This window comes from Schistocerca serialis, chromosome 4 (assembly GCF_023864345.2).
Source record: "Schistocerca serialis cubense isolate TAMUIC-IGC-003099 chromosome 4, iqSchSeri2.2, whole genome shotgun sequence".
In the NCBI taxonomy this organism is placed as follows: Eukaryota; Metazoa; Arthropoda; class Insecta; order Orthoptera; family Acrididae; genus Schistocerca; species Schistocerca serialis.
In genome coordinates this window covers 905,992,741-906,136,919 of record NC_064641.1, presented here as the reverse complement: position 1 = coordinate 906,136,919, position 144,179 = coordinate 905,992,741, and the positions used below count along the sequence as shown (strand labels likewise).

General features: G+C 40.8%; 1 protein-coding gene across 1 annotated transcript; it reads left to right on the top strand.

Moving 5' to 3' along the window:
* Positions 1-63,010: 63,010 nt before the first annotated feature.
* On the top strand, positions 63,011-139,910 carry LOC126473580 (uncharacterized). Its single transcript, XM_050100725.1, has 8 exons — positions 63,011-64,703; positions 64,793-66,084; positions 89,451-89,729; positions 90,046-90,531; positions 107,093-107,250; positions 110,167-110,232; positions 136,235-136,274; positions 139,263-139,910. The coding sequence occupies exons 1-5, from the start codon at positions 63,345-63,347 to the stop codon at positions 107,196-107,198; spliced, it is 3,522 nt and encodes a 1,173-aa protein (XP_049956682.1). The 5' UTR covers positions 63,011-63,344; the 3' UTR covers positions 107,199-107,250; positions 110,167-110,232; positions 136,235-136,274; positions 139,263-139,910.
* Positions 139,911-144,179: the final 4,269 nt, after the last annotated feature.

Below are 144,179 nucleotides of genomic sequence, written 5' to 3'. Positions count from 1 at the left end.
CGTGCCTCAACGATACAGATAGCCGTACCGTAGGAGCAACCACAACGGAGGGGTATCTGTTGAGAGGCCAGACAAACGTGTGGTTCCTGAAGAGGGACAGCAGCCTTTTCAGTAGTTGCAAGGGCAACAGTCTGGATGATTGACTGATCTGGCCTTGTAACAATAACCAAAACGGCCTTGCTGTGATGGTACTGCGAACGGCTGAAAGCAAGGGGAAACTAAAGCCCTAATTTTTCCCGAGGGCATGCAATTTTACTGTATGGTTAAATGATTGGGTAAAATATTCCAGAGGTAAAATAGTCCCCCATTCGGATCTCCGGGCGGGGACTACGCAAGAGGACGTCGTTATCAGGAGAAAGAAAACTGGCGTTTTACGGATCGGAGCGTGGAATGTCAGATCCCTTAATCGGGCAGGTAGGTTAGAAAACTTAAAAAGGGAAATGAATAGGTTAAAGTTAGATGTAGTGGGAATTCGTGAAGTTCGGTAGCAGCAGGAACAAGACTTTTGGCCAGGTGAATACAGGGTTATAAATACAAAATCAAATAGGGGTAATGTAGGAGTCGGTCTAATAATGAATAAAAAAATTGGAGTGCGGGTAAGCTACTACAAACAGCATAGTGAACGCATTATTGTGGCCAAGATAGACACGTAGCCCACGCCTACTACAGTAGTACAAGTTTATATGCCAACTAGCTCTGGAGATGACGAAGAAATTGAATAAATGTATGATGAAATAAAATTAATTATACAGATAGTGAGGGGAGACGCAAATTTAATAGTCATGGGTGACTGGAATTCGGTAGTAGGATTTGGAGAGAAGGAAACGTAGTAGATGAATATTGATTTGGGCTAAGAAATGAAAGAGGAAGCCGCCTGATAGAATTTTGCACAGAGCACAACTTAATCATAGCTAACACTTGGTTCAAGAATCATAAAAGAAGGTTGTATACATGGAAGAAGCCTGGAGATACTGACAGGTTTCGGATAGATTACATAATGGTAAGACAGAGATTCAGGAACCATGTTTTAAATTGAAGGGCATTTTCAGGGGCAGATGTGGATTCTGATCACAATCTATTGGTTATGAACTGTAGATTAAAACTGAAGAAACTGCAAAAAGGTGGAAATTTAAGGCGATGGGATCTGGATAAACTGAAAGAACCGGAGGTTGTACAGATTTTCAGGGAGAGCATAAGGGAACAATTCACAGGAATGGGGGAAAGAAATACAGTAGAAGAAGAATGGGTAGATTTGAGAGATGAAGTAGTGAAGGCAGCAGAGGACCTAGTAGGTAAAAAGACGAGGGCTAGTAGAAATCCTTGGGTAACAGAAGAAATACTGAATTTAATGCAGGAAAGGAGAAAAAAATGCAGTAAATGAAGCAGGCAAAAAGGAATACCAACGTCTCAAAAACAAGATCGACAGGAAGTGAAAATGGCTAAGCAGGGATGGCTAGAGGACAAATGTAAGGATGTAGAGGCTTATCTCATTAGGGGTAAGATAGATACTGCCCACAGGAAAATTAAAGAGACCTTTGGAGAACAGAGAACCACTTGTATGAATATCAAGAGCTCAGATGGAAACCCAGTTCTAAGCAAAGTTGGGAATGCGGAAAGGTGGAGGCAGTATATAGAGGGTCTATACAAGGGCGATGTACTTGAGGACAACATTATGGAAATGGAAGAGGATGTAGATGAAGATGAAATGGGAGATACGATAATGCGTGAAGAGTTTGACAGAGCACTGAAAGACCTGAGTCGAAACAAGGCCCCGGGAGTAGACAACATTCCATTAGAACTACTAACGGCCTTGGGAGAGCCAGTCCTGACAAAACTCTACCATCTGGTGAGCAAGATGTATGAGACAGGCGAAATACCCTCAGACGTCAAGAAGAATATACTAATTCCGATCCCAAAGAAAGCAGGTGCTGACAGATGTGAAAATTACCGAACAATCAGTTTAATAAGTCACGGAAGCAAAATACTGACACGTATTCTCCACAGACGAATGGAAAAACTGGTAGAAGCTGACCTCAGGGAAGATCAGTTTGGATTCCGTAGAAATGTTCGAAAACGTGAGGAAATACTGACCCTAGGACTTAACTTAGAAGCTAGATTAAGGAAAGGCATACCTACGTTTCTAGCATTTGTAGACTTAGAGAAAGCTTTTGACAATATTGACTGGAATACTCTCTTTCAAACTCTGAAGGTGGCAGGAGTAAAATACAGGGAGCGAAAGGCTATTTACAATTTGTACAGAAACCAGATGTCAGTTATAAGAGTCGAGGGGCACGAAAGGGAAGCAGTGGTTGGGAAGGGAGTGAGACAGGGTTGTAGCCTCTCCCCGATGTTATTCAATCTGTATATTGAGCAAGCAGTGAAAGAAACAAAAGAAAAATTCGGAGTAGGTATTAAAATCCATGGGGAAGAAATAGAAACTTTGAGGTTTGCCGATGACATTGTAATTCTGTCAGAGACAGCAAAGGACTTGGAAGAGCAGTTGAACGGAATGGACAGTGTCTTGAAAGGATGGTATAAGATGAACATCAACAAAAGCAAAACTAGGATAATGGAATGTAGTCGAATTAAGTGATGCTGAGGGAATTAGACTAGGAAATGAGACACTTAAAGTAGTAAAGGAGTTTTGCTATTTGGGGAGCAAAATAACTGATGATGGTCGAAGTAGAGAGGATATAAAATGTAGACTGGCAATGACAAGGAAAACGTTTCTGAAGAAGAGAAATTTGTTAACATCGAGTATAGATTTAAGTGTCAGGAAGTCGTTTCTGAAAGTGTTTGTATGGAGCGTAGCCATGTATGGAAGTGAAACATGGACGATAAATAGTTTGGACAAGAAGAGAATAGAGGCTTTCGAAATGTGGTGCTGCAGAAGAATGCTGAAGATTAGATGGGTAGATCACATAACTAATGAGGAGGTATTGAATAGAATTGGGGAGAAGAGGAGTTTGTGGCACAACTTGACAAGAAGAAGGGACCGGTTGGTAGGACATGTTCTGAGGCACGAAGGGATCACCAATGTAGTACTGGAGGGCAGCGTGGATGGTTAAAATCGTAGAGGGAGACCAAGAGATGAATGCACTAAACAGATTCAGAAGGATGTAGGCTGCAGTAGGTACTGGGAGATGAAGAAGCTTGCACAGGATAGAGTAGCATGGAGAGGTGCATCAAACCAGTCTGAGGACTGAAGACCACAACAACAACAACACAAATTAAAAATTTCGAGTGATTTGCGCCTAAAACATCGGTTGAAAAAAAAGGGTCCACGAGACTTCACCTTACAGTATACGTTACAGAAGTCACCTCTTGAGTTAAGAGATAACATTGTTCCTGTGATTTTTCAGTACTTTGACAAAGTTGAAGGTATTCAGTCAAAACTGTTACATCTGGTTGAGTACAAGAACGAAGATTCTGACACAGTTTCTGAATTTATTCATAAAGTTAAAGAACACAACAATATCAATTAGAAAATAAATGCGTATGTGGACGATAACACAAATACTAACTTCTGGCGGATTTTCTAGTAAAGGTGAAAATAATGTTGTTACAAAATTGAGGTCTATTTAGATAGGCCAGTTGTAGGGGCTGGGCGTCTACCCACTTTTTACATAACTCTCTACAAATTGGTGCTGAGTGTCTTCCTGTACACGTTAAAGCTTTAATTGTGGAAGCGTACAATCACTTTTGAATATATACTGATAAGAGTTGCTTTACTCATGGAGTTTTGTGACTTTGTTAATGTTACGTATCAAGACCTCCAAAGTCACGTAAAAACAAGATAGTGAAAGATTTTTACATATGTTTAAGCCATTAAAATTTTGTTTCATGTCATTGGACAAATTTCCGATTCTCCCTAAGTCTCTTTTTTCTCAAATGAAGTTGGCGAGTCTTATTTCTCGCTCCTCATGACGCAGATGGGTCTGATTCAAAAAACGATTGCCAGAATCCAAGAGAAAGAGATTTCATCGAATGAGGTTAGGCATGTGCTACGTGAAGTATTTGACACAATAACAGAACGACAGAATGATAGTTTTGTTGTTACAAAAGTGAAGAATTTGCAAGCTGATTCGCCTAAAGTACGATATCAGACGTTTCAAGACGAAAGCATATGATTTTATGAGACAACTACTGAATATGTGATGAAATGAAGCGAGTCTCTGTCACAGTTGTAACATTTTGGTCAGTTACTTCTGTAGACGACAGCCCTACATGGCATCAGGTAGAACATTTCTTCAAATAGCTGGCTGAGCATAGCGATTGTAAATTGAGTGAGAGTATTTGCTTTGATCAGTTCACGAAATTTAAGTATTTTTTGAGACAAAATAAGTAAACACAGAATTCAGTGGTTTGTTAGCCAGCAAAAAGTGGGTACTGTTCTTCGAAAACAGTATTATCATAAGACCAATACTCTGAACTACTGAAACTAGTTCACTTTAATTCTCCCTTCGTGGCCACAATGCTAACGTGGAGACACCGTCACCACTAATGAATGCTCACTGGCCTGAAGAAAAAGTGAGTTAAATTTGGCATCAATTAGGGCTATTCTAGACATCCAATACAATACGGTAAATTTCAGTTGTTCTGAATTCTATAAGCTAATCTCCAGTAACAAAATGTGGAAATACGTTGACTCTCTGTACAGTCATCACAAAAGCGCAATTGGAATAATAAAACATAAATTTCACAATGAATAATAAAATACAAATTTCGCATTAAAACTACGCCAAATATATTTGTGTTACTTATTTCATCGACATTGCGCTATTATTTCATTGCTAGTAGGCGTCTGTCCCGGTTTTGTGGAAGGGAATTATGGAGACTCTCTGTATACAGAGAAGTCACACAGTTACAAAATGCAGGAAGACCTACAGAGAATCGACGTTTTGTACGGGGATTGCAGCTCATACAGAAAAACAGATACAGCGCATTACACATAAATAAGCGAAAGACTCATTACTGTATGATCACGCGACTTAAGAACTATCATTGGCAACACATTCATTAAGTATTTGGAGGCTCCGGAATGAGCGATTTTAAATTTAACAACCACATAAAATTAACCGCGAGAAAGGCAGACGTCACACTGACTATCGACAGTAGACTCCTCAGTAAGCGTAATTCACCCACGAAGCACGTAGCATACAAAACCCTTCTTTCGACCGATGTTTAGCAGCACGAAAGCGTCAGAGTTGATGTTCATCCACCTTCATGTGGCTAGCGCTACAAGAGGAACGTTGTGAGTGACGTTGTGGTCCATCATTAGAGTAAACCAGCATATTGTTTCCTCCTACATGTATCTCGCAAAAAGAACATGAAAATAAAATTAGATAGATTTCAGCGCATACGAAAAGATACCGAGAGATGATCGCTCCTCGCGGCCTTCGCGACTATGAACAGAAAAGTAAGGAAGTGAATATGGTACACCATGTATCCTCACCCACACACTCTAAGCTGGCTTAAGGATATTGATGTAGCAAACAAACAAGCAAACCCATACGAAAAATCCACCCGCGTGACATACTAAAACTGTATTCTAAAATCTAAAACATGATTCGGAGACGGACATTTTGTCTTCCACTAATGTATTACCGCTTATCTTTCGTCAATAATCATTTCAAATCAACTTTACAACAGAGTAAGATTTAGTAATGCAAAAATCCGGTTCTCCGATATACTTCTACAATGATTCGTTCAGGAATTCGATATATACCATGGAGGTTATCAAATGTTCAATAGCTTACAACTGTTTTTCATTCGGAGTCGCCGAAGAAAACAATGTTAGTGTAACGACACATTATTCCTGAAGATAGACACTTGGAGAAGAGAATGCATTTTTTTGCAATGCGCAAAATATTTTTACAAGACCATCTAGATTTGCAACATGTAGACAATCTTACACAAAAGCGATCGTGATAAAAAGGCGTGCAACAAATATTGAATATTACTGATCATGTACTTACCTATAATTGGTCTGTTATTTAAACTGGGTCTTACGCCATCGGCGTGGCTGACGAAAAACAGGATTACCACGACAAATTGCACTTTCATCTCACTTGTACAAATGACAAATGTAACAATAACGAGACACACTTGACCATTTATCGTGCCACAGCATTTTAAATCCAAAGAAATCACCGTCGCGAAAGATCAGAGATTTTTAAATGATGTATGCAAAGAGTTCAGACGTGAATCAACAACTACCACGGAATGAGAATTGAAGAAATTGGCATTCGGCGTATTTGGTTCCTGATATGTAAGTTACAACTATAGGAATTAACACAGCTCTATGAAACGTTTCGTAGGTGTTTATGTATCGTTGACATTGTTGCTTTACGTTTTCGCCATTCCAGTCACGTTTGTTTCTTTATTAAGCCTTCCGCACTATGTACGCAAATTAAGTTGTGCTCATATACTTTCAGCACCTTAGCTGACAATCCGTATTTTATTTTAGCTACACATTCGTAACGCGATTTAGGTAAGAAAAATCTCTGACGAGGTGTACAATGACCGTATCCGTAGTAACAAACCAACGAAGAAAGAGTATTTTGTAGGTTGATACACTGACTACGGCAGCACAACACTTGAATTGAGTTTTCTATATCGTCTCCTTACATTTAGTGTTTTAAGCAAGAAGATATAAAGTTTCGGTTCCCTAGTGCAAACACGGTAAAAGTGACCATTTCGGCCTTCTAATGTGTCGCATCTGCTCGTTGCCAACTTTCGAGATCAAACCATACTGATGCCACTAACTATATAGTAGCCACTGTTGAATACAATGTCTCTGCGTTGTGTTCGATCTCTTACGAGACATGTACCCGAGATCTAACGGCTAAAACCGAATAAAAATATTTTTTAATACGGAGATGGGTCGCACTACTAAGAATCAAGGTGATTTATCTGCAGAACTCTGTACAAATTAGGTTTGAACGTTAGGAATTTAGAACGAGGGGCTCACAAGCCACTGTAGAAGCAGTGCAGTGTTACAGACAACAAGGGCCAGAATTTCACAAGAGTCATAAACGAGGCACTATTTGGCAAAGAGCTAAACATTTGCTTGGGACAATATGTATTATATATGCAGTATTTACACAGTCGTGTTTACCAAAATAGAGATTGCTGCATTGTACGTTCTTCCTTATTCGTCATCGAATTGCAAATGTGAAGTTTCATTATGCGGTTAAAAGACAGCGAAATGGAGCAGCATGCACTCTTTGCAAAGGCTTCGTGTGGGCATGCTACGTAACTTTCGATGTTACAGTACTGCAGTAGTCCACGGTCAAAAGCCAAAGTGTTCACATAATCCAGGCCTTTGCCATGAGCTGTTCCACTCCGCTGTGTTTTAATCACTTCATTGCAACTTCACATTTGTACTTCGATTACGAGTAAGGGAAGAACATACGGCTATACAGCAACTTTTACACGGTCCAGTCACGTTAATGACCAGCTGTCAAAAGCCTAGATATCCTGCTTTAGCAGCGCGGACGTGGAGTAAGAGAGTCAGAGAGGTTCTGGAAGCTACCGACAGGGATTTACAACTATGCCAACTCCAGTGCCGCAGTCAGGTCCGGTAGGTTTGGCAGTTGAGAATCCATGTGCGATAACAGACCCATCGAGGGGGTCCTAAGGATTCTCAACTGGGTTTAAATCCGGGGTGTTTGGTAGCCAGGGGAGTACGGCCAACTCATTCCGTTGCTCTTCTAACCACACACGTACAATGCGAGCTGTGTGACGCATTGTTCCGCTGATAGCTTCCATCGCGCCGACTTTCAGAAGGCGTTCGACTCAGTTCCGCACTGTCGCTTGCTCCAAAAAGTGCGCCCTTACGGACTATCCGATGACATATGCGGTTGGATAGAAAGTTTTCTAACAGACAGGAAGCAGTATGTCGTCCTAAACGGGGTGACTTAACAGCAACAAGCGTAACTTCAGGTGTGCCCCAGGGCAGCGTAATAGGTCCGCAGCTTTTTACGATTTACATAAACGACCTGGTTGATGCTATTGACAGCGGCATTAGACTGTTTGCCGATGATGCTGTAGTCTACAAGAAAGTAGTATCACACGAAAGTTGTGAACAAATCAATGAGGATTTGCAGAAAATTAATGCGTGGTGTAATGACGCAGTTATCTCTCAATATTAGTAAGTGTAACCTACTGCGTATAACAAGGCGAAAATCCCGATTAATGTACGAGTACAAAATAAACGCCCAGTCTTTGGAAGCGGTAACATCCGTCAAGTATCTGGGTGTGACTATTCGGAATGATCTCAAATGGAATGATCAGATTACACAAGTAACGGGTAAGGCAAACTCTAGATTGCCGTTAATTGGTGGAATCCTGCAGCGATGCAGTCCTTCAACAAAGGAAATAGCTTCCAATACGTTAGTTTGTCCAGTCTTAGAGTATTGTTCGTCTGTATGGGACCCTCGTCTGTATGGGACCCTTACCAGTTGGGTCTGATTCAAGAGATTGAGAAGGTCCAAAGAAGAGTGGCAAGATTCGTGACTGGCACATTTAGCCATCGCGAGAGCGTTACAAATCTCGTAGAAAGTTTGAAGTGGGGCACACTTGCAGATAAGACGGCGCGCTAAACGGAAGGGGCTGCTCACTAAATTCCGAAACCCGATCTTCACCTAGGATGTCGAGCATATATTATTACCACCAACTTTCAAATCGCGCAGTGATCATCATTCAAAGGTAAGGGAAATTAGAGCTCGTACTGAGGAGTTCAGAACAGTCGTTTTTCCCTCGCGCGATCCGCGAGTGGAACAGAGGGAGGGAGGGGGGGATATGACTTTGGCGCGAATTGTGCCCCTCTCCACACACCGCTTGGTGGCTAGCGGAGTATATATGTAGATATAGAGGAGAAAACAAATTGCATGTAGGAGTAGACATGATTCCCAAGAATAGATGCATACTTACGTTGATCCGTAGTGTCTTCCAGAATAACGAGATCATCCAGGGAATGCGACGAAAACGTTCCCCAGGTCGTAACTGTTGCAGGGCGTTTGCTTTCAAACGTTTCACGCCAACGGCCATCTGCCCGATGGAGAATAAAGGGTGATTCATCTGAAAAGGCCACTTGTCGGCACTCCGTGGACGTCCAGTTGAGTGCAGTTCCAACCTTCGTCGCCGACGAACAGCAGTCAGCATAGGTGCACGAACTAGGCGCTTGCTGCGGAGGCCCATACACAGCAACGTTCGTTGAACGGTCGTTGACGAGACACTGTTCGTAGCCCCTTGGTTCATCTGGGCGGTCAGCTGCTCGGCGGTTGCACGTCCCTTCGCCCAAACAAATCTCCGCAGCCGTCGTTCATCCCTGTCATCTATGGTCGATAGCTATATGCAGGATACAGAAGTGATGATTTTGTGTGGTTTAGTATAGAATTGTGTGTTTACTACAACGATATGGCATGGTGGTACAATCGTTTCTGGTGATTCCGCTTGGTTGGACATCAGTTTCACGTCTAGAAATTCAAGCTTTCCTAAACAGTAGGAGAGCAGTGTAATTAACGAAGTATCTTTGGCGATATTTTCCATATTTCGTGATCTGTAGACCACTTTTGCAGAGTTTAACTGTCAGTGCAATATGACAGCTGTACGTTTTTCGAATAGTTTTTCGCTGAAAATCTCGTAATTTGTCCATCTGTAGAAAGCGGCGGACGGCGCTGCCACACCAGCAGTAGCAGTTTGGCGGGTAAATTCAGTAAGAGCCAATCAGAATGCTCCATTCACACGAAGTTCCATGACGTCAGAGAGTCGTAAGACAGCCTTTGTGGCGGGTGTAGGAGTCTCTACAGACTGGTTCGAACAAGACAGGCGCAAGATATCTACGGAATGTTCCATGACGTCTGAGAGTCACGTGATGTTCAGAGACAAGTCCAGGCAGACCAGCCTCCTCTTGTTCGGACAAATGGTATGCTGTCCCCCATCCACCATTGTGGCTTTAGAGCATCTCCAGACCGATAATGGCAGCCGTTTTTCTCGTCTGTAGGTCAGTGCTTCGAGTTCTGTCTGTGCTTTTTTCATAATCTGTTGTAGGTTTCGAAATATGTCATGAACTTTTAGATATGTAATTGTTCTGATATTTTCGTCTGTGCTTAGACACCAGTGTGCTTCGAAAAGTGAGGGAAATAAAAAGTAAGAGCAATAACATCCCTGACTGCAGCAGCAAATATAAACTGAACCCACTCAGCGTTTCAGAAAAGTGATAAACATCATAGCAGCTGTAGGACTCAGAAATTTTTCTCTCTCTGAGAGTGCCTTCAAACAAGCAGCTAAAACTCGAAATGTGGCAAACGTCCTATTTAGAGTTACCGACATATGTATTTATTTATTTCGAATTATAGGGGATGGGAGCGCTCTATGTAGAGTTGGAGTCTGCACCCTACTATTTTTGAGTGATACTGTGAACTTTTTTAACACCAGTTGTGTGACACCGCCAATTTCAAGCCGTATCATGATCTTTAGAAATAAATAAACTGTGTGAAATCCATTCCCACAAACTGGCTAAATAAACAATATTCCTCACAGGCTTGCCTCCTGGATATCATTTAAACAATATTCCAATGTCTTACATTGTTTAATGCAATGTGATTGACGGCATACTGTTGTGATATCATCCCAGCCCAACATTCCGACACCGAGTGAGAGATTTTGCCCGCCATTTTATTCTGCAAGGTGTGGTATATCCTCTGATGGCGGCATTTATTATTTTTTAAATAAATAAGTAGGATAAAGCTGTTTAAATAAATACTGTATTGATCCTCCTAGTCCGGCAGCTCAACACAGACTGAACAAATTTCTTGCTATTTCCAGGGGTGGCGGGGTGGTGGAGGGGAAGCGAGAAGGGGGGCAAAGGGACAGGCGAAGTGTGATCAGGGAATGGGCCCATCTGTCGGCTAGGGAAAACTCATGACCTCATCACGGCGTAAGATGCGCTTGGGATCCCCACCCAGGAGGACCGGGGTTTGAGTCCCAGTGACACCACCGAGGGATTTCCAGGCCGCCATCTGGTTTACGTCATGGGATGGGAGGGGCAGGGGAGAGGGCGGGGGAGGGGGGAATTTTGGCAAGAATGTAGGACCTGGCCAGAATACTAGCCAGCTCTGTAGGAGGGCATGGGATGGGGGAGGGTGGGGGAAGGTGGAAGAGGGAGAAGGGTTAATTTTATTGAATAATTAATTAGTTTGATATCAGTATGACTGTGATGTTGTCACACCTAGCAGTACAGCCATGTAGCACAGCAGGGGGATGGGGGAAATTTCGCAATAATGCTCTGGCTGATCAGTGTCCTGCATAAGGTAGAATTGCTCTCCAGTTTCTCTTAGCAAGCACGGAGAATGACAACCAAAAGATGATAATTTCAACGCTAAGCCAAGTATTTTCCTCGAGACCCTTCAAAAAATTTCCAGAACACAACGATCAAACTTCAAAGAACTATAACTAAAACAGAATTTAACAAAGTATGTTTGGTCTATAACAAAAACGGTCCAAATGGCTCTGAACACTATGGGACTTAACATCTTAGGTCATCAGTTCCCTAGAACTTAGCCGGCCGCGGTGGTCTAGCGGTTCTAGGCGCTCAGTCCGGAACCGCGCGACTGCTACGGTCGCAGGTTCGACTCCTGCCTCAGGCATGGATGTGTGTGATGTCCTTAGGTTAGTTAGGTTTAAGTAGTTCTAAGTTCTAGAGGACTGATGACCACAGATGTTAAGTCCCATAGTGCTCAGAGCCATTTGAACCATTTGAGCCTAGAACTTAGAACTACTTAAACCTAACTAACCTTCGGACATCACACACGTCCATGTCCGAGGCAGATTCGGACCTGCGACCGTAGCGTCGCGCGGTTCCAGACTGAAGCGCCTAGAACTGCTTGGCCACAGGGGCCGGCGGTCTATAACATAACTCCCATCTGTGTAATGATGACTGCAGCATAACATACAAAATGTAAAGTTGAAATCATATGAATAAAGCAGGAAATCCAATATCTGTATTCCAAAAACAAGCACTGAATAGTGCATCACCTAACAAACCATATAAAATATACATCATTTTTTATGGAATAAAGCACAGGGATATAAAAAATGCAAATGCTTTAATAGAAAGAAAACGAAAACTGAATAAGAAACTCACGAAAATGTTAAATCACACAGAGGGTATGCCATTACAACATCAATATCGTTAACACATTTTTCACAAACGAGTGCTTAGTCGAAAAGACACAAATTTATCTGAACATGGAAGCAGCATGCTTGAAAATGGTCCCAAACGTCACACAAATGCAATGGTGTCCCACAAAACAATAGAGAACATCATAACAGCAACCCAACGCATCATAATACAACAAAAAAGATTGAACACAACTGAATATAACGAAAGAACTAGTCGCTGAATAAATAAAACACATAGGGGTAGTAAGAAAAACAAACCATGAAACAGTGTCTTGCGTAAGGTGGAATTCCTCTCCTATGGCTGATTAACCAAGAATTTTATTTCGCTAGTTTGGCTGCTGTATTAACTTTAATAATCCATCTACAACAGTACTATGTGCAACGTTTGTCATACAAATATGAGTAGATAGTTAAAATTTGTTTTGAAAATCGCTCGTCTTTGATAAAGCCTTTTTTTGCGCTGGAGACTCAGATACAATCTTAAGCACGTACTGCTTCTTTCTCTCATTTATTCCAAATAATTGAATGTAATCCTACTTGAGTTGACGTCTCTTTCTGCCGAATTATGCACAACGTTCAGTTCAGTGATTGACTTTAGTGTGTGCCGATATCTGAATTCTTTTATTTTCTATATTTTTACGACAAAAATCACATAGACATTTCACAGTGCTCATTTGGTTGTGTCGTAAAAATATAAAAAAATAGAAGGTCGTAACCAGGCAGTCACTTAATGTCTCTGGACAGTCCAACATTTTATCCGAAATCTTCAGATTTTTAACCAGATTTGGCATAAATGACAAATTCCTTAAGACAGGTCGTTTGCAGTGGCATCGAACTGATAAATTTTGGAATTTGATGGATTCCTGCTTCAACTGATTTAATATTTTCACCTGCCTCACAGTTCAGTGTATAGGCCACTTCCACTTTTTATTCAGTAGGCAAATTAGTGTCAAAAAATGCCAAGACAACGGATTGAGGAGAAAGGTACCATAAATGATACCAAAGCTGTTGCAAAGTCACACATTGTTTGGAAAAAAAGCTACTTTGATAGTAAATGCGTTGTAAGCATTATCATGTGCTATTTCAAAAATGTCATCATGTTTGTAGACTTAGAGAAAGCGTTTGACAATGTTGACTGGAATACTCTCTTTCAAATTCTAAAGGTGGCAGGGGTAAAATACAGGGAGCGAAAGGCTATTTACAATTTGTACAGAAACCAGATGGCAGTTATAAGAGTCGAGGGACATGAAAGGGAAGCAGTGGTTGGGAAGGGAGTAAGACAGGGTTGTAGCCTCTCCCCGATGTTATTCAATCTGTATATTGAGCAAGCAGTAAAGGAAACAAAAGAAAAATTCGGAGTAGGTATTAAAATCCATGGAGAAGAAATAAAAACTTTGAGGTTCGCCGATGACATTGTAATTCTGTCCGAGACAGCAAAGGACTTGGAAGAGCAGTTGAATGGAATGGACAGTGTCTTGAAAGGAGGATATAAGATGAACATCAACAAAAGCAAAACGAGGATAATGGAATGTAGTAGAATTAAGTCGGGTGATGCTGAGGGAGTTAGATTAGGAAATGAGACACTTAAAGTAGTAAAGGAGTTTTGCTATTTGGGGAGCAAAATAACTGATGATGGTCGAAGTAGAGAGGATATAAAATGTAGACTGGCAATGGCAAGGAAAGCGTTTCTGAAGAAGAGAAATTTGTTAACATCGAGTATAGATTTAAGTGTCAGGAAGTCATTTTTGAAAGTATTTGTGTGGAGTGTAGCCATGTATGGAAGTGAAACATGGACGATAAATAGTTTGGACAAGAAGAGAATAGAAGCTTTCGAAATGTGGTGCTACAGAAGAATGCTGAAGATTAGATGGGTAGATCACATAACTAATGAGGAAGTATTGAATAGGATTGGGGAGAAGAGAAGTTTGTGGCACAACTTGGCCAGAAGAAGGGATCGGTTGGTAGGACATGTTCTGAGGCATCAAGGGATCACAAATTTAGTATTGGAGGGCAGCGTGGAGGGTAAAAATCGTAGAGGGAGACCAAGAGATGAATACACTAAGCAGATTCAGAAGGATGTAGGTTGCAGTAGGTACTGGGAGATGAAGAGGCTTGCACAGGATAGAGTAGCATGGAGAGCTGCATCAAACCAGTCTCAGGACTGAAGACCACAACGACAACAACATCATGTTTATGCACAAAACCTTTGCACTGATGACGGTTTGTATTGTTCGTTTTTGTTGTGGCTGGAATATGGCTGCATTACCAAATGTGTAAGTTAACGAACTGTTAGCAGTGGAACTAAATCCAAGGAGATAAAAGATTCCTTTGTGAATAGAACAAAATGAAAAATAAAATATTGCGAAGTTCTTGAGAAATCTGAGGTCGAAACATATTATAACGAACACTTTACAAGACAACCACTGTGTTTCCCTACGAAAGTAAACCGTCTGGTACCGCGCGCCGCCTAATTTGAATCCACGCCAGACGTCATGGACGTCGAAGACCCCTAGAGGTCTCTGCACCACCGCGCCGTAAGCTGTGGCGGTGGGCACCTCCTGTCCCGCTTTTAGTGTGAGGGCGCCACAGTGGAACACATGGTTCCAGCGGCCAACAGCGGCGCCCCCGATAGACCAGCCAGTCAGGCGATCATTGTAGGCAAAACCACCCCTTCCTTCCCCCTCCTTGATTTATATCTCACCATCTATGGCCGTCCTATCGCCCTCACTTCCACCCTTAAGTACCTTAGCGTCACCCTTGACCGCCGCCTCTCCTGGACTCCCCACCTCCGGACAATCCAAGCCAAGGCACGCTCCCGACTCAGTCTCCTCCAGTTCCTCTCTGCCCGTACGTGGGGTCTGGACCCCTCCACCATCCTCCACGGCTATAAATCCCTCATCCGTCCTATCCTTTGTTATGCCCATCCGGCTTGGATCTCCACCCCCCCCCTACCTTTTATAAATCCCTCCAAATCCTTGAACGTTATGCTCTCTGCCTCGCCTATCGCATCCGTCTCCCCTCCCCCACGCAGGTCATGTACGATCTCATCCCCTTCCCCCACCTCCTCCTTTTCCTTGAAAGCATATGGATCCTGTACACCTCCCGCAAACTCGATCCTCCTCACCCACTCCTCTCCCCGATCCTCTCCCACCCCCGCCCGCTGCCGCGCCTGTATTCGCATGTCTCGCTCGGTCTCCATCTCTCCACCCTCCTTACCCTCTCCCAAGGTGGCTTCCACCAGCTCCCCCTCCCTGATGATGCCCTCCTCCCCTGCATCTACCCCTCCTACCAACTTTGATCCTCCTGCCCTCCTCCAGTGCTTGCTCCTCTGGGCACCCTCCCTCCCTTCTCTCCCTTTCCCTCCCTCCTCCATTTCTCCCCCCTCCTCCCCTGGGCTTCCCCTCCCCAGTCCCTCTCCTCCTGCCCCCATCTCCTCAGCCATTGGCATCCTTTTTCTCCCCTCTCCCCCACCTCACCCCTGTTCCCCTCTTGGCAGGTCCCCGGACTCGCACATGCTAAGTGGACATTCGCGTGCCGGAGATCACCGCCATCAGTGTTTTGTGTTTAGTGTTCAGTGTTCACCATCACACTCCATCGTTCACCAGTGCCATCGTCTTCTTCAGTGTTTGTGCGTCGTGTCAACAGTTCGTAGTGTGGATTGTCATCGAGTGTGAACGGCTTCATTTTTTTTTTATGTTCGTGTGTCTACTGTTTTTCCCGCCGTTTTTCCAAGTGATGTATCTTCTCTGTTTATGTCATTGTACTCTCTTTGACTGAAGAGCGGCGTCTTGTGCCGCTGCCAGCCTACCTGTTCCACAGGTTTTAAAATCACAATAAAGAAAAAAAAAAAAAAAGAAAAAAAAAGACCAGACAGCAGGCCACACCACCCGCTCCTTCCGCCTCCATGATTCCTACCTCACCATTTATGGCCGTCCTATCCACCTCACTCCTACCCTCAAATACCTTGGCCTCATCCTCGACCTCCCCCTCACCTGGACTCCCCATCTCCTTACCATCCAAAATAAAGCTCACAACCGCCTCCGCCTCCTGAAACTCCTGCCCGGCCGGACGTGGGGTCTGCATCCTTCCACCATCCTTCACACCTACAAATCCTTGATCGCCCCATCCTCTGTTATGCCAGCGTAGCTTGGATTTCCGCCCATCCCTGGTTCTATAAAGCCCTCCAAATCCTCGAACGCCGTGCGCTCTGCCTCGCCTTCTGCATCCACCTTCCGTCCCCCACGCGCATCCTCTACGACCTCGTGCCCTTCCCCCACCTTCTCCTTTTCCTCGAACACATCCGCACACTATTGAAATAATAAATGTTGGGTGAATTGGAAACCTCTAAGAGGGTGTACTAATTTTGCTTTCGGCCAGTGTATACTGCATACGAATTATGAAAATAAGCTGTTTCAAAGCATCAGCATCTTGAGGATATTACGAACACGCTTAATTTTAGGTACGATTTGTTATAGTATCAGGACAGGAAACAACATGTTGGTAGTTATGGCCTCCCATAATGAGATTTTCACTCTGCAGAGGAGCGTGCGCTGATATGAGACTTCCTGGCATATTAAAACTGTGTGCCAGACCGAGACTCCAACTCGGGACCTTTGCCTTTTACGGGCAAGTGCTCTATCAACTGAGCTACCCAAGGTAGGAGACGAGGTACAGGCAGAATTGAAGCTGTGAGGACGAGTCGTGAGTCGTGCTTGAATAGCTCAGTTGGTAGAGCACTTGCCCGCGAAAGACAAAGCTCCTGAGTTCGAGTCTCGGTCTGGCACACAGTTTTAACCTGTCAGGAAGTTTCATATAAGCGCATCTTCCGCTGCAGAGTGAAAATCTCATTCTGGAAACATCCCCCCAGGCTGTGGCTAAGCCATGTCTCCGCAATATCCTTTCTTCCAGGAGTGCATGTTCTGCAAGGTTCGTAGAAGAGCTTCTATGAAGTTTGGATGGTAGGAGACGAGGTACTGCCAGAATTGAAGCTGTGAGGACGGGTCGTGAGTCGTGCTTGGGTAGCTCAGTTGGCAGAGCACTTGCCCGCGAAAGTCAAAGGTCCCGAGTTCGAGTCTCGGCCTGGCACACAGTTTTAATCTGCCAGGAAGTTTCAAGGCCTCCCATGTTTGACGCTTTTAGTGTCATAACTTGCATGCAATGAAAGTATATTTCACTGCTATGGCACAGTGATGATCTATCAAAACTGCGTCGTTTTTTATATAATTTCTCATAATTAAATGGTCAGTGTTATTTGTTATAAATTTGCTGCAATTTTTGTGGCATAGGCTAATGACCAGAATGTTTCCAAAGCGGCCAGAAATATTAACATGACTGCTAGTCTATGTCAGAAAGTAAACGTAAGTTACTCACTGGAAGTCTTTGGTATTATGAAGTTGTGTGTAAAATATGAGGTATGGTCAAAATGTTACCGTATTTTTTTTAATTTCGCGGGATTTGTAGATCCGACTTCTATTTTTTTATCTTGTTGTGTACGTACGTGTTCCTGATGTATGTTTGCATTTTCAGCTATTTTGAATACTTTAGTTTTCTTGACAATAAGGTCATAAGCGTTTCCGCTTTCTATACTTTCGAAAAAGATGAATCAGTGCTTTTGTATTACATTTTGCTTGAAAAATGAAGTAAAGTGCTGCACCGCATTCTAAATGTTGACTGTGGTTTTTGGCGAATCTGCTACGTATAAGATAAAGAGTTTACGAGTGGTGTAAACGTTTCAAAGAGAGGCAAGAAGACGAGGACGACTCCCCCTGGGCGCCCTAGTATATCAGTTACTGACGACAGAGTAGAAGTAAAGAAAAACTTGAGAGTCACGATCAGAGGATTGTTGATGATGTCGGCATATCCTTTGTCTCATGCCAAGCAATTTTTTTGTGTGTTTTGGGTGTTAAGCCTGTAGCTGCAAATTTTCTTTCCAAATTGTTGAATTTTGACCAAAAACGATGTCGCCTAGACATCGCTCAGGAATTGCTGAATGTAGAACTTCTAAAGGAGATTATAACATGGGTATATGTGTATGACGTCGAAATCGAGGTCTAATCGTCCCAATGGGAAGTGCCTGAAGAGACAAAAAAAAAAAAAAAAAAAAAAAAATACATAAATAAATAAAAAATAAAATAAAAGTAAAAAATAAATAAAAAATCGACGAGTTAGATCACATGTGAAGGTTCTTCTTACTGTTTTCTTCGATTACAATGGGACACTGCATCATGATTTGCTACCTTACGGTCGTATAGTCGGTAAGGAATACTACCCGAAAGTTAAGTGCTGTTTGCGTGAAACAATCCGAAGAAGACGACTATAATTGGCAAAATCTCTCGTGAAGATTGCACCACGATAATGCTCCCGCTCAGGCATCAATGCTTGTTCGCGATATTTTGGTGAAAAACAATACCGTTATTTTGCCTCAGTCACCATATTCGCCGGACATGGCGCTCTGCGATTTCTATCTATTTCTGGGGCTGAAGAGAACTGTGAAAGGACGTCGTTTTGCCACCATTGATGACATAAAAGCAGAATCACTGAACGAGCTGAACACCATAACGAAAACTGAGATTTAGATGTGCATCCAAGATTGGAATAAGCGCTGGGACAAGTGTATTATCTCTGAGCGGGATTACTTTGATGGGGACGAAGTAGATATTGATGAACAACTTTCCGAAAAGTATAAATTCCCGGTACTTTCTCATCACACCTCGTATAAACACATCTCATAGTTTTATGGACTATTTCATCTTTGTGTCTTGCTGTCGGCGAACATCTTTTACAATGATGATTAGTAGCATCAAAAAAACTCCTCTCTGTTCGAATGAAATTACTAAATGAATTTCGATCTTGAAACCTATGTGATGAAGTACTTTACTTCAAGGTAATGGTAGTCAACAGAACATCGAGAATTTGGTTATTATGCATGCGACTCATTCGTGAAGTACACTACTGGCCATGAAAATTGCTACACCACGAAGATTACGTGCTACAGACGCGAAATTTAACCGACAGGTAGAAGATGCTGTGATATGCAAATGAACAGCTTTTCAGAGCATTGACACAAGGTTGGCGCCGGTGGCGACACCTTCAACGTACTGACATGAGGAAAATTTCCAACCGATTTCTCATACAGAAACAGCAGGTGACCGGCGTTGCCTGGTGAAACGTTGTTGTGATGCCTCGTGTAAGGAGGAGAAATGCGTACCATCACGTTTCCGACTTTGATGAAGGTCGGATTGTAGCCCATCACATTTGCGGTTTATCATATTGCGACATTGTTGCTGGCGTTGGTCGAGATCCAATGACTGTTAGCAGAATATGGAATCGGTGGGTCCTGGAGGGTAATACGGAACGCCGTGCTGGATCCCAACGGCCTCGTATCACTAGCAGTCGAGATGATAGGCATCTTATCCACATGGCTGTAACGCATCGTGCGGCCACGTCTCCATCCATGAGTCAATAGATGGGGACGTTTGCAAGACAACAACCATCTGTACGAACAGTTCGACGACGTTTGCAGCAGCATGGACTGTTAGCTCAAAGACCATGGCTGCGGTTACCCTTGACGCTGCATCACAGACAGGAGCGCCTAAGATGGTGTACTCAAAGACGAACCAGGGTGCACGAATGGCAAAACTTCATTTATTCGGATGAATCCAGGTTCTGTTTACAGCATCATGATGGTCGCATCCGTGTTTGGCGACATCGCGGTGAACGCACGTTGGAAGCGTGTATTCGTTATCGAGATACTGGCGTATCACCCGTCATGATGGTATGGGGTGCCATTGGTTACACGTCTCGGTCACCTCTTGTTCGCATTTACGGCACTTTGAACAGTGGACGTTACATTTCAGATGTTTTACGACCCGTGGCTCTACCCTTCATTCGATCCCTGCGAAACTCTACATTTCAGCAGGATAATGCACGACCGCATGTTGCAGGTCCTGTACGGGCCTTTCTGGATACAGAAAATGTTCGATTGCTGCCCTGGCCAGCACATTCCCCAGATCTCTCACCAACTGAAAACGTCTGGTCAATGGTGGCCGAGCAACTGGCTCGTCACAATACGCCAGTCACTACTCTTGATGAACTGTGGTATCGTGTTGAAGCTGCATGGGCAGCTGTATCAGTTACAAGCCATCCAAGCTCTGCTTGACCCAATGCCCAGGCGTATCAAGGCCGTTATTACGGCCAGAGGTGGTTGTTTTGGGTACTGATTTCTCAGGATCTGTGCACCCAAATTGCGTGGAAATGTAATCACATGTCAGTTCTAGTATAATATATTTGTCCAATGAATACCCGTTTATCATCTGCATTTCTTCTTGGTGTAGCAATTTTAAAGGCGAGTAGTGTACTTCCGAGAAAATGAGAGGTTGTTTGTTTGGTTTTGTCGCACATGTCACGATCATTGCTTTACAGGCTCGAGGAACTGCTAATGCTGAATGGTATACAAAATTTTGTCTAGCACAACTCATCGATGAAATTAGGAAAAACGGTCGGAAACGCTTCAGTTTTCATCATGTCAGTACCACCTGTCACACAATAGACCAAATAATTAATTATTTGACGGAGAAAAACATCGAATTCTTAATCACTTAAAGACATATTTTTGTTCTCTAATGGCAAACAAAAAATGCAGGGACAGTGATTTGCATCGCCTCAAGTAGTTGCATCCAACCAAATCGTCGGGGTACCAACATGAGACTAGAAAAAAGTTTCCTGGTTTGACTGGAACGTTTTCAAAAGCGTATGAATTTTAAATGCGAAAATTTGGAAGAACGGTAAACCGATCTGTACAGAAAGTGTCATTCTTCCAATGTTTTTGTAAAATGTTATGAGGTGCCCCTGGCGCTAAGGTGGATAGGAGGAATTCGTCTGGATAACGGAGCGTTACTGCGAACAAGAGCAGCGTAGTATGAACAATCAGACCTCGTCCATGAGGCCTTGGGACTTTGTTGGAAACTGGCATGATCGCCTTGCTTTGGGCCACTTGTCCTGTCAAGGGTGAAGAGGTGTCGCCTCCACATGTTATCTGAACTTGCGGGGTGAGCTCAGTGATCTCTTTATCGTGAAAATTGCGTCTCGCCTCAGTCTTACTCAACGTGTTGTACTAGTGTACAATTTTCAAGTGGCTCGACGTTTGCAATCGGTACATTGTCGAAATTAAGCGATGGCACATTATGTCAGTCTAGTCTCTTCCTTGTGCTGTACTTGAAGCTTGTCCTTATCCATTGTACTTGCGAGAGCAAATGTCATATTTGTAATCAAAACCTGTACCACTAGCACCATTAACGCGGCTACACGTCACAAATTTACATATTTTACCAAATAGTACAAATAACATGACAGTCAACTTATACGCTATGACCCTCAGCTTCTGAACGATTTTCACATTAAAAATCCATGACTCATTGCCATTAGTTGGAAACGCCAGGCAGGAAGAAGAGGTTGGAGAAGTAAAGAAAGAAAAGGGTGGGAGAGGCAGGATTACATCAAATTGTTAGATAAAATTATCAATCGTGGGAAATGAAAGACTGGCCATTCTACAGCAGGACAAAAAGCACCATGGAAAACTGAGAAATGAATTACGAAGATTATCTGATAAAGTTACAGGGAAATGGATGAAAAGTCAGTATGAGGAGACCGAAGGACCACAAGCACAAGGTAAATTACAAGAAACGTACAGAACAGCTAAGTAACCAACAAATAACTGTCGAAGAAAAGTCAGAAAATAGGGTATAGTCAATAAAAATCGAAAACTGAGACCACGCAAATAACAGGACAAACATATAATGTCAGGGAATTATATGAAACACAAGGAGATCGTACACTAGTATAATTGGAACATGAATTGGAATATGCCAAAGCAGACTGTGGGCCTAAGATATTGAGGTGGGAAATGGAGAAAGCCATTTAGGATCTCTGAAAGAGGAAAGTAATGACTGTAGTAAAATACCTGTTGAAGCACAAATGTAGCGCTAACCTGATAGACCAATCTTATCACTGGATATATGGACATTCTTCCAGGCGATTCAGTTAAAACTATTTTAGCGCCTTCCCCTAAGAAACTCAACACCACAGAATGTAAAGATTGTAGGATAAACTTCTCTTAAGCCACATTTTGAAGATCATGTGTAGGCTTGTGCCCAAAACACTTGTGAGGAAACTGACTAAAACGTAGGAGATTATCATTTTGGATTTGGGAAAGGAACATGAGATCCCATTGGATATCCGAGGATTATAGGATGATGATTACGAGGTTTCTTGCAGTGCACTAGGTGCACTCCAGTTGTTCAGACGGTAATGTTACCCCGTACACGAGTATAGTTGTTGTTGTTGTTGTTGTCTTCAGTCCTGAGACTGGTTTGATGCAGGTCTCCATGCTACTCTATCCTGTGCAAGCTTCTTCATCTCCCAGTACTTACTACAACCTACATCCTTCTGAATCTGCTTAGTGTATTCATCTCTTGGTCTCCCTCTACGATTTTTACCCTCCACGCGGCCCTCCAATGCTAAATTTGTGATCCCTTGATGCCTCAGAACATGTCCTACCAACCGGTCCCTTCTTCTTGTCAAGTTGTGCCACAAACTCCTCTTTTCCGCAATTCTATTCAATACCTCCTCATTAGTTATGTGATCTACCCATCTAATCTTCAGCATTCTTCTGTAGCACCACATTTCGAAAGCTTATATTCTCTTCTTGTCCAAACTATTTATCGTCCATGTTTCATTTCCATACACTCCATACAAATACTTTCAGAAACGACTTCCTGACACTTAAATCTATACTTGATGTTAAACAAATTTCTCTTCTTCAGAAACGCTTTCCTTGCCATTGCAGTATACATTTTATATCCTCTCTACTTCGACCATCATCAGTTATTTTGCTCCCCAAATAGCAGAACTCCTTTACTCCTTTAAGTGTCTCATTTCCTAATCTAATTCCCTCGGCATCACCCGACTTAATTCGAATACATTCCATTATCCTCGTTTTGCTTTTGTTGATGTTCATCTTATATTCTCCTTTCAAGACACTATCCATTCCGTTCAACTGCTCTTCCAAGTCCTTTGCTGTCTCTAACAGAATTACAATGTCATCGGCGAACCTCAAAGTTTTTAATTCTTCTCCATGGACTTTAATACCTACTCCGAATTTTTCTTTTGTTTCCTTTACTGCTTGCTCAATATACAGACTGAATAACATCGGGGACAGGCTACAACCCTGTCTCACTCCCTTCCCAACCGCTACTTCCCTTTCATGCCCCTCGACTCTTATAACTGCCATCTGAGTTCTGTACAAATTGTAAATAGCCTTCCGCTCCCTGTATTTTACCCCTCCCACCTTTAGAATTTGAAAGAGAGTATTCCAGTCAACATTGTCAAAAGCTTTCTCCAAGTCTACAAATGCTAGAAATGTAGGTTTGCCTTTCCTTAATCTTTCTTCTAAGATAAGTCGTAGGGTCAGTATTGCCTCACGTGTTCCAACATTTATACGGAATCCAAACTGATCTTCGCCGAGGTCGGCTTCTACCAGTTTTTCCATTCGTCTGTAAAGATTTTGCGTTAGTATTTTGCAGCTGTGACTTTTTAAACTGATAGTTCGGTAATTTTCACATCTGTCAACACCTGCTTTCTTTGGGATTGGAATTATTATATTCTTCTTGACGTCTGAGGGTATTTCGCCTGTCTCATACATCTTGCTCATCAGATGGTAGAGTTTTGTCAGGACTGGCTCTCCCAAGGCCGTCAGTAGTTCCAATGGAATGTTGTCTACTCCCGGGGCCGTGTTTCGACTCAGGTCTTTCAGTGCTCTATCAAACTCTTCACGCAGTATCGTATCTCCCATTTCATTTTCATCTACATCCTCTTCCATTTCCATAATATTGTCCTCAAGTACATCGCCCTTGTATAGACCCTCTATATACTCCTTCCACCTTTCTGCTTTCCCTTCTTTGCTTAGAATTGGGTTTCCATCTGAGCTCTTGATATTCATACAAGTGGCTCTCTTTTCTCCAAAGGTCTCTTTAATTTTCCTGTAGGCTGTATCTATCTTACCCCTAGTGAGGTAAGCCTCCACATCCTTACATTTGTCCTCTAGCCATCCCTGCTTAGCCATTTTGCACTTCCTGCCGATCTCATTTTTGAGACGTTTGTATTCCCTTTTTCCTGCTTCATTTACTGCATTTTTAAATTTTCTCCTTTCATCAATTAAATTTAATATTTCTTCTGTTGCCCAAGGATTTCTACCAGCCCTCGTCTTTTTACCTACTTGATCCTCTGCTACCTTCACTACTTCATCCCTCAGAGCTACCCATTCTTCCTCTACTGTATTTCTTTCCCCCATTCCTGTCAATTATTCCCTTATGCTCTCCGTGAAACCCTGTACAACCTCTTGTTTAGTTAGTTTATCCAGGTCCCATCTCCTTAAATTCCCACCTTTTTGCAGTTTCTTCCGTTGTAATCTACAGTTCATAACCAATATATTGGGTCAGAGTCCACATCTGCCCCTGGAAATGTCTTACAATATAAAACCGGGGGTCCTAAATCTCTGTCTTACCATTACATAATCTATCTGATACCTTCTAGTATCTCCAGGATTCTTCCATGTATCCAACCTTCTTTTATGATTCTTGAACCAAGTGTTAGCTATGATTAAGTTATGCTCTGTGCAAAATTCTACCAGACGGCTTCCTCTTTCATTTCTCTTCCCCAGTCCATATTCACCCACTATGTTACCTCCTCTCCCTTTTCCTACTCTCGAATTACAGTCACTCATGACTATTAAATTTTCGTCTCCCTTCACTACCTGAATAATTTCTTTTATCTCATCATACATTTCATGAATTTCTTCATCATCTGCAGAGCTAGTTGGCATATAAACTTGTACTACTGTAGTAGGCATGGGCTTCGTGTCTATCTTGGCCACAGTGATGCGTTCACTACGCTGCTGGTAGTAGCTTACTCGCACTCCTATTTTTTAAATTCATTATTGAACCTACTCCTGCATTACCCCTATTTGATTTTGTATTTGTAACCCTGTATTCACCTGACCAAAAGTCTTGTTCCTCCTGCCACCGAACTTCACTAATTCCCACTACATCTAACTTTAACCTATCCGTTTCCCTTTTTAAATTTTCTAACCTACCTGCTCGATTAAGGGATCTGACATTCCACACTCCGATCCGTAGAACGCCAGTTTTCTTTCTCCTGATAACGACGTCCTCTTGCGTAGTCCCCACCCGGAGATCCGAATGGGGGACTATTTTACCTCCGGAATATTTTACCCAAGAGGATGCCATCATCATATAACCATACAGTAAAGCTGCATGCCCTCGGGAAAAATTACTGCTGTAGTTTCCCCTTGCTTTCAGCCGTTCGCAGTACCAGCACAGCAAGGCCGTTTTGGTTAGTGTAGCAAGGCCAGATCAGTCAGTCATCCAGACTGTTGCCCCTGCAACTACTGAAAAGGCTGCTGCCCCTCTTCAGGAACCACACGTTTGTCTGTCCTCTCAACAGATACCCCTCCGTTGTGGTTGCACCTACAGTACGGCCATCTGTATCGCTGAGGCACGCAAGCCTCCCCACCAACGGCAAGGTCAATGGTTTATGGGGGTAGGACGAGTATAGTAACATTAATTTATGTCTTTGTGGGCACTGCACCGCTGATTAATTATCTCCTTGCAAAGCTACGCAGTCACGCCGCCTGCGACAATCACAACCCATGGAGCGGCAGCGCCAGCAGGATGAGAGATGCACGCTTAAGTAACTGTGCACTAGCAGGAGTTGCGAGTTGCAAGTTGTAAGTCAGTTCGAATCTAGCTAGGGAGTTCGTGCAAAACATTCATCATGTCTTGTCATTGAGTGAGCTAGAAACAGTGATCAATAGATAGACAATGACTAGTCTTCAGCAGAAACAGAAGAGCGAATAGGATTATCGTGTATGGACAGAGACCATCTGACAAGAGATTTGACTGAATACTGTTAGTTTGGAACTGTTCTTCAGATAGTATATCGAGACAGAACATTAGTTTTCTTCCAATTTTAGTTCAGAGAACATTATTTAGTTTGTGTTCATGGAAATGTAATCAATGAGCTAAACCAGCATTCTACAGTTGTCATAACCAGCGTTACCAAAGTTGAGTAATATATTTCACTACTCGCTGTTCTGTGTTAATTTCCACTGTGTGTGTGCTGCCCTAGAACTCACGCATTTGTCCTACCAGCGCACCTGTATTAGTCTTTTTCAGTGGCAGCGAGATTTCCTCCAAAGTGGACGATCCCAGTCCACAACAAAATGCTGTCTTTAAGCAAAGCGATGTGTTCCAGACACTGACTGCTGCAGTCGACGACCCATTCCAACATAGCACCCACGACAGTGAGCTGCTTCTGTGCTCTGATTTATTTCCGTGAGGCAATGACCATATCCTGAGACGCTGTCAACACTTCGATATTCTACCATAGGGTGGAGTAATGTGACAGTGTTACGTCTTCCATATAATCAAACCCCTAACAACAGTATCTGCACCTCCCTGGGGAGATGCAGTTATCGTCTGACAGTTGGGCCTAGCTAGGACCAACCTGTGTCAGACGCTGCCGGGAAGACAATGATGTACCTGTGACGTAGCTGCCAACACTTTCACCGGGCCTCTAACCCGCGACTGCTGCCTGACAGCCAAAGCCCTTGGAAGTGCTGCTTTCCCCTTACCACCAAACCTCTACCCGCTTTCTGATGTCCCAGGGCTTGAACTAAGGTTCCCCCACCCATGCACCACCAGTGCCTGATGCAGCCAGCCATAGCCACCCAATCTCTGGTGTGGAATTTGGGGCACTGAGTCGCTCTGTCGTCATTTCACCGCTTTCCCTGGGACAATGCAGATGCAGTGGCTGGGTCTTATTTCGTCTCTCACTGTACACGTCTGTTTAGTATTAATGTGACTATGATCCTGCCTAATATTTGGAAACAATAACTTTCCATTGTGGTCTGGCTTCGATAGGACAAGACTGAAGTAAGAATTGTACGACTGAATATTATTCTGAATATTGTCTTTGAAAAGTTACTTAAAACCACAACTACCATTTATGGGGCAGAACATGGTTTATATTATTTAAATTCTTATCAGTAGTATGGGCCAAAGGTGCTGTTCTTAACTTGAATATGAAAAACTATAAAGACTGAGAAAACATGAAAAATATCTTTATGAAGACGCCCTAAAGTCAAATAATTTTAGACGTTTCCTACTGTACTGAAAGAAGCGAAAATCAACATTTGAGTAAATTTGAATTTTCTGCATAATGGTGCATGTGTTTGTCCACCAGAGATCTTCTTATAACTTGCAGCACCGCAGTTAGAAAATGATAGAAATGCGGAAATAATTAAAATCATGACATGGGAAATGCAAGATTTCTATAAATGAAAACTGGATGAATATCTGATACGCATAATAATCTTTATGTACACAATTTCACACATTAATCCCATTTCATCAGATACAGAGACTGAGAGTGATGGCAGCTACTGATCCCACTTTTTTATTGCATAAATACTGTTTTCAGGGACAACACTTCATACACATAGTTATAATGTTCAGTGCACAGATTTTTTATTCACATTTGACTGTTATTCGGTTTTGTACTCAGATTTCACTCTTCCATGAAACGTTTCCCACATTGTAAATAAACTATCTCACTGGGATTCATGGTCACAAATTCTGTCCTTTCATTTGGGAGCGCTAGGAGCATACTTGTCAAATGTCTCTGCCTAGCATTTCATCTGAACTTCTCTGCCGCTTTAGGACATAAACATTTTCTCTGCCATAGTTCTTAAGGTTACATTTTCATGTTTATTGCAGTGTTTGTACATAGATACACTTAAGCAACTCTCCATTGTCTTCAGTTTTATAGTGCAGTTCGTTTGTACTGGTACAAAATTTTACAACTGTTTACAGGTTTTTGAACTTTTCCTGGGAATGTTGGGGATAGCTTGTGTATTATGGTATGCTGGGGACTATCTGCATTTTATGCTCCTCCATTTGGACAAGGGCTGAAGGAAAACCCCAGAAAACACCAGCAGAGCAGACAGGCTACTCCATAAGATTCTCGCATGTCACCTATTTCAGTTATTATAGAACAAAATTTCAAAATTTGAATAAGGTTCAGAAAAAATTGAAACTTTTACAATTAATATCACTACAAACATTACTTTGGAAACAATAAAATTTCATCAATTTAAAGGCTTTATAATTTAGTCTTTTGATTATTTAACTGTTTATGCAAAATTCACAAGTGTTGGCACACACACGTGTGACGAAGTTTTCAAATTAGTGTTTTTGTTATTCATACACTTGAAAATGTTTGTTAATGTGGTGGCTAAATACAAAAAAAATCTCCTTGGTTTACACAATAGTATTTGAATAATGAATTTTTATCAACTGTCATCCTCTTGAAGTATCATTGAATTTCGTTGAACGCCATCTATGGTTATCGTGGAGTAGGAGAGTCTGAAGAGTTGTTGAGGGAGGCACATGCTGAGGCCCAACCACTCAGCAAGGAGTCCCACTTCATCAACCAGAGGCTCCAGCCACTGTCCCTGGAGCGTAGTCTGGAGCCTACTAAGGGACAGCTGAGGAAGAAGGAGTATCGAGACCACGTAGCAGCCTTTGTGGCTGCCTTGAAGTTGCGGTCGCCTCCTCCTGTGGCCCCACCACCCAGCATTCCCCGACCTCCTTCTCCTGCCTCTGGTATTGGTACCCCATTGGAGGGTGTTGTCTGGGGGGTTCCAACATCGTTACTGCATCACCTCCTCGTTTTCAGGCCCTAGGTCACATCATCAGCCTGGGGCCTGGAGCACCTCCCAACGACCTTTGTGGGATGCTACCAGCCATCCTAGACGTAATGAGAAGATCTCTTCCTCTGATACAGGAAGGAGCTGCACAGCACTACCACCGGCCACCACCTCCACCACCTGCTCTCAAGAAGAAGTGGCGCAGATTGCAGTATGTTGTCTTCAACCTGTCATATTGCGAGAATCAAGATCACTGCATCAGGGGACTATTTGATGGGACACAATTTCAATGCTCACAACCTGTCGCTGGGTCCGCTGAGTTGTGGGTGAACTCAGAGACCAACGGGCAGGCTGCAGTCCCTGAATTAGTCCCTACTTCCTGGTTGCCGCGCCGTGGCCTTCTTGGACATCTGGGCACACATCAGTGCTGTTGAAGTCGCTGCATTTCTTTTTCCACCTCGTTCTGCTGCAGGTCCTGATGGCCTCTGTGCATCAAGGATGCGCTGTTTTCCTTCCAGTCTTCTCCTCAAGCTCTTTAAACTTTTTCTGCTTTCCCATGCATCCCCATCGCACCTCCTGTGTTCCCGTACTGCCTTGCTGCCTAAAGTGGCTGCACCAGCATTCTCCACTGACTTCCATCCGATCACAGTCTGCTCAGTGCTGGCTAGGGGCCTTCCACAAGGTATTGGCTGGTCGCCTTAGATGGCTCTTTGTCGTGGATGGTCGCCAGCGGGCGTTTATTTCTCAGAATATGATGCTCAAGAACACCTTTCTGCTGGACTTGGCCATGACTGAGCCCGCGAGGTGCTGTCATTCTCTCTTTGTTGCATACCTGGATGTGTCCAAGGGGCTTTCGGGAGTGGCCCTGAAGTCCTATGGCTCACCTGAAGAATTCATTGGGTACATTCAGCGCTGCTATGAGGGGGTTGAATGGTTCAATGGTCATCTCTAGGTCTGGGAAGTCATCAAGTTCAGTGAGGCTGATCCATGTGATTAGGCAGGGGGATACTCTTTCCCATGTCCTTTTTAATATCTCTCTTGATCTTGTACTGGCTAGGCTTCCAGGCAACGTTAGTGCCCAGATTGGTGATTGTTGAGTTTATGCTGCTGCCTTCATGGAAGACGTTCTCCTGTTTGCTGAGACGCAAATTGGGTTGCAGGAAGTGGTAGGTGTGGCGGTTTCTGAACTTGGGGATCTAAGTCTCCAGGTCGATGCAAGGAAACGTTTCTCACTCTCTTTGGTTGCTCTGGAAGACAGCCATCTTGACGTTGCGTGGCGAGGTGGCACATCATCAACACTCAGGTCATTGCTGACTACCTGGACGTGGGCAAGTGTCACCTGGAGAAGATCGCCTAATACAACATCTCGGCTACACGTCCACGCTGCCTGTCCAGCGGCTAAAGATGTGGCATTCGTCTCAGTTTCCACCAGTTGGAGAGGGGTCTTGGCCCTCAAGTCAATGGAGAACCTTCTACTACATGACTTTCAGAAGAGAGACTTGAATGTGATACTAGTGTGTGTACTTACTGGGACACTGGCTTGTGCAAGGATATACGACCATATCATGGCGTTTCGCCCAAGGGACAGGGTTGGCGTTGGTTAGTCTTTCGTATAAGTGTTAAGTGTTGCGATGCTGCCCTCCACTCTGCCCAAAAGGCATAATAGGCGTTTTTAAAGTGTACCACCATCCTTTGTGAAATGTCTTCCTGTAAAATTTGTATGCATATGTAACTGCATTTTGTAATTGTGAAATTTGGTATAACGCCCAGTCAGAACACACTGTCAGGTCATGGAGCTGCATGGCTGGAACTCTTGTCAGTCGGAGTCTTGTGGGTGTTGCTCCCTGATCTGGTGTTCGGCATTGCAGTTCGGCTCATCCTAAACATGTGCATGAAATTAAAGTCACATCATTGTATTATATTCTGACTAGAAACAGATATAATTTTGCTGTGAGACAGAACTCAGTATAATGATTATTCGCTATTATTGTAAACTGCAGAACCAGTTTCAATTACTGTCTATCACATGGCAGCTGCGTGTTTGTGAGCGTCCTCACAGGCTGTAACATGGTTGATTTTCATACTTCATTCGTTAGGGAATTCATGAATAATCTGTTAACGATTGATGCACTCTTTAGTCTTTGTAAAACATAGCGCTTGCCACAGTGTAGGCACTATGTAAGTGTCCAACTACGGTGACTGAGTATGCGCCACACACTGTCTCAGAAACATTTTTCCCCCATGAACATGTGTCACTCATTCATTAGGCAGAAATAAGCATTGTTGTCACGGAATAAGTTCCATCCATTCCAAACATATTGGCTCTTATATTTTGATTGTAGTCAACTAACACTGTTTTTGCGTAGCACTTTCGTTTCGGTTCACACAGTTACACTGTGTTGTCAGGCGAGATTGAAGCATCACTAAACACAACCTTCTCAGTCACCACTGTCCTTGCTGTACCTAAACGTAAAATGATGGCTTGCCACGGTTTGTACATCATACTGGCAAACGTACAATATTACACCTTGTCTCCCACTAACCACTATTAATTTACAGTCACAATTAGCACAAAACCATTCATCCTGACTGCTGCCACTAATACACTTTACAAGTAAAGTTCACATTCGCACAGATTAGCAATTTACAGTATTTGTTCAATGTCAGTTTCATATATATGAAATAGTTCACATTTCGATACAGTTATCTGAGCATAAGCATCAATGTAAATAATGTAAATATTTATTTATATTCTTTTCATGTCTTACTGCACCATGTAAAGTTTTTCTGATCAGTTGATCCTCAGAAATGGAATCCAGACTCTGGCCTGACTTTACCATGATTATCTCTTATTATTTGTTAACTAAAATAATATCTTGGGCTCATGTATTGCCATTATTAACCTACACGACTGCCATGCATGTTTTGGTTTATATTAAAAAATAGTGCAAACTGCCTTTCCTACAATGAAGTTAAATTTTGACATAAGTTCCACAACTGAGCAAAAGCATGCTCTCAAGTGGCATGACTTCGTCTAAATCGGATATATCTTTTATACATGAAATCCTCATGGCATCAGAGATGACTCATGGCGCTTTTAATGTGCTAATAAGCCACACACATGATTGTCCTTCTATATAATTCTATCTGATCCTTCTTTTCTTATATGGTTAGCATCAATGAATAGCACTAGTTACATATACAGTATTATAGGTTTAAAAATGCTTATACATCTGTTCCTTTAGGTGATGACTGCTAAATCAAAAATGAAAGATAAATGGAAAATTCTATTTACAAATAAGGTCTTTTTCATTATTAAACTCCTTTCCTTTCAGTTCAGCCCATTATCTCAAAACAGAAATATGAAGTTACTTTGTCTTAATATGCTTAAAACATGGCAATCTTCTGTCACATATGGACTTATTTGCACCACAGATGCACATTTTGCGTCCTTGCTAGGCAATTCATAAGCAATGAAGTAATTACCAGTCATTTACAACTACTATAAAAATGAAAATTTTTCATACACTTGCATAAAACACATAAACATGACATAATAAAGCAATAAGCAAACCCTATATCATCTGTACCTGGGTGTGTTACTGAATATACATCTTCAAATCTTTGTAAGGGTACGTCCTTTTATCTTATTAGTTTCCCCATCTGCCAAAACACAACTTCAATTGTATGATATGTCTATTATGTTATAAGGTCTTATAGGTCATTTGCCACTTCTTGTCCCATTTATTTAACAATGTTTACTTGTGATGGTTTTTTAACAATACTAAGTCGCATAATCGGTAATTTACTGTCTTTTGCGCATGTGCAACATATTTAGCCTCTCTCATTTGTGCATATCTAGTTAAATTCCCTAGAAGTTCACTCACTTTATCCTCTCCAGAGTTATCCATTCCTGGCAGTCCAGGCAAAGGCAATAGCTATACATTCATCTCACGTATATCTGACCATGATCTCGGATAGTAGGTAGCCCATCTCTGAGTGGGGTAGGTTGTTAAGTATGTTTTCAAATAGGGTTACTAACTCAGCCCATCTGGTGTGCTGTTTTGATGCATATGTTCGCAAAAACGATCAAACACTCTAAAAATCCCCTCCACTGGGCTGGCCTCCATATGAAATCTTGGAACTAAGGTATGCTTCACACTGTGATCAGCAAGGAAAGCTTTCTATTTTAATTCGGTGAAGTATGATGCATTATCCAATAGGATAGCAAGACGTTTTCCAATTTTTGATATGTAATCTCTCAGGATCTTTTTAATTATAGCATTTGTAATTGAATTCTTCATTGTAGACAATGTTAAATATTTTGCAAATTTATCATACACTGCTAGCAAATATTGCACTCCATCCCTAGCTGTGTGCAAAGATCCTGCAACATCCACTGAGACTAAATTTCTATAGGAATAATTACTTAGGTAGTAATAATGTGATAGAGTTCAATCTTGCTTGATCTATTGCTGTACTCTCCCTGCTGACATGTGACCATGGTCTTAAAATTTTGTCCACTATGTGCTTAAAGTTCAAAAAGTGACAATATCTGCCTATGGTGGCTACACATTTTCCAGTGCCTATTTGGGCCCAAGAATTGTCCATATGCCAGATGAGGCTTTCTAAACACATGATGGCTATTTAAGCACATGAGACTTCAGAATTAGTGCCCTTCCTATAAAATGTGACATCGTCTTTTACGTTGTAATGGTGATTTAACTCATCATTTAGGTTTTGTCGTATTGTTTGTTTAATCTTCCCCCAAATTGGGTCAGAAACCTATAACTATACCATATTCTTCCACATGTTGAAAAATATATTCCTGTAGTCTTGATCTTTTAACAATTGAACATCGTATTTTAATGCCTGCTCCACTAACTCGGCTAATTCTGGAAGACGTTGTGGAAATCTAGATAAGACATCGGCCATTATGTTATCTTTTCCATTAATATACATAATTCGAAAGTTGTATCTTGAACAGCTACTGTCCATCTGGCCAGCCTTGCATGCAGCAGTTTACAGGTCAACAAAAAGCTCAAAGTTTATGGGTCACAGAAGACTTTCTCCTGTTTTCCACACATGTATTAATGAAATTTTTGCAGAGGCTGCACTACTGTTAATGCTTCTAACTCTGTGTCAGAGTATGATCTTTCACAGTTGGATACAATCCTGCTTATGAAACCATTTATTCTTATCTGTTTCTATTATTCTCCTCATCTTGGAACAAACACGCCCCCACACCATATGAGGACATGTTTGTCTCCAGCCAAAAATCGTTTTTCATATTAGGATGGTGAAGAACGTCCGAGTTTATTACTGTGTGCTTAATATTTTTCAAAACTTTCTGGCATTCATCCGACCAAACCCATTTGGTATTCTTATATAATAGATTCAAGAAAACATTATTGTTGAGTATCTGGTAGGGCGCAAATTGTTGGAAAAAGGCTATGAGGCCGATAAATACTTTAAGGTGTTTCTTTGTCCTCAGGTGAGGGAAATCCTCAGAGGCCTTCATTTTCTTCAGATAAGGACCTATTCCGAGATGAGAGATGATGTGTTGCAGGAATTTTATTTGCTCCCTCACGAAATTCGATTTTTCTAAATTTACCATTACACCAGTGACTGCAGACTTCCTCAACGCTCTTCCAAGTAAATGAGGGTGTTCTTCCCATGTGAAGGTGGCACTCAGCAAGTTATCAACATAAGGAGTTACCCTGCCTAGTAATTCAGGTCCTAATATGTTGTCTAAAGCTGTTATAAACACTCCCACACTCATATTAAGTCCAAATGGAAGTACCCTAAATTGATAACTCCTGCCTCCAAAAATAAATGCAGTACATTTTCTTGAGTCTTCCGTTAGTTCTACCTGCCAATAAGAATATTTTAAATCTTTTGAAATTTAACATTTCACTCCAAAGAATTTTTCAAGGTTTTCAGGTCTAGGGCGAAATGGTACTACTGTTTTATTAATATCCCTTGCATCTAATACAAGTGTGATCTTTTCTCCTGATTTTCCTATGGTGACCAAGGGAATGCTGTACAGTGATAAAGATGGCTCCATGATTCCCCATTGTACTATTTTTCGTATTTTGTTAATAACAACTTCTTTCTAAGTCCACAGTACAGAGTGTGTGGTGTGACAAAATGCTTCATGGGCACAGCCTCAATGTTATAGGTATATCCTTTAATTATACCCAGCTTTTGAGAAAAAATTTCTAGGTATTCTGATGTAGCTGATTTAGATTTTCCACTGTTGCTATTCCAATAACCGGATTACTTCACCTTAGAGCTAATAAATTTCAATCTCCCAAGAGCATCTTCTCCTTCAGTGTTTGAATAACTATAGTTTTTACCCCATAATAAACTTCACCTTAGGGCTAGTAAATTTCAATCTCCCAAGAGCATCTTCTTCTTCAGTGTTTGAATAATTATAATTTTCGCCCCATAATACCATACTAATCTGTATTATTTGCAGCCCCTTGCACTTTATCTGGTTACTCTAACAGTATTTGCCATGTATCTCTTCATATTGCACCATATCCAGCCAGTGTTCCTCCCACTGTGTTCTTTAGGGGCTACTAAGTTACTCATTCGAAAGGTCAATTCGAGCCTTTTTCTCACAATGGAAATCGCACCCTAGAATGCAGGCCACTGACAATCCCTTTAACATGGCAAAAGAGCATTTGAAGGCTGCTTCTCTTATTATCATTTACACCTGCAAATGGTGCTTAATAATTTGAGACTGTGCACCAATGGGTCCAATCACCTTCGGATTTTGTACTGGATATGTGGGATGTTTCTGTGCCCCACTTATTGTTTTGAATAGGTCATAAATTAGGACAATGGACACTGCTCCTGCCTCTATGCACACATCCTTAGGTCTTCTACCTATTTTTGCTTATATCACAGCTTGTTTCACAGTTTCAGTGCTTTTTGCACTTAAGTGGTTCTGTTAGCAGTTCTGTCTGCATAGCAGTACCTTCGTTGTACTGCAGCATGTCTATGCTTTCATGCCTCCCTGAAGGTGTGGCCCCTCTCTACCTGTCAACCAGCAATGTGGCCAAAATCAATTTGCTGGCTGCAAGGAACCTGGATGATTCTCACCCGTCACCTCCATGATTCACACATTCTGGTTTGATTCGGGCCAGTGTGGTTGATTTGTATTCATGTTTTGCCTTCAATTCCTAGTATTATCTCAGTATGTATTGTTATTGTCAAGTGGTAGCCTTGCGTTCAGGTTCCACTATGGTGCATAGTTGTTGTGCCATTGGTTTCAACTATTGTGCCTTTGCGGGTTGTCATTATACCTGGGATTAAATCCATAGTCATATCTCAATTCATGGTTAAAATTTGGGTGTCTATTTCCGTTCTGCAGGCACCCATGTTGATGTTGATGTTCAAAATTTTTCCCATTGACAATGTTACAGTTAGTATTAAAGTATTTTCTTTCATTCTTACTCAGGGAAGCTTGGTTGTTTCCACACTCTTTACTTATTTTCATATTCTCCTGTGCGAAGTCTATAGATCTAACACAGAAAGGTACTTCTCAAGGTCATTCTCTGATATATTAATTAATTAATGGTATCTTTAATATAGCTAGGTAATCTTAATTTCAATTACTATGGATACCTAGGAATCACAGTGTATATGTCCACATGTGTTAAAGTTACACACATAAATACAATCACTTTAAACAAATAGCACAAAAGTGACATATACAGTTAACAGTTTGAAATATTCCACTGTACGTGAACATGAATGCTTTACAAAGATAAAAATCCCTTGTTTTTGGTAATGACTCTTCTTTCATAAATAATTATCTTAAGTGCAGAATTTTGGCAATATCCACTGTGGACAGTGTATTATCTGCTGTACTATCAATTGTGATATCATGCGAAAACAAGAGCTCATGTACTTTTGCTCTTACCTTAAGTTTTTGTGTATTCGTCCTTGGCTTTAAATTTTCTATTTCAGTACAGCGTATCTCTTATTTCAGGGTGTATCAGTTTTTTCTTCAATTTCCAGTGTGGGTCTTTCCTCACTATTTTTCAGGTTTAGCGTGAAAGAAAAATTCCATCAAAATTAATACATGGAATATATGCATGTACTAATAATACATATATACATACACAAACACAGACCCAGACACACACACACACACACACACACACACACACACACACACACACACACACACACACACACATTTATATATATATTTATTTAATCACATCTATACGTCTATTTAGCATTAATCTGACTGCAAACCTGCTTAATATTCGAGAAAAATAGTTTTCTGTTATGGACTGTCTTCCATAGGACAAGAGCAAAATAAAATTAAAAGTGCATGTTATCTTTGAAAAGTCAGTTAAAATTACTTTATCACCATTAACTGAATGGAACATAATTTATGCTGTTTAAATTCCTGGTATCAACTTTCTTGGTAACCACCATGAATCTATTCGGAAACTCATTTTGCGAGTGTAATGTACTTGATCGTTTTTGTAGTGATTATACATTATGTTGGAATTGTTAACTCTAGAGTGGAAGGGTGAAAGGAAAACACAAACAGATGGGATGGATCTGATAGATCCAACATTCTATTCATATTACAAAATAATTAAGATATAAATTTTAAACAGCAGTGCCAGATGCATTTAAGTGCTTATTAGTATTTAAATTTACCCTACTCTTCCTTAAAAATAAGGTTCTATTCCTCTAAAAACCTGAAAATTAAATTTTTCAGCTTCTAAAAATTCTTAAACATTTAAAACCATTTTCGGAATTTTAGAAGTGTTTGTCCATAAAACTTATGAATTTAGGGTTGTTACATGCAGTAATTCACATTATTGCACATTTTAGTGCACAGTACGATCAAATAAAAATGGTTGTCATCGATCGAAAAGCCCATGGATGTACTGTTGGTTCATCGTCTCCAGTGGGCACAATATTTCGGCGATCAGGCATGTCTCTATCATATCTGCAGTTATGCGGATTTTGTAAAACGCTTCAACAACTTCAGGGTGAACGACTCAGATATCCTACTGAGTTTTGATGTCATTTCGTTATGCACCAGGGTACCTCTATGAGAGTCACTAGAGCTTATTGGTCAGAAACGTGATGAGAAGACCACCGACCTTTTCAGGCATGTCCTGACCTTCATGTATTTTCTGTTTAATGAAGAATACTATGACCAAACGGAAGGAGTCGCAATAGGCAGCCCGCTCTTGCCTGTGGTCGCGAATTTGTATATGGAGTACTTCGAGGAGGAAGCTTTGGCGTCATCCAAGTGGAAACCCACGGCTTATTTCCGTTATGGGGATGACGTCTTCGTCATCTGGCCCATGGAAGGGACCAATTCCTTGACTTCCTTACACATTTGAACTCCATACATCCCAACATCAGTTTCACAATGGAGACCGAAGCAAAAGGAAGATTACCATTTCTGCGCGTCATGGTCACGAGAATAGCAGATAGCACCCTAGGCAACCTAGAGGGAGGGGGGGGGGGGTGTCTGAATGAAGTGCACACTTACCTGTGTTTGCACGCAACCTAGCTGCCAAAGACGCGCACTATTATAGGCGCAGAGTGTGTGCACAAGTAGCTGGAACACCTTAGAACTGTCTGCAAAAACGGGTACCCAGAATGGCAGATTAGGCGCGCTATCCGCCTCACCATTACAGTACAGCCTGTGGAGGTGGAAGAAGCCACGAAGGAAGAGGCAGTCACTGCCTTTATACCATACTCTGGCGGACTATCGGGAAAACTCGGCCGCATATTGAAGAACCATCGAGTAAAAACGGTCTTTTGCCCACCCAATAAAACACGAACGTTACTGGGAAGCATCAAAGACTATCTCGGTTTGCGGAAGACTGACATATACCAGAATTCATGTCATTGGTGGAAGACATATTGGACAGACAGTGCGCTCTGTTGACGATCGTTGCCGAGAACACCAGAGGCACACTCGACTGATGTGTCCCAACATGTCAGAGTACTGTTGGTCCAAGAATCATGAGATGGAGTACGAACGTACCAGGATCTTGGCATAAGCTTCCAAATACTGGGATAGTATCATTAGAGAGCCCATACAAACTCGTACAGGGACGATCTTATCAGACGAGATTGTGGCTATATTCTTAGCAAGGCTCGGGGACCAACTCTTAGCTTAATTAAGAAGACTCTCTGCAAATGTTCGGCCGCGGATGCGGATCGTGGACGGAGCGGCTCTCAGGGGCAACGGATATTCGTTGGCCATGCACCCTCTTGAGATCAGTTCGTCTGCGCACATGACATTGGCAACATGTTTTTTCGCCAAAATATTTTGCGTGTTGGACACTATGAACCGACAATACACCCGTGGACTGTTCCATCAACAAATACGCCTGGAGAAGCTAAAGAATCACATGGTTGTCATTCTGTACTGAACCGAGCGAGGTGGCGCAGTGGCTAGCACACTGGACTCGCATTCGGGAGGACGACGGTTCAATCCCGCGTCTGGTCATCCTGATTTAGGTTTTCCGTGATTTCCTTAAATCGCTCTAGGCAAATGTTGGGATGGTTCCTTTGAAAGGGCATGGCCGACTTCCGTCCCTGTCCTCTTACAGAACAACAGCCCCTAAAAAGATACATTTCATCCACTGTAAGGCATTCATCTGTTGTATAATGTCATCTACAGTTTTTTTGTGAATCCCTCCATAACATCACAATAAGGGCCAAATCATCATTTTCTTTTATGTTCCTCTCTTGTGTGAGTGTTATCTATTCTAACACATCTCAAAAGAAAAGGAAACTTCACTATGACATATTTGAGGAAAGATTTCCGCTTCTGTGCCAGAAGTGTTCCAAAATTTTTACATATTCGTTTTGCCTTCATGAAGAATGCCAGACATGTACAAAGACTCAAAAGTGCATTAAACAACTCGTTTTTTGGTCACTTTTATAAGGAAATTTACATGATCTGTGCAAGTATTAATGCTCTCTGATATCAAATCGAATAAATCATGGTCAGTGAAAATCTTACAGCCCTTGATAATGGTGTCAGCATTCGTGGCTTCACCATTAACACCAGGAAAGTGCGTAAATATATTGTGACATCTGGTGTGAACATTCTGGATGGGTAAATTTTTCAGCCATTTATTTTGTATGTCTCTCAACAAATAGTAGGGAGGTGATTCACTGGAAGAGGGATCCCAACCAATATCACTAGTTGACAGATACTCTCAGTGTTAGTGAGTGAACCACTTATTAAGACCTACCTTAAAAAAAAAGAAAGACAGCCCACTGACTTTAAATGGACACATTTGTAGTTATGAAACCAGGCAACAGGCTATCCCACTTGTGACAATGCAGAACAACTCATAACCAAAAAAGTTTCCGCATGTTGGATATGGATGTACAATAAACTTACTGGTACCAGTTGAAGTTAAAGCAAAAAAAATGCAGGGGCTGTTCAAGTAAAGTGTTCCACAGCTAACTGTTTTTCTGGAAAATGTTTTAAATGTTAATTAATCAATTAATAAATGTTTACTTATGGTTGTCGAGTTGTGTGTTATGTACATGATTTCTTAATGTCTGTAAGGTATTTCTCTGTATTGTTTGCAACATGGTCCCATCATTTTTCATTCTACCACACATTATTTCATTTTACAGTAAAAAAGGCTGCATACACCTAATTAATGAAAGTATACATGTAATGCAATGTCTGTTATGTACTTGTAATTTTGCAAAATCCTTCATTTAACACACTAAATTGTAAATATATGCAGCTGACTTGTCCAACATTGGACGTTGAAATTGTACAATGTTGTGATTTAGTGGATCAATAAAATACAATATAATGCATTCTCAATGACTTCGTTTCTGCTTAAGATTCATATCTGGAGTTTGAGCACTAAAAGAATTCATCTAATGGAAGAAAAAACCTTGCAACTATAGTAGTAAATAAGTTTATTTTATGGACTAGTTTCAGAACATTATGGTTCATTCCCAATGTGAGTAATTTGAAAGGATCTTATGGGCGCTCAAGGGCGAGGTTATCAGTGCAAAAATCCGAAGTTGTACAAGTCTTGTACATATGTAAGGTCAGATCACTGCACTAATGACAGTAATAAGACATAGCATTGCTGTATGAAAAATGACAAATGATGTTTCAAGAACGTGTGTGACACAATACAAAAGGATGAAATACTGACCATCCACCATGCCCCTCACAGTGGTTTGCAGAGTATAGATGTAGATTGCCAATTCCAAACTTCTGAAGATACAGAAACCTAGAATTGACCCTCAGTATTGCATATTTTTACTGATGTATATGTCTTGTATGTTACTTTTGAAGGGCACATATAGCCAACTCTTTTGACAATTTTAGTAATTCAGCTGTCAATAACCAAATAGGATGACTAAGGTCTCTCTGCTGCTTAATTTGTATACCACCAAATGAATTCTTTGCTTTGAACATGGAGATATAACGCTCCAAAACCAGCCTGTAAATAAAAGTATAAAGTTGCTGTATGGTCATTCCCCTCCCATCACTCTTATACAATGAAACTCAGGCTTGTGGACCTATCAAATTCGGCGACAGTGTGGATAAGCTTCAATAATAAATTTGAAAGAATGTTAAAATTTGATCTTTTTGTTATTTATTTGAACAGTATCGATGCACCAACGCAATCAATCCTAAATTTGTAACTGTCATTTCGTTATGTCCTATATGGATGACAAGCTGTAACTGCGCTTTAAATTGGCAATTTATCTAAGTATACTCGTAAATTGCAACCAGTCGGTTTTCTATGCGATTTATTGCACCACTAACTAGTTTTCGAGCCACTGTGGGGTCATCATCAGATGGTGATGTTAAGAGAAACGTTATATCGTGTACCAAGTGCAGCTAGATGCTGTTTTGATTTGCCCTGGATATCACGACGGGGTGCACTCACCATTACCACAGCGTCTGGCTGCATTTCGTCAACGTCCCTGTACACACCTGCTTCTTATGATGAGCCTGCAATGGCTCGCAAACTAGTGATGGTACAATAAAAAACCTTATCAAAAAACAATAAAAAATAATAAAGCGACTGGTTGCACATTTATTCCCAAATAAATTGCCAGCTAGCACTATCATGTTTGGAAGTTATAAATCGGAGGTCAGAACCATGGTCAGAATAAAAAGTTGGTATCAACCAACGTCTACTCGTATCAACTATCAAACTTACAAGGAGGTTGGTATAGCAAAATGAAGGAGGTATATGATATGTAAAAGAGCGCTATTAACGGGAAATATTTCCTTACTTGCTGTTTTAAGAATTAGAAAAGTACGTTTGTTAAATCAATTACAACTGTATAACGATGCAAAAGCATGAAATACAATGAAAAGTGCAATCGTTTTGCATGTACAGTGCAAATAGTGTCATCGACTATCTTTGACAGAATTCACTTCTAGAATCTTTGCTTCAAATGATAGTTGTGTCTTTGTGATATCAGAGTGTGAAGAAATGTAGTGAACGGTTTTAGTTGAAATTTGTTGTTTTGTAAGTATTTGTGTCAGCATTATCCATTGATCTAGGAAGATAAATGGCAGACGGCATTGAGAAGCGTTTAACGGATATGACTAAAGGAAGTCAAGATGAACCAGAGGAAGGCGAAATTTGTGATGATGAACCACAAGAAGAATTGAAGTCTGTAGAAGATCAAAATTTGTCTACGATTGTGCCATTGCTGAAAAAGTACTATCCGGGCACTTCTGACTTTGTTCCTCGTAGACAGTGGCAATTTACGTCTCGTGAAGTCGGGGGATTTGTAAGGGAATGCAGAGGAAGACGGAAGAGCGCGCATGACAGAACAAATTTTACAAGACATGAGATAGTTACTTCGCCTTACCTGAGGCCATGGGGAAAAGGAGATCCAACTAGAACACATTGTGAGTGATGATTGTAAATGTTACGTGTGGACAGTATGTAGTAAACATGTTTGCTCCTCGGTAGCAGTTAGCAAATACTGTGATCACGACCGTATAGTTTCACTATAAAGGGTCCAAGAATTTTGAAGTTAAGGCAAACGAATGCGAATTCACGTTAGTGTTATAAGTACTTATATCCGCTGTTTCATTATTTACAGTCCTTTGTTTACAGTGTAAGTATTTTGCTGCTGACGTATTTACAGGTATAGACATGCGATTAGTGTGCCTCGTATACGTTACTTGTTTAGTACTTTTTTATCAGTTAATACCAGTTTACTTGACGTGGTTTGACGTGAATAATTTTCGTAGTTCGTTTGATGCAGGAATCAGTTTAGTTTCTTGTAGAGTGTAATTCTCATTCATTGTGTATTGGTGGCTTTTACTTTGTATTGCTGCAGCCTAGCAAGCTGCATTGGAAGGGTTTGCGAAGACTGGGAACATAATCTTGTCATCTATATATTAAAAAAGGCAGATCATTAAAGATATGAAGAGTTTTCCATGTTTAAAGCATGTTAAATCTTTGTGAATAATATTAGTCTAGTGCTCCTCTGAAATATCAGTATTGTGCTAATGAATTTATTGTTGAAAACTGGGAAGTGCACTGTGTGTTTCACATTAATGGGAAAAATTGATACCATACACATACAGTACTGTAAATCACAACTGGATTTAATTTTTGTTGACAGAAAGAATCAAGTTTCTTTTCCAGAGTTAACTAGTAAATTGTCACACTCAAACTGCACCATTGGGAATGTGGTAGTTGGCCATGGTAAATCTCTCTCTCCTTCCCTCCCCCTGACTAATATTCATTGTTGGCATTGTCCTGTTGGGTAATATAATAATGTCGCCCAAGCAAAGAGAGATCAGAACACTTGACCTCCCCTCTTAAAAAAAATCCACAGCATTTTGTGGAATTTGGTCATAGTGCCAGACTAATTTGTAGAACCAGAGGCATACCTAGGTTAGGTTGAAATGCGATATAAGCAACAAACTGTAGTGAACATGTAGCTGTGAGTGAAATGAAATGGAGGGTGGTGAGAGGGTGGTAGATGGCTGTATTCAAAGAGAGAAGAAATGACTAAGTGACAGTCTAATGTATGGAGTGTATGTGACACTAGAAAATGTTCAGAGGCAACAAGGATACAGCTAACTGAATATTGTATTACATGAATTAGTATGGAGAGAGCTCTTTATCCATCAGTGGATATCAAATGGGTAACAGTATTATATTTTAGCTTTGTGCTTGATAGAGACCAGTGGTGTGGAACAGTTGCCAGATTGTACCCAAGCCATATGCTCAATGTTGTGTGCACACCAAGAAAAAGGTGCTACCAACTGTTATAACACTCTTTGTCAGAGATCAGGCAACATAGTTAGCATGTGGTGCTGAGAAACAGCTGTGACTGACTGACATATCTGGCCTTACTACTCAGTTCACCAAGACATCAATTACAAAATTATTGTAACTGAAATCAAACAATAATGCAGCGTAAATTCTGTTAATTTTATTTATTTATTCATCCGTAAACAAATTTCTTTGTATGGATGTCGTCATTATACATACATATGTTCATTATTTAATTACATAATGCAGAAGAACCTGCTTCAATCAAAAGAAATAGATCACAAGACTCCTCTAATACTTGCGTGGGTAAATTACAATCTAGAATGTCCACTTTATAGTTGATTAACCTGATTATTTATTTATGCCAATTTTATGCTGCATGAATTCTCTAATCGAGTAAAAACTATTTTTTGATAAATATTCTTTAAGGAATGCTTTAAATTTACAGAGTTACTTTATGTTTTTGATTTCTTGTGGCAATTTATTGTATACCTTGACACCTTGGTAAAACATAGTGGTTTGGCTTTTAGTTTTATTCATTCTGTCTAGCAATTACTGTTTCTGGTTTGGTGATCATGTATGCAGCTGTTTGCTAAATATTGCTCAATATTTTTGTGAATAAAAACTGTAGTTTGCAAGATATATTCACTTGGGATTGTCAGAGTACCCCATTTTTTAAATAGCTCACTGCAGTGTGCTCTCTGTGATTCTTGCTCATTATTCTGATAGCTCATTTTTGCAATCTGAACACACATTTCACATTTTGGGCATTTGCACCCCAGAATGTTATGCCATAACTTATTATAGAATGTATGTGTGCAAAGTATGTCATTCTCTGGCATGAACTATTGCATGCAGTGACTAATATTCGTAAGGCATAGCATGCTGTGGTAATTTTTTTCCCAAACATCCTAGTATGTTCATCCCATTTTAATTGTTGATCAACATACATACCCAAAAATTTTGTGCTGGCTACACATTCTATGTTTCATTTTGAACTTTTTGTCATATTTGGTTTTTTCTTTATATAGAAGTTTATGTTATTAGTCTTTTTCACATTAAAGGTTACTTTGTTGTGATTCTTCAATTTCTCCAGGCGTATTTTATGGCGAAATAAATCTCGGGTGAATAGCCTGGTGCATAGGACACAGCATTTCGGCAATTGACCATGTTGCCATCATCAGGTGCACTGATGTACTGACCGGCGGTGGGCCGGGGCCATGTACCTGGACCACGCGTGGGGCGCGGACCGCACCGGCTCATAGGAGTTGCCTGAGAGAGGAGCGGGAGGGGGATTTTCCTATATATACATGGCGCCGGCACACCGCCGGTCAATACATCGGCGCACCTGATGATTGCAACGTGGTCGATTGCTGAAATATTGTCCTATGCCCACTCATACCGGGCTGTTCACCCAAGATTTATTTTGTTACTTTCTTGTTATTTGACCAGTTGTGAACTGCCGTAAGTGCCTTTTCAGCTTTTACATTTAACATTTCTGGTGTCCTGTCTGTAATTATTATATTGCTGTCGTCAGCAAATAACACTGTTTCACCTTGTGTTACCCGCTTTGGGAAGTCATTAACATAAATAAGAAATAGTACTTGGCCTAACACACTCCCTTGAGGTACTCCAATGTTCAAATATTCTTCATCTGAAAGATGTTTCACCAAATAATTTGAGCTACTTGAAATTTGAGAAATCTCCACCCTCTGCACTCTATCTGCAAGGTAAGATGTAAACCATTTATTTACAACCCCCCTGATTCCTAGTGCTTCAAGTTTACCTAGTAGTATTTTATGGTCAACTGTATCAAATGCTTTACTGAGATCTAGGAAAATGCCTGTTACTTGTCCTCCTTTATCTAGGGCTTCTAGAACAACTCTTGTAAATTGTTCTATAGCTGCTTCTGTTCCCTTTCCAGTCCTGAAACCGAACTGTTCTTTGCATAGGAGTTGGTATTTATTTAAGTATTCCATAAGTCTGTTTTTCATAATAGTTTCCATTATTTTTGAAAAAGAAAGATAGCAGTGAAACTGGTCTGTAATTCTCTATATTTTCTGTATCACATTTTTCGTGTATGGGAAGAATTTTTGCATGCTTTAGATAATTAGGGAAGCAATCTGATGAGATCGACTCATTTATAATGTCTGCTAAGGGTTCTTTTATGCTGCTAATGCAGTCTTTTAGTACACACATTGGAACTTCATCTAAACCTTTGGATGATTTACTATTGAATTTATGTACGATGCTACTGATCTCCTCTTCATTGGTGGGTAGCAGTAGCGTTGTGAGAGATACATAGTTCTTTGCCATTGTGTGTTGTGTTTTAGGATGCTTTTCTTGCAGATTTGTTGCTATATTACTAAAGCAGTTGTTTATAAAGTTTGCCAGGCCCTTATAATTATCTATTAAACTACCTTTATTTCTAATTTTTATGTTCATCTGCTTTGATTTTGAGTTAACAGTTTCTTCTTTTGCCATATTCCAAATGCTCTGCTTTTATTGTTTGAGTTCTGTATGGTCTTTCCATTTTGGGTTCTCTTTTATTCCTGCAACAGTTTTCTGTATGTCCTCTTGTTTTGCATGTTTATTATTAGGTTATCCTGAATGAAGTTCACTTAGAGAAAACCCTTCAACTTGGGGCTTGAAAATATCACTAATCATCTTAAATCCCTGTGGAATTCTGTTGATAGCAAGTTTTGGAGAGTAACACTCACTTTTGAGAACAGTTTACAAAAACTGTTCTCCATACACATATATTATTTTCAATGTTAATTGACTGGGACCAGTTTCCTATTTTTAACAAGTGAACGTTTTCAGGGAATACAATCATATTATTTTGAAAGATCATCTCTCACAATAGCTTCTTCCACATTAAGTTTGAAAGGAAAAAACGTCATGGCTAGCACATCTTTTTGCCATTCTACTATGAGGGACTAGAAATCCCCTTCCTTCTTATTTGGCATCTGTCAAATATGATGTATAATATTGTTGGTGTTGCTTCAGTTGGTATGTCTTTATCTGGACATAGCAGCTAGCAAAAAGGATACAGTGTACGATTCTCCATTGATCCTCTTCTCCTCCTCCTCCTCAAAGCTTACCATCTGCATGTATTATGAGTTTTCTCTTGGAGCAATGTGACATAAGCATTTAGTGTGAAAACCATTCGAAAACCGATTTGTCATTAGGTTAGAAGCCAAACCAAATAATGAACCATGCAAACAACTATAGTTCAAGAAGTAAAAACAAAGTTTAAGTGTTTGTGCCATGTAGCCAGCCATGTGGTTCATGGAGGTTCTTTGTTGGTTTTCAAGGTATAAGAAAGACTGAAATGGTAATCAAGTGGAAGACAGGTGGATATCATTAAAAAGTGTATGAGTAAAATGAATTCAGGTAACACAAAATTGAAATGGATGGAGAAGTGTAGAGGAATCTCGTATCTGGCAGAGGATGTCAAATGGTTGATGGTATACATAATTCTTATATTTGTTGGGTCTTCTAATTATTGTATATAGCACATACTATGATCCGACGACATTCAGTAGATTAATGTAGCACATTCTCTGTTTTAGCATTTCACAATAAGATTCACTGTTTGAAAATGATGAATGTGCTACATCTGTCATTGTGGCATTTGCGGTATCCTTTCTTTCTCCTACACAATCAGAATAATACATTCGAAATTTTGTCACAACAAAGAACATGAAAAATGTAAATTGCCCATGGACGCATGTAAAGATTTGATAGTTTTAACATTTATGGTTATGGTATTGGGAAATGTGTACTTCATACCTGTTAAGGTATTACACCATATCAAGAAATGAAAATTTGCAAAGAAAATACTTTATCATATAGACATATTGTGGGTCTAGAGGTTCCCGCATGACCATCATAGATTTTGTTAAAAATTTTGTGTTCCCCATGAATGTAGGTAAAGTTTTACTGTTGCCAGTACAATACTTGCAGGGACAGTCATTTGTTTTACCCTATAGTGCAGCTATCGAAAGTGCACCTCTGAGTTTCTGTCAACTTTGAGACATGCTTCTGGCAGTATTTTCATAAGACACAAAACTAGGCCACTTGTGCAACTTTTTGCACTCTTGTGTGAAATAATAAAGAAATATTTCTTGAGCAATTTTCATATAGATAATTTGAAGCAAAGTCTGCCAAAAAAATAGGTAGATACTTGGAAAAAAATTAAGTTTACCTTTTATCTTTATGCAAATAATTCCAGGATTTGTCTGAAACATTGCCTGTAAGGACAAGGTCTTAAAATATAAAATTTCATTCTCCTACTTTCCGAAAGATTGAGGGAAAAATTGATGATTTTTGTAAGCATGCAAAAAATAGGTATTTCTAGTCCACTTTAAAGAAAGTCTTCTTCTGGGTCTTTTAGACTGTTTTCATTAGAAATAACATGTTCTAAACCATCTAAATAACTGGATTTGGTTTTGCAATGTGAGCATATAAAGCCGAAATAAAAAACAGGAGGTACATTGAAAATATGCCCATATTCTGCTGGAACTCAAATTAAACCCAACATATTTTGGTACATTCTACAATTGTTTAGTACTCTCTGGGGAAGGTAATATCAAAAGCGCTGGTGACAAGGAAGAAGAACTAAAAAGGGGGGGGGGGGTGTCTCACAACTTGTGACATACTTCACCTGTTTTTCTGCCATAATAACTACAGAATAGTTTGCGACCACAGTCACATTGTTTAAATTTTGGTGAAGTTCACAGTAGTCTGCATGACATTTTTGGAAAGGATTCATGTTCTAGAGGACTATGGTTTCTTTTTTTCTGTGCAGTGTGCGATACTATTGATGTACTAATTTCATTCCTGTTTAAAGTATAGCATATTTTGTTTCCATATCTTGCAGTTTATGTGAAGCATTATTGAATAGATTTAAAAATAATATAAATGCGTTTCTGTTCTACATCGTGGCTTGTTCACAGCTGGATTCTTTAAAGGGAAAAAAACAGCGTCCCCACCGGCATAGGGGTCACGCCCAATAGCTGTAAAACAGCAGGGTCATTTCCCTGTCTACTCACTAGGGACGCCCAGCTCGGCTGCAAAAGATTTCATTGAAGTTTTAGGTGAACATTTGCGTATGTCTTTAGTGAACATTGGTGGAGCTTAACTTTTGTCGAAGCAACACTGGGTGAGATATAGTCACTTATTTATTACCAGGTGAAACTTTGCAGAGAGTGAGCGTGAATTTCTGGCGACTTCGAGCTCTCAGGAAGTGTTTGGACAGTAATGCCAGAAAATTTTAGCAAAATCACCCGAAATAATTGGCATCCGATAAAATTTCAGTGGTTGATTTGCAATATAGTGTCTTTAACATTGCTGAATACTGTATAGAGAATGTGCTTGAAGCTGCTGCAATGCTACTTCCAATACTAAAACTCATAATAGTGTCAGTATACCATGCTCCAGATAGTGACAGTGAATTATTTACACAGGTCTTAGAAAAAATAATCTTACACTTTGAAAAGTTAAGCAAATATAGAATATTAATATTTGGAGACATAAACATTGATATACGGCTAAAGACATCAAAGCAGCTTTATCTACAGAATATGTTAAGATCACATGATCTATATTGCATTAATAACAATCCAACAAGGCAGTTATCCTGTCTTGATAATGTTATCACCAATGTTGAAAAAGATCTGTATGAGCTAGGGTTGTTCAGTACTTATTTTCTTTCAGACCATGAGGGGATATGGTTAAAATTAAAAATCAATAAACCTATATCTAACTGTCCCAAAGCAAAGCATATCAGGCTACTGTAAGATCAAAATATTGACAACTACAGGGCACAGTTGCAGATGGTTAGATGGAATGACATCCTACTTGATAGTGAAAGTGTCGAGGATACATTTACAGTTTTTATCAATATACTCGCAGACATTTTTAAGACCTGTTGTCCAAAAGTTCTGAAAAGAAATATGGCAACAACCAGAAAACATGACTATACACCCAAGTGGTTCACACCCGCTCTGCAGAGGCTTAGAGCATTGGTTATGATTTATTATGAAAAATATAAAAATCATGGTGCAGACAAAGCTAGTTATATTAAGTTAAAGAGTAAATACAGATCAGAAATCAGGTTAGCAAAGTGTGAGGCAAATGACAATTACATTAATAATTTTGGCAACAAATGTAAAGCTGCATGGAATGTTGTAAAGACGGAACTGGGGAGAAATAAGAATTGTAAAAGTGATGACTGTGATGTGAATATCACACCAGATGAATTCGATGCCTATTTCGTTAATGCTTGTGACGTAAGTTCGTCTGCTGCAGCTGAGACAAACAATAAACGTCAACAGGACCTAAAGGAAGCTGTATCTTTCCTACAACATTTGGAACACATTTCTCCTACATGTAAATGGAAAGAGGTCCAGTTAAGTGATATCATGAGATCAATTGCAAAATTAAGAAGTTCAAGAGCAGAAAACATTTATGGTCTTTCTAATTTTGTAATTAAAATAATAGGAGATATAATAGCATCTCCACTCTGTGTACTTGTAAATTGGGTGTTTACTAGTGGTTGTTTCCCAACCTGTTTAAAAATGACAGTGGTCACACCACTACACAAAAAAGGAGACAAGTCATGTCCAAGTAATTATCGACCAATTTCTCTTATACCCATTCTATCAAAAGTAATAGAGCATTGCATGCAACTCCAAATCCATAAGCATCTATCGGCCAACAACCTCCTTAGTGATTCTCAATTTGGATTCAGACCTATGTTATCAACTGTGAAGGCAGTGGAAAATATTATTTCTTTCACTTTGTCTGCATTTGAATCCAAGCTTTCTGTAAATGCCACACTTGTAGATCTAAGTAAAGCTTTCGATTCTGTCAACCACAGAATTCTATTAAATAAGCTCTGCTCGTATGGTTTTGAAGGCAAAGTACTATCTCTGATTACATCTTATCTGAGTGAGAGAAAACAAATAGTAAATTTTAACAGAAAAAATCAAACACACTGGGTGTAACACGAGGTGTGCCACAAGGGTCTGTGCTTGGACCCTTGCTTTTCATAATTTATGTAAATGATTTGTCCAATATGATGCCTTGTAAGTCCATACTACATGCAGACGACACCACCTTTCTTACAGTCGATAGGGCCTTGGACATACTCAAGCGCAAAAGTGCAGAACAACTCAGAATATCCAGTGTATGGTTCGGAGCAAATGAATTACAAATTAACCACTCTAAAACTGTAAACATTCTATTCAGCCTATGTAACAATAACTGTAGTTCCTCAGTTAAGCTTCTTGGCATTCATCTGGACCCAAAATTAACCTGGGAAACTAACACCAATTATGTATGCAAAAAGTTATCCCGAGTCACCTATCTGCTAACTAAGCTCAGGACTTGTGTGATGGACAAGCTACTGCTAAATGCCTATTATGCCTTTTTTCATAGCCACCTCATGTATGCAGTACTGTTATGGGGCAACACCTCTGGGGCAAAAAGAATTTTTCTTTGGCAGAAAAAGGCCATTAGGTGTATTGCTGGAGTGAGAAACCATGTATCATGTAGAGACTATTTCAAAGAGTTAAAAATACTGACACTTACATCACTGTTTATTCTCTGTTGCTTGGTGCACATAAAGGAAAACCAAGAAAGCTATAAACTGCGCGAGTCTGTACATAGTCATTACACACGCCAAAGGCAGATGATGGACATCCCAGTTACTAGGCTTAAAAAAAACCAAACCAGTTACACATACACTGGGATACAATTATTTAACATGCTACCACCTACTGCACACAGTGTATCACTGAATGTCTTCAAAAATATTACAAAAAGGTGGCTTGGACAAAAAGCATTCTATACAATAGAAGAATTTAAAGTGTGTAATAAAAATGGTCTAATCTATTAAAACTGCTGTATGACATGACCACCATATTACATGAGCACTTCTGAAAATGTTATTGTAGCATGCAGTTGTGCTTTATTTACATAATGTACTTTTACTCAATAGTTAACTGCTGTATGACATGACCACCCTATTACATAAGTTCTTCTAAAAATGTTATTGTACCATGCTGTTGTGCTTTATTTACATAATGCATTTTCCCCAGTGGTTAACATGTATTAAGCCTGTCTCATTTATATTTGTTAATGTTTTTTTAGCATGTGTATTGTATTACACATACAGTATCTCCTTTTGTCATTCTGCACAACGCATTTATGTTTAATGACTACTAAACATGTGCAGTATAAAACATATTTACTCATTCAGAATGTTAAAAATGTATGACTTATTTTGTAATTATATAATGTATGTAAAATGACATCAGTTGCATGAAAAATGCTTAAAGATGGATCAATCAATCAATCGTATGTGGGAGGGACTACAGGCATGACGAAAATGAAACTTTACGTGTAGTAACCTACCAACACAAAGTTCTAGAACATAACGTTTCATTTGTTTAACACTTTGCGATACTGAATAAGTGCAAAATTGAAGTAAATATGTTAAAAATGCTGTGTCTTCGACCAAATTTTGCATGAAACGAAGTTCTATAAAATTGCGTAAGTGCACCTTGAACGTGAACTGTAACACGCAATAGGTCTGTAGCGCAAGGGTGTGCAATACAAAATTTCATTCAACTGCTGGTTTCCAATTATCTACAAATTCGTCGAAAAGATGATTTTTGTGAAAAAATGAAAACGCTGTTTTCTATTAAAAACCAGTCTCTTTCGGAACAATGTAATTTAAGTGGCCCAAGGACAGTGGGTTTAATTTCCATCATACGCCAACAATGTTGTATAAATTGTCGCAAAGTAGCCGGAAAAATCACGCAGCAAATATCTTAACTTTGTCTTCTTATATCTCGTTGATTACGGGCATGAAAATATATGGACCTTTGGACAACAACAATTTAAAATACAAGGTTTTCCAATATAAAGTATCATTTATGTACTTCTTTTCATTATTTGCTGCGCGATTTGCGACAATTTATACAACATTGTTAGCATATGTTGGAAATTAAACCCATTGACCTTGGGCCACTTAAAACGCATTGTTTCGAATGAGACTGCTTTTGAAACTTCTAAGGGAAAACGGCATTTGTAAAAGAAGCGTCGAATACATCCTATTTTCATTTTTTCACAAAAATCTTCTTTTCGATGCATTTTTAGAGCATTGGATAATAATTGAATGAAATTTAGTATTCCACGTCCTTGTGCTACCGACCTATTGCGTGCTAAGGTTCAACTTCAGCATGCAATTTACTCCAATATAAAAGAACCTGAAATTTAATTTTTTCCATACCGCGGTGACCAACTTTGACTCAAATTATGTAGCCCGCCTTGGATAATCGAACTTTTTTATGGTAAACATCATGGTATTTGTGATGAGCCCTGTTTGGAGAATTTTGTAGCTCAAGTTGTCTGCAAAAACAGGCCGAAAACACTGCATTTTTAACATTTCTGCAAAATCTTCAATTTTGCGCATCATTTTTTCAGCATTGGAAAGTGGTACATAAATGAAACATGTTTTAGAACCTTGTGTTGTTAGGCTACTACATGCAAAGTTTCACGTTCGTCATACCTGTAGTCCCTGAGATGTAAGAAACCAAACTTCGAAATTTTTTCGGGCAATTTTGTCTTAAGTAGTGTCTAAATGGGATTAGTAAAATTCTTTTTATTATTATTCTTAAGAGGACGCTTTAAGTTGTACAAGATGGGCAAGTTTCACGTCTGTCAATAAAATTTTGTCAGAGATAGAACAGCTCAAAGTTGAGAGAAATTCATGCTTGTTCTGCACAAAATCGCATCTTGGCAAGCATTTCTTCAACAAATGTTAAAACTTTTCCAATGTTCATTGGGGACATGCCTGAAGGTTCACATAAAACTTCAATATCTGTGATGGTCGAGCAGCAAAATGTTCCGATGTGGTGTAAAACGGGATGATCCAGCAGCCACAGGTGGGTTTCTTTACCACAGGTTCCCAGTCCTGATAAGGTTTTTTTTTTTTTCTGAGGCTAAAGCTAGAAGAGGTCTGTCTTAGAATAATCTGTTTGTCTCCCTCAAGCTACTTGATTTATTCTACAGGTTTCATTAATTTAATGTAGAAAATTATGAGGAAAGCAATATGACTGAGGGTGCTGGAATAACTATGATAATGTGCTGTTCTGGAACCCAGTACTTGTCACTCTTTGATGGCCAATAAAATGAATTTGCTTGCCCATGTGCGTGCTTCACCCTTATTAAAGCATCCTTCTGTTCAACAGAAGTCTCAGACATTTCCAGTCCATCCTTCTTTTTTATAAATGCCTGCAGCGTATTGTCCTGGCTAGAGGTCCTTTTTGTTTGCAGGTGGTGCTGAGAGCATTAACGGCATTAAATTTGCTTTCATCAGCACCAAAGAATTTGAATGAAGTAAAATGCGTGTAATGTGGGGAAGTGGATTTTTTCCCCCCTCCAGTTGATGAAACAATAATTCAGGTCAGCAGCATTTCAAGTGATAATTTATCTTTTCTGGCCATAATTGGTGAGAATAGTGAAAGAGATTTATTAACATTGGATCTCCAGCCAGGACAATATGCTACACACATTTGTGTAAAGGAGTGGTGAATTGGAAACTCTGAGACATCCACTAAGCAGAAAAATGCTTTAATATTGCTGGCGGTCAAGGAGTGAGAAGTACTGGGTTCTGAATCAGCACATATTGCAGTTATTCCAACGTCCACAGTGATGTTAATGGCCAGTGGTGTATGTAGTTCTCCTCACGACATTCTATGGCAAATTAATGAAATGTGTGTAAAAATTCAAGTACATTGAAGGAAACATAATCTTAGGATCCTAAAAGAGGCCTCGCCTAACTTTGGCCTCTAACAGTGAAAGAAATGTCTCATCAAGTATGGGATCCTGTGTAAAGAAGTCCCTATCAGGTAAGGGAACCTGTGGCAAAGAAACCCACCTGTCACTGCTGTTGGACTGTTGTACATGACCCCTATGCTGTTGGGGCTGCTGGTTTTCTCACTTTAAAAGAACCCAGCAGTGCACTAGCCACCATGGACAGTAGCAACACATTTATACTAGTTTTCATCAGTACAATAATGTTTCACATGAATCACAAGCTAAGAAAACACATAATATGCTATACTTTTAATGTTAGTTCATGAAACTAGTACATTAATAGTATTTCACAGTAAAAAGACATAACAAAGTTGTCCCCATCATGGATCCTTTCCAAAACATGCCAGGTAGACTGCTGTGAACTTCACCAAAATTTACGCAATATGACAGTGGTATAAAACTTGCAGGCAGTTTATTCAATGTGTGTTGCAGCTATTGTGTAACAGTTTTTCTGCCATGCTGTCGAGTCCTTTGTAATGCACAGTTAAATTTTGAAATTGATAACCAGTTTGGTTCTGTAGTTATCATAGGAGAAAAATAGGCATAAGTATGTCACGATGAGTTGCAACAAGAAGAAAGTGGTGTGGAAGCAGAAAGATGTCTGTGTTTGTGAGTACCAGCTGGAGGCAGCTGCTCGGAGCTGACAGACACAAGCCAAATGGTTGTACCTGTGTTGCTTGATACACAGCAGAAGCAGTATACTTTATTACTGCAGTACAGTGTATGATTTATACTGGTACAATACCCCCAAGAAATTTTCTCCTTTTACCAGCCCCCTTCCCCCTCCCCAAACGTTTTGGTGTGGCAGTCATACCTTAAATTTATTGCCTATTATGTTGTAAAATGACTAAGTCTTACTAAATAAATAAGAATTAGGCCAACCGCGTGGTTTTGCCCTGCGTCCTGTGTCTTGTGTATCAACAATCCATGATCTAGACAATCGAGTCACAAGGACCCATTAGCTGGAATTTTTTATTTGTATCTTGTGTCTGTTTTTCACCCAAGAAGGGAAATTGGTCAGTTTCATGTGAAGCTGCACTATGAGATTCTTAGGTTATAATTTTTTTTATTGAAATTGATGGAACATGAAACCTTTCTGGCAGATTAAAATTGGGTGCTTCATCAAGAATTGAACTTAGTACCTTTGCCATTTGTGGGCAAGTACTCTACCAACTGAATTGCCCAAGGGCAACTTAAAACTCAGCTACCCAAGGACGACTCACAACCTGTCCTCCCAGGTTTACCTGTGCCAGGAAATTTGGAAGGTGGGAGATGGGGTATTGGCAGAACTATAGCTTGTAAAGCCAAGCCGTGAGTTGTGCTCGGTTAGTTCAGTTGGTGGAAGACTTCCCAGAAAAAGACAAATGTCTCGAGTTTGAGTCTTTGTCTGGCAAACAGTTTTAATGTGACAGGAAGTTTCATCAATGAACACTCCACTGCAGAGTGAGAATTTCATTCTGGCAACAGACCCTTGTTATGCATTTAATTTACTGTTTGTATAGCACATGTAATAATTTTTGCCATTACCTGTCAACTAATCTACTTTCTCCTCCTTGTGTTAGCAGAGAATATTTAAATCTACCTGGGAAGTGATTTGAATGGGGAAAAATTTAACGTACTTGACTGCATTAATTGATTACAAACCGCAGGCAAAATTGACAGCCAACATGTTATCTGATCAGAGCCTTAAAAGTCGTTTCACTGCAGTAATTTCCTTCTGTATTATCTCTTAAAGAACTGAATGAAGTAGTGGTGTGACTAAGGCACTTGCATTCGCTTAGGTGGATGACAGAATAGTTCCTTCCTCATATATAGCCAGATTGTTGAGTTCTACACATGGATACTGATGGCAAACTACTTGTATTGAGATCATCGGTAAACATACTACTGTACACTTTATTAAACATCAGGTGGTACACGGCAGGACTTGACACAATAGTAGATACACACTGGCAAGTAGACAGTGAAGTAGGTACATCCTGTGAGTGAGCAAAGACAGGCAAAGATTGTGGCTCACAACATTCCACATTTTCGTTTGAGTGCTTTATACTAAACTCAACATCCCAACTTCAAGACATTAAAATGATTTTCTTAAAAACAGCATGACTGATACAGTTCTTAAATTCATAATTTTTTTTTCTCTTAATCCTTTTGTCATTATGTCTGCTGGCATATCACTTCTTTGTAAGTACACTGTCCTTACAACTTTGTTAGACAGAACTTCCTTTAATTAGTGATGTCTAATATCAATATGCTTCAGTATTTTATGATTTGAAGTTCCCGAGATAAGTTTAATGGAGTCTGATTATCACGAAATAAATTGTCACTTGCCATAGCCTATCAGTTAATGTAATACATTTCTTAAATAAATGACATCACGACAAGTATCAGAAAAAACCAGGTACTCAGCACCTTTGCTAGAAAGAGCAACAGTCTTCTGCTTAGCACTTTGCTATGAAACTACAGAACCATGCAACTTAAAAATAAAACCAGTATATGTTTTTCTGTCCAAGGAACAATTGCTTAAACTGCATATGCAAAACCACTAGTACTAAATCTCTGTTTGTAAACTACAGACAGTAATCCTCAGTCTTCTTCAAATATCTCAGAATTCTCTTAGCACATTGCCAATGCTTGTTAAAGTTATGAATTAGAAACTGACTAAAATAGCTCACACTGAAAGAAATATCTGGTCTTATAAGTAGACACATAGGCCTACATTAAACTACCTGTTAGGGCTTGATAAGGAACATTATCAACCTTATTTTCTTTTCCTTAGAAAATCTGATTTAGTTTCAGTAGGAGCTTCTACAGTTTTACAATCTGTCATATTGAGTCTTTCCAGCTGCTCATTGTTCTTCTCATGACTTAAAGACAACATTTCATTAATCTTGTCATATTTTATTTCCATCTCTAAACAGTTTTTAGCTATTCTTAAATTCTTTACTCTGGATCCCAAACTTATGTTTCAAGAATTCAGTCTTACATGTCAGTTGATAAAGTAAAAGAATCAGTAACATAATAAGCTATGATAGTAAAGAAACCTTTATTCTATGTTTCAAAAACAAGCAAGGCTCTAGTCTATACTGTTTGTAACCCAAGCAGCTCAGAACATCATTTACTCTTTGATTACATAATCTTGTCGCCAAAAATAGTCTTGCCCTGGCAGGATGGTGATTGGGTTCTGAGGCAGAAATCGAAAGAATGTGCCGCTTTCATAGAGGAAGTTGCAACTGCACTACAACTGGAGCTACTCGACAACTGGCCAAGAACTGACTAGTGCTGCAATCGGGTGGCCTCTTATCCAGGTGATCTGCAGTGCCTAGCTCAGGGGGTGTAGCACTCGTGTGGCCAGTGGTTGGGTGGCAACAGCCGATGTCACTAGTTGCTGACAGGAACAGTGGAATCTCTTAGTGGCAACCTGTATTCGTGGAGTGATTGCCTCCTTTGTGGTATCAACTGGCTAAGATAGCACAAAAATAAATCTCATAATATATCTCTTGTTTCATTTGAACTGCCTTTTTGATCTTGTAATCTTCTTCACTCCATATTCTTGTGGAACAAGTATTTGATCAGTTTCTTCCTCTGACTCACTTTCTTCTGAAGCATCATTTCCTCATCTTACCCCACTGAACTCGTGATTCCTTCATGATTCTGTATTTCAGTTTTCTTCATTTCTGTTTTCCAGTCGTCACATCTCTGCTTCTCGTTACATTACTTGCTTCAGGATCATAAATCCTATAGCCTTTTTTGGTATTGCTGTATCCCACTAAGATAATTTTTTACCTTTTTCTTATTTTGCTCTCTGCAACATGACCTTGCCTCCAGTTATCCTGAGATGCCTAATGTTTAGTTCCTTTCCTGTCCACAGTTCATAAGGAATAAAATATTATTCCCTAGGAATAAAATATTATTCCCTAATCTTGAATCTACAGGCCTCTTGCACAAATATACTGCACTATTAACAGGCTCTACAACAAAACATTTTATCAATTTGATCATTAATAGTATGCATTCTGCTTTTGTTGCCAGAGTTCTGTTCAACCTCTCTGCTGAACCATTTTGTTCTGGTGTATAACTGTTAGTCTGTTGATGTACAATCCGGTACTTTTCAACACAGTGGAAAGACTCACACGGCATAATGCTTCATCATTATCTCTCCTCACTATTTTAATTTTCCTTTCCGGGTGGTTTTCGACCACTTTCTGAAGTTATTGAAGTTTTCACAAGTGCCATCCTTTGTCTTTAAGGAACACACAAATCCCATTCAGCTGCAATCATCTTCAAAATGAGAAAATAATTTGCACAGCCTAATGACATAACTTCCATTGGTCCACAGAGATTTGCATGCATAACTTAGTGGAGCTTTTTTTGCTTTGTGTGGAAAAGGCACTTTCGTTCGCTTGCCTTCAGTAAATACCACACAGTTCTGCATACTAATACTGATGTTAACATCTTCACACACCATTCCAGCAGCAACACCATCTTTCATTTTTGTAAGGTTCTGTGCATTTAAATAACCTAGTCTTTGATTCCAACTGAGTGATCAGTTTTGTATGCCAACAAGTTGCAGGGACCATTCCAAACAAATTACTTCTTTCAGTGTTCAGCTTATAAACACCATTAATAGAACCTGCAGTTGCAGCTGATTCTAGATTCTTGTTAAAAATATTAAGATGATTACTAAGAAATTCAACTGAGTTTCCTTGTTCAGTCAGCCTCCTCAGACAACACAATTGCTTTCAGTTGGACAACAAACCTCATTTTTCACTGTGATATAATAGCAAGTCTTTCCTACAACTTTTGTTAAATCAGCACTGGAATTTCTTTAATTCGCTGCCCCAATTTTATGCTCGCTAACATCATTTACTATATTCTTCAACCAATTTTTATTTGCTGTGGGATGCACACTAGTGTCCAAATCAACATACCATACACTTCTATCAACAGACCTGGATAAAATCCCTGCAATGAAGATATCTGAGGTTCTGTTTTGTACAATGTCATTAATCTCACTGTTTGAGGCACTTTTAAAATGTGTTATTTCTAAATGATGACGCAGAAGACCCATTTCGGTGAAAATACTTTCGTTTATGTTGCAAACTACTCACTCCAAAGGCACTTCCATGTCGAGAAGCTTCCTTTTAATTGCATCTGTTGTAATAGGAATTTCTGAATGTTCAGTGGCCATAATCATAGCAGATTATTTTTCTGGTAATCCTGCTAATGATAATGAACCAGTTCATCCATTACTACTCGCAATATCAGTTCCATGTAGGTTGTGACCATTTTCTATCCCTTCATTTACTTCGCTTGTCATTGTATCATAGTTTTGATTAAAAAAGCCAAATATCCATAGTTTCACACATTAACCAAATATTTCATTGGTACGTTTATTGAACATGATGATTCTTGTTTTTAATAGTTGTACCCTGAATTTGGCCTGTTATCTGTTGAGAGTTCTATGTATGTGGATAATGCTGGTAAACTACTTGTATTGGAAACACTAGTAAACATATTACTGTCTGTACCCTTTATTGGACGACTTCAGGTTGCGTGGTGTGAGAAATGACACAGTGGCAGAGTCCACAGATATTCATTTGATTGGTTTCGGCTAAACACACCTTGTGCTTTCTCTAATTATATTTTTGACAGACTGCTAATCTTTTTCTCCTTGCTCTAAAATGCTCATGTCATATGTTTACATAGAAATTCTACTTGTTAAAAACATGTATATCAAGAGATTTTAATTTATTTTCTGCTTAGCTAATTCTTTTTGTATGTACATGTCAAAAGTGTGTCTCGGCATTTTGTTGTTTAAGAACTAGTTGTAGTACCTTTTGCAAGAGCATCTTTCCTAATTTCCAGGTAATGCCCAAGAAAAGGAAAACAGGCATCATGCAAGAACTGAGGTAGCAAGAAGATGGCCATCGCGGAAAAAGCATAGACACTCTCTACATCAGTTAGCTGACTCAAAATGCCAGACAACTTCAGATCCTGTATCAGATCAAGAAGATATGCGGCGAAAAAGTAGTACTATTGATAGTAAAAAAAGTAAAGAACATGGTGACAAGAAATCCAAGAAAACTCATTCGAAGAAGCACGTGACGTCAGACAAGCCAAACAATTTGCAGACTACATCAGAAACTAACACATGTAATTCCACTGGAAGTGGGAACCTTGGAGAAGAATCTTGTGTGGAAAGTGCACTGAGGAAGCGAATACTTGCAATGATGGCTGCCAAGTACAGTATTGATGGTACTCATGAAGGAGGATCCACCAATGACAGTCCAGGTGTAGAGTCTGAAGAGGGAATTGAAAAAGTATCTAAAGAGAATGTTGATGCTCAGGAATGCACTGGTGAAGGAAGTTCCTCGGCAAATTGTGAATTACCAGAAATTGAAATAATTGAGGTAGAAAAGAAAGTACCTGAAGTCATCACTTTGGATGACAGTGATGATGAGGTTCAAGAGGCACAAGTATCTATTAATGATGCTGATAAAACCCAAGAACTGAATAGAGTTGTATGCAGTCAGGAAAGATGTGAAGAGTTGCCATTATGTGACAGTTCAACGATGCAAGGGAGCATTGCACACGAGAACAGCCAGGATTGTACGAATTCTGAAGATACTGGAGGGAATGTTCAGGAAGCGAGACAGCTACAATTGGAAACACTTGTGGAGGAAGAGGGTAGTCGACATCAGGAAGAGGGCTTGTCAGAGCAAGGGAATGTGTGTCAGAAAGAAGCTTTGCAAGAGGAAGTGTGTTCACATCAGGTTGAATGTGTGCAGGGAGAAATGGCTGCTCACCAGAATAAATATGTGGAGGGGAACCAGAACTTGCACCAAGAAGTGACTACACTTGAAGTAGTTTCAAAAGCCAATGACAATGATGGAGTGATGGGGAGCTCTCATGAAAAAGATAGTGTGCAGAATGAACGACACTTGCATGTGGAAGAAAATGCAGAACAGGAAGAGAGTGAACAGCAGCAACAGCAAAGAAGTGAACAGCATGACACAACAGATGCAGTAAATGCTTCACAGGATCTGTTACCTGAAGATGAAGATCTGATACTATTAAGATTAGAAGCATTGCATTCCAGCAAAAATAAGGATCAGCGTTGTGTAGAAGACAGATCGAAAAGAGAAGAGGATGAAGTCCTGCAGTTGAGGTTAGAGGCACTGAGATCTGCTTATTTAAAGAAACATATGGCTAGAAAGCAGCATGGCTTGAGAATTAAACAGAGAAAAACTACTTCACCAAACAGTAAGTCTCCAGATCTATTAAGTCCATTAAATTCACCAGAACTTTATCCTGAAACATTGCCAAACAAACATTCAGAATTGTCTCACCAAATTTTGTCAGATTTGCCTCCTCTTCCACCAGACCCACCTCCTGATTTCAATTCAAGCACCATGAAGAAAGTGCAGGAGCCAGATGAAACTACAGCCCTTGTTGATATGGATGTATCCAACAGTGATGATGAAGGAAAAAGTGAAAGAAATATGCTTGTCACCTGCAAAAATAGTGTCACAGAAGCTTCTGTATCTAATGGAAGCTGTTTAACAGCACCAGGAACGGGATACTTGGCAGTATGCCCTGCCCCTGCAGTTTGTGAGTCTGTGACACTGGAAGATGCCCCAGATATGCTAATGCTTCAAAATGAACAAGCTGTTCATTTGAATCAATTGCAATGGTCACAACAGTTCCCTGGCTACAGATTCCCAGAACAGGGGCATTACAGCATTGGAGGTGCTGCCTTATACCCAACTTCTTTCTCTGAAGGTGCTCTTTTATCTTTACCCCCACCACCCCCACCTCCACCCCCTCCACCACCACCATCAGTTCCTCCTCTACCCCCAACATTGCCACCCCCACCTCCACCACCTCCTCCACCTACTGCAGTTCCTCCTCCGCCACCACCTCCAGGTGAAGAATCAACCAATTCGAGTGCTGATGTATTGACAGATTTTCAGGTGGAAGATGATTATGTCAGAGATGCTTCACGGGAAACAGTGGATGTCTCCACTTCAGAAAAACGTGAGTGTAATCCTGTTTTACACAATGTTTTGAATCAAGAGAACTTGAGTACTTCGAGTGTAAGGGAATCCAATCTTGAAAGCAGTAATTGTGAAATCAATCTGAAAAATGTTTCTGTTGAAGGCCCAGACATGCCTGACAAAAGTAACTGCCATTCACCTGCAAATTCTGGTAAACTGACTCCAGTGACAATGGTTCTGGAAGTCAGTGAGAAAATAGGTGATGAAAATCCTCGGAAGGATGGTCCAGTTTCTCCTCACATTGCAGAGCAAGGCGTAGATGTCAGTGGAAACAATGAGATGGCAAATAGTGTAAACTTCCAGAAACGTCCTTTTTGTACGATGGAAGTGACTGAGGTGGATGTGCACACCGAGCCAGATGCGGACCATGATGAGGAGACTGGATTAAATGATGTCAGATCAGATAACACAAGTGAAGGTGATCCAATGGATTTATCATCCATGATAGTTTTGGATGAAGTAGGCCCCACTTCCTCCCCAGAACCAGAGTATCCTGAGAAGATTTGCCTAACAGTGCTTGATGAGGTGGGACATGTTGACAGTATAGATGAAAATGAAGAGCTTTTACGTACTAAATTATTGGAAAGTATATGCGAGAAGTCTAGATCAGCAAAGCAAAAAGAAATTGGCAGTGAAAGCCAGTCACAGAAGCCTGTTTCGAGACAAAGTGCAATAGTAATTCCAAAAAAGTTACCATCTGTGAAGCGTGAGAAGAGTGTGGCTAAGTCTGTACATAATTCTACGCTGAGGACAAGAGGGGCCTTCAAGCGCAGTCTGAAACCGGCATTTACTAGGAGAAAATATAGCTCTCTCAGTCATAGACAGGAACAAGGATCTTCAGATAGGTTTAAAAAGCAGAAAGAGCTTGTAAGTTACAGAAAACCAGTTCGGAGATCTCAAACAAATAATGGTTCATTGCAAGTAACTGTTGCAATGACAGAAAGCAAGGGCAATAGTACCAAGAGAAAGATAATCCCTTTTGATGGAGGAAAAGCTGTGGAACGATTTGTTATACGCCTCGATGAGGACACAGACAGTGGTGAAGATGATGGAGGCAAACAAACTGTGAGCAGTGGAGAACATAGGGTTGTTCATATTAGTGAACATGCAAACAGTAAATTACAGAACTCTGCTCGGTCCTCAGAAATATTTCCTGTTTCTGGCTACAAGGAAGACAGTCAAAACTCAGAACCCACTGCCTTGTTACATGTTGAGGGGCCACTCGCTTGTAGTACGTTGGGTACTGAAGTAGTTCCTGCCGCTAAAGAATTTGAAGAGAGTCTTGACATACTGCTGAAGCAGGCTAGATCAGAGGCAGAGGCACGTGGAATGGGAGAAGTGAAATGTGTTGCAACAGCAAACAATCCGATACAAATTCATACAGTGGCAGATAATTCTCTGGTGCCAGGTTTGCAACGGAAAGACAGGACTGTTACCATAAGGGACATGCCATTGACTGCAACTCCTTTGGTAAGTAAAATTTAAAATGGCTTTGATAAAAAGTATTTATTTTCCTTGAAATTACACTAAATCTTTTTTGTTGTGTTTTTTATTCACAGGCTGTTAGATTTCTTCCGTCATCACGACAAGAAGAATATAGACGTTTGAAGGAGCAGTTAGCTTTGAAGCAAAGGCAACTCCAAACTACTATTGCAAAGCCTTCACTCCAGCTTTCCAGTACTGAAGTAAAAGGGGAAACTATGACTGTGAAGAAATCAACTCACAAATTAATACGAAAGAATGTTGCTCCTGGAGGCAAAAGTGTATTGATGTCAAAGGTTTCTCCAGTTGTGGTAACCCAAGGTCACGGCACAATAGGTACAGTCTCAAAGCAGGTGAATACTACATTAATGAAGACAAGCCAAAGTGTAACTAATATCAAGGCTGTTGCAGGAACTGCGTCAAATGAAATCACTAGAATAGGTTCACCTAACCGTAATATTGCTGATAAATTTAGAAATTTTTCATTAAATGTAAAAATTAGTGACAGTGGCACTAGAATTGTAGAAGCTTCAGGAATAAAAGTAAATGCACAAAATGCTAATTTGAGAACAGGTACTAGTCTTCCTGTAATAGAGCAGACAGATCTCAGGAGTAATAGCATTTCCCCAGTTGTAAAGCCTCCAATGAACTATAGCCCTAAAAGCATAAAAATGGAGCGCACCTTTTCCATCAAGTCTAAAGTTCTAGATATGCAACATAGCTCAGTTACATTGAAAAATAAGAATGTTGAATTACCTTCTGCAGGTAATCTCCTGAAGTCACCTAAGAATTTAATAGAAAGCAAAAATTCTCACAATGGTGGAAACAAAGAACTTTTAAGTAGTGCTGCTAAAACTTTAAGTGGTGTGCAGAAAGGGACTGATAAATCTTCTCCTGAGATCTTCAGTGTCTCAGCATCCACATCAGCAGTTCCAGCTAAGCAACAACCAATGATGCAGAAAGTGCCAAAGGATGTGCTAGAGAGCACTTCCTCTCAAGCAAATCAACCAATGCGTAAGGATGATAAAAGTGCACTTAACAGAACTGTACTTGAAGCAAGACAGTTGGAAGCTGCTGTTCGTGCAAAGTTACAAGATTATAGAAAAAGGAAAAGCACGGTAGAAAGCAAAAAACAAATGGGTAACATAGCTACACAAGTTTCTAGCCCTATGCGTAAAACTTCTGTGGAGCAGAGAAAATTTAATGCGGGCAGTCTCTTGAATTCTGAGTGTGTTAAACACAAAAGTGTTGCAGAAACCTCAAGTACTTCGGACCAGTCGTGTGGAAAAGGATCAAATTCCAATACAGAACCCGACAAGGGAAGCAATGTTCAGCTGATGCAGCTGGAGAATAATCTTCTTAAGGAAAGGTGAGCAAAGAATTTGCTTAAAAAAAGAAATGTTACAGGTGTAATTTCCTTTAGTAAGTCTATGCCACAATTTTATCTGCAACCTGAAATTGCTTCATTGTCTAAATGATCTGTAAAATTTTAAGAAGTGCTCAAAACTGTTGAAGAGCATCACTTGCATTTAGTTATTTCATATATCTGGTTACTTTGACAGTATTGTAAAAAAAATCCTTAAAAAAAGAGAAATCTTACTACTGAAACATTTCAGAACTTGAAGCTATTTTAATATAGAAGTTGAAAGATTTTAAAAAGAGAAGGTTAGATGGTATTGAAGTTGAAACAAAAAAAATTCAATTTAATTTGTGTTATCTGTAGTACTTTCAAAACTTCCAGCCTTCATTGTAATTTATGCACTTTTATTGCCTGCACCTGTTCTTCAGGTATACCATAAATCTAAATGCTCACATGTTTACATCTATAGTCTGCAAACCACCATGACCCCCCTGCGGCTCCGGGGATTAGAATAGGCCCGAGGTATTCCTGCCTGTCGTAAGAGGCGACTAAAAGGAGTCCCTCCCCCTCAAGGGGGTAGTTAGCGCCTGCGTCCGGAGACGGACGGTTCCACGACCTCTATTTGCGGTCATTTTGCTTTTTCACTTCTCGTTTCTTCCTTCCTTTGGTTGGTTCCTTTCTTTGCTCTTCTCCACCTCACTGTCTTCCTTACTCTTTCCCTTGTCTTCTTCTCCTTGCCTTCTCATTGCCTTCTTCTCCTTGCCTTCTCTGGTCTCCGCCTCGGCGTTTGAGACAGTCTGTCCTCTCTCTCCCTCTCTCTTCTTTTTCCTCTTCTTCCTTCCTCCCTGTGCGCGCCTGAAGGCCGACCCACGCGTTCGCACGTGTAGCTGGTGACGGGGTAATGCGTAATTCCCCGCCCTGGGTAGACATGTAAGGCACGCACGTACCCCCTGGTAAAGGCCAGGCCCAGGGAGGGGTGATTGCCTGAGCTGATACCTTCTGACCATGCTGATTGGTCCCTCCGTCTGTTTCTCGGGAGGTGTGACCTGGGATGTAAACATTCACCTAAGGCGGGAGTGCCCTCTGAGAGGGTCCCCACAAGGAAGGAGCGCGCCATCGGAGACGCTGGCAATCATGGGGGATTCCTCTGCAATGGATTTCACTCCATCTCTTTCGACTTCTGCCCAAAAACGGAAACTTGACGAGCCACCAGTGACCAAAGTACTACCGCCTGCCCCACAGTTCCTCGTCGTTTCTCGATCTGAGGACAGAAAGGATTTTTCCTCTGTCAACCCTTTCGTTATCCAGAAGGGCGTAGATGCCATAGCCGGATCTGTCAAATCTTGTACCAGGTTGCGTAACGGTACCTTATTACTAGAAACTGAGAGTGCCTTTCAGGCACAAAAACTGCTTCGGGCCACACTCCTGTACACGTTCCCTGTCCGGGTGGAGGCTCACCGAACTTTGAATTCGTCTCGTGGTGTGGTCTATACTAGATCCCTCGACGGATTGACTGACGAGGAGATTCAGTCTTTCCTCGCTGAGCAGGGCGTGACGGCTGTCCATAGGGTCATGAAAAAGGTCAACAATGACCTTGTACCGACCCGGACACTTTTCTTGACCTTTGATAGTGTTAAGCTGCCATCGCACATCAAGGCGGGCTACGAGGTTATTTCTGTTCGCCCCTATGTCCCGACACCTACGCGCTGCTACCAGTGTCAGCGTTTCAATCACACTCGACAGTCTTGTTCCAATGCGGCTAAATGTGTCACTTGTGGCAGGGATGCCCATGAGGGCGACTGTCCACCTCCGTCTCCTCGTTCTGTGAACTGTCAGGGTGACCATGCCACATCCTCCCGCGACTGTCCTGTCTATAAGGAAGAATGCTGTATCCAAGAAATTCGGGTCAAAGAGAAAGTGTCCACCTCGGCTGCTCGCAAGCTATTGGCTAGTAGGAAGCCCACGCTGCTCCCAGCGGGGAAATACAGTACTGTCATCGCCTCTCCTCGGACTACCAGGGAGGTGGCAACCCAGACATGCGATCTGACCTTCAGCACCACGGTCGTCCGTTCGGCCAGTGCTAAGATTGCGCGGTCGACGTCTCCTCTTCCTCCCATCACCCCACAGACACCAGCCCCTTCATCAGCTTCTGCTAAGACGAAGACCCAGAAGTCAGATGCACGGGCCTTCAAGAAGGAACCGTCCCGTGCAGACTTCCTACGTACCTCGACCTCCCAGCCTTCGACCGGTACTTCCACCAAACGACCTTCCAAGAAGGCTCATAGGAAGCACAGTTCTCCTTCTCCGCCATGGCGCATTTCTTCTCCTGCGCCACCCAGCGGTTGCCGCCCCAGGCCGTCATCCGTTTCGCCTGGCCGCACCGCTGGTAGCCGAACATCTGGCCGTTCACCGGCGGAGGAAGCTCCCCCTCCCGGCCATCTTACCAAGATGGCCGATGAACCTATAGACCCAATGGACGATGACTGTCCGCCTACTGATAGCGGCGGCAGTGCTCGCTCGAAGCCAGGCCCTCAGCGGCCTTCGAGGTGACCCCTTCTTTCATCTTCCCTTTTTTCTTACGATGGCACTTATTCACTGGAATATTCGCAGCATTCGCTCCAACTGTGAGGACTTGAAGTTGCTGCTCCGCTTGCACCGTCCGCTCGTCATAGTCCTCCAGGAAACGAAGCTACGCCCATGCGTTAAAAGTGCCTTGGCACACTACACCTCTGTGCGTTTTGACCTACCCCCTGTGGTAGGTATTCCGGCTCATGGAGGGGTTATGTTGCTGGTCCGGGATGATATTTACTACGATCCCATCACATTGCACACCGGCCTGCAGGCAGTTGCCATCCGCATTACTCTCCCCACTTTTACATTTTCCATTTGTACCGTTTACACTCCATCGTCATCTGCCGTTACCAGGGCAGAGATGATGCAGCTTATTGCTCAACTACCTGCCCCGTTTTTGTTCACTGGAGACTTCAATGCCCACCATCCCCTTTGGGGCTCTCCGGCATCCTGCCCGAGGGGCTCCCTGTTAGCAGACCTTTTCAACCAGCTCAATCTTGTCTGCCTCAATACTGGCGCCCCTACTTTTCTTTCGGACACATCTCACACCTATTCCCATTTAGACCTCTCTATATGTACTACCCAACTTGCACGCCGGTTTGAGTGGTATGCACTTTCTGATACATATTCGAGCGACCACTTCCCGTGTGTTATCCATCTCCTGCAGCATACCCCCTCCCCGTGCTCATCTAGTTGGAACATCTCCAAAGCAGAGTGGGGACTCTTCTCTTCCAGGACGACCTTTCAGGATCAAACCTTCACAAGCTGCGATCGTCAGGTCGCACACCTCACGGAAGTCATTCTCACTGCTGCTGAATATTCCATCCCTCACCCTACTTCTTCTCCACCGGTCCCCTGGTGGACCGCAGCATGTAGAGACGCTTTACGTGCTCGTCGACGTGCTTTACGCACCTTTAAACGCCACCCTACAGTGGCGAATTGTATCACTTATAAACGATTACGTGCACAGTGTCGTCGTATTATTAAAGAAAGCAAGAAAGCCAACTGGGCTGCTTTTGCAAGCACCTTCAACAGTTTTACTCCTTCTTCTGTTGTCTGGGGTAGCCTGCGCCGGCTATCTGGCACTAAGGTCCACTCACCAGTTTCTGGCTTGATGGTCGCGAATGGCGTCCTTGTGGCCCCGGAGGATGTCTCCAATGCCTTTGTCCGCTTTTTCACAGATGTTTCGAGCTCCACTCATTACCACCCTGCCTTCCTCCCCCGCAAACAGGCAGAGGAGGCTAGGCCACCTAACTTCTGCTCCTCGAATCGTGAAAGTTATAATGCCCCATTCACCATGCGGGAACTCGAAAACGCACTTGCCTGGTCACGGTCCTCCGCTCCAGGGCCTGATTCTATTCATATTCAGATGCTGAAGAACCTTTCTCCTGCGGGTAAAGGTTTTCTTCTTCGTACTTACAATCGCATCTGGATTGAGGGACATGTTCCCGCATGCTGGCGCGAGTCTATTGTCCCGATTCCTAAGCCGGGGAAGGACAAGCACTTGCCTTCCAGTTATCGACCCATCTCGCTTACCAGCTGTGTCTGCAAAGTGATGGAGCAAATGGTTAACTCTCGTTTGGTTTGGCTGCTCGAGTCTCGACGCCTACTTACCAATATACAATGTGGATTTCGTAGGCGCCGCTCCGCTGTTGACCATCTGGTTACCTTGTCGACCTTCATTATGAATAACTTCTTGCGGAAGCGCCCGACCACGGCTGTGTTCTTTGATTTGGAGAAGGCTTACGACACCTGTTGGAGGGCGGGCATTTTCCGCACCATGCATACATGGGGTCTTCGCGGTCGCCTCCCTCTTTTTATTTGTTCCTTTTTAATGGATCGACAGTTCAGGGTACGTGTGGGTTCTGTCCTGTCAGACACCTTTTACCAGGAGAATGGGGTGCCACAGGGCTCAGTTTTGAGCGTCGCTCTCTTCGCCATCGCGATCAATCCAATAATGGATTGCCTCCCAGCTGATGTATCAGGCTCCCTTTTCGTGGACGATTTTACCATCTATTGCAGCGCGCAGCGTACATGTGTCTTGGAGCGCTGTCTTCAGCGTTCTCTTGACCGTCTTTACTCCTGGAGTGTCGCCAATGGCTTCCGTTTTTCTGCCGAGAAGACGGTCTGTATTAACTTCTGGCGCTACAAGGAGTTTCTCCCACCGTCCTTACGACTCGGTCCCGTTGCTCTCCCATTCGTGGAGACAACAAAATTTTTAGGTCTTACATTTGACAGGAAACTTAGCTGGTCTCCACGTGTCATATTTGGCTGCCCGTTGTACCCGTTCTTTAAATGTCCTCCGTGTTCTCAGCGGTATGTCGTGGGAAGCGGATCGAACCGTCCTACTTCGTCTATATCGGTCGATCGTCCGCTCCAAGCTGCATTATGGGAGCTTCGTATACTCCTTTGTACGGCCATCCATCTTACGCCGCCTCAACTCCATACAACATCGGGGTTTACGACTTGCGATCGGAGCGTTTTATACTAGTCCCGTAGAGTGTCTTCATGCTGACGCTGGCGAATTGCCACTCACCTACCGGCGCGATATACTGCTGTGTCGGTATGCCTGTCGGCTACTGTCAATGCCCGACCACCCGTCTTATCGTTCCTTTTTTGACGACTCTCTCGACCGTCAATACGGGTTGTATGTCTCTGCCCTGCTACCCCCTGGAGTTCGCTTTTGTCGCCTCCTTCAACACCTTAATTTTTCACTCCCTGCAACCTTTCGAGTGGGCGAGAGCCACGCGCCACCTTGGCTCCAGGCTCAGGTTCGCGTTCACCTTGACCTCAGCTCGCTCCCAAAAGAGGTTACCCCCGGTTCGGTCTACCACTCCCGTTTTGTCGAACTTCGTTCGAAGTTCATTAATATGACCTTCATTTATACAGATGGCTCAAAGACCAATGATGGGGTCGGGTGTTCCTTTATTGTCGGGCACAAAGTTTCAAATACCGGCTCCATGGCCATTGTTCGGTCTTCACAGCTGAGCTCTTTGCCCTCTACCGGGCTGTTCTTTACATCTGCCGCCACCGACATTCTGCTTATGTCATCTGCTCCGATTCCCTGAGTGCCATCCAGAGCCTCAGTGATCCGTATCCGGTTCACCCTTTCATGCACCGGATCCAACGCTCTCTTCAGCAGCTGGTGGACGTCGGTTCTCCGGTTAGCTTTATGTGGGTTCCGGGCCATGTTGGTATCCCTGGGAACGAAGCTGCCGATGCCGCGGCCAAGGCTGCGGTCCTCCAGCCTCGGACAGCTTCTTGTTGTGTCCCTTCGTCGGATTGTAGCAGGGTAATATGTCGGCGCATTTTATCGCTGTGGCATGCTGATTGGGCTGCACTTACAGACAACAAGCTTCGGGCCTTGAAACCTCTTCCCGCGGCTTGGACATCCTCCTCCTGCCCTTCTTGGCGGGAGGAGGTCGTTTTGGCTCGGTTACGAATAGGACACTGCCGGTTCAGCCATCGCCGTCTGCTGACGACTGCGCCGGCGCCGTTCTGCCCAAATGGGCAATTGCTGACGGTCCGCCACATTTTAACGTCCTGTCCGGATTTTAACACACTGCGTCTTGATCTTGGCCTGCCATGTACTCTAGATGCCATTTTAGCGGATGACCCACGAGCAGCTGCTCGCGTTCTTCGTTTTATCAACTTGACAAACCTCTCTAAGGACATTTGATTATGCTGTTTTTTTTTAATCCTATGCCTGTCAGTCTGTCTTTTATCGTGTTTTCCCTTTTATTTGTTGTTTTAAACTTGTGCCTCGCGGTGCATTCTTAACGTAGTCTGGGCGCTAATGACCATTGAAGTTGTGCGCCCTAAAACCACAAAAGATACCTCATTGTGTTTGAAATGAGAATATGTTCTACGATGAAGTGCCAAATAAACTGGTATAGGCATGTATATTCAAATACAGTGACATGTAAACAGGCAGAATACGGCACTGTGGTCAGCAACACCTGTATAAGACAACAAATGTCGGGTGCAGTTGTTAGATTGGTTACTGCTGTTAAGTGATGGGTTATCAAGATTTAAGGGAGTTTGAATGTGGTGTTATAGTCGGCAGCGCACGAGTGATGGGACACAGCATCTCAGAGGTAGCGATGAAGTGAGGATTTCCCATATGACCATTTCACAAGTGCACCACATATATCAGGAATCCGGTAAAACATCAAATCTCCAACATTGCTGCGGCCGGACATAGATCCTAGAAGCATGGGTCCAACAACGATTGAAGAGAATCGTTCAGCGTGACAAAAGTACATCCCTTCCGCAAAGTACTGGAGATTTCAGTGCTGGGCTATCAACAAGTGTCATCGTGTGAATCATGGGCTTTTGGAGCTGAAGGCCCACTGGTGTACCCTTGATGACTGCACAACACAGCTTGACTCCTCAACTGGACCCATCAGTACCAACATTGGGCTGTTGATGACTGGAAACATGTTTCACGGTCGGACGAGTCTTGTTTCAACTTATATCAAGCAGATAGATGTGTATGGGCATGGAGACAACCTCATGAATCCATGGACCCTGCATGTCAGCAAGGGACTGTTCAAGCTGGTGGAGGCTCTGTAATGGTGTGGTGTGTGTGTGCAGTTGGAGTGATATGGGACCCCTGATACGTCTAGATACGACTCTTGATGGATGACACTTACATAAGCTTCCTGTCTGATCACCTGCGTATATTCTTGTCCCTTGTGCATTCAGACAGACTTGGGCAATTCCAGCAGGACAATGCAACACCCCACAGGTCCAGAATTGCTAAAGAGTGGATCCAGGAACACTCTTCTGAGTTCAAACACTTTCACTGGCCACCAAACTCCCCAGAATGTTATGAAGCATAAGTGGTATGCCTTGTAAAGTCCTTAGAAATCTCCACCTCGTCATACTCTTAGGGATTTATGGACAGTCGTGTAATATTCATGGTATCAATTCCCTCCAGCACTACTTCAGACATTAGTTGAGTCCATGCTCTGTCATGTTGCGGCACTTCTGCATGCTTGTGGGGGCCCTACATGATATTAGGGAGGTGTACCAGTTTCATTGGCTCTTCAGTGTAAGATTCTACAATAAATTGATGTCAAGAACGTTGGATAGTAGTGTTGTGGATCACTTCTACTACCGTTCTTGTAGATGGCTGCAACCTGGGCCTTTTTTCAAGAGCTTGGCGCAGTTTTTTTGTTTGAGGGATCTGTGATAAACTATAATTAGAAGAGTGACTAACTGGGACGCAAATTCAGTGTAGAATCTGACGGGTTCCATCGGGGCCTGGAATTTTGTTCAATTTTAACGATTTCAGCTATTTCTCAACACCACTGACACAAATACTTATTTCATTCATCTCTTCAGCAGTATTAGGTTTAAATTGGGGCAGTTCTCCTGGGTTTTGAGGGCCATTCTCACAGGTTTTCTGTTGTAAAGGAAAATTTGAAAATGGCTTTTGCTTTGTTACCCTGAATTTCAGTTCCTGTCTCATTCACTTTGGGGCTACTTTGGTGCTGTTAACAGCCTTCACATATGACTAGAATTTCTTTGGATTTTGTGAAATGTCATTTAATACTATTTTGTTGCGGTAGTCTTGAAGGCATCATGCATTGCTTTCTTGACAGCCAAATGTGTTCCATTCAGCATCTCCTTATCTATAGCCCTACACTTTGTTTTACACCTGTTATGCAGCAATCTCAGTTTCCGTAGAAGTTTCTTTAAAGTGACTGTATACCATGGAGGTACCCTCCCATTATGAACTGTTCTACGGGGTACATATCTATACAATGCATCGTCAACAATTCTTTTAAACTTGAGCCAGAGTTCCTCTACATGCTCCTGCCCTATGCTCAAAGTGCCAAGTTCCTTATTGAGATATGACACTACTGATTTTTTTCTCTAGTTTACTGAACATTTATAACTTTCTGCTTGTTTTCATTGTCCTTTGTACTTTGGTAATCATTGTTACCACAACCACGTAATGGTCATTGATATCCGATTCGATGTGGACATCCTCAGAGATATCAGACCTGTTTGTTGCCATTAGATCCAGTATATTTCCATAATAAATGAGTTTTCTAACTACCTCTTCTTGGTAGTTTTCACAGAAGGCATTTAGTAAAGTTGCACAGTATGGCTTATCACGCCCACCACTAACAAAACTGATTTTTCCAGTTAATTGTTGGATGTTAAAAAGTCTCCACTTATGATTACAATATGATTGGGGAATTTGCATACGAGTGAGTTTTCGGTTACAACAGATGAGTCTGATGGGCGATAGAATTGTTTATCATTTTATGCCCACCCCTGATTCTGAGTCTTGGCCAAACAGTTCCACATGCAGCTTCAGTTTCTGTCTTGGTCGATTTGAGTTTCTTATCTACTGTGACAAATGCACCACGTCCATTTCCCATGTGCCTCTCCTTTCAATATACACTTAAATTTTCACCAAAAATCTCACTGCTTTCAATTTCAGGTTTGTCACCTTTCTGTACCTAGTATTATGTGAGCTTCACTGCTTTTCATGAGTGCTTCAAACTCGTGCACGTTGTTGCGAATGCTTTTGCAGCTTACCATTAGGATTTTAATACTTTCACCTGTGGGAGGAATTTCTTTTGATTGTACACTGATACTTCTGAGTTTCCTTCAGCTGTCGTTATCTGGATTGGATGGAGAGTCGTCTAATCTAAAATACCTTTGTGTAAACCCTACACACAGTCAGCTACCTGAGTAGCAGCCTCTGGTTCAGTCCTTCCACTGGACTCAGAACCAAAGGGTCACAATCAGTTCTGTGGAAAATGATGCAATTTGCGAGCTTTGTTAAAGCTCCATACGCAAGGCTAGTCTTTTCAACCTTCTCTGCCAGTCACCATACTGACCCAAGGATGACCTCAGAGCCCAGACAACTGGCATAATTTGTTCCAACATGTGCCACAATCTGCAGTTGGTTGCACCCTGTTCCCTCAATGACTGCTGGAATAGTCCCTTCAACATGTTGATTATTCATTGCCTCATCATCATGTGTTAATTTTGAACAAATATTTTGTAACATTTTTTGTTTGTTTGGTATGACACCTGCCAAAGATATTTAGTATACATCAAGTCATGGAACAAACATCATCATATGTTTTCATCGTGTTAACAATGTCGAATTTTGTACCAAAAAGTGATGATTTGTGGAAAGCATTAATTTTTTGTTTTCATTTGAAAAAAAGTGCTGCAGAGTTGCATCGAATGCTTGTCAAGGCATATGGTGATCATGCTCTATCAGAAGCAACATGCAAAAGATGGTTTCAATGGTTCAGAAATAATGAGTTTGATCTAAGAAATGAAGAACGTGGAACACCACCAAGAGAGTTCGAAGACACCGAATTGCAAGCAATATTGGATGAAGATGATACTTTCAGTCAGAAGCAAATGACAGCAATGCTAAATGTTGCACAGCAAACAATTTCTGACCATTTGAAAGCTATGGGAAAGATCCAAAAGTGTGGAAAACGGGTGCCACATGAATTGAATGAAAGACAGATGGAAAACCGAAAAACCATTTGTCAAATTTTGCTTCAAAGACATGAAAGCAAATCAATTTTGCATTGAATTGTTACTGGCGATGAAAAATGGACTTATTTTAAGAATCCTAAACGGGAAAAATCATGGGTTAATCCGGGACAGCCATCAACATCGACTGCAAAACCAGATCGATTCGGCAAGAAGACAATGCTCTGTGTTTGGTGGGATCAGAAAAGTGTGGTGTATCATGAGCTTCTAAAACCCGGTGAAACTGTGAATACTAACCGCTACAGACAACAGATGATCAGTTTGAACTATGCATTGATTGAAGAAAGACCAGAATGGGCCAGAAGACATGGCAAAATAATTTTTTTACACGACAATGCACCTGCACACAAAGCAAAACTGGTTCAGGATACAATCAAAACACTTGGCTGGGAGCTGCTACCCCACCCGCTGTATTCACCAGACTTGGCCCCTTCCAACTACCATTTGTTTTCATCAATGGGACACGCATTGGCTGAGCAACACTTCGATTCCTACGAAGAAGTCGAAAATTGGGTGTATGATCGGTTTGCTTCAAAAGATGACCATTTCTATTGGTGAGGTGCCCACAAACTGCCAGAAAGGTGATCAAATGTATAGAAAACAATTGTCAGTACTTTGAGTAAAATGTTTTTACTTTTCAGTTCAAAATTAGTGTTTCATTTTCACAAAAAACGCTCATTTAATACCAGTACACCTGGTATGTACCATTTCCATTACTACCTGAGATAAATTAAATCACTAGCAAATACACACATATTGGCAGTTGAGTTACGCCTAGTCAGAATTAGGCGTATGTAGTTATATTGTTCCCTGAAGAATGTTGCTACATTTTGGCCAAATTTTTGTCATTTTGAATGACATTGGCTTGTATCACCAGAATAGTTTTGAATTGGACTTAATTTTTATAAATGATTCGTGACTCATCATAGGGTAATTACATTTGGTTTGATTTCTTACTGTCTTTTATCTTTTTATCGATATTACATGTAAAATATGTGTAAAACACTGAGTGTTGACAACTTTTTGTTCGGAAATGAACTTGTTCCATTAACTCACAGTACTTGCTGTTGACGATTTCCACTTTACCCGTCATCTTCAATCTTACATTTAGTACTGAGTTTCTCTTCCAAGTTTGTTGCCAGGCAGTATTATTGCATTGTTCAGTGCTTTGTCTTGCACATATGGTGACTGAATATTAATAAACTTTCCAATATTTGAGGATGAAGACAGTAGAACATTAACTGATAGTGTTTTCTTTGATGAAGCTCATAACAAGAAAATAACTGTATACCTACTAACTAGTGTCTTCTCTGACAATGATGCACAGTTAGGATAAATGAGAAGTTCCTTGCAGTATAGATACTATTCAGTGGAAATGGGCTAAAATAATTGATTTCAGGATGAACATCTTTAAGAATAGTGTGCAAAGATGAATTGGGATAAGATTTGTGATAAACCAAATGGCAACATAAAATTTAATCTCTAACATTATAAATTCATATCATTATTTGAGAATAGTTTTGCAAATACACTTACCAGAAATGCCATTAAACAGCCACATAAAAAAACCATGGATCACTAGAGGGATTAAAGTTTTTTGTGAAAGGAAAAGAGAATTGTATATATCGCCAAGAATGAGTAAATGTCCTACAGTCATTGTACCCTTCAATAAGTATGTAGAAGTACTAAGGAAAGTTATTGAAAAATCAAGAAACATGCACGTTGTCAGAAATCAGTAATTATGACTAAAAACTTAAGGCTACATGAACTATAGAAAAGGAAGAAAGAGGACAAGAAGCCACAGAACAGGAAACATCACTATTAATTTAAATGGAAGGGCTATAAGTGGTGATTCACAGGCAGCAAACATGTTTAATAACATTTTTTAACTGTAGTATTAAATATAGGGACAAAAAACAGTTAAAGAAAAAGACCCGGGGTATGTTGAAGAAGCAACTTACATAAAATTCGATCATATGGCTGTCTCACCTACTTCTTCCAAAATTAAGAAAATTATATGTTCTGTCAAAAATAAAAGCTCATCTGGATTTGACAGAGTTTTCAACAGCCCCCAACTGTGTTTCCAACAGCCCCCAATAATAAGTGCTGCCTTTTCTGAAATATATAAGGTATCACTAATTCTGGCCATTTTTCCAGAGAGATTGAAGTATTGCATTGTTAAACCGCACTAGGAGAGATGTCAGTAACTACTGACCTGTTTCACTACTGTCATTTTCCAAAATTTTTGAGAAGGTGATGTATTCTAGAATAGTACCCCACCTTAGCAACAATAATATACTTCATAAATCACAGTTTCCATTTCAGAAGAGTTTCTGAACTAAGAATGCCATTCTCACATTCACTCAACAAATTTAAAAGTGCTCAATAACAAAACAGCACAAGCTGGTATTTTCTGTGTCTATCTACTGCAGTTGACTGTTTAAATCAATATCCTCCTGGCTATACTGAGGTTTTATGGAATTAATGGTGTAGCTAACCAATGGATGTCATCTAAATTTAATAATCTGACCAATTAAGAAGGGGAGATTCTTTGACTGGGAAGAAATCACGTACAGGATTTCGCAAGGCTCAATCTCTGTCCACTATTGTTTCTCATATATGTAAACGACCTTCCATCAATTACACAAAACTCAGAGTTGGTTAATTTCACTGGTGACACTGGTATTGTAATCAATAAATAAACACGTACATGCATGATGTACATACATACTGGTGACAATTATTGAGCTATATGAAATAAAATTATCACAACTTTTGACCAATTGTATTAGGACGTTCAAAGTGCGCTGGTTGGTCGTGGGACATGATGGGAATTGGTATGCGCCTGCATGGTTTTGTTTAGCGATGAAGCCCACTTCCACTTGGATGGGTTTGTCAACAAGCAAAATTGGCGATCTGAGAATCCACATTTCGTGATCAAGAAGTATCTTCATCCGCTGCAAGTGACTGCCATGTGCGATGTTTAGTCACGGAATTATCGATGTGATATTCCTTAATGGCACAGTGAAGGTTTTGGTAGATGATTTCATCTCCATTATCCAAAGTGACCCTGATTTCAATAGGACATGGTTCATCCAAGGCGAAGCTTGACACCATCAAAGCGGGAAAGCGTCTGATGTCCTGGAGGAGCACTTAGGAGACCGTATTTTGGCTTTGGGGTACCCAGAGGCCACTTTCATGCTCCTCGATTTCCTGCCATATTCTCCGGGTCTGAACACATGGGACTCCTTTTTGTGGGGCTATAGGAAAGACAAGGTGTACAACAATAACCCCAAAACCATTGCAGAGCTGAAAACAACCATTCAGGAGCATTTATGTTTCGACACATCAGCGGGCCATGCAGAATTTTGCTATTCGTCTGCGCCACTTCATCGCCAATGACGGCAGGCATGTTGGACATGTCATAACCCAAATCTGAATACCCTGCCCAAACTCTTTGTCTTTAAATATGTCTGCTTGTGTCTGTATATGTGTAGATGGATATGTGTGTGTGTGCGAGTGTATACCCGTCCTTTTTTCCCCCTAAGGTAAGTCTTTCCGCTCCCGGGATTGGAATGACTCCTTACCCTCTCCTTTAAAACCCACATCCTTTCGTCTTTCCCTCTCCTTCCCTCTTTCCTGATGAGGCAACAGTTTGTTGCGAAAGCTTGAATTTTGTGTGTATGTATGTGTCTGTTTGTGTTTCTATCGACCTGCCAGCGCTTTCGTATGGTAAGTCACATCATCTTTGTTTTTAAATATACCTGTAATGACGTTTACATGTTGAATAAAGTGTGTGTACACTGTAGTTTGTGACTGAATTATGTTTTTTTATATAGTCAATATGTTCCACGCTGTACATAACAGCAATAGAAGAAGTGGTAAACAATGTTTCTGAAAGTATTATTGAATAGTTTTCTGTAATGGTCTCACTTTAGATTAAAAAATTTTTTTTTTAAAAAAATAGTAATGTATTCCGTTCTTAACATTTAAAGTTACTACAAAAAATTGTATGTGTAACACATGAAGGAAAAATGACAACTAGGGTGAAAAAAAAATTTTTGGTGTCCACCTTGATGAGAATTTAAATAGAAAAACACATTTTGGAACTTGTAAAACAATTAATGTCACCCACCATTGCATTTTGAAACATTGCAAATCTTAGGTGAGACAAATTAGCAAGTTCACATGTTCTCTTTATTTTCACTCTGTAGTGTCATAAGGAACAATGTTTTGGGCAACTCATCTTTAAAATCTTCATTGCTCAAAAATGTGTTGCAAGAAAGTGTGGTGCTGACCTACAGTCATCTTGCAGGTGTCTTATGTCTTTGGACTACTGCTTCACTGTATATTTCTTCCCTCATGAAGTTTGTTCTAAATACCACAGTCAACTGCTACTCAAAAGGAACAATGATGTACATAATTACAAGATGTGGGAAAAAAAATTACATTCTTTACTCCATGTTAAGGTTGTCTTTGACACAAAATGGGACACACAATACTGCCACCAAAATTTTTGGTTGCTTAGCTAGTGATATAAACCGTCTGATAGACAGCAAAGTTAAATTTGAAAACAAACTGAAAAAGTTTCTCTGTGATAATTCCTTCTATTTCCTAGAAGAATTTCTGATTTTGTGATGTGTAAAAGCTGATGGGTAGAAATTAACAGCTCACAACACAACTAAAAAAGGTGGATGAGAAAGCCTGTAGCCAGGTTTACAAATTAGCATTTTTGAATGTATAAGACTCATTCCACATCACATAAAAATGATCGACAGAATTTGAAACTTCTACTACAGGCATTTTTACTGTTGTGAAGGTATTTTCACAGAAAAAAAGGTAGTTGAGGTGACAGCCTGACTGTATCGTAATTGAGTTATTACTCTTTTTACTGTCCACTGGAGACCATACACCAAGGTATCCAGAAAATTTCCCAAAAATCAGAAATTTTGTTGGTGTTTGGAGTAACTCTGTAGATCTTTGCTGCTGGGCTCTTAAGAATTATGAAGACTATTTCAGAAATCTACAATCTGAGGTGGCACAGTGGTCAATGCACATCACTTTAATTTGGGGGAAGATGGCTTCGAAAGAAATGTATGTTCCTTTATTATTTCAGTACCAAACATTTTAATTCCTATGACAGTCTGACACAAGTAATCAATAACTCCCATCCTCAATGATTTTTGCTGCATGTGGTATTTGTATCGGGGCAGCATATTGTATGATAAACACTCAAACAAGCTAACCTTTGGCCAGGGAGATGGGACCTGAGCTCTGCAAATTAGCTTGCTTCCATCACTGTTTCCATTGATGTGCTGAGGGTATCAGACATTTCGTATGATAACTGCCAGACGTTGTAGAATTGCATTGGGATCTGAAAAGGCTTTTGATACAGTTTTGAAGAAGCTGTGAAATATAATTTTTTTGGGGAGATGGTTGTTGATTACGAATTTCAACTTTATGATGTTGAATTTTCCTGAATAATTTAAAAGAAAGAAAGATGTGGAATAAGCCGCTTTCCTCCAGGTTTTGTGGTCATAGATTGAAAAAGATGCATTTTTGAGTTAAAATCATTTGGTACCAAATAAAGCAGGAGTGGAGTAGATTATCTTGTAATTCTGAGTCTAATGATTTTCTGTGTTGGCACATTGTTTTGGAGTAGACATACATAGAAATAGTGAGCTGGTAAGCACTATCGGCCTTATTTACTTTTCTTATTTGTATTCTTCCTTGCTTACTTTCTCTTCCTTTCTTATTTCCTATTCCTTTCCTCTTCAGCTTTTCTATTGAAAGATTTTCACAAGATCTCAAAGTGTGGCTGTTTTGATGCCATCACCTTTCTTGGGCTATTGTCCCCTACTTGCTGCAACTGTTTCCACGAGGAATTGTTAGTCCTCTTCCTCCTCCTCTTCCTCCTCCTCTTGCTCCCCCACCTCCCTCCTGTGCTTTCCTTGCGTGGATTGTTTTGAAAGATGCCGCAGGGAAAAACTGATGAGTTTGGAGAGTTTTATTTGTGATAGTGTGTTGGAGAGTGGAAGCACAATAATAGAAGTGAACCAAAAAGGCTTGCACATATTTTGTAAAAGTAGTTTGGAAAGGAAGAGTGGGGAGGGAAGTCATCACATAAATAATAATTTGTTAAAATTAAAAACTTTTCAATTTTTAAAACTGTTTTGAGTGTGTACATTATAAAACATTCAATGACTAGTTTCAGTTGACTAAGCAACCATCTTCAGATCTAATAACAAGCAAAGAACATAAAATTGGCTCAGTCAAACAGTGGAAATACCAGATTGGAATATCACACTGTGTGTGTGTGTGTGTGTGTGTGTGTGTGTGTGTGTGTGTGTGTGTGTGTGTGTTCCTTTGTGAAGAAGGCTTTGGCAGAAAACTCATATGTGTAGCAATCTAGTTGTTGTGCCTGTCTGCAACTCAACATATCATCTTTACAGTGAGTAGCAGTCTAATTAAATTTGGCGAACTAATCTTGAACTTAAAATAGTTTTGAAAGTTATGAATAAAGAAAAGTACCACTCGTGAAATGTCAGCATATAGCATATTGAAAACCCACCATTTATGTTGCTGGGAGCTACTGAAGAGAGCAGAAGTGATAGTCGGATAACTGTAGACTATGTATAAATTTATGAAATTACATCAGAGAGATGATGGGTGGAACATACTGAGTCTGTATGAGTAACACTTCCAAAATAAACCTGAATAAACCAGCAAGGGGAAGAAGTATTTCAAAGTCTATAGGAACAACAGAAGCAAAACAAGTGTTACATAGTGAAAATTATTACAAAGATAAAAACAACAATAATACAATAATAATAATAATAATAATAATAATACAGGGTGTCCCAGGAGGATTGGTCAGAATTCAGGGATATGACAAGAACATGCATCAGAAGCAAAAATAGCGAGTAAACATTAGCTGTAAAATGCATGCAATGCATGCTGTAGAACTAGGAGCACGTGGTCATCTTTGCTATTGTGAAACACCACCTTCCACTGAACAAGTGCTCGTAGCTCTTAAAGTGTGCATTGTAGTATCCATATTTGCTGGACAGTTTTTCTTGTTTTGGTAGGTACTACTGCCTCCAGAAATATGGAAAGCAAAGAGCTTGCAATAAAAGAGATTTGTTTCACAGTATTGAAGTTGTCGCACTCATAGCTCTAAAGGTATGCATTTTAGGGCCCAAGTTTATTAGAATTTTTCTTCAAAGGATCATTTGCGTCCTATCCCTGAATATTCACCATTCCTCCTGTATACAAAATGAAATATACCGTGCTTAATGAGATTAGTGTTTTATACATCTTCAGTGACTGTAGTCATATACAATGAAATAATAAGCAACGAGCTGTGTTAAAAGAAATGTAATTTCTTAATGAGATTGCAGACAATTAGAAAATGTATGTACATCATTTTCAACAGTGGGTAACTTGTCAAAGGCTGAGAAACACTTTTTTTTATACTAGATGTGGTACAACGTTACTTATATTCATTCTGCATTTTCAAACTGTTGTGAGTTTGAGGTTTAGTTTGTAAAATGTAACTTAATGCAGTGTTCTGTTCTTTGCTTGTTCTCAGATCTGAAGATGGTTGCTTAGTCAACTGAAATTAGTCATTGCATTTTAATGTTTTATAACGTAGGCAATCTAGACAATTATAAAAAAAATAATGTAAAAGCATTTTTTTTAATTTTAAGAAATTTATATTTGATTGCTTTCTTTGTTTCTTACAATGTCAGATCTAACTAACAGTTCATGAAAATATCAAACAGTGTATCAGTGAGAAGTTTACTGTCACTCTCACAAAGAGGATTTGACAAGACCAGGCCGAGAATTCATATATAATAATAACAACAACAACAACAACAAATACAGAATACCCCAGAAGACATGACAATGTAGCAGAAATAATACATCAACAGCTTGCCTTACAACATAAACTTATAAAACAGCACGTTCCCACATACAAGTATGCACCACAAAATGTACTGGAGAATGATGAATACAAATTATACTGGAACAGAACCATTTTAACAGATAAAAAACCACCACATAACAAACCTGACACCATACTCACTAATAAAAAGAAGAAATTAACACAACTAATCGAAATATCCATACCCAATACAACAAATATACAAAAGAAAACAGGAGAAAAAGGAAGTTAAGGACATGTGGCATCAGGATAAAGTTGACATTATACCAATTATACTATCAACTACAGGAGTCATACTACACAATATCCACCAGTACATCAATGCAATACAGCTACATCCAAACTTATATATGCAACTACAGAAATCCGTAATTATTGATACATGTTCAATTACCCGAAAGTTCCTAAATGCAATATAACATGTACCGTACTGTTAAAAGGAAGTCACACTTGATCAAGGTCCGCGTCACTGTCCATTTTTGACCAGACATAACGTCTGAGAAAAGAAAGAAAAAATGAATAATAATAATTTGAATAAAAACTAGTTGCTTTTAGTGTGGATCAGTGACACAACCACAACTCCTGAATGATTAAAGCAGAATTCACAAAGCTAAACACAATTTTATGTACAGAGTGAGAAAAAAGTGCAGGAAAACATACCAATATCAGTTAAGAAGGCCAGTGATGAGCTTAAACAAGGCATAAAAATTGTGCTCAATCTACTTCTCCTAGTTTCAGCAGGTGGGCATGGAATAGCATTCTGCTCAACCATTGCGACCTCTGGTTGTTCCAGGAGTGAAATTCAGCCATCTGTGCAAATATTTTTTTCTTCTCGTACAAATTCTCAGGATTGTCAGTTTTCTCTGGAGAAACTGATGGACAATATTGAAGGTGACATTTGGTCTGGCAAAAAAGAAGCTGTGAATGTGCAGCTTCCTATAATGTGTGAAAGTGAAATACTAATAGCTTCATATCCAAATAATTTGCCAGTTTTTGTTTGAAAAGAACGGGTTACAGATTTACATTGAGTTGCTGGTATTAAGAGAAATCTTCAAAAGCATATGGTTCCAGACTTCACTAAAACATGGTACCTGCCACCAGACAATTTTCTGCAACGATACAGATAGCTTGTTCCTGATGCTTGTGCCTTAGTTGATGCTGCTGCTGCTGCTGCTGCTGCTGTGGCTGCTGCACTGAAGCAGAAACATCAGTTCAGTAACATGGAAGAAAACACAGTATTAAGAGAGGCCAAATTAACTTCTTTTGCCATTGCAGGAAGTTTCCTCATTGTATAAAATATGCCTCATGGAAGTTACTTCCTAGTTAAATTCTGTTAACTTACACTAAAACTTTGTTCGACATCAACCATCACATTGTGTCTCTGAAAGTTTGTGGGCAACACTTTCCAGTTTGTTAATGGCAATGTAGAGCTTACATTCAGTTTTGTGGTGGGCACAATGCTTCAAAAAATGGAAGTGAATGTATCATCCCAAAAATTGTAATTGCTCCATGTAGATCTTTGTAATATTTATCTGTCTTCAGAAGGTCTTCCTTCCATGCCTGAATTTTTGTGGCTTCATAATAAAATCAGACCCAGCAGAATTTCCAGGGTGATCGGCACTATTGGAAGAAGTCATCAAAGTTGTTCCATGTGAAATAATTGTCACAGCTTGTTGTATGCAATGGAAAATACAAGAATTTTGTCAGAATTTGTGTGGTGACATTTGGTAAGGCATTGTATCGAAAAGCTCAAGATATCCTAGCAAGTTGACATAGAAACAGTCTGATCTTTTTAAAAATAAGTTTTAATATTTTCAGGGAAAATCAAAGGTGAAAAATTTGAAATTCATAATCAGCAGCCTAGAAATCATAAACGGGCAGATTTTCAAAACTACTCCAAAACTGTTCAGGTAGTATCACTAAGACATACTTTGAAATTATTTTCGTAATGGACTGATTTTCAATGTGAAGATAAAAGTATTTATGTAAAATGATGTAAATGTTGGTTCTTCAGATATTCAGTTTCTGATCTTGTGGTTTCACTTTCCAAAATTTATTGGTCATCATGTTTGTAAACAATTTTTCTGGTAATTTTAAGTGGTTACTAGTTTCTTTAATGTGTGATGCAAGGTTACATATCATAGTTGGCACTTAAATCTTGCAGAGAACTCAGATGAAGCAAGAAGTCAAACGGGAACCACGTTTTTTAAAATAGGAACCTCCATTTTTTATTACATATTTGTGTAGTACATAAAGAAATATGAATGTTTTAGTTGGACCATTTTTTTTGCTTTGTGATAGATGGCACTGTAATAGTCAAAAGCGTATAAGTACGTGGTATCACGTAACATTCTGCGAGTGCAGACAGTATTTGCTTTGTGATACATTACCCGTGTTAAAATGGACCGTTTACCAATTGCGGAATAGGTCGATATCATGTTGATGTATGGCTATTGTGATCAAAATGCCCAACGGGTGTGTGCTATGTATGCTGCTCGGTATCCTGGATGACATAATCGAAGTGTCCGGACCATTCGCCGGATAGTTACGTTATTTAAGGAAGCAGGAAGTTTTCAGCCCCATGTGAAATGTCAACCATGACCTGCAACAAATGACGACACCCAAGTAGGTGTTTTAGCTGCTGTGGCGGCTAATCCGCACATCAGTAGCAGACAAATTGCACGAGAATCGGGAATCTCAAAAATGTCGGTGTTGAGAATGCTACGTCAACATCGATTGCACCCGTACCATATTTCTGTGCACCAGGAATTGCATGACGACGACTTTGAACGTCGTGTACAGTTCTGCCACTGGGCACAAGAGAAATTACGGGACAATGACAGATTTTTTTGCACGCGTTCTATTTAGCGACGAAGCGTCATTTACCAACAGCGGTAACGTAACCCGGCATAATATGCACTATTGGGCAACGGAAAACCCATGGTGACTGTGACAAGTGGAACATCAGCGACCTTGGCGGGTTAATGTATGGTGCCTCATTATGGGAGGAAGGATAATTGGCCCCCATTTTATCGATGGCAATCTAAGTGGTGCGATGTATGCTGATTTCCTACGTAATGTTCTACATCTACATTTATACTCCACAAGCCACCCAACAGTGTGTGGCGGAGGGCACTTTATGTACCACTGTCATTACCTCCCTTTTCTGTTCCAGTCGCGTATGGTTCGCGGGAAGAACGACTGTCCGAAAGCCTCCATGCGCGCTTGAATCTCTCTGATTTTACATTCGTGATCTCCTCAGGTGGTGTAAGTAGAGGGAAGCAATATATTCGATACCTCATCCAGAAACTCACCGTCTCGAAACCTGGCAAGCAAGCTACGCCACAATGCACAGCGCCTCTCTTGCAGAGTCTGCCACTTGAGTTTGCTAAACATCTCCGTAACGCTATCACGGTTACCAAATAACCCTGTGACGTATCACGCCGCTCTTCTTTGGATCTTCTCTATCTTCTCCGTCAACCCGATCTGGTACGGATCTCACACTGATGAGCAATACTCAAGTATAGGTCGAACGAGTGTTGAGCAATACTCAAGTATAGGTCGAACGAGTGTTTTGTAAGCCAGTTCCTTTGTTAATGAACTACATTTTCTAAGGACTCTCCCAATGAATCTCAACCTGGTACCCGCCTTACCAACAATTAATTTTATATGATCATTCCACTTCAAATCGTTCCGCACGCGTACTCCCAGATATTTTACAGAAGTAACTGCTACCAGTGTTTGTTCCGCTATCATATAATCATACAATAAAGGATTCTTCTTTCTATGTATTCGCAATACATTACATTGGTCTATGTTAAGGGTCAGTTGCCACTCCCTGCACCAAGTGCCTATCTGCTGCAGATCTTCCTGCATTTTGCTACAATTTTCTAATGCTGCAACTTCTCTGTATACTACAGCATCATCCGCGAAAAGCCGCTTGGTACTTTCGACACTATCTACTAGGTCATTTATATATATATGTATTGTGATGTTACTACAAAATGTTTCACTGCATGACAGAATGGCGATGTACTTCCAACATGATGGATGTTCGCCACATAGCTCGCATGCGCTTGAAGCGGTATTGAATAGCATATTTCATGACAGATGCATTGGTCATCGAAGCACCATACCATGGCCCGCACGTTCACCGGATCTGACGTCCTCGGATTTCTTTTTGTGGAGAAAGTTGAAGGATATTTGCTATCATAATCCACCGACAACGCCTGTCAACATGCGTCAGCGCGTTGTCAATGCATCTGCGAACTTTACGGAAGGCGAACTACTCGCTATTGACAGGAATGTTGTTACACGTATTGCCAAATGCAATGAGGTTGACGGACATCATTTTGAGCATTTATTGCGTTAGTGTGATATTTACAGGTAATCACGCTCTAACAGAATGCATTCTCAGAAATGATAAGTTCACAAAGGGACATGTATCACATTGGAATAACAAAAAAAAAAAAAATGTTCAAACGTATCTACGTTCTGCATTTTAATTTAAAAAACCTACCTGTTACCAAATGTTCGTCTAAAATTGTGAGCCATATGTTTGTGACTATTACAGCGCCATCTCTCACAAAGCGAAAAAAGTGGTCCAACTAAAACATTCATATTTCATTACGTACTACATGAATATGTAATAAAAAATGGGGTTCCTATTTAAAAAAGCGCAGTTGATATCCGTTTGACCTATGGCAGCGCCATCTAGCGGGCCACCCATAGTGCCATCTAGTTTCCCCCTTGAAGTTAGATACGTTTTGTTCTTTGTAGTTTTTTTGTTTCTCACTTATTTCGTGAGATATTTGGCCTGGTCACGATCATTGGACCACACACACACACACACACACACACACACACACACACACACACACACACACACACACACACACACGTAATATGTCTATAAGCAGAAAAGAGCTATGGTGGCTGTTGAAAATTGGTCTGTAAGATACGTTTCTGCCAAATATGTTGGTTATAAGTTTACATGTTCTTTCTATTGTGATTTCGAGTGTGGTTTCATTCATTCAGTTACATCTATACCATGCTCCATTTTTTGTGCTGTGCTGCCTTCCCTTTTTTCTGATTCCCTCCTGGAAATTCTGATAGCTGGAGAATTAGTGGTTCAGATTTGATTTCTCTCTGTCAATCCTGCTTCAGTTGTACATAGTTTGATGCTGGTTAATAGACATCCCTTATAAGTTTCAGTACTGTTAACTCTTTTTTGCTTCAAGTAAAAAATTATATTACAATGTACTTTTTATTGTTTTAAAACAAAACTTGTAATTAAATTCCTGATTTGTCAAAGGTGTGCAGTACTGGATGATATGAGTGAACTATCGAACTTGCTGCAGCAGATAGAAAAAGAGAAAACAGTGGAAAGTGATTGTGAAGATGAGATAGAGCAACTAAGGGCTAAACTGCAGATGGCAGAAGAAAGGCTGTTGAAACAGAAGAAAATTTTAAGTGAAATGCGGAACCATGCAAAAGAAGCTAGGCAGCGTATAAATAAAAGGTTTAATAATTATAACTCTCTTGTGCGTGAATGTCACCGTTTTGGGCAGAAAACTGTTGGAGGATCTTACAAGTAAGTGTATAAAGAGTGACGCACGTGTCATTCACATTTTTGTAAGTTTACATCTGCTCTTCGTTTTAATGGTACTAAGTATTTCTATTCAAAGCAGTCTGTTAGAATTTTTGTTTTTTATTTAAAAATTAAATTTACTGATAGTGTTGGAAGTTCACTCTCACTCCTTGTTAACCTGTGACAGCCCATTATGCCAAGTATTGGTTAATGTTTTGGTGCTACTGTACATATTCATTTAAATCTCTCTTAGTTACTTGGTGTAGATACAGAAAGTACAACAAATGAATCTTGGAATAATCCTATTTGATACTTACAGGGTTCCATCAGGATGTAGCCAGTTATTAGTAGAGAAAGTGAAGCAGCTGTCTGTCCAAGCTAAGAGGCTAAATTCCAAATGTGCAAAATCAGGTGATGAAACCTCAGTTACCGAAAGTCCATTGTCTGGTGTTGAAGCTAGTGATATGTGTGAGATCAGTTTTGATGAAAGTCAGTCTGACTCTCCTGACTTAAAGACAGGAAAAGTGAAAGGTTCTGATTCAGAGGATGTAAATGGTATTGACATGCGGTCTCCAGTCAGAAATGCAGATCAAAGTGGACGGACTGAAGCAAGTGTTGAGAGTAGCCCAATGGAAAATAGTGCAGATAAAAAAACTCAGAAATGTTACATCGAAAGTGAATTGAAAGAAGTGACAACTGGGGTGAAACGTAAGAGTAGTGATGTTTGTAGTTCTCAGTCAAAGCTACACACACCACGCAAGTTACAGAAATATGTTTCCCCTTTGGAACATATCAAGACTGACAGGTGAGTGTATCCTACATAATTATTCTAGTCAATTTTTGGCACCTGCTCGGCTGTTAACAAGTAACGTAAATGTAGAATTTGCTTACAAAACTGCTGTGACATATGTTGGTCAGTTTTTATCTAGTTTTCCAAAGTGTATGCAACATTGGAGTAAAGCTTGTATATGTCACTTATACTCAGTAGAGATTACAGAACCTGGAACACAATGTAGTCACTATCCTGCATTAACTTGTAAATGCTCCATTATGATGTACAACACATGATGGGAGGGGGTAAGGAGGAGGGAGTGCCGTTAGGAGGGGGGCTGTAAGCAACTGGGACAGCTTTGTTACGTGAGATTTTCCGCCACTCCAACAACATTGCCCTCATTATCTGATGCTTTCCACTTTGGTGAATCTTTCTCAAAACGTGATACCTTTCTGTTTCACTGTCCACCAGTGCCGGAGGAGGAAGAGGATGAAGGGGGGGGGGGGGGGGGGGAGAGAGAGAGAGAGAGAGAGAGAGAGAGAGAGAGAGAGAGACACTGGGGGATGCACCTCTTCATTTTCTTTGAGATAAGTTAATGGAATTGGTCTACCCATTTAATTCTGATTACCTCACAGGATTTCCCCAACAGATCTATTATTGTGCACAGATGATGATTTGCCTACATTCGTACAAAGAAATTAATCCTCCGACATGAAACTCAATTTAATCATATAGTAATTACTTTTGAATACATTGTTCCTGAGCTGTTTTACCTTCTAAGGGACAGTCCGACATATTTCTATTCCTGACTACCACACACTGAACAAAATGTAAGTACTAATAGAGAATGGCATGTTTGTTTCTGCAGATACATGTATTGTACTGGAATCCTTACAGCAGATTAAAAAGCTTGCAATCACATGTCATGTACAGAAAGCTTTTTGTGCATGTTTAGTTGATTTCCTTCAAGGATGTGTGAAATGAGAAATTCAATATTATTACCCAGATTAGTGCTGTAATACTGGATAGAACAATGCAAGCTCTGATTTTTTATTTCATTTTGTGTTTGTGTTGTAGCATAACAGAAATTCCATAAATGTGAACATTGTATCAATGGCAATCCAAGATCAGTGTAGAATAGCAGGCAATACCTTAAAATGAGAGCTGTTATCGCATTTGTCTGTGATATGATTTCATTTCATTTGGCAACAGAAAATTTAGGCGAATGTAACTTGGATATATAAAGATTTAGAACTAGATTCGTTCATAGTCTGCTTCAATACATAAGGAAGAACTGAAATGATTTGAGACTTCAAGAGAATAACAGAGATTCTCTCTCTCTCTCTCTCTCTCTCTCTCTCTCTCTCTCTCTGTGTGTGTGTGTGTGTGTGTGTGTGTGTGTGTGTAACTACCCTGCCAACCAGACAATAATTAGAAGGAGAAGTGGAGAGAAAAGTATGCATGTACAACCATTTCCTAGCTGCCAGGTTTTAGTATGGTGGTGTGCTGAAGAGGAACTAGAATTGCCCGTGTAGTGAACCAAAATTCACTGCATATTGGTACCAATATATGATGAACTTTGTGTATCCCTACATTCTTATTGACATTTGCCTTTGCTACAAAACTACGTCAAAACACTTCTTTGATTCAAGCAACCCTCAGTAGTGTGGCATTTGAAGTGAACGATAATTATTTTTTTCTTTCACCTAAAACCTAATTTCTCTCTTAGTGTTTCTGCTACAAAACACGCTGATTCAGCAACCTATCGCAGATCTGTTCTGTTTGGGTGCTGATAAGGAATTCAGTGAAGCAAAGACCCAGCCTTCGCGTAAACCTTGCTATAGCATAATTTTTGTTCCTGAGTGAAATTGTCTACTAGACTACACAATATTAGTTGAATTGAATGTTTGTAACGAATGAAAATCTTGTGCCAGACGAAGACTTTGATCACATTCTCCAAGTTAGACATTACTCTTGTGAAAAACAAGAATTGAATTGAATAAACCGCTTATGCCATTTAGGATTAAACCTTAGGCTGTGGCTAGTGGCAAACTCGCTCATTTATTTTCATAGAAGTAATACTCCAGTATACTTGCAGGAGTACTGCTGTAGAACTGCAGTGGAGAGGTAGAGGGGAAAGGTAACAGTGACTAGAATTTTTGTGTGTGTAGTATTTGGTTTACAAAATGTTGTGTGTGAGTCAGAAGTTGTGATTAAACTCCAGCTCACTTTTCCTAACATCTATCACAAAGCTTTAGTTTTTAGAGTACCTATGTTTGGTACATTGTGCTAAGAATCTACAGATACTTTTTCACAATAAGTGAATTTTTTTTTTCTCCTCCTCCATTCTGACATGGGCACCATAAAAATGATAGAAGGTACTACTCTAATGTAGCTGAACCACTGATTGGACAAAAAAAAAATTCTATTTCCTGTTTTATGATATAAAAATGACCAGTGATCTTTCTTCATACAGACCAGGCTTCTCTGTCTGATTTTGAATTGCCTTGTAGTCTTTTCTGCTTGTCTTTATTTCCCTCCTACTACAATTAACTGTGGTATGATCCCCATTAACTGGGTTCAAACCAGCATTTTTTTCTAAATTTCACAGTAGTGCATGCTGTGTGATGAAAAGTTGGGGGGTGTGACACCTAAGTATCTTGTGGGAATACTGCACATAAAGTATGCAAAATTCAATGTTTCAGCACATTGGGAAGGCAGTGGTAGGGGTGGTGGTGGTTGCTGTCAGGTACCAACTCCTTGAACATTAAGTTGTCACTCTGTAACTGCCAAAGCTGTGAATACCCCAGAATGCCAAGGAATGTGTTACATATCTGAAACATAGGGACACTGGACAACAGTTTCCTTGCTGAGCAATCATTGCTGTGGTGGGGTGGAGCCCGTATTAGAGAACCCCCAGTTAATGGGTGATACAAAGGTGGAAAAATTTCAGTGCAGAGAATCAGATTGTTTTATGTTGGTGTTTCTGCAGCAGTCTTCTCTGAATGATATGATGCAGAAAAATAACTGAAGAGATTGCCTACTGTGGGAAGAGAACAGATTCATGAGGGGAATACTCACCACAGGAATACTTGCCACAGTTTCTGCTATGTGTTACGATAGACAGTGAATCTTTCTTGGTTACGAAACCTTTACTCCTTGTAGAGCAAATTGAAGACAATTGGGAGAAGGTACCTTAATAGACAAAGGAGATCTGATCACAACAGTGCCCCTATTTAATCACAAGCGCTACTGTCCTGCAATAAACTTGATGACATTCCTGCGACTACCACTCTTTAACATGTTTTAAAGTGTAATTTTCTTCGTGATCTCATATTTGACATGTGATGAGTTATGTGCAAACCTAGAAAGAGAGGATCACCACTATCAGCTGTGTCTTGTCCTTGTCATCAGAAAAGTAAAAATGGTACATATGCTGCAAATAAAGGCTTAGCAACCTCTCTTCCTTAATGGTATCAGATGGATGCATTTTGGCTGTATGTCATCCTATTGCATGAACTACACAATTTGTTGCAAATGCAGGTGGCCATTTCACGAGAACACCCCTTTGAACTAACTGTGGGAAGTAATTTTTCCCCCTTTTCACAGAGTTGCTAAGATTTAAAGGAAGAATGCAAGTGCGATGAGTAAAAGCTGTTGATTTCTGTAATATATCAGAAATACAGAAAATAATGATGCCTGCATCCCGACCACATGACTTAAATTTTGTGGAAGCTGTTAGGTAACCCACTTGCAGCAAAGACAAATGCTCTGTCCCCCACCCTCCTCAGTGCTGTGTTTCAGTCACCCCCAAGTACCATATTTTACAAACTATAAAACACACTTTTTTCTTCAAAAAATTGCCTCAAAACTTCAGGTGCATCTTATATGCGAAATCAGTATAAAAATGTCCAGTGTCTGATTTAAAATTTCTGTCAGTCTTAAAATTGGCCATATATTCGATGTCGTAGGAAACCTCTATCTGGCAGCACTGGATTCAACTGACAGCACCTGTGCACCACTGCGACTAATACCAGTTGCGGGGATTCACAAGCTTGGTAACACTGTCTCCCTCACGCAGTGCCATCACAAACCCAGAACACTTGTCTAGCCTGTGATGCGTCATTGCAGCCTATGGTGTTAGTAAACTTGAATTTAAAGTTATTTGTGTTATCAGTAACAATATGATATTTTTCTTAGTAGCTATTTTTGTAATGGTAAAAAATGAAAGGTATTCATATGATGCGGCCTATAAATTGAAAGTAATAGCATATGCAGAACAACACGGAAACAGAGCAGCTAAGTGGCATTTCGGCTCTCCACCAACAGAGAAAAACCGTTTACGATTAGTGGGCTAGTAAAGAACTGAAAAAAATGAGGAAGACTAAATGTGCAAATAGAGGACTGAATGCAAAATGGCCAAAACTAGAAGATGACATATTGAAATGGATTCAGTGAGACCATCAAAGTGGCATTGAAATTAATGAAAAAATTATTCAAATATATGCTTGTAAGCCAATGGTACAGTGGATTTAGCAGACTTGAAGCTTGGAGTTAGTTAGTGCTCCAGGTTCATGAAGCATCATTGACTTAACATGGGAACCAAAACCAAAATATCTCAGAAAATGCCACAAAAGTGTGAAGAGAAAATATTATCTTTCCATTGCTTTTATTATTCAACATCGAAAAAAAACCAGTGTGGAACTAAGCCAAATAGCGAACATGGACGAAACTCCCCTCACATTTGATGTGCAGAGTAACAGAACTGTTGCCTTGAAAGGTGCTAAAACTAACCATAAAAACGAATGCATGATGGATGAAACCCAATGTGAATTCATATAGAAGTGGGTTTTAAAACAACGTACAATCAAACAAGTGTGTCAGTGGATAAAACAGTTGTGGTTTAGAGTGATAGAAGACATTATTGTTAAATCTTTCAAGGAGTGCGGCATAAGTAACGCTCTCAGTGGTAGTGAAGGCGATGTTATATATGAGGACAATGATGATGACTAAGAGGGGGGAGGAGGAGGAGGAGGAGGAGGAAGTGGAGAAAGTTCAGATTATGATTTTCAGTGATATTAAGGGTCAGTTCGGTTTTATAAACTAAGAATTTTTTGTAATCTGGGTTTGCTGTCTAATAATGTAAAAACCTTATTTTTTTAAAACTTACTTAAAAATTAAGGTGCGTCTTATAGTCTGTAAAATACTGTACACGTGTTTACATGAAGGAGTGACTCATCCACCTTCACCCCTCCTTTTTGCCTTCGCCTACATTTGCTCTAGAGACCCACTTCCCTCACTCCCTGAACATGAAAGAACTGCCAAATCCCGTGTGGCAGTTGTCTTCTCCCTACCTTTTGGATTCTGCCTCTGTTGTAGGGTTATGCTATGATGTGAGACAGTGGCTGAAGGAGTCGCAGACAACAGAATAGGCTGTAGAATGTGTGCTCTTCTTCAGTATAGGATTCTTAATGTGACACTTCATGTTTTGAATTAAAACTACATAAGGAGAAAGGGAAAAAAGAGAAAATGAAATGATTAACACTGAAGACTTTGTTAGCTTAGAAGATACTGAACAAAAGAAAATCTAAATTTATAATATTTGCAGATTTAGAGAGCTCTTTTGACAGTGCTGATTGAAATACACTCTTGGAAATCCTGTTGGTAAGGGGTGAACTACAGGGAGTGAAAAGTTGCATACAACTTGTTTAGAAATCAAACTGCAGCTGTAAGAGTCATAAGACATTAGAGGGAAAAGAAATTGGTAGTTAAGAAGAGAGTGAGATATGGTTATAGTTTCTCTCCATTGTTACTCAGTCCCTACATCGAGTAAGCAGTAAAGGGAACCGAGGGGAAATTTGGAGTGGGCATTTCAGCTCAGAGAGAAAAAAAAACAAAAAACTTCGCTTGCTGCTGCTGATAGAATTTTGTCAGAGATGGCAAAGGACTTGGACTATAAGTTATTTGGAATGATCATGTCATGAAATATATTAAAAAGTGCATAAAACAAGGTAATGGAGTGTAGTTGAATTAAGTGAGATGATGCTGATTGAATTAGATTAGGAAATACAAGACTAAAAATAGTAATAATTTTTGCTATTTGAGCAGCAAAATAGCCGACAAATGCCGAAGTAGAGAGAATATAAAATGCAGTCTGGTAATGGCAGGAAAAACATTTCTGACAAAGAAATTCGTTAACATCAAATTTAAATGTGTTAGGCAGTCATCTGAAATATTTTGTGTAGAGCATAGCCTTGTATGGAAGAAAAACTTCGATAATAAGTTTAGACAAGTTTATAGAAATGTAGTGCTATTGAAGTTTAGATGGGTATATTGAATAACTAATGAGGAAATGCGGAATGAAACAGGGGAGAAAAGAAATTTGTGGCACAATCTGACTGAAAGGAGGGATTGGTGTGGTTGATAGGACACATTCTCAAGCATCAAGAAATCACCAATTTGATAACTGAAGATAATGGAGGGGATTTTATAGTGTAGACAGAGGCTAGACTACAGTAAGCAGGTTGAAATGAATATTGGTTGCAGGTGTTGATACAGAGGTGGAGAGGATTGCGCAGAATAGATTAACTACATCAAACCGGTCTTGTGACTCCTAATTAACTTCTACCAAAATCTGTGTATGCATTTCAACCAATGTAGACCTAGTCATCTACAGTTAGAATTTTTCCGACACAGTGAGTTGCCCAGTGTAATTGAGAAATGCCATTTTCTAAGACAAGTACTTGCTACCAAGCTAACCCTTTTACAGCTCTACAAAGCACTACTGTCATATGCATACTGGAAGCCTGGGCAACATGTGGTGGCCACGGTGGTGTTCTGACTGGAATCACCACTGTGGATGCAGAGTGACTGCCAAGTCCTGTAAACAGCATCCCGATACAGCTGGTGATTTTCTTATTGGTGGATTAGCCTCCACCAGCTACTACTTAATTGTGCTCTACATATAAACGGTAAACCACAATTTCTGAACTACTACATTCTGTGCTATGACAAGGAGGAACGTTTGCTGTCAAAGACACTGGTCTGCAGTTCCAGTATTTATCCATTTGCAGTCTGTTTCTTCAGATTTACATCTGTATCTGCTGAATCTGTATGCCTATGTTTATCACTTGATCCAAAGGATGTGATACACCTCAGCTCTGCAAAGATAGTGACTTTTGATGCTCACTTAGTAGTCCTTTTAAAAAATAATTGGTACTGATTGCTCAATTGCTCAAGAACTGAAGTCCATGCACACAGATCAGTGGCAGCAAACAGTGCTTCTTGCTGTGAATGAGTGCAAACTGAGTGCAGTATTTCCACAGTGAAATTAAGCTCTATGTCATATATTTACTCAGTTATTTGAGTTTCATACTTTGTAATGATTTCTTAACCAGCATGCTGGCTGTAAATCAGTACCACTATTTACATCCTTTGATGTTGATTAGTCATTATCTTATCTCTGGCATGCAAGATAAGCAGCTATTCGTATTGTTGTGGATTCTGATAGCGACTGAAGTTCAATAACACTTAGTCAAGGTGGTCACTGAAGGGGGACTCCCTGGAAATAGTGGTACTGTAACCTGTGAGCAGGAGGTGACGCTGTATAACTAACTCCTGGCGATGTAGAGCAAGCCACTGCTGGGAAGTTTTATGTTATTAGAGGGGCAACAGCCATGTGGCAGTCTTCCTTTAGATCATTTTGCCTAGAAGTTAAATTATGTCACTTTTTTGTTGCTCGTGCAACATTGCTCCATGGACTCATCTTTAGAGAAGTTGTCCCACCTTGCTGCAGTTGCAGTGTCCTGTTGATAGCAAATATGTCGTTAGTATATCAGTTTCCCTGCTGTCCGGCAATCCTTGAAACTACCAAAACATGTTACATTATATCCTACAGTGCGGTTTGTGTACTTTTGTGACATGGCTGACTGACATGTAGCTCATCACTTCAATATAGCTGTGCCAGTGTAGTGTCATAAACAACTGAAAGTTGTAAGAAAGAAATACAAAGAAAGTTATAAGCCACCTTCAGGGTAGGTGTCCAAAGATTTTCGATGGTGACACTCACTGAACTCTGGCTGCAGGCTCACTGAAGACTGCTGTAGAGGCCTGTCAGGGCCGATTGTGATCACACGCAGAGGGATACACACACTCGGTGTGATTGGCTGACATTGAGCTGCTTTCTTATTGGTTTGCAGAGTAAGATGATGTCATCCGATATTTGACACATCCTCCTCAGATACCAATCAAAGGCTACCCCATGTGCTGTACACTGTGTAGGAGACTGTCGATGTCTGCCTTGCTGAATGGCTGTGCCTGCAATGTAGACCGCAGTTGACACCTCTTTGCTGAGGTGTGTTGTCCAGCAAGGCACTGGAGATGTAACGTATACTTTTGAGCCATTGTCGATGTGGTCTTGCTGGTTGTTGTATAGTATGAGAGGGGTGATCAACCCTACCTGGTCCCTGATCTTCAGTTTTTTAAGCTTGTGTTACTATTTTTTAACCTATGAGCATCTTTGTACTTTTTCTGGCCATTTTGTTGATTTGATCATCTTGCCAACATTTTCCAGTTATCTGGGAAAAAAGGGGGATGGGGTGGCACCTGTTACATGGCAAGCCTCAGAGTGCTTGCAGTAGCTTTTGCCTCCCTCACGTCACAGTATTTTATTCTTTCTTCCATGGCTGTTTCACTATTCGTCCTACCTGTTTCATCATCCTGGATTAATTTGTTAAGTATTAAATCAGCTAATTACACTTTCCTTCTAGAGGAAACTCTTTGGCTCAATAATTGCAGTATCAAGAGTTTGGTGACAACCAATTTGGTCCCATTAACACCATCAATCCGATCCCTTTTTGCTCAGTATTTTGAAGAGCTCGTCCTACCTTAGTTTTGGTATTGAGGAAAGTGACTGCAGATTGTTCATTATGTATTTCATATTTCGAAGGTGAATGTGGGTTCTTACGTATTAACACTGACACATGAAGGGGCCACACTGTCATCCAGCACAGAATCAAAAATTCCGTAACAGGTTGTTTGTGAGGGCCTTCAGAATTACATTGTCCAGTCACATTAATTTGACCAGCTGTCAAAAGCCTGAATAACCACCTATTGCAGTGTGGACTGCTGCGAGACGTGCAGGAAGTTTCAGTGAAGTCTTACACTATAGCTACAATGTCATCACCTTCTCTGTCAATGGTGCCTTCCTCTGCTATGCCTCTTACAGTGGGCCCTCAGAGCCACCTGTTGATACCTTCGCCCCCTCCCCCCTGTCAGTTTTGACCCTCCTGGTGCTTCCACTGCATCCAATTTGGGAACATTGGCTCCACCTGGCAGGGGCGCGGGTCCTCATCCTGCAGCTGGTGGCTCCTCATCCTCATCCAGCTTCTTTAGCTCCTGCTGGTCCACAGCTAGATGCCACTTGGTGGCTGAAGGGACCACAGGTTGCTGTATGTCGAACTTCTCGTTCCTCTCCTGTACCTGAAACAAATTCAAGGAAACCTTTTCAGTACTCATCTTCTAAGGAGAAAGGAGGGCAAGATGGGCAAAAAGAAGTCCTCTAAGATGAAGGAAACTCCGGTGGCCCCCATGTCATATGATTCTGCATGTACTCCTTCTGTCCCCAAGATGCAGATCCCAGTGGCCCCTGATGCACCAGGTCTCTCCAGGCCATGTGCCACAGAATCAGTCAGTGTATCCCCTGACATCTCAAGTGGTGGCAGTACATGACCCCCCACCCCCTCTGGTCCCTTCATGCGCCCACAGTATTCAGACTGTCTTATCCTCCAGTGGAATTGTAACAGATTTTTCCACCACCTGCCAGAGCTACAGCCGCTTTTAAGCTCATACTCTGCATTCTGTATATCTGTCCGGGTAACATGGTCTCCAGCAATTCTGACCCCTGCAATTCGTTGCTACCGAGGTTATTTTAGGAATTGCACTGACTATGAGAGGGGATCGGGTGGAGATTGTATGTATGTGCTGGACCCTATAAACAGTGATCTTATGCCTCTTGATACTCCACTGGTGGCTGTGGCTGTTCGGGTACGGACACATCAGAATTTTGCCATCTGTAATGTTTATCTCTATCCCGATAATGTCACAGCCAAGAATGCACTGTCTCTCAACTCCTCCCACCATTCCTAGTCTTGGGTGACTGCAACACGTTGTGGGGTAGAACAATTATCGCTGGCAAGACATTGAAACTTTACTGCCACCACTTGATATTTGCCTCTTGAACTCCGGTGCCCCCACACTTCAGTGTGGGTACACACAGGACTTACTCAGCCATTGATCTCTCATTTTGCAATCCTGATCTACCACCTGTCCACTGGAGGGCCCACGATGACTTGTGTGGTAGTGACCACTTTCCGATCTTTCTGTCCCTCCCTCGGCATTGCTCTCCTCGGCGCTCACCCAGATAGATTTTCTGTAATGCTGACTGAGATGGGTTCACCTCTGCTGTCATCCTTAGGTGCCCATTGCAAGGCAGTATCGATGTGGATGTTCAGCATACAATGGCAGCAATTATTTTGGCAGGCAACAAAGCCAATCCTTCTTCCTCGGCATCCCCCGTGGGAAGATGGTACTCTGGTGGACCCCAGAGATCGCTATGGCCTTTAGAGATTGCATGCGGGCTCTCCAATGCCATAAGTGGCTCACTTCACTAGAGCACCCCACTGCCTTTAAACAGCTCTGTGCCTATGTTCACTACCTCATAAAACAATAAAAGCAAGAATCCTGGCAACAGTACGTTTCCACCATTGGATCACATCCTTTCCATTACAGGTATGGGCAAAGATTAGATGACTCTATGGGATCCAGTTCCCTGCAGGTATATCAAGTATTTCCGTAGATGATGCCATTTATACTGATCTAGACACTGTTGTCGAACATTTTGCTGAGCATTTCGCTTGCACATCTGCATCTGAGAACTACTATCCTGCCTTTCGGCTCATAAAAAATGGGGGCAGCGAAAGTGCTTAACTTTTACTACCCTCCACTTGGAGCCATACAATGCTCCATTCAATGAATGGGAACTTCCAGTGCCCTAGCTCATTGCCCTGATATGGTCCCAGGGCCAGACTGCAGCCACAACCAAGTGCTGAAACATCCATGAGTTGATTGTCAGCATCACATCCTTGCTCTCTTTTATTGGATCTGCAATGAGGGTGGGTTCCCATTTCAGTGGCGAGAAAGCATGTTAGTTCTGTTACTGAAATTGGGTAAGAATCCCTCGAGATGAGCAGTTATAGCCCAGTCAGCCTTACCAACTTCCTCTGTACCTGTAAGTTGCTCGAGTGCATGGTGAGCAAGCGGTTGTGTTGGCTCCTTTAGTGTCGGGACGTTTTGGCTGCATGTCTTGGGCAGTGTTTGCAAAGGCTGCTGATAATTTGGTTCACCTGGAGTCCACCATCTGGAGGGTCTTTGCATGTTATCAGCACCTCATTGCTGTCTTTTTCAACCTACAGAAGGCTTATGATATGACATGGCATCACCGCATCCTTACCAAATTACATGAGTGGGCTCTCTGGGGTCCACTCCCAATTTTTGCAAGAACTTTCTGTTGCACCGAATGTTCGAGGTTCAAGTGGGTGCTTCACTCAGTACCCTCCACATATCCAAGCAAACAGGGTCCTGCAGGGCTCTATACTGAGTGTTCCCCTCTTACTCTTGGCTGCAAGTGGTCTAGTGATGGCTGTGGGTCTTCAGTGTCACCCTTCTTGTGTGCCGATTTTTAATTTTATATTTGTTCCTCTAGTATGCTTGTTGCTGAGCATCGCCTACAGGGTGCCATTCAAAATGTGCAGTCATCAGCTCTCACCCATGGCTTTTGGTTTTCAGCCACCAAGACTTTTCATGCACTTCTTTCGCTGTCGTATTGCCCACCCACACCCAGAGCTTTACCTAGATGTTCAATTACTCCTTGTAGTTGATATGCACCACAGTCTGGGACTACTCTTAGATTCCTGGTTTACGTGGCTTCCCCCCCTGCGCCAATTTTAGTGAAAGTGGTGTCGACACCTCAATACTCTTCCCTGCCTCAATAACACTAGCTGGTGTGCAGATCGCTCTATTCTTTTGCAGCTCTACAAAGCCCTGATTCTGCCCCGTCTTGATTATGGGTGTCTTGCATATGGTTCAGCATCACCCTCAGAATTGCGGATACTGGGCCCCTTTCGTCATTGTGGAGTCCGATTTGTGACAAGAGCCTATGAACTAGTGCTGTGAACAGCCTGCTAGTCGAGGCTGGAGGCCCTCCATTATGTATCAGATGCCAACAACAGCTGCTGAATTACACAGTACGTGTTTGTAGCTTCTCTGAGCATCCCAGCTACCATGTCCTTTTCCCTGGAAGGGGGATTCACCACCAACAACGGCATTCCAGAATTGGATTTACAATTGCTGAACATGCTAAGTGTGCCCATCCTGAACTGCAACTTCCTCCTTTGTTGCCTTTGGACAGGGATACATCGTGTTTGCCCCCATGGGTTGTGCTCCAAGCTTGGATTTGCATCGAAGTCTCTTTTGGTTCAAAAGATTTTTTGCTGCCTGTTGTTGGCTGTCCTTCAGAAGTATCTGGGTTCGGAAGTGACATCCACTGATGGCTCAACAGTCGATGGACAGACAGGCTCTGCATACACACTTTCACAGTGTAGTGAACTCCATTCTCTGCCAAATGGCTGCAGTGTCTTCATTGCTGAATTGAGGGCCATTAAGTTAGTCTTTAGCAATGTTCATTTTTGCACTGGCAAGAGTAGTAGTGACTCCCTTAACAGCCTTCAGGCAATAGACAAGCACTACTTTCCTCACCCACTGGATCTTGTCTCAGACCTCTGTCAAGCTGGGTGACCAGTCATTTCTGTTTAGACTCCTTGTCATGTTCGGATTAGGGAAATGAATGAGCTGACCGGTTGGCCAAGATGGCCATCAGGATGCCGATTCTGGAAATGGGAGTCGCAGAACCGGACCTTTGATCATTTACATGCTATCGATTGTTGGAAGTCTATAAATTGGAATGGTCTGATCTTCCCAAACAAACTGAGGTCAATTAAGGAGACCACAGCCATGTGGCAGTCTCCCCTGCTTGCTTCTTGCAGGAAATCCACCATCCTCTGTAGACTCCGCATTGGCCGCACTTGGCTGATAGATGTCCACATTCTCAGACATGAGGATCACCCTCACTGCTGATGCGGAGCTTGTCTGACGGTGGCCCATTTAGTCATAGATTGCCCTAATTTGGCTGCATTGAGGTGGCATCTTAATCTTCCTGACATGCTCCTCGTGGTGCTGGCAGACGACACCAGCTCAGCCTACTTGGTGTTACATTTTCCCCTTGAATGTGGTTTGTATTCATCCCTGTAAGGTGGGGCTTTTTGGTGCCATTGACTGCCTGTGGGGTTGGTGGAGCACCCATCTCCAACACTCCTCCCCCTCTCCCTACTGCAGGGGAATATAAATGACACCAGGGTGTGATAAGATGAATTAGAAATAACACTGGGTGGTATTTGAAGATGGAAAAAGGAAAAACTGTGTAAGGATGTGGAAGAGGTGTGGAAAGTGGGCAAGTTAAAATGCTAGATGGCTATATGGTTGTGTCTAACAATTTGAAGGTTTGGAAGATGAGAGTCCAAAGGGAAAATTATACTTCCAGCTGTAGAATGGTTCTGTTACATGGGGATATTAGTTTGCAATTATTGTACACATGAAAATAAGTTGCCTCATGTCAAATGAAAAGACCAATTTGTGGAGCAGGAGTGAATAGACGTGGAAGTAAAATATGGTAATCTGCTTCTTAAATAATGTTGAAATGTGATGGAAAGTTTGGATGGATACATGGGTATTGTGCACTGCAGTCAGAATGGTTGCAACTGCCACTGCAGGGTGCCACAAAAATTTTGTGACCATACTAGTGGAGTTGTAAATGGGCATGCAGTAGAAAGGCAGGAATGAAAACATGGGGAACATTATGGATGGACAATAAGAGAGAGAAAAACAGGTGTGGTGTCCGTGCTTGGAGGGGAGTAATGCTTCATGCTTTCAAATGAGCTATGTCGATATTAAAAAGAATCTGGCAACTGTAGATTCTTTCCTCAGCTATTGAAATAACAACACAAATTTGACGAATATGAGATGAAGAGAGAAATGTTCTATTATGCACTTGAAATGATTAACGGTGACATCAAAAAGCAAGGGTACAAACACTCTGCACAGCTACAAATAAATTCAGCAGAACAGACATGTCAGTTAACATTCAGTGACTGTAATTCAGCATGTGTGCAAAAGAGAAACATGAATTTTAGAATAAGGTACTCTCAACACCTAAAGCATTGAAATGAAATTTTGTGTGGCTAGGGCCTCCTGTCGGGTAGACTGGTTCCCTGGTGCAAGTCTTTTTAGTTGACGCCACTTTGGCAACTTGCATGTCAATGGGGATGAGATGATGATGATGATGATGGGGTGATGATGATGATGATGATGAAGAAGACAACACAACACTAAGTCCCTAAAGCTCTAAAAAGTGGAAACACATATACCACATTTGAAAGCCACTTCATACAACAGAATCATCACCCTAAGTGGTAACAATGCATAGACATATAATGCCCACCTACCACAACCCAGAAAAATCAACTGCATTAACTTTGAACATTAAGGTAAGTCAACCATCTCACTTGAACAAATTATTTTTCAGGTTCTAATTTATGCCTAAAATTTCTGATCAAGATTTTGCCTACTTGTGGTTTCCAGTAAATCTGTGATTTCAGTCCATGGGTTTCGAGCTATATTGCAATTATGATATTGTGGATCATCAGGATGCCACAAACTCCTTTTCCCTTGGACTAAACTTACCAGTTTCTCACAGTTCATATGTAGTATGTGAGAACATTGGCAAATTCGACCAAAGAACTGATATGAATTTCACTGTCTGTCATCCGTAGTCTGTGCATCGGGGCAATGATATCGTCTGTATTCTGAACGCCCACTGGCATACTGACTTGTAAAGAACAGCTGTATTCGGTCAGTGTCTTGTCATCGGTTGAGTCCACTGTTGTTGGTGACATTGTGACCACAGCCCAAGGCAACTATATCTGTCTGTGATCCCAAGAATTCCTTAAACAGTTAATTTAATATCAGAACATTCAGCCTCATGTTGGATACGATTTAAATGATCATTAACAAAATTAAGTGCATGATGTTAGTGTTGTAGATAATCTGGTAGTAACCTCACTTGCTTTTCATTGTATTATAACCCCTTCATTGTTGATGCGAGTATAAGAATTCTGGCGTCTGAACATCTTTTAATAATACATCTCCTACTTGTGACACACAGCAATTGTAATGTGTTATGATAAATAGCAGTTGCCATTTCTATTTGTTGTTGTGGAGGTGAGTCACTTATTGGTCATCATAACCTACATAGCCATATTTTAACTAAATTTTGCATGTAACAAAAGTGCCACTACATTTAATGGTTTAGTAGTGTGACTTGTAAACCTGCAGTAATTATTTTGTTTGCCTCTGACCGAGATTAGAGGCAAAACAGTTTTTCTTAAAATGTGTTATGATACATCTTCTGCACTTTATCCAAATAGCTATTCTTTTATTTTGTCAAAGATCATAGTCCTTAGTGTACCACTTTGTTGTTCTATTTGTCACAATGTAATTCAATATTATTTATACATTTGTACTTTGACCATAAGTATTGCGCATTAGAGATTGTGAATGGATGAGAGGCATTGACACAAATTATTCATTAGAAATTGCTAGCTTAATTACAAAAGACAGACATAAGTTTGTTGGAAGGTATTGAGAGATTTTAATGGATTGGCCCATGTGAGTTACTGACATATTACAACATTGTGGTTTGAAGACTGACATTCTGACAAAACATACCATGAAATGTTTTCAAATCTCAAAGCACTATAGGAGAAGTGCTCAGGTTTGAAGCTTTCTTTAGCTTACATATGCAGGATGTCTTATTGCCCAAGAAAGTATTATTATTATTATTATTATTATTATGTAGTATTCTGCCTAGTGGCAGGTCTGTGTCTTCGTAAGGAGAATTTCTGATGCCAGTGTCCCCTGTCTTCAGCTTCTTCCTTCAGTCTGCTGTATCTCTTTCCATCTTTCATGTCATCCAAAAGTTGAATTATTCTTCTCCCTGATCGTACCATTGCTTAATTTTCCCTTCAGTGATACTCTCCGACAATACCCTCACCATGCCGATGGTGCCTCTGGTTCCTTTTCCCTTTCTAAATCCAAACTGGTCCCCTCCTATTACTACTACAATTTTTTGAGTATGATTATTCTCAAATAGTAGTTTGTACTTGGAAATTTTACATGTAGATTCTCGTCACAATTCAATTTTGTATGTATTTCAATCTCTTAAAAGCAGATATTCACATACTTTTTTTAGTAAAATTGAAATTAATTCACACTTAAAATTTTGGAAAGAATCATTAAATTACTTCAGGATTGAAAAAGGGATATTGATCATAATAATTTATGAAGTGGTGGTTGCATTTATTTTCATAATAGTGGAAATGTTTCTGTGCAGTAATAAAGTAACAAAACTTATGTCTTTTTACAGTGGTTTGGGTGTGGATCCCAATGTGGTTCTATGTCCATATGAGCTTAGTGGAACATGTCATGATGAAGAGTGTCCTTACCAACACCAGCAGCAGGCTATTCTGTGATTGCCTTCATTTTGTACAAATGCATCCTGTGTCTTTCATACTGTAAATAGTTGTAAGTAGGCTGTACACAGTTACTTTATTTATTTTTGTCATAGATAAATATTACCTGCTTTTGTAGCTTGTAATATTATGTTTTACAAAGTTTTTGGTGGGATATTGGATCTCTTGTGAATGGAAAACAGTAATTATATACATTGTTTTTAATGTTTTAAAGTTGTTCTCAGTAGTTCTTCCATCAGTTAAAAATAACCTGTTGAACAGGTTTGGTGATTGTGAAAAAGCACCTGTAAAGTCAGTACATTGTAGACGTAAGTGTTCAGTGCTTTAATCTCCAGTATAGAAACCTCTGCTCTGCTATCAAAACTTCAGATGATACTTATTTCCAAGTTAGTAATAGGAGTTAATAACATTGATGTAGAAACAGTGTCCAGAGATGATCTGGAAACCATAAAATACACGGTGAGTCATAAAGGATGAAAAGTATCGTGTTCCTCAAACATTATCTGTCTAATGCATCAACTACTATTTAGTTTTTGCACTGCACTTATTACTTTGGAAATTGAATTCAAATGAAATGTAATGAATTTTGTAAAGAGGTCCTACATTTGCGCATTTTATACATTTGGTTGGGTCAGTCAGTATCCTTGTATTGTACACAAAAACTAAAGCTCTATTAGTAGTAGCATATGATCTTCTGGGCTTGTTGGAGCTAAAGATGTCCACATTACCATCTACTGTGCCATATGATTGTGTCCTTCATAGCCCATGTATAATATTGGCGTTCTTTGAAGTATTGTAGACATGATATATTCTAGTGAAATCCAGTTACATCATTTCTTCATGTGGGAAGATGGGAAAAATACTTTCAACTAATTTTTGTAGTGTAAAATTATTTTTTCATTTGTGTCTTCCCTTGTAATGTTAAAAGGACTGTAATCAGATAATATAAAGTGAGCAGAAGTCATTGAACACCCGTTGAACATATTTGGTTATTGTGAAAAGCACCTGTAAAAAAGTCAGTACATTGTAGAAGTAAGTGTTCAGTGCTTTAATCTCCAGTATAGAAACCGCTGCTAGCATCTTACATATTCCAGGAATCTTCCACTCAGCAGTGATCAATGCTTTCACACTTCAGTGGTTATGATTAATACTTGCTGTATGCTTTGAAATTTGAAGACTAATTTTGTCACCACATAATTGATAGCTTATGTGTATCATGTGAAATAATTAAGGACATGAAAGTCAGCTAAGTTTTATATTTTTGAGGTTTTATGAACCACTTAAATTTTTTTTGGAACAGTTGAAGATCATATGTGTGCCTTACACAAACAGTATCATCCCCTATCAAATAATCAGACTGCGATCAGTTTGTGAGTTGGCTCCCACCTCTGCCAACTCAAATATTTCAGAAAGATTGTAACCCCAGACAGGTTTTGGGATTGGCACAACTAAGGATGTGGACAGATTGAATTTTTGAAAAAAAATGTGCTCTGTATATTGTGATTTGGTAACAGCTGTATGCTGTGTGATTGATTTGAAAGAGACTCACTTATTCTCTGAATGACTGCAGGTTCCATGCACACAGTATGTAAAAATGAACGTTGCAAATTAGTATGAAATTACGTCAAAGGTGGATCAACACCACATCAAAATGTTGCAACTTTTCTGCTAGAATTGCTGAAAAATAGAATTTGTAATACAATAAATATTTATGTAGACATGTGTTACGGTTGATTCATAAGAAAGAAACACATAAATAACTCATAAGCTTGTATATTATGAGATTACCTACAGCTACAGAGCTTGATGCACATTGCGATAGCTGAAAGCCAAAAGCGAGGTGTGAATGGCCAGCCTTCTCCTAGCTGTCCTCTAAAATATTTGAAGGCTGTGCCTTTTATTAGCAAAGCACAATTGTGGACATTTATATTGATGCAAATGTTGATACACACATTTGAAAAATGAATTTTTGTAGAAAGGGCTATTACAAGTTGGTACAGGCAAGATAAAGATGACAAAAAGCTTTCTTGCTTGCACCCCCCTAGCCACTGCCCCCTCCCTCCTTCCCCCTTTATCATTCTTTTCATAGGTGTCTGAAAATCTTTAGTTCTTATCCGGGAATTGCTATGATAAGAGAGTTGTCAACATAATTTTTTATTGAGGACTGAAATACTTCTGGAATCATCATGGAGTGAAAACGAAAACATCCGTAATCGGGGCATTTACTTGCGGCTGACAGCATGATGCATAGAAAGTGTTTCCTCTAACATGATGTTGTAAGTTGTGCCCACACAGCACGCTGATGTTGATGTTGGTTACAGATTTAAAAATAATAGAGGTCAGTCCATGTAAGTTAAGTTCACTTGAATTTATTTTTTGTTTTGATATTCTTATTTTACAGCAGTAAAAACAAAAATTTGTTTGGAACGACATTTTTCATCACTTACATGCCCCATGCCTTTTTTAATCTCACAGTTTTATGAGAAGTGGGTAAGGGATCACATTGCTTGCCCCAAAGTATTTGAAATTTCAGGTTACATGCTGATGTATCAGTATTGTTATACAACGTGAAGTCAGCTTCCAGTGATGGTTTCCCTTCTTTCAGCGCACATACTACAAAAATGCCAACAAAGGTTCTGTGAACCACTCTCATGAAACCTAAAGAACACCACTGTACATTGTGTATGAATTTTGCATTTGAGGTGGTGGTGTGGTCATTTTTGATAGAAGCAGCAAAATTTGTGCGCCCAAAAATATCAATGTATACTCATAAAGTTTGTCAGTTTGAAGTACGGTGCATGCTACATTAGGTAGGCAAGTCTATCACAGAGTGCCAGACATGTCAGATGTTCATGACTTTTACTCACTTTACATCATTTTGATGAAAATAAGTTACTTATCTCTTAGTCTGTTACAGTATCAAAGAATTTGTTCAAATGCATTGTGACATTAAAAACTGCCGCGTTAGTTTATTATGATTTCAGATTGCTGCCATAGTACAATTATTGGAGCCATACCTGTGAGACTGAGACAGGTCGGTAATATATGTGACTATTAATATATTAAATACATCTGCCAAGAATTCTATCCAATAATTGCATGCTTAGCTTGTCAACCAGCTTATGAAGGAGTGCTAAAGATCAGTATACATAGCAGTAGACTTACTTAATATACATAACGAGGAATCTGCATAGGTAATACCAGTTTTTGCATCGTCTGAATGACTCTCAAATGTGAAGTACGATTATTGGTTACTCTTTCAGGTTTGTGAGAACTGTACAATTAGTATTTTTATTTTTTATTGGGATTGATAAGTAAGTTTAGATGTTAAATAAATTGCACATCACTGCATTCTAAAGCAAATCATAGGGATTGGTATCCTGTTTTGTAATGGGAATCATAAGTTTGGCATTATCTTTTGGAGAGTCTGATACTAGGCTACAGAAATAAAATAAATAAATAAATATCTGTTAAAGTTTCTTAATACTCTCTCCATTTTTGAAGACTTTACTATTCATAGAGCTGCACTACATGAATGAGATGGGTCTCCGATAAAACATTAGGAGGAGATAAAATAGAATTCCGGTCTTCCTATCCTGCTTTCAAATCCTAAGGGATTTTGATGAACGCAGAAGGCCAATGCGATGATGGCTCTTTTGTAATGAGGCCTCACTACCTTCTTCATATACAATACTGGTGTTTAATTGATATGTGGAATGGCTGGCAGGCAAAGCTATGAGACAATGTCTTTCCCCGAAGCTAACAAACATTATATATATCAATATAATAGAGGGAAACATTCCACGCGGGAAAAATATATTTAAAAACAAAGATGATGTGACTTACCAAATGAAAGTGCTGGCAGGTCCACAAACATACACACAAAATTCAAGCTTTTGCAACAAACTGTTGCCTCATCAGGAAAGAGGGAAGGAGAGGGAAAGACGAAAGGATGTGGATTTTAAGGGAGAGGGTAAGGAGTCATCCCAATCCCGGGAGCGGAAAGACTTACTTTAGGGGGAAAAAAGGACGGGTATACACTCGCGCGCGCACACACATATCCATCCACACATATACAGACACAAGCAGACATATTTAAAGACAAAGAGTTTGGGCAGAGATGTCAGTCGAGGCAGAAGTGCAGAGGCAAAGATGTTGTTGAATGACAGGTGAGGTATGAGTGGCGGCAACTTGAAATTATCGGAGATTGAGGCCTGGTGGATAACGGGAAGAGAGGATATATTGAAGAGCAAGTTCCCATCTCCGGAGTTCGGATAGGTTGGTGTTAGTGGGAAGTATCCAGATAACCCGGACGGTATAACACTGTGCCAAGATGTGCTGGCCGTGCACAAAGGTATGTTTAGCCACAGGGTGATCCTCATTACCAACAAACACTGTCTGCCTGTGTCCATTCATGCAAATGGACAGTTTGTTGCTGGTCATTTCCACATATAATGCGTCACAGTGTAGGCAGGTCAGTTGGTAGATCATGTGGGTGCTTTCACACGTGACTCTGCCTTTGATCGTGTACACCTTCCGGGTTACAGGACTGGAGTAGGCGGTGGTGGGAGGGTGCATGGGACAGGTTTTACACCGGGGGCGGTTACAAGGGTAGGAGCCAGAGGGTAGGGAAGGTGGTTTGGGGATTTCATAGGGATGAACTAACCTTCGTAACCTCTTAGTTCATCCCTATGAAATCCCTAAACCACCTTCCCTACCCTCTGGCTCCTACCCTTGTAATTGCCCCCGGTGTAAAACCTGTCCCATGCACCCTCCCACCACCGCCTACTCCAGTCCTGTAACCCGGAAGGTGTACACGATCAAAGGCAGAGCCACGTGTGAAAGCACCCACGTGTCTACCAACTGACCTGCTTACCCTGTGACACATTCTATGTGGGAATGACCAGCAACAAACTGTCCATTTGCATGAATGGACACAGGCAGACAGTGTTTGTTGGTAATGAGGATCACCCTGTGGCTAAACATGCCTTGGTGCACGGCCAGCACATCTTGGCACAGTGTTACACCGTCCGGGTTATCTGGATACTTCCCACTAACACCAACCTATCCAAACTCCAGAGATGGGAACTTGCTCTACAACATATCCTCTCTTCCCATTATCCACCAGGCCTCAATCTCCGCTAATTTCAAGTTGCCGCCACTCATACCTCACCTGTCATTCTACAACATCTTTGCCTCTGCACTTCTGCCTCGACTGACATCTCTGCCCAAACTCTTTGTCTTTAAATATGCCTGCTTGTGTCTGTATATGTGTGGATGGATATGTGTGTGTGTGCGCGCGAGTGTATACCCGTCTTTTTTTCCCCCTAAGGTAAGTCTTTCCGCTCCCGGGATTGGGATGACTCCTTACCCTCTCCCTTAAAACCCACATCCTTTCGTCTTTCCCTCTCCTTCCCTCTTTCCTGATGAGGCAACAATTTGTTGCGAAAGCGTGAATTTTGTGTGTATGTTTGTGTTTGTTTGTGTGTCTGTCGACCTGCCTGGACTTTCATTTGGTAAGTCACATCATCTTTGTTTTTAGACACACACACACACACACACACACACACACACACACACACACAGTTGTCTGAAAGCTTAGTGACAGTTTCGCTCATGTTTAATTGAATATCGACCATTCAGTATGTTGACTAAGTGCTGAGTGATTACCTTTACTCCTTCCATTGCATGCTGTATCTTTGTAATTTAATCTAAATGCACAGGACATGTACAGCTGGTGATGTGGTACCGAGTGAACTACACAGATAAGCAAACCTAACAAACGTAATTTACTAACATGTTTCATTAGTGAATGCAAGGACTGTCCAGAAATAAATTTCCAAGGGCCGTTAATTAAAATACCAATAGAGGTGAAAAAAATTATTTGAAAATCTCAAATCTACACTTTTGCCCCCAGGGGACTCACATCTTTAAAGTAAGTACATGGTCACCAGCCCTTGCAGCACTACTTCCCTTTCCATGCTGCAGGTCCACCTTTCTACTATTTGTTTTCCCTCTCTGCCTTTCTACTGAATGATCTTTTTGCTGCCGATTGTGGTTGGATGTGGTTTGTGTTTTGTGCACTCGTTTCCTTACCTTCCAGACCTCTACAATTTTTCATTATTAATTTTATGGTCCCCTCCTTGGGTTTGACTTGAGACTTTTTTTCCTAAATTTTACAGAAGTGTGGATCATGCAGGGAATGTTGCCCAATGCGGCATATATTCCACTTCCAAAACTGAGCGTGGTAGCCGTTCCATTGTGGGAAGTGGTCTCAACTATGTGCTCCTCATGGCTGGTGTCCGGCAACACTTTATTGGTCAGGTAACTGTTGGTGTGGCTGGGTGGCACCCATAGGGAGAGCTCCTGTTTGGCGTGGGTGGTACCATGGCTGAAGATTTGCACACTGAGGAAATTAAACTTTTTGTGCTGGTGGCCGCACGGCTCAGAGACGAGATGAGAAATACTCTCCCCATTACTTGGTTTGTTGTAGGACAGAAAGGATTACTTGGTTTGTTGTAGGACAGAAGGGGATTCCTTTTTGGCTACAAAGCCTTTCAATTAATTGAACATGTTGAGGGCAGGTTTGGAGAAGTAGGAACAGTTTCAAAACTGAAAAGTGGTTCCATTCTCATTACAACTACCAATTGCTCTCCCACTCAGGCACAGGCAACAAAGTGGGTGAAATTCCTGTCACTATAACCCCCCGTTGCATATGGTACAGGGTGTCACTTTCCATGGCTATGTCCTTTTATAGATTGATGATGAGTTGCGTGCTAATTTGGAGCAAAGAGGTGTGCATTTTGTCTGTTGTGTTCAGTGGTGAGCAAAAGACAACAGAGTGCATAATGGAGACTGCATCTTGGTCTTCGAAGGTGACTCGCTGCCTGAGGTGGTCAAGGTGATAGTGTATCACTGTGATGTCAAGCCGTATATTCCTCCTCCATGTGGTGCTACAAATCCATATGATTTGGGCACACATCTTTGCATTCCAATGCCAACTCAGGGTACAGGGATTGTGGCTGTTGGTTGCACATGAATGCTCCTCTGTGTCAGCTGTGAGGAGCACCATTCCTCCTTATTCACCAGACTGCACCATTTCCAAATGCAAAAAGAAAGTCCAGGAATGCAAGACCTCTGATTACCTCACGTATCACGAAGCCAAGAACTACTATGATAGCCTACATATTATGTTATGACAATGACATATGCTACTGCTATGATGATGTTGTCCACTTTAGTAACAGTGGCATCGCCCTCCATGTCTTCTACGTCTGGCCAGCAGACTACATCCACTCCCCTTGTGGTTTGGGGGGCTCCTCCGACTATTTGCCTCCCATCCCCCTGTAGGAGTGCCCAGTGCCACTACCTGTCCACAGGGGATGTCAGTCCCCAACCCCCAGCCTGAGAAGCAACTCCCTCATCTGGCACTCGTGATGAGGAAGGGATCCCTCAGGATGGTCCTTCCCAGAACACTGCTGACCTGCAACCGAATACTAGCTGGTGGCTGAAGGAACTGCAGGTTGCAGGTCATAGGACTTCACATTCCTCCTCTGTCCCATAATACGAGGCAGACAAGCCCTCGCAGAAGGCTAAATCATCTGAGGACAGGTAGTAGTCCTCGAAAAAGAGGGAGTTTCTGATGGACCCTGTGTCACCAGATCCTGCATGTTCTGCCTCTGAATCAGAGGCAGCGTTCCTGGTGGTTCCTATGTCCCAGATCTCCAATACACCTTTATTCGGAACAAGTGTCTATTGGCAGTGTATCTTCACAACCAGTGGCAGCAGCCGACACTGAGGCGTCAACTGTCTCCTTGGTCCGTTCACGCCCCCGCAAGATAGTGACAGTGTGGAACTGTATGGTTTTTTCCACCACTTGGCTGAGTTACAGCATCTTTTGTGTGCGTCCCCAGGTTTTTGTATCACCCTCCAGGAAACTTGCTTGTCCTTCTCAGCTATCGGGGCTCTCTTGAGAACTGCACTGACACTGAAAGAGCATCAGGTGGTTTGCACATACATTGTAGGCTGCAGCTGTTCATGTGAAGAACCTCTGGAATTTACCATCTGTAACGTGTGCCTTCCTCCTGACGATAAAGTTTCCCAGAACACATTTTCTGCACTGTTGTCTCAGCTTCCCCCACGCTTCCTAATATTGGGTGACTTCAGTGCCCGCAATCCTTTGTGGGGTGGAACTGTGACCACTGGTCATGGTAAAGCTGTCGAAAACTTGATCCCGGAGTTCGACCTTTGCCTCATGGATACTTTTTACCCCACACACTTCAGTGGGATGGATGGTCTCCAAAACTGATTGGGATGCTTCCACCACTGCCATTGCTGTCGGCACCCCGGCACATGAAGGTACTGATGTGGTTGTCCAGAGCAGCACTGCAGCCATTCTAATGGGAACTGACTCAGCATTCCCCTCTTCTTTAAGATCCTCCCATCAGAAGTCAGTAATTTGGTGCACCCGCAAGATCGCTGAGGACTTTAGATTGTAGGTGGGCTCTCCAGTACCACAAGTGACATTAGTTGATGGAGCACCTTGTAGCCTTTAAATGGCTCCGTGTCCAGGTCTGTCACCTCATAAAACGACAGAAACGAGAATGGTGAAAGCAGTATGTTGCTACCATTGGACCATGTACCCCTCCTTTGCAGGTTTGTGTGAAGATTTGGCATGTATATGGACACCAGTACTCCATGAGTGTACCTGGTATTATGAATGATGATGCCTACACTGATCCAGACACCATTGTCAAACTTCTTGCTTTTCATTATGTTCGAGGCTGTGTGTGTGAGATGTGCTCAAGCCCTTATCCCTGCCAGGGGTCCAGGGCCAGACTGCACCCACAGCCAAATGCTGAAACACTTTCAGTGGATTGCCAATGTCACTTCCTTGTCATTTTTGATTGTGTAGGGAGCAAGGGGCGAGAAAGTGTGATCGTCCCAGAACTGAAACCGGGTAAACACCACCTTGAGAATCACAGGTATTGCCCAATTAGCCTCACTATTGTTCTGTGCAAGTTGCTCGAATGTTTGGTGAGCCAATGGGTGTGTTGGTACCTCGAGTCTCGGTATCGTTTGTGTGGGGGTCCTGCCCACTTGTCGCGTATAGGGATGCTATGTTCTCGAAATGCTATACAATAATTCAAGCAAATAACATTAGTAGTTTTATTTCAATAAAGCAGATTGACAATACTTAACTTGTGTGTACAACAAGTGTCGCAATCAATGGACAAAATGCAAACAGTAAAGTTCTTTGCTATAGACAGTGCCCAAACAAGCAAAGGATATTGATCACTAATAACTTTTCTGCGAGTGCCGGTCTACAACTGTGCTAATACTGCCCAATACTCCGAATACTGAGCAGCCAAGGCTGGCAGGAGCGGCACTTATATTCTTCTCTTGTAGAGGCCTCCCATCATGGTGTGGTCCTAATCAGCACACCATTGGCCAACGTCGTGTCACCGCCTTCTTTTCTCTTGCGTTTATAATCTTCGTTCCGGCGCTTGTGGTTATGCCAGAACAGTTTGGCTTCGTCCTGTGATCATTCTACTGCTGACAATTTGGTCTGCTGGAGTCCATTATTCAGTCAGCTTTTCCTAAGGTCAGCATCTTATAGCTGTCTTCTTATACTTGGATAGGGTTTAAGACACAACACAGTGTCACCACATCTGTGCTACCCTCCATGAGTGGGGTCTCTGTGGCCAGCTTCTGATTTTTATCTGGAACTTCTTGTCTCACTATTCTTTCCATGTTCAAATTGGTGCTTCTTACAGGACTCCCCATATACAAGAGAACATGGTACTACAGGGCTCAGTATTGTGTTTCTTTTTTTACTGGCTAACAAAGGTCTAACTGCAGCTGTGAGATCTACAGTGTCACCCTCCCTGTATGCTGACAACTTTTGCATCTACTATAGCTCCTCAACTGTGGGTGTTGCTCAACAATTGCTGCAGGGTCCTGTACGAAAGATGCAATCCTGCGCTCTCACTCATGGCTTCCATTTTCCCATTGCCAAGAAATGGGTCATGCATTTCTGTCACTGTCATACTGTCCATCCCCAACCAGAACTCTTACCTTGAGGACCAAGTGGTCAGTGTAGTGGAGTCGTAACGACTTTTGGGATTGGTCTTCAATGCTGACATGACTTCCCCAATCTTCACCAACTTAAGCAAGCATGCTGGTCACAATTTAATACTCTTCACTGTCTGGTAATGCCAGCTGGAGTGCAGACCGCTCTACACTTTCGCGGCTGTACAGAGCTCTGATCTTGTCATGTCTTGATTATGGAGTGTGGCATATGGCTCAGCATCGCTTTCAGCATTGCGGATGCTGGACCAAATACACCATTGTGAGGTCCGACTTGTGTGAGGTACCTTTCGGACCAGTCCTGTGAGCGGGTATTCGTGGAGGCTGGCATACCTACCCTTCAGATCAGGCGTCAGCAACTACTGCTTAGCTATGCAATACAAATTTGCTATTCCACTGTCCTTTTACCTGGTATGCAGATCTACCTCTGACAATAGAGGCCAAGGTCTGGAGTCACGATCATTGTTCACAAGCATTCTCTGCTCTGAACTCACACTTTCCCCACTGTGGCCTCTAGTCAGGGGAGGCATTTACCCGGTTCTCGAATCTGCCTTGACCTCTCCTTTGTAATGAAAGACTCGATAGACCATATGATTTTTCGTCGCCCTGTTTCTGGATGTCCCTACACATTTCTGTGCTCAGATGTGGTTATACACTGATGAGTCTACAATCAACAGGTGAATCGGTTTTGCCTAAACACGTGCAAGATGCTGTGAACTATGCTCCCTGCCAAATGGATGCAGTTCATTCACTGCAGAATTGGTGGCCATTGCTCCAGCCCTCAGCCACCTTTATTCTTGCACTGACGCATTTTTCTTAATCCTTGAGTACTTCTCAGGCTGTTGACAAGTGCTACCCTGAACACCCATTGGTTGTGACTGTCCAGGCTCTCTCTCCACATGATCTCCACCACGCAGGACAGTCAGACACCTTTGTGTGAATCCCTTGTCTCACTGGGATCCCAAGAAATGAACATGCTGACTAGCCAAGTTGGCTACCATGATGCCGACTTTAGAATTGGAGGTACAAGAATTGGGTCTTTGGTCAAATCTACAAAGACAGTTATCAGAGGCTTGGAATGTGAATTATTGTGCCTTGGTTTCTCCAAATAAACTGTTAAGCATAAATTCACCACAACTATGTGCCATTTTTCCCTTTTTGCTCCACTTTTGCATTTGCATTGGCCACACTTGGGTGGCCCACACTTACTGGACTGCCCTAATTTGGCCACCTTACTGTGAAACCTTAAACTTGCTGATACACTACCTCTGGTGCTAGTGGACGATGCCAAAGCAGCTGATTTGGTTTTATGTTTAACCACAAAAGTGGTTTTTACTACTGTCTGTGACATATGACACATTAACCTTGTCGGCTGGTGGAGGAATCTCAGAGGTGCCCTGTCACCTGCTCTGACCCTAGGGCCACTATGGCTACCCTTGCTCAGTAGTCCAGCCTGACTCTTGCCCTTCCCACCTTCTTAAGTCTTCTTATTCTTTTATATCTATTGTTGGTTGACAGACTCATCATCATTGGTCTCTCTCCTGATATTTTATCTTGTCCGTGTAGCTAGTTTTCTTGTTGTAATGGAGGGTGTGGAAGCACTGGTTGAATGCAGAGGATGTTCTCCGGTCACATAACATGTTCTGGGGACCTCCAGCTGCTTTCTGGGCAGCGAAACTTCCCACTTTTACCCTATTAGCCTTTTACTGCTTTTTCCCTTCTACTTGCTTGTATACATGGCTTTCTGATTCTCTGATACAGTGGAGTCCATTGGGAATTTGTCTTTTATGTACTTCCTCACCGGGGTTTCCTGGCTTACACACGGAGGATTAAGGCACCAATGATCATGCAGTTTGGTCCCTTCAAGTCCCATCAATCCATCCATCTACACTTCTGCATTATTTTCTCACATGATCTCCATCCAGCTTTAACCATTTATCTCTGTTTGTTGATCGGTTCTTTTTGACTGAAATTCTACCACCTTACAGTGCAGCCAGACCATGATAGTGTCTAGAAGTTCCTTAATGAAATTAAAAGTACTGTGGTCCAGTACAGTTTCTTATGTGTAGAAAGGAGCAGAAAGTGCTTGGAGTAAAGTCTAGGCGGTAGGATGAATGTGACACTCAGTACGTGGACTTTGTTAAGAAAATTATGATGCTGCTGTGGCCGGGCCCTAAAGGCAGCAGTATTTTATGTGGAGGTCATTTATTAACCACTTGAAAGGTGTGCTAAATCCATAAATCTGGAAGTTGATTGTAAAGAAAAGTAATACTGAGGTGTAGATTTAAGATTTTTTGAAATTAATTACATGTAACTAATATTTTATGTATAGCCCGTTAAAGATTAACATATTTCTCTCATAATATTTATACATAAAAAATATAAGCTGAACAAGGCAAATGCTGTTTTAGTTTAGCTTGGTATTGTTTGACATTGTGGAGGTGGTTTTGCCATGTTTACCTCAGCTCTAGAAGTGACCCAAGAGGGTCTGGGGTGGTATTAGTTAGTGATCTCAAAATGTCAAACATTCATCTGAAAATCTTATTTATAGAGGAAAAATTTGGACTTTTGTACCTACCTGCACTGTCTAACTACTTGGAAGTACGTGATCAGTGTTACTGAGGACAAACTTCTGTCTTATAGGTGAACCAGCATGAAAGACATTGTCCATGTTAAAATTCATTGTAGCAAATAGGTGTACATGCTGAATATATGTTGTTCCTGTGAAAGTTGTTGCAGACAATATTTTACATTTTGTGTGACAACACAGTGATATTTGAATAAGTACTTACAGTGATTATATAAATGTGCACATGGGGTAAGAGTAAACAGTAGTTGTTGCCCCTTTCCTTCCCGACCCCACCTTTGTTAAAAAGTAATCTTGAGTAAGTTGCAAGCATCCTAAATTTTGTTAATCACCATTAGTTACAAAATTTATTTTCTGCGTAAGTGCACATTATAAAACAACTGTGTATTTTGGATCTGTCAGGTATTGTTGGAGTAGGCAACTTGCACCAGCTGAAGAACCCAACTGGGTCATTCTTCAAAATATTGTGCAGGAAAATTAAATTAATTACTTAGTTGACAACACAAAGGTACACAATCTATACAACTCTAAGAAAACTAGAAAAGTCAAACAGCAGGGGCAGTCAAGACATTTGAGCATGGACTGCTCAAATGAGTGTAAGTTAAGTCTAATGTAGTTGCTGTCTACATGCAAAGTGTCCACATTGATATCCGTGGAACTTTCACCCAACTACACGCTCCGTACAATTCAAGCGAGTGTAAAAGCCAGATGGAGACCTCTGATGGGTATGCGTAACAATTTAGCACACATACCCTGGAAAACACAACTGGATTGGTCGTCAAAATATTGTCCAGATAAATGAAATCAGAAACTTGGCTGAACACCTGAAAGCACACCATTAACTGTTCTCTACTGTGTTGTTGGACAAAGAAAACCAAAATCACCCATGAGAAAAAGGAATTCGAAGTATACTTAGTTTCATAGGTTGAAGTGAGCCAAGCCTAGATCTATCATAAGCATTCGTTAGATTTTGGCAATGTGCTATGACAATATGTATAATGTATGTGGATGATATGAGGATATTTGAAGTTGCTGTGTGGAAGTGGTAAAGGATAGTCCTGAGAGTTATTAGGCACAATACTAGCCAAGGTTACACAGTGGTTTTGGAGAAACATGCAGTTCTGTTATGTTTCTAAAGTAATATAGAGATTAACAGTTTCTCACTTGACTAGCTTCTGGCAAGGCAAGTTTCACAACAGACTGATGAAGTCACCACTTCATAAACTAACTTTTAACGAATGTAAAGACCTAGGATGAAAAACACCTCTGGTGAATTAATAGTGATCATTTGTATTGAGCCAAATATTAAATGTAAGAGCATGGAATGTGAACAGATCAGCTTTCTGTAGTAATTTTAGGGCTCCTATGAATTGTCCCAGAGGATGCATTGGTGCGTGGTGGTGGTGGTGGTGGTGGTGGTGGTGGTGGTGGTGGTCAGCCCGAAGACTGGGCTCCTGTGGGTCTCCACACTTCTCTCTGTTCTGTGCATGTCTCCTTGTATCTGAATAATTACTGCAACCAACATCCATTTTAATATGTTTTATGTGTTCATTCACTGGTCTCTCTTTACAATTTTTACTCCTCCCTGATCCTACATTTCCTTCCATTGTCCTATCATGCGATCCCTTTTTAGTCAAGTTATGCCATAAATTTATTCCCCCCCCTCCCCCCCCCCCCCCCCATTTTGATTCAGTACCACTTCATTAGTTATTCGATAAGATTGAATATCATTCAGCATTCTTCCGTAGCCCCACATTACAAAAGCTTATCTTCTTTTCTTGTCTGAAATGCTTATTATTGGCATTTCACTTTGTAGGAGGCTACTCCAGAGCCAAATACTTTTCGAAACAACTTCCTAACACTTGAATTGTAATAGATGTCAATAAATTCCTTTTTTCCTTAAATGGTTTTTTTTACTATAGCCAACCTCCATTTTATAACCTCCCTACTTTGTCATTGTTAGTTATTTTCCTGAACGAACAGCGAAACTCATAGACTACTTTCAGTGTCATTTCCTAATCTAATTTGTTCAGTATCACCTGATTTAATTCAGCTACATTCATTTACCTTGCTCCACTTTTATTAACATTCGTGTAACAACCTCTTTCCAAGACACAGTATTCATTAATGTGACTTGCTCTTGCAAGTCTCTTGCTGTCCCTGACAGAATTATGGTGTCTTCGGGAAACCTCTAATTTTGATTCCTTCTCCCTGACATTGAATTTCCGTTGCATATTTCTGTTTGACTTCTTTCACAGTTTGCTCAGCGAACAGGTTGAATAACATCAAGGAGAGACTACACCCCCGGGACGCTCCTTTCTGAACTAGTGTTTCTCTTTTATGGCCTCAGTCTTATAACTTGAGTCTGTTTGTGCTATAAATTGTCAATAACATTTTACCCGTACTACCTTTAGAATTTCATATACTGTATCCTAATTAACTTCCTCAGAAGCTCTCCCCTGTTGGTCTGGGGATTAGAAAAGCCCCGTGGTATTCCTGCCTGTCGTAAGAGGTGACTAAAAGGAGTCTTACACCTTTCAACCTTTATGTTTTGGTCCCCTGTAGGGTTTGACCTCCATTTTTCAAAATTTTCTCAAAGAGCGAGCCAACTGGGGAATGACGCCTTACGTGGTGCATCATGTCCATCGTGCATTGAGATCTTCAGCCCACTTTCTTGTTGTTGCATTGCAGTCCCGCCCATTCTACATCTCTTGGGCAAGGACATCTTCCTGGGTGCGTTTTCCACCATGCACTACGCAGTGTCACTTTCTGTGCCAACGACCATGGACTTCTTTGCATCTTATATCCAGCACGGTAGCCGGTCCATTATGGTGGGGCCGCTATGTACCCTGTTGGTTGTAGCCCCCTGACAACACAGGGATCGCTCTGCTGATGCCCGCGCTGTTAACTCCCCACGTATGCCAAGGAGTAGATGCCCATCACCCTGGGGCATCGGGATTCCCAGCAATGGCCATCCTGCCATGTGGCCTTTGCTGCGGCAGGGTGGTGCCCGTGGGGAGGTCCCCTGGTCGGAGTGGGTGGCATCAGGGCGTATGACACGCCATGAAGCGTAATACATAATCACATGCTGGTGGTCTGCCGCCAGCAGTCTCTTAAGTGGGCAGTCTTATTTCAGTGGGAAGAAATATGACTTCAAGTTGTTCCCCTCCCTGGTCACACCATGGGAGGGCCACTAGGCTAAGGCTGGCAGTGTAGTTTATTCGCCCTGGTACCTCATATGTACACGAGTTAATGGGGAATCTTTCATGTCCATGAAGCCTTAGTTTTTTGTGGAGCATTTGAAGGAAAGGTTGGGGAGGTGGAGGGCTTGTCCAAAATGAGTTCTGGGTCAGTTTTGATAAAAACAGCATCCTCTGCCCAGTCACGGGCATTATGTGCTTGTGGGAAGTCGGGGGATGTTTCTGTTACCGTCCCGTCTCATAAGTGCTTAAATATGGTCCAGGGTATTATACTCCACAGGGACCTTCTTTTGCACTCTGACAAGAAGCTGCGCGCCAGTTTAGAGTGGTGAGGTGTTAATTTTGTCTGGCGCATCAATCGGAGTCTGAGGGGTAACAAGGTTGCCAATGGTACCTTCATCTTGGCTTTCGAGGGTGGCACATTGCCCAAGAAGGTCAAGGTGATGGTCTACCGCTGTGACTTCAAGCCATATATCCCTACCTCGATGCAGTGCTTTAAGTGCTGGAAGTTCGGCCATATGTCTTCTTGCTGTACTTCCAGCCCCACCTGTCGAGATTGTGGATGTCCATTGCATTTCAATGCACCATGTGCCCCACCTCCCAACCTGTCAACTGCGGAGAGCATCATTCACCTTACTCACCAGACTGCAGGATTTTACAGAAAAAGGGGAAAATCATGGAATATAAGACCCTCGATCGACTGACCTACACTGAGGCTAAGAGGAAATTTGAGCGCCTACATATTGTGGCAATGACCTCTTCATATGCCGCCACTACGAGAACAGTTTTCGCCCCATCAGTTCCTCGAATTCCTGTCGCCTCTCAGAACCGGGAGACTACACCTGCTCTCTTGATGGTGGGGGGGCACTTCTCTCTCTGTTGCTCCCGCACCACCTACTTCAGGAGCAACACCCCCCCCCCCCCCCCCAACCATTGGAGATTTTAGTCCCCACTTCTGAGCCAGAGAAGCATAAGGCTTCTTCGGCTCCTCTCACTTGGACGGGGTCCCTTGGGTCACTCCCTTCGCAGGTTTCTGCTATTGGGAAAAATGACACCCGCCAATGGCTGAAGAGTCCAAAAGCAGCTGGTCGTCGTGGGGACTCATTCAGTTAAGTCCTTCCAGCGAGGGAAACCCAAGGAACAGTGCGAGAAATCGGAAAAGAAGACCCCAAGAACAAGGAACTTGTGGTGGCACCCACACCACTGCTACCACCAAGCTCTGCGTCTGAGGATGGGGTGGAGATTCTGGCATCCGCTGAGGACCTAGATCTCTCCGGACCCTCAGACACAATGGATATAGACTGCTCAGGCAAAAAGTTGGGTGGCTGCAGGTGACCCTGATGCGTACACTGCCTCATTGAGTGTTCCCTGTCTCACGATAAGATCATCCTCCAGTGGAATTCCGGAGGATTTTTCCACCACCTGGCTGAGCTATGGCAACTGTTAAGCTTTACACCTGCTTTCTGCATTGCCCTCCAGGAAACCTGGTTCCCGGCAATGCAGACCCCTGCCCTCTGTGGCTATACGGGATATTACAGGAACCGTGGCGACTATAATAGTGTGTCAGGTGGACTTTGTGTTAATGTCCTAAACTCAAATCCCTCTTGAAACTGTGGCTGTCAGAATACGGACTACACAGGAAATAACTGTCTGCAATGTATATCGTCCTCCAGATGGTGCAGTACCCTTCAATGTATTAGCTGCACTGATTGATCAACTCCCTGAACCTTTCCTACTTTTGGGAGATTTAAATGCCCATAAACCCCTTGTGGGGTGGCACTGTGCTTACTGGCCGAGATGTCGAAACTTTACAGTCTCAGTTTGACCTCTGCCTCTTAAATACTGGAGCTGCCACACATTTCAGTGTGGCTTGAGGTAGTTACTCTGCCATTGATTTATCAATTTGCAGCCCAGGACTTCTCCCATCCATACACTGGTGAGCACATGACGACCTTTGTGGTAGTGACCACTTCCCCATCTTTCTGTCACTGCCCCGGTCTCAAGCCCACGGACGCCTTCCCAGATGGACTTTAAACAAGGCAGACTGGGAAACTTTGACCTTTGCTGTCACCATTGAATCTCACCCACACGGTAACATCGATGTGATGGTTGAGCAGGTGACAACAACAGTAGTTTCTGTGGCAGAAAACACAATCCCTTGCTCTTTAGGGTGCCCCCGGCGAAAGACAGTCCCTTGGTGGTCACTGGAAGTCGCTGAAGCAATTAAGGAGTGTCGGCGAGCTCTACAGCAGCATAAGTGGCACCCTTCCCTGGAGCCTTCAAACAGCTCCGTGCTCGCGTTTGCCAACTTTTCAAACGACGGAAGCAGGAGTGTTGGGAGAGATATGTCTCGACCATTGGGTGCCGTACGTCACCTTCCCAAGTCTGGCCAAAGATCAAACGTGTTTTTGGGTACCAGACTCCAACAGGTGTTCCTGGTGTTAACATAAATGGCGTGTTATCTGCCGACGCAAATATGATTGCTGAGCACTTTGCTGGAGCCTCAGTGTCGGAGAATTCTCCCCCAGCCTTTCGCACTCTCAAATGGCAGTTGGAAGGGAAAGTCCTCTCATTCACTACACGCCACAGTGAGTCCTATAACGCCCAACTTATGAACTGGGAGCTCCTCAGTGCCCTTGCACATTGCCTCGACACAGCTCCTGGACCAGATTGGATCCACAGTCTGATGATTAAACATCTCTCTTCTGACTACAAGCAACATCTCCTCTTCATCTTCAACCAGATCTGGCGCAATGGCATTTTTCCATCTCAATGGCGGGAGAGCACCATCATTCTGATGCTCAAACCCAGTAAGAAACCACTTTATGTGGATAGCTATCGGTCCATCAGCCTTACTAACGTTGTTTGTAAGCTGCTGGAACGTATGGTGTGTTGGTGGTTGGGTTGGGTTGGGTCCTAGTCATGTGGCCTACTGGCTCCCCGTCAGGGCGGCTTCTGCCAGGGTCGCGCAACCACTGATAATCCTGTGTCCCTAGAGTCTGCCATCCGAACAGCCTTTTCCAGACGCCTACACTTGATTGCTGTCTTTTTATTTACGAAAAGCATATGACACGACCTGGCGACATCATATCCTTGCCATATTATACGTGTGGGATCTCATTCCTTCATTCCTTCATTAAGGAATAAATATACTGAGAATCTGTGTTTAATATGCCCAATTCTTTGAATAGGTTTCGACATGTTGTTATTGGATTTACACTACTCATTACTCTTTATACGCTTCTGTACTCTAAAAATTTTTTCTCTGTTTGTGGAGTTAGCCCAAAATATGATACCATATGATGTAATGGAGTGAAAATTAGCAAAATATGCCAGTTTTTTTTGTATTTATATCTCCTGTGTCTGACATCATTTGCATTGCAGACACAGACTTGTTTAGGTGCTTTAGCAGTTCGTTAGTCTATGCTCCCAAATGAATTTATTATCAAGTTGTAATCCCAAGAGTTTTACACTCTCAACTTCTCCTATTTCCATGTCATCATATTTTATACACACACCAGAAGGAAATCTCTTGGGAGTTCTGAACTGCATATAGTGGTCTTCTCAAAGTTTAATGACAGTGAATTGGCTGTGAACCACTTATTAATGTCGGTAAAAATTTGATTAGCTGCCCTTTCTAAATTTATATTTGATTTACTATTTATTGCAATGTTTGTATCATCTGCAAATAAGACAAACTTGGAATCTGGTAATGTAACAGATGACAGGTCTTTAATATACACAAGAAACAGTAGTGGACCTAGTATGAAACCTTGAGGAACACCACATGTAATTTCTTCCCAGTCAGATGATGTCCGATTACCTACTGCTGAAGTGTTACATATTGACACCCTTTCTTTTCTATTAGTAAGATATGACTGAAACCACTTTGCAGCACTACCAGTGACGCCATAATATTTTAATTTACTTAAAACAATGCTGTGATTCACACAGTCAAACGCCTTTGATAGGTCACAGAATATGCCAGTTGCCTCTAATTTGTTGTCCAATGAATTAAGGACATTTTCACTGTAAGCGTAAATAGCTTTCTCAATATCAAAACCCTTAAGAAACCCAATCTGTGACTTTGACAGTATGTTATTTTCACTAAGGTGCTTAAGTAGATGCTTGAACATAACCTTTTCAAAGATTTTTGAAAAAGCTGCAAAAGTGAGATTGGTCGGTAATTTGACGGCATTTCTTTGTCCCCTTCCTTTTGGAGAGGTGGGAATGTTCCTGCTACAAGTGATTGATTACACAAATAACTTAAGATATGACTAAGCTCACATGAACACTCCTTTATTAACTTTGTTGATATGTTGTCATAACCACTAGAATGATTTGATTTCAAGGACTTTATGATGGATTCTATTTCTGTGGGTTAGAGTTGTTGGAGCCAAGGCTAGGCGTGTAATTAAGGAGAGCAAAAGGTCATGGGAAGTGTTCCTGGACTCTTGTTGGTTGTTCCTCTTGGTCTACAAAAGGATGAGAAGCCATCTAGAGGATTTCCAGTAAATAGTTATTTACTGATAGCAGCAGTGCTGAAACAGGGGTTCTGAACATTTGGAGACATTGCTTAGACACTGGCATTTTGCGAAAACTACTGTGAATGCCAGACAAGATCTGGTGTGTCGCCACTACTGTGCGACTGTAGAGAGGGGCAATTTGGATTTCAGATCCCACAATTTTGAGTCCTTTCTCCTTGTGGGACCTGGAATCAACACTGTCTGACACTCGTGACACTGCACCCAGTCATGATCAAATCAGGTATTGCATGCATCGACATTTGCCAGCAGTGTCATAGGAAATCATCCTCAAACGTTTTAATTTAATACGGCAGTCAGGTCAACTCTCCAGCTCAAGGAGAGAGGCAATTTTGGTACCTCTCCTCAAACCAGGAAAGGACTGCACTTGTCCCAGAGTATCGCCTTAACGAGTTATGTAGCAAAGACCCTGGAGCAAATGGTTAACCTTTGTCTGGTCCTTGTTAGAGACACGGCAAGTCATTAGCCATTCTCAGTGTGGATTCTGCAGAGTTTTCTCCACTGTCGACAGCCTGACACTACTAGAGACCCTACTAGAGGTGTCTCTTCAGCAGGCTTTTCTATGAAAATATCACTGTATCGGCATATTCTTGGAGATCAGTAAGGCGTACGATAATACTTGGAGACACTATATTCTCACACAACTGCGTCAATGGTGCTTTTGTGGCCACCACCTCATCTTCATATGGTCTTTCCTATCTCAACGGTTTTTTAGAACCCTAGTTGATGACACACTGTTGTTTTGAGAAGAAGAATGGTGTCCCTCAGGGCAGTGTTTAAAGTGTTACCCTCTTTGCCATAGCCATCAACAGTTTCATGTCTACGGTAAGGGGTCCATATGGAGTCCACACAGTGCTCTTTATTTGTGGTTGATTTTGCTGTTTTCTGTTCCTCCTCCAGTATCACAGCACATTAGTTGCATCTTATGTTGCAGAGGCTGGAGGCATGGGCTGCGAAGACAGATTTTCAGGACTTCATCCTACATTTTAGAGACTCGTGGGGTTCTTGGGCCTCATTTTTGACTCTAAATTGTCATGGTTGCCACATCAGAGAGACCTGAAAGTCAGGACCCTCAGGGCACTGAATGTCCTGAAATGCCTTAGTCACGGGTCTTGGGGAATGGACAGGGTGTCTGTTACAGTTTTATAGGGCTTTCATGTGTTCGCAGCTGAACTATGGGTGACGGTGCATTGATCGGTGAGGCCTTCTTGTTTGAAGCTCACTGACATTATCCACCATGAGGGTATTCGGCTGACCACGGGTACTGATAGGTCTGTAAGTTCCTTGCAGCTCCACTGTCACCTGCATACCATACTGTTGCTTGTCTGTCTCTGGAACGCCTTTTCTCCAACCTTCCATGAGCCACAATGCTGTTTAGGATCCACATGCAGTGTGTGTTGGAGTCACTTCGTATAGAGAAAGTACAATCTCAAATCCAGGGTTTTAATTGTCTGGCACCCTGGTTACTGCAGGGTAATTTTAGATTTAGTGCAGCACAGGGAGATTGAACTCCTCCTCCAGTTTTTAATGCGATATTTTCTGACATTTTGCATGAGCACGACAACTGTGCAACTCTCTTAACGAATGGGTCCTAACAGGGGGACTCCATTGCATGCTCTGTCGGTTTCCCAGGTTGTGTTCTAAATGCCAGACTGCCTTCCAGCTATGTTGATGAGACTAGATCCTCCTCACTCATCTTCGCATAGGACACAGCCCTGTGATGCATGGCTGCTTGCTCTGACGAGAGGACTCACCAATGTGTGGTGCTTGTGGCATACAGATAACACTGTGCCACATTTTATTGAGCTGTTCTTTTATTTTCTGACCCGCGGGCCATTGCGGATTTGCTGTTGGATCTGCCCTCTAGTTTAAGTAATGTTCAAGCAAATGTGGTTAGAGTTTTAAAGTTTTTTGAATTTCCCAACATGTTTCCCAAGATTTTAGGGAGATGGTTTTTAATGTACTAATAGGGTGACTGGCGCATCCATGTTTTTTGGAAGTGGTCAGCCTTTCTTTTAGTTTTGTGCCTTTCTTTTAGCTCCTTTCTTGTTTTACTTGTTTTAATCTTGTGAGAGCTAATTTTACCTTTTCTCTGTTGTTTTAGCACATGTGAGACAGTCATTTTGTGGTCGCCTCGAGTGCATGAGTGTGGAACAATTTTCGGAGTTGTAGCTATGTTTATTTTAATGAGTGTAAGGGTGCAGATAACCTTGCCGTTGAGCGCACTCTTCGAATATTGGTCCATGTATGGCAAAAAAGAACTGTGTAATGGTAATACTACAGGTGCAAGTGTGCATTCCGACACAGTGCTCATGTAGTATCACCAATACGCATGCACCTGCACGCTATAGATGGAGCAAAAGGGTACGGAACTCGACAGAGGTCGCTTATGTAGTAGGTGTCTTTGTGCGTGTGTCTCTGCTAATTTTTGATATAAAGTTTGCAATGTGAACTAGCAATCTCCAATGACGATGACTGAATGGTTGTCCAAAATCCCAAAGTACTTGTTGTGTACATAGTTCCGCGTAGCCAGCGCGTACACAACTTTTCCACTAGAGCGCGCCCCGCTAAGCACAACAGCGCAGGCACAGCGCTCGTCCGTCTCCGCAGTACGAGATGGCGCTGCCATAAAGACGGACCAAATTCTGCTTCCACCGATCCGTGTATTAATATGTAACGCAGCCAATGAAATTGCTGCTAACGTAGAACCTTTTCTCCTCGTGGATCACACTCGCGCAGTGATACCTGAAGGCGCGAGGTATTATAACGAGTGTACAGACCTCTGATTAGTCGGTCTGTGTTAGTCTGCATTAGTCTGTAGTCAAGTTTCAGTCTGCGCCTAATAAGATTATCATATTCCTGTACATAGCCATGAAGAGAAATGTATACACTCTTCGTCAAGTATCAGAGATATGTGAGACTAAGATTAACGTGCCAAGACCAAAAGAACTTCAGATTGTCAATTGTAAACAGCATCCAGAATAAAGTTACGTAATGTCTATATTTTTTATTATTTTAATAAACGTGTGTGAAAATTAATCGAGTTCCATTTAAAGTTGGTCACCGTCAATCCGCTACTCTAAGCGTGCAAGTGGCATTTCTATCGTCTGACCTAACGGCAGAAGATAAGCACACCACAATAAGACCACGAGACATATTGCTGACACTTGCCTACTTCATTAGAGAGACAAGTCAAATAATCTAATGGTGTGTGTACCGAAGGTCTTACAGTACACCCACCACAGTACTCTATGAATTTACTTCAAATTTTTATGTATAAAGAATAGTGCAACGTTGTTAGGAAACAGGAAAGTTGTATATATGGCCTACCATTGTATGATAAGAACTACTACAGAATCTAAATTTGCAATAACAATGAAGCTCAAGGTCAGAGGGGGATGCGTAATAGGAGGACAGAAGGGTGGAAGGAAATGGACATAGGAGATGGACAGACAAGGGTGAGAAGGAAATTAGGACATAAATCCAATTCCTATTCATATAAGAAGTGTGTGTTTTCTCTCTTTTTCTTTTCCATTTAACCAAAGAGAGCCATGGCAACATGTTTGTAAACAGATAGTATATCATAAAATCAGTCCCCTTTAAAAGTACTAGAAATATTTTGATAATATCCTCACAGATAATTAACTTTCTATGTGATCACAATAGTAAATATTCAGATATGTTTAGTAACTATTAGTAATTATCACATTGCTAAATGTTTTATATGGAGGCATGCATGTGCATGCATATGTATGCGCGTGCGCGCGGACACACACACACACACACACACACACACACACACACACACGCGCATGCATGCTCAGGGACATACTCGGAACCTGTGTCTGGCAAAAACTATTCAATAAACAGAAAGGAGTCATATGAGAACACCCCTGTCAATGTACCTACAAGTTTTTCTTTCATTTTATATTGGCACGATGACTATAAAATTTGAGGTAAAATTATGGTTAGATCAGCAACAATTAGTTATTGAGCTTTGTGTAGAACAATGTAAGGGTTACTGTCGTGACTCTTCTCAGTCAGTGTCCTTGTGATACCATTAATTCAGTCACATACTTTCACTTCCATTTAAATGCTATGTTTACTTCAGAATTTTCTGCTTATCTTTGTCTTACCAGTTACAGCCATCTTATCTTGGATGCTCTGGGACTTGAATCTTGGGTTTCTGTTCACTATTGGTCCCTGATACAGAATTATTCATAAAATTGTTAGTTTCTCCATGGGTTTAATAAAACACAGTGCAAAAGTGAAACTGATTTGGTATTTATTGAAATACATTATTGAGTTCACAATTATAGATAATCTTTATAAGTTTGTTATCCATAAGGTAAAAGTTTGTCTGTTTACTGTGGTTCACATACTTTGTGCTGGAAATAAGTGTCAATTACAATGATCCTTAATGGTAATCTCATTATTATGCACATAATATGTTTTGAGAGATTTTGCTCCATTCATGTGAGAATTTTGAAAACTTCCTTGGGTAACAGAAGAAATATTGAATTTAATTGATGAAAGGAGAAAATATAAAAATGTAGTAAATGAAGCGGGCAAAAAGGAATACAAACGTCTCAAAAATGAGATTGACAGGAAGTGCAAAATGGCTAAGCAGGGATGGCTAGAGGACAAATGTAAGGATGTAGAGGCTTATCTCACTAGGGGTAATATAGATACTGCCTACAGGAAAATTAAAGAGACCTTTGGAGATAAAGAGAACCACTTGTATGAACATCAAGAGCTCAGATGGAAACCCAGTTCTAAGCAAAGAAGGGAAAGAACAAAGGTGGAAGGAGTATATAGAGGGTCTATACAAGGGCGATGTACTTGAGGACAATATTATGGAAATGGAAGAGGATGTAGATGAAGATGAAATGGGAGATACGATACTGCGTGAAGAGTTTGATGGAGCACTGAAAGGCCTGAGTCGAAACAAGGCCCCCGGAGTAGACAACATTCCATTGGAACTACTGACGGCCTTGGGAGAGCCAGTCCTGACAAAACTCTACCATTTGGTGAGCAAGATGTATGAAACAGGCGAAATACCCTCAGACTTCAAGAAGAATATAATAATTCCAATCCCAAAGAAAGCAGGTGTTGACAGATGTGAAAATTACCAAACAATCAGTTTAATAAGCCACAGTTGCAAAATACTAACACAAATTCTTTACAGACGAATGGAAAAACTAGTAGAAGCCGACCTCGGGGAAGATCAGTTTGGATTCCGTAGAAATACTGAAACACATGAGGCAATACTGACCTTACAACTTATCTTAGAAGAAAGATTAAGGAAAGGCAAACCTACGTGTCTAGCGTTTGTAGACTTAGAGAAAGCTTTTGACAATGTTGACTGGAATACTCTCTTTCAAATTCTAAAGGTGGCAGGGGTAAAATACAGGGAGCGAAAGGCTATTTACAATTTGTACAGAAACCAGATGGCAGTTATAAGAGTCGAGGGACATGAAAGGGAAGCAGTGGTTGGGAAGGGAGTGAGACTGAGTTGTAGCCTCTCCCCGATGCTATTCAATCTGTATATTGAGCAAGCAGTAAAGGATACAAAAGAAAAATTCGGAGTAGGTATTAAAATCCATGGAGATGAAATAAAAACTTTGAGGTTCGCCGATGACATTGTAATTCTGTCAGAGACAGCAAAGGACTTCGAAGAGCAGTTGAATGGAATGGATAGTGTCTTGAAAGGAGGATATAAGATGAACATCAACAAAAGCAAAACGAGGATAATGGAATGTAGTTGAATTAAGTCGGGTGATGCTGAGGGAGTTAGATCAGGAAATGAGACAGTAAGTAAAGGAGTTTTGCTATTTGGGGAGCAAAATAACTGAAGATGATCGAAGTAGAGAGGATATAAAATGTAGACTGGCAATGGTAAGGAAAGCTTTTCTGAAGAAGAGAAATTTGTTAACATCGAGTATAGATTTAAGTGTCAGGAAGTCATTTCTGAAAGTATTTGTATGGAGCGTAGCCATGTATGGAAGTGAAACATGGACGATAAATAGTTTGGACAAGAAGAGAATAGAAGCTTTCGAAATGTGGTGCTACAGAAGAATGCTGAAGATTAGATGGGTAGATCACATAACTAATGAGGAAGTATTGAATAGCATTGGGGAGAAGAGAAGTCTGTGGCACAACTTGACCAGAAGAAGGGATCGGTTGGTAGGACATGTTCTGAGGCATCAAGGGATTACCAATTTAGTATTGGAGGGCAGCATGGAGGGTAAAAATCGTAGAGGGAGACCAAGAGATGAATACACTAAGCAGATTCAGAAGGATGTAGGTTGCAGTAGGTACTGGGAGATGAAGAAGCTTGCACAGGATAGAGTAGCATGGAGAGCTGCATCAAACCAGTCTCAGGACTGAAGACCACAACAACAACAACAACAACAACAACAACAACATGGGTTGTTTGTATAAGAACATGATTAGTGTTACAAAACACTGTGGTCGGAGCTGGCAAATCTTTCAAATACTTGCTACCACCATGGCCATCTCATCCAATTGATTGAATTAAAGTTCTATTGCTCCTGTTTCCTAAGTTACAACCGTGTGAGAAAGGAAAGGTGTTCATTGAAATTTGCAAAAGTGTTGTTTATTTTAATGGTGCAAATACATTTCAGAACACAGTTTTAACAAATTTCCACTGGGTAGGCACTGCATTATCACTTTATATACAGAAGTCTAATCCACTTGGAAGTGTGTCATGTAAAATGTCTTTCGTACGAGCAGATGTTGAATGAGGCAGGGGAGACGATCCGAACTGGCTATGTAAGAAGTCCAGTTAAACTGATAATGAAAATTAGTCATGAGTTAGGTAGATCACATTCCACCTTTTGGAGCATACCCAGAGTTTGACACTGGCTGATAAAGACTAACTCTTTGTGGTGACGTCTGAAATTTGTTACAGTAGTATAGTTTTGTGAAAGGTTAATCTACAATGATCCAGCGACATTCTGCCCTTGTGAAAATGTCAACTGTCCTAATACTGATATGTGGATTAGAGAACAGTCATTGTGGAAAACGAGAGAGGCTAACCAAAAGTGAACACGTTGTGTGTCTAATGTGTTATCTAGAGGAAATTCTTCCTGATTTTGTCTTTCAACAGGGTGATGCTCCTCCCATTTCCACATAAACGTCCATGAGCACCTGGATGCCACTGTACCAGAATACTGGATCTTTCTTGGCTGCAATAATTCTGCCTACGCTGGTGCAGCTCTGGTTTCAGCAGTTACTTGAGTTTACAATTAATGATTTCTTTTTGTTGGGATAGATCAAGAATATATACCTCGAGGTTTTTGAGATGCTTCCAAACCAATGAATTTTATTTGATTTAATGTGGTGTGAAAACGGGTTTTATGCGTACTTCAACAGTCATTCCCCTCCTTACTTTGACAGCTGGATGATCTGAAGAACTATATGTCCTGTGAAATATGGGAAATAACCAAAGGTATGTTAGGAAACATTTGTGGTGATATACAACACCTGTAATACCGGGATGAACAGCAGCAGCACCGTGAGCGGCAAGTATGTGAACTACGCAAATAGACACACAACTTTTCAGCAACAAACTTAATAAAGGCTGTCTATCACTAAATATTTTTGTGTATGCCTTTTCAGTGAAGTAAAGTCAGCCTTACTTTTGCACCATTCTTTCTTTATTAATATATTTTCTGCATGTTGTCTGTCTCCTGATCCAGAGTTTGGTGCGGCATTTTCTTTGCTTGACCACTTACACTTTTCCCCATTTCTAACTGTTCATATATGTGCATTCTCCATCTCAAGCGTGTCAAATTCCAAAAGCTATAGATTTGATTGATTTTGTTAGTCTTATTTGCATGCTAATCTTATTCAATACATTTGTCTCAAATATAAATATAATGGGCGATCAGAATGTTCTGTTTGAAGGTCGTACAATCCATTCGGTATGCCAGTCATGCAAAATGGCTATGAGCCGTGAGGCAATGCTGCTGTTTGAAGGTAACCATTTGGTAAAATGCAATATCCTGCTGCCTGAAGTAGTTCGTAACTGCCTGCTGCACATCCTTGTCTGACAGGAATTGTTGACCCTTAAAGATGTTTTTGGAGTAACTTCTGCATTACGACATTTGCGATATGGGGACATGTGTTATCACGCCACACCCTGTGGTGAACCATTCCACAGTTGTGGCTTTAGGCGCGCAAGCGCGCGCGAGCACACACACACACACACACACACACACACACACACACACACACAGAGATATTCTTCATTCTCAGATGGATGTCTACAGGTGTTTGTTTTTGAGTAGCTAAGAAAAGAAAAACAGCACATTGGTCCTGCTTGGATGCATTTGGTAATAATGTGGTCATAGCTCACGTTTCTACATTTAGTGCATGCATGTCAGAGAGACACGAATGCCATATAAATCTCTCACCACATGTCAGTGCTTATACACCCGTGTTGGAGTTGCACTACATTGCAAATAAGGTGCAGCAGAGCTCTCAAATAGAAACTCTTTGATCGCCTCTTATTATTTTTAAACCTGAATAGGGCTGCCTTGGTTGTAGCTATTTTTAAATCACAAAAACTGTTGAATTTTTTTGTTGTAGATGCAGTTCCTCAACTGGTGAAAAGCACTGTTTCCCTTTGGTAAGTTGTAGTGTCATTTATCTATTTAATTAAAGTACTTAGTCACTTGGTTTACTGAGATTTTAGAGAATATTTCATTTGTAGTCATCAACTTGGCTTAACTTACTGTCGGGCTATGCATGCTCAGTATTCATTGTTATGGTAAGAAAAGAGGAAACAACATAACTAGAGTGGAAAATAATTTTCCCAACCAGTATGTTCTTTTTGCTTGATAAGAAGGAGACAGTGGGATTTTTGCAGCATATTAATCAAGAACAGCTAGTTTTTGTGGTTCTGAGTGAAACATCAGTAAGTAGTTCCCTGCACTGATAGTGTATTTTGCATGCAAGTCGTGTACTAATACAGTAACCAGGAGGGTACAGGGCATGGAAAATTTCAGGATTTACATGTGCAAACTATTGCTGGATCAATGTGCAGACTGGTGAAGGCAAATCTTGTCTAGTTATTGCATTTAGCTTTCCACTTGAATGTCAGAGATTAAACTGTCCATTTGCTGTCGCGCATTATGAGCGTGGTGCCATGTTACATTTGTCATTAATCGACAATCTCAAGTTACATTTAAAAATTCTGTTCTAAGGAGTAAATCATAAGATATACCTTCCGATTAATGTTTTGTACAGATTATCATTTTATTACATCCAAATTGGTTTGTATTATGTCTCTTTTATACTTTAGTTTGCACATGACATCCATGCTTATAATTTTGATTTGATTGTTACTTTTGTTAAAGATGTTTGTTTAACTTAAACAAATGGGATATGGGCAAACATTCATGTATGGTATAAATTTAATTTGCCACAAATATAGAACACACAGCACATGATATATGTATGATTTCACATCAGTTAAGAAACAAAAGGAAAAGGTTATGCCAAACTGAAAATGCCTTGAAATAAGTATGATGTGTGTGCCAATAACTTAAGATCAATGCTTCCCATAGAATGGTGGTGTGGCAACTGTGCATCCAGAGTAAAAGAAACATGATTGATATGTTGATGCATGAACAATTTCCTTGGCTAATAACCATAATTTGTTTGATGAATTGTGACAAGATGCATTTTGAAAGAGGATGTGATTAATACTGTGGATTCCTGTTTGAGAGAAGTTTTTAACCCTGTCCTGCATTCTGCTTTAGGTTTTCTCTGGCTTATGGTAAATAATAGGTGGTTCCCCCAAAAATTGTGTTCAATTTTTCCTGATCTCTTACTCTAACTGCTTTGTAACTTTTCCTCTGAAAGTTATTTCTGTTGTGTGATGTCATCCCCCATCTATTGTTAACATACATCAACATATTTAATATGTGTGTACTTATGTCTAATATCCATTGTTATCTTAGCATTTTATAATCTGTGTACCACAACAATTTTCCATCAAGTGCTCACTCCACTATCACTTGTATGTATGTTGTAGCAGATGCTCCCTTCATGTGTCCCTTCTTGTGGTAAGAATTTCCACAACTGCATTTTATACATTTTTTGTTGTTGTGCCATATTATTTTGCAGTTCCTGTCCATTTAAATTTAGCTTGATCCTCATTGAGTCAGAACTTCTGTTTTTCTAACAAACTGGTTTTTGCTGGCATATTAAACTCCAGCATTCTTTGCCATCTTGGAGCAAGATATGTGTCATTTATCTTTCTGTAGACTCTGTTATTGTCACCCAAATTGAAAAATCTAACATCACCTAACAGATCTGATAAAACATATGTCAATGGTGGGCAGTGAAAGCCTCATTACTTCATTTTGTTAAATTTGCAGGTGAAGCGAAAAAGATTTCTTAAAAAGTAATGTAAAGTGATACAGAAAGTTGCTCCATGTGTAACAGTACAGTAGAAGTGTAGTTATTGACAGATTAGAGAGATCCATGCACTTTCAAATCTCTCTTAGGCTATGGAGTTACTGGTTACTGGAATTAAAAGTTTTTACAGACAGATGGAGTTATGAGGTTTTCATAGCCTATCATCAATATGTTTGCTCTTTTTTGGGCCTACATACCTTAGAAGACATACAGAGCTCTTCCTTGTTAGTACATGAAGAGTTGATGGATATGTTACTTTTTCTGTTGTATTTTCGAGTATTACTACCTTCCTTTTAGTGTTGTAATGAGATCTTCATAAGGTAACTTCACAACATAGAATCCAGTCAGTTTTATTTGACGGCATTAATTTTGTGTGTGTGTGTGTGTGTGTGTGTGTGTGTGTGTTTCTGCATTCTGTATTATTAGAAAAGCACACCTACCATACTCTTTGTTTCTTGTGACACATATTAATTTTCACTTGTTACTTAATTTATGAAGTGTAGTATATTTTTTAAAATAATTTTTATGTTTGCGCACTTCATTAAAAATTGTTCTGTTGAACTGTTTTATGTGCTCACATAGCTTAACTTAAGCACAGACTTAACTGTTTTTAACAGTATTGTTTAGGTTTTTATAATAACTGATCAAAAAATCCATTTTTTCTGCAGAGGGTGTGATTAAATGCAGTGCACCATATAATGACAGCTTTATGCAGCATGTAATTGTAAATATCTAACTTCTATGAGATTTCCACAGGTTGTAGGCTCTAATGCATAGTATTAATTTTTGTTACATGATTTATGCACCAGTTATTTGATTGCTTGTAGATCATAGTCAACACATAACTCAGGCACCTTTATGTGGGATGTATTTTTAACTTGTGTGCAAATTTCTAAACTAATTTTATTTTAATAGATGATATTTACTGTCTGTAACTTGTACCTTCAATTTCCATTGGGTGATGAACAACTGTACTGTGCTTTGTGGTATTTCATGGTTTACATGTTTTCATAGACAATGTATTGTACACAACATTTTTGTTTATTTGCACATAGAAATGTATGCATTATGCTGATTTGTTAATTTCACAAGTTTAAATACCTCCATCGCTAGGACACAAAGTATTGTATGGAAGTTCCGATGTCTTGGAAAGATTCTACAACATTTTAAAAAGTTGATTTGTTTTCCCAAGAGTAATGACGGTGGTTGCTGTGCTGGATGTGTGATGGCTTTATTAAACTGCCATCTACAGCTGGGATCAGAAGATACCAATTTAGAAGAAAAACTGGAACTGACAACTGCATATGAATATCTCCTTTTTTGCAGTTGACTTAGACAATCTTGAAGAAAACCAATTTCATAAATCTTCTTTCATTGGCTTTTTTTGTGAATGAAATTTATTTATGAAACACAAGGACATGGGATAAAGTGTGTCTGATAAACAATGAGAATGAGGATAAAATTGTCCAACTTGGCCGTGGCCGTGCATATTGTGTGTTTAGTGTGAATCAAATTAACAAACTAGAACTACGAAAGTTCCTGACATTTGAAATAAGGAGAAATTGGATCTGGTAAGGTTCAGTCAGAAAGGGAAATGACAGATACTGCCAAATAATACTTCATTACCTGCTGAACATAAAACAGTAAGATGCAAGAAGCAATAAATAAGAGATCCAGCAACAAGAGGACAAATCGTAAGTGAATTATTAGACCGCCAAAATTAAGTTTATGATAAGTAAAGCATAATTATTTATTTTTTCATTTTGTATAAACATGTATATACTCAATACCTGTATCTTTTGAAGATGATTTTTATAAATATAGAGACTTTTAAAGTTAACCTTTGTTTTTTCTTTCCTTTCTTTGGAAATATTACATCCTAATACCTCAATCAAACAATGGAAAATCCAGGATGGAATGTAACAATATTATGAAAGGAAAGTTGCTACTCACCATATAGTGGAGATGCTGAGTTGCAGATAGTTCCAACAAAAAGACTGTCACAAATAAAGCTTTCATCCAGTAAGGCCTTCATTTGAATTTGAAAAAGTGCATAGATTTCATGAAAGACTGAGCAAACGACTATAAACAGGAAATACTGAGATTTTTAGGTTCAGAGCCCATGAATCTTAGACTTCTGGCTTCACTGTTACTCACCAAGTGAGGTGACGTTGTGATTAAGATGTATATGGGAGCAATGGGGTACTAATTTTGACCTAAACATTGTGATGTAGCGTTTCAGTACTTTCTGTATCTATTCAGGGAAACAGGATTGAAGCATCTAACAAACCCACATTTGATTTCCTTTTTCATTTGAGGAATAGCCCGTAACTACAAAGATATTTGCATAAATTGCACCATTATTGCTACTTGCGTATTAGAGAACATTCTGTGACTTTCTATGGTCACTGGATCCTGAAGTGCATTGTCCTATTTTTATCTGCTTTAAAAAAAAAAAATTATTTTTGTATTCAGAGCTTTTTCTAAATCATATTGGAACTAGGTCTATAAATGCATGACATTTGAGACAATTTATTTCAGCTTTCATTTTCAGTTGTTTTAAATTGCTCACAAATTTCACATTTTACAACTTATACATGCTGCATATCTGTTTTCAAGTAAATTATCTGTGGAGTTCATTTATCCATAACAATATTACTGTTATAGTAGTGTGCACACAAGAAAGCAGATGCTGGGGCAGTGTGCAGTGACAAGGAACAGTGTACCATGTGGTGATCCAGCCAATAGTGTCATTCTTCTGCATCTGCCTGTGCGTTTTGGGGTGCAGATAGAACATTCAGTTCTGATTTTTGTGTTAGCGTAGGTATGGTGGTGTTAATTAGTCACTAGTTCATTATGGGTGGCATAAAGCAGATATAAGAAGTATTATGTTCAGAAGTGACAGCAATAGTTTTCTGAGCATGTAACTTCTACTGGGGAGAGTCGGAAGCAGAAACAGTGGCTCGGTGTGTGCTAACTGCAACATTGCCAGTTACCAGGGTAGCCAGTGGTTGGAGCTTGAAGCATGGGATAGATAGGGAGCGCATTGACAATGCTGCAGAGTATTCTGTAGCCCCCTTTGTGCAGGATGCATCACACAATCATCATCTTATGTGTACACCATTAAGCAGGAAGTTAACAATCTTCAGGAAAAGGATAGTTACACACAGCAGCTTGCTCTGTTGAGGACTCTTGTTAATGGTTATTGATTTTATGCAAGTGTTCTGTTCAGAATGTACAGGATTCTATGGTAGTTGCACTTATTTTCAGTTCACCACCAAGGGAAGGAACCTATGTCACTGCAGTATACAGTGTGTTACAAAAAGGTACGGCCAAACTTTCAGGAAACATTCCTCACACACGAAGAAAGAAAATATGTTATGTGGTCGTGCTTACTTTCCATGTTAGAGCTCATTTTATTACTTCTCTTCAAATCACATTAATCATTTAATGGAAACACACAGCAACAGAAGGTACCAGCGCGACTTCAAACACTTTGTTACAGGAAATGTTCAAAATGTCCTCCGTTAGCAAGGATACATGCATCCACCCTCCATCGCGTGGAATCCCTGATGCGCTGATGCAGCCCTGGAGAATGGCGTATTGTATCACAGCCATCCACAATACGAGCACGAAGAGTCTCTACATTTGGTACCGGGGTTGCGTAGACAATAGCTTTCAAATGCCCCCATAAATGAAAGTCAAGAGGGTTGAGGTCAGGAGAGCGTGGAGGCCATGGAATTGGTCCGCCTCTACCAATCCATCGGTCACCGAATCTGATGTTGAGAAGCGTACGAACACTTAGACTGAAATGTGCAGGAGCTCCATCGTGCATGAACCACATGTTGTGTCGTACTTGTAAAGGCACATGTTCTAGCAGCACAGGTAGAGTATCCCGTATGAAATCATGATAACGTGCTCCATTGAGCGTAGGTGGAAGAGGATGGGGCCCAATCAAGACATCACTAACAGTCCTGCCCAAACATGCACAGAAAATCTGTGTTGATGACGTGATTGCACAGTTGCGTGCGGATTCTCGTCAGCCCACACATGTTGATTGTGAAAATTTACAATTTGATCACGTTGGAATGAAGCCTCATCTGTAAAGAGAACATTTGCACTGAAATGAGGATTGACACATTGTTGGATGATCCAGAAGTGTACCCGTGGAGGCCAATCAGCTGCTGATAGTGCCTGCACACGCTGTACATGGTACGGAAACAACTGGTTCTCCCATAGCACTCTCCATACAGTGACGTGGTCAACATTACCTTGTACAGCAGCAACTTCTCTGACGCTGACATTAGGGTTATCGTCAACTGCACAAAGAATTGCCTCGTCCATTGCAGGTGTCCTCGTCGTTCTAGGTCTTCCCCAGTCGCGAGTCATAGGCTGGAATGTTCCGTGCTCCCTAAGACACCGATCAATTGCTTCGAACGTCTTCCTGTCGGGACACCTTCGTTCTGGAAATCTGTCTCGATACAAATGTACCGCACCACGGCTATTGCCCCGTGCTAATCCATACATCAAATGGGCATCTGCCAACTCCGCATTTGTAAACATTGCACTGACTGCAAAACTACGTTCGTGATGAGCACTAACCTGTTGATGCTACATACTGATGTACTTGATGCTAGTGCTGTAGAGCAATGAGTTGCATGTCAACACAAGCACCGAAGTAAACATTACCTTCCTGCAATTGGGCCAATTGGCAGTGAATGGAGGAAGTACAGTACATACTGACGAAACTAAAATGAGCTCTAACATGGAAATTAAGCATTTCCGGACACATGTCCACATAACATCTTTTCTTTATTTGAGTGTGTGGAATGTTTCCTGAAAGTTTGGCTGTACCTTTTTGTAACACCCTGTATAACGTACTTTCTGGGACAATGTACACCAAATTATGTAACTTGTATACCAATCCAGAAATTGAAAGTGAATTTTAAATTTTTGCTCCAGCATCTGAGCTTCACCTCGTAGCACAACACAGTTTTAAATTTTAATTTTGCCACTGAAAAAGGTGAATAGAGTGCTGTATATGAATACAAAAACACAGGATAATAAATAGTAAGAGGTTTGATTAGCAGCTATGAAAGTAATTGATTCTTAACAGGACCTCTCCAGTAAGCAGTTTTGAAACAGTGGTAGAATTTTGGACTAAACCACAGTTAGGTTTATTTCACTAACTGTAGTGTGGACTAACTGTATTTGATATAGTCATTCACTGGAGCACACCAGCTGAAATACAGTGCTGATGCTCTTAGTTTAGAGTCCTATGTTTTTCATGGTATACTGCAGTTGTTTTGAATGGTAAATAGGAGAAGAGCTGGTGCTTCAAAGTTATACACAGTGTGTGTGTGTGTGTGTGTGTGTGTGTGTGTGTGTGTGTGTGTGTGTGTGTGTGTCATCTGCCTCGCGTTAATGGGATGTAGAATTAAATTTTCACTACCGTAGCTGCTATACTGCATCATGTTCAGGTCACAAGCCAATGACTATGCCTGCGTGACAGGAATCAAAGGAGTATGAAACTAGATATTGTATAATTTCACAGATGAGCAATTGTTGGAACATTAAGAATTGTGTAAGATAGTCCTCCCAACTTTTCCATTTCAGATCCTCTGTTGTAGTGCAATTTCAGTGTAGTTAGGATGTGAGAACCCAGGCTTTCATAATATAATTGCCAAAGGCTGTAGAGGAATGACAAAATGTGAAATTGCCTGGAACTTTATGGGCTGTATGAAACAGCAGCTAGCTCTGGAATTTGTAATTAAACATGTTGTGATATGTGGTAAAGTGTCATATATAATGCTTGTTCGGGTACTAAGTGTATATATGCACAGGAAAGAATACAAATCTGTATTGACAATGCAGTAAAACTGTTTCCTTTTTCTCACCACTATGGAATTTTGCTTGAAATTTTGGAAGTAGTGGCAGCTGTGATGGGGAAGAAATACAGTTGAGACACTGCAGTGTGCTGACAAGAGACAGGAAGGCAGATGATGACACGTGAGTTTCTGTAACATTTGATGACATTAGGCAATTGTTTTGAGAAACTACTGTGCAGTTGCAGTCTGATGTTCACTTTGGTGAATGTAAGAACCAAATT

What these genes read in the sequence shown, in the direction of transcription:
- LOC126473580 (XM_050100725.1), top strand. Translation starts at nt 63,345, where the DNA reads ATGCCTGACAAAAGTAACTGCCATTCACCTGCAAATTCTGGTAAACTG. An exon ending in CATTGACTGCAACTCCTTTG is followed by an intron (nt 64,704 to 64,792) that starts GTAAGTAAAATT and finishes TTTTATTCACAG; the next exon opens with GCTGTTAGATTTCTTCCGTC. An exon ending in GAACATATCAAGACTGACAG is followed by an intron (nt 90,532 to 107,092) that starts GTGAGTGTATCC and finishes GTCTTTTTACAG; the next exon opens with TGGTTTGGGTGTGGATCCCA.